Genomic DNA, 104425 nt, shown 5'->3' on the forward strand with positions numbered 1-104425 from the left:
TACATAAAAAAATACACACACATATATATATATATATATATATATATATATATATATATATGTACAAATTTTGAAGAATCAAACATTTAAATGTTGTATATGGTGTATACATGGTCCATGAAACCAGTAGTTAAAACTTGCTATTGCAATGCAATGTTGCTGTTATGGGCTGGATAGGTGAAAAATAAAATATATATTTTAATTTTTTTTTATTTTCCTTATTTTATTGCAGTGTCTATCTAGTGATTGTTCTGCGGACCTCTACCTGAAATCTCATTCAGATTTAATGAGTGTATTTCAAAGGATATTATGAAGACATTAGGTACTGCTCTATTTCTGCCTGTTTACAGTAGCGCTGATATGAATGAGAAGTGGGGAGCGGTTACCGGGGCGACTGAAAGTGGACAGAGCCAGCGTCTCAGTCCCTTATTTGCCAAGGAGGCATGAGGGAGAGGGAGCCAGGGAAGTGGAAAGGAAGGACAGCGGGCTGCATGTGTACAGTTACACACACACACACACACACACACATATATTCGCAAACACATACCCAGTCAGTCCAGGGAGACAGCGGCAGTGCTGGTGTCTCTGTAGAGTTCTGTCTCTCTGTTTTTCACAGCTGTATGCATTAGCCAAGATGCCGCAGAGAAAGAGGAGTTTCACTTTTGGAGCATACGGCGGGTAAGAGCAAACGCTGTTTACCAAAACATTTTACATTCACTTTTCTTACTCTGTGCTGTTAGGAGTGATTATAAATGATCTGTTGGGATATCAGCAACTGTGGTTACGGTCTTAGTAGAGATATATGATATCAGAATGTCTGAATGCTAATGCATTGTAAAAGCGGAGTCTTATCGCTACAAGCAGACTTGATTTCATCACTGGTATGTATTTGAATGACGGGACTGCTCTCTCAGAGTGCAGTGCATTACGGCGGCTCTGGTGAGCTGTTCTCCTGCTAGTAAACCCTGTTATTAAAGGCCATTATTGCGGAGAGGGTAATTGAGTTTGGATTGAATTAGACACTGCATTGATTTAAGTGAACACACATCCAGGCAGAAACCTTGTGTCTGAGAAGCAGCAAGGGAGGTTAATGTTATCACGGGCTGTTTACCCTATCAATCCGGCCTTGAGGATTCGATTAAGCCCGCTTTAAGTGATCTGTTGATTCAGTAGGGAGGAATTCAAACCCGAGAATTTGTTTGTCTGAATACCCACAGACTCCAGTGAGATTCCTCTGTTAAGGGATCCTGTCTGCTCAACAGGTGCAAGGCTGCCATATTTCAGTTCTGTGTTGTCAAGGACAAGTGTTATCTGTGTCTGCATGGCTGATCTGATCACAGGAGTGCTGAAGAAGACACATTTAACCTGTCCCACCAGAACTGTCCTTAAATAGATGTATTACCAGTAGAGTTGGGTACCAAAACCCGGTGCCAATATGGCAGACTTCGTTGCCTCATTTTGGTGCCTCATACAGAAATATTTGCCCTGGTTCTCCGAAATGTACACAAGAAACATGGTATCTCTTTGAGTTGTTTATGTATTTGCCCTTGATGACATTATGCTCCTAACCTACACTACAACGACAGTCCTGAACAATGATCAAGGGTGTAATTCATAGTGGCTTTAGTTTCTGACCAAGATATTAAAGCCACATCTATCTCCATCCCAAAAAAACAAATATTTAGCCTCTGTAAGAATGAAATCTCATTATCCAGGTTCAGAATACGGATCTGCATGTAGACGGTCCCCTCAGGTGACCTCAGAATGAAATGTCATTTTATAAAATGAAGCCTGGTGAAGTTAGCACATCTCTCTGGCCTCATGAGTCAAAAGAAAAGAAACAGCAGGCCTAGGCTTTGCCCAGATCATGAAATGCTTTTCCTTTTTGTCTTTCTTTCTTTCCTTTAGTTTGGCACCTGGGTTGAGTCATAGGACTTGACTCCAGACCTGTCAAAATGACTCTGAGTGGTCCCTGTTCAGAAACAACCATGTGGAAAAGCTACTTGTTTTGCAAGCAGTGGTGCCGATCATTGTTTTTTGGAGGTCAGCAGATTTTTTATGCCCAGTTTCAATGTTCCAGTGGGGCAAAGAATGGGACAAGGAGCAAACCGAGAGGCGAAAAAAAATGGTGTAAAAAAACATTTTCACTCAGAAATTGCTAGTCAATTTCACAAATTGTTACAAAGAAATGGCAAGTAACACATTGAATAAAAAGTGAAACTTTGAAGTAGATAGTATTTTAAACATACTCCAATATTCTTTATTTTACCTCGAAAAATCTTTTTTACAGTCTTGGTATGAAAGTTTGACTTGAGGACAGGAAATTCTTCTTCATTTTCCTTTGATTCTACCATGTTGGTTTTAGTTAATGACAGATTTAGTTAAATGACAAAGATTAAAGGTGCTTGTCAGCATTAGTTTTTCTAATCCTGTTTGTTTACTGATTGGCAGTCAGCTGAACCGTTTTCATTAGGTTTTTGCTTTGCATTACAAAGACCATGTGTGCACCTCTCAAGGATCTGTGATCACTCATCCGCCTCTCTCAGGAAAGGTTACCAACCCCTCTCTCCTTCATCCGATCTTCATCTGAATTTACAGTCACGTTCACATTCAGTGGCTGTATTGTAGACGTGACTGAAGATCGCTGGATTCATTTTAGTTTTATTTGAGGAGACAAAGACTGTTGATTAGTCCTGAAGGACAGCTATTAGACACTTCCTGTACTCACATAGATGGCTGTAATGCCACATAACTCATTTTCAAGGGGGTGGGGGGTATGGGTGATTTCCTTAGAATTGCACCCAATAATAGTTTTTTTTATTTTTATAAATCTGTTGTTTATTTAGGAAGGATGCATTAAATTGATTGCAAGTGACAGCAAATACATTTATAATATTATCTGAAGGATAAAACAAGACTGCTGAAAATTCAGCTTTTGACGTCACAGAAATAATTATTTTTTTATAATACATTAAAATAAAAACATTATTTTAAATTGTAATAATATTTCACAATATTGCTTTTTTTCTTCAAATAAATGCAAACTTCGTGAGCATTAAAGACTTCTTTTAAAACATAAAAAACTGTACCTACCCCAAACTGAACACTAGTTTGAGAGTATATAACAGTATATAACTTTAATATCTCCTGTTGGTCGGTTATCTGCCCCAAAATGAAAATTTTCATTAAAATTACAAATTTGTCATTAATCACTTACACCCATGTCGTTCCAAACCCATAAAAGCTTAGTTCCTCTTCGGAACACAATTTAAGATATTTTGGATGAAAACCGGGGGGCTCGTGACAGTCCCATAGACTGCTAAGTAAATGACACTGTCAAAGTCCAGAAAAGTATGAAAGACGTCATCAGAAAAGTCCATCTGCCATCAGTAGTTCAACCGTAACGTTATGAAGTGACGGGAATATTTTTTGTAAGCGAAGAAAACAAAAATTACAAAATAACGTAAATAGCGCAGTTTGAGGGATATGGAGAGACACAGAAGAGACTGTTGATAAAGGAATTGTTGAATAAAGTAGTTATTTTTGTAACATACACACACATATATATATATATATATATATATATATATATATATATATATATATATATATATATATATATATTGTACAAAAAGTCTTCTCATCACTTCATAACTTTATGTTTAAAACACTGATGGCATATGGACTATTCTGACAATGCTTTTCATAATTTGCTGGACTTTGACAGTGTTACTTATTTGGCAGTCTATGGAACATTCAAAGGCCTCCCAGTTTTCATCTTAAATATCTTAAATTGTGTTCCGAAGCGGAAACAAAGATTTTACATGTTTGGAACGACATGGGGGTAAGTGATTAATGACAAAATGTTCATTTTGGGGTGGAGTATCCCTTTAATCAGTACTGAGCATAATTTACATTTATTTAGTGAACTTACCCCAGCCCTCTGTGTCACATGACAGGTGCTGCTGCTGTTTTAATGGGTCTCTGCACCTGTGCTGTTGTGTAACAACAAATGTGGACATCACAGCTAGGAGACACACTTCTGCTGAAACCTGAAGAGCTGCGAGACAGTCTGCATGTGTTGAGACACCTGCATGCATTCATCTGGCTGTCACAATGTAGACATCCACTGCACTGTTACTCTTTACTGTATTTCAGTGGCTGCTTTCAGATGTTGAATGTTGCACTGGATATTGTTGCCTGCTTCGCTTCACACTTTGTGGTTTTCATTTGATGTATATCGCTTGAACATTATTCATTATTCCACAAGAAGACGGACACTAAAACATGTGCTGTTGATACACATGCTCTTTTTGCTGGGGTATTGTTCCTCTGTGTTCCAGTGTCATTAAAAATTGATGGGTGTTTATATAAGGGTCTTGTTATGGTACACAGTGTATTGGCATAGAGGGCTGTTCTCTTGGTTAACTTCTGTTCCCATGAAAGCAGGTGTAACTCCTTCCTCCTTAAACACTCACATACTAAAACATTATAGTATCTGTCAACAGTGACATACTGTTTCCGCACAAGTCCCTTGCATCATTTCTTAAAACACAACAGTATTCAGAGTATGAAGAGTATGAAAAGAAGAAACATCTTTCTTTCTGATGTGATATATCAGGAATGTCTTATGTTTCCCATATTGAAAGATTATTGGCTGTAAAATATGCTTGCTGTACTGTATATTACTTCTAAGTACACAATTTTTCCTTTCATATTTTTTATTTAGAAAGTAATTATTACTAGTATTCAGCAAGGACACATTAAATTGACAGTTTAAATTGGCATTAAGTTGACAAAAGTGACAATAAAGACATTTATAATGTTACAAATGATTTCTATTTCAAATAAATGCTTTTTTTTTTACTATTCGTCACTAATTCCAGACCAAAAAATGTATCACAGTTTCTATAAAAAATAGACAGTTTTCATCATTGATAAAAGAAATAAAGAAATGTTTCTTGTGCCCTAAATCAGTAAATTGCTGTTTTATTTTTTTTTGTAATATTTTACAATATTACTGCAATTTTGATCAAATAAATGCAACCTTGGGAGCATTCTTTGAAAAAAAATCTTTGAACATTGTTTATAGCACAGAGACATGGAAAACATCTTTATCAGCAATCACAAACTTTTTTTTATTGTTCTTTTGATAATCTGCTGTAATATTGTGTCATTTACTCAGCATGAAAACAATACTAAACCTGCCCACTTTATAAATGTTGTTTGCTCATTTCTCTGTTAATCCATTATATACTGTAGTCACAAAGTACTTGCAATTAAAATGTAATCCATCCAATTAACCTACATAACATTCATTTCTGCATGAAGCACAGTATTCAAGACGAAGGAAGCCGCCTGGCGTTGTCAAGATAAAGTTCAGTGTGAACCATTGAGTCACATATTTAATGAATTTATAAGTGCAGATATTTCATTTAGAATATTTGCAAAAGAATTGTGATGTCAAAAGATAATTAATGAAATATATATATTTGGCTTAGTGTATGTTTAATGTTTATGTATGTTTATGTTTCTATAATGCATGCCGTTGAGCCGTAATCCTCTGCAGGATATTTTGGCTCAGTCAAAGCTTGGCTTCAGAGTTTTACCACACCCAGACTCAATTTCCCCTTCGTGAGGATTCTGTAACAGAAGAGGAGGTGAACGTTAGTCCAAGGATGAAAAAATATCATGTTTTATGATTCTCCTGTGGGCTGACTCCATGACTGGAGTTCTGATCTTTTGTGGGCAGTGCTGATTTCTGACCATTTGACAATGTCAAAAACATCATAAAAATTAGCGCTCGTGAATAGCAAACAATAAAATGGATTGATCTGTCAAGGGATCATTTACATACAGGTTGATAGTTTGAGTGTCTCATGGTCTTTGGGGTGTCTTTGAGTGATGTGCCGTTTATGTTTTTGAGCAACTGAGGCTTTTACTGTTTATTTGTGGATATGATGTGAGGCTAATTAAACTCAAGAGACTGGACGTCCTCACAGTACAGACATCAGAACTGACAGTAATTATGTTTTTTAATCCACACACAGGAATTCTGTCTCTTTCTGTCAAACAGATTGTGTGGATTGGTTGAGGTTTGTGGATTGTTCTTATAAATGGATCAAACTATAAAATTAAAACCTACCAGCACACACATACACACACACACACAAATCAATAAAAACAGCTTTTGAGTAAGTTGCTCAAGGTCTAGTTTAGAATACTTGTGTATGCTTGAAAGAACTTACAGTAGTATACACCAAAACTAAACATGTAAAAAATGTTTTTTTTTCTTTGCTGATAATCTCATTTGAGATTAGAAGTGTTTCTGTTTCAAATAGATGCTGTTGTTTTGAACTCTTTGTTTATCAAAGAATGAAAAATTGAATGTCAGTTTCAATAAAATATTAACCGACACTGTTTTCAGCATAGCTAAGAATAAGAAATGTTTCTTGAGCATCAAATCTGCATATTAGAATGATTTCTGAAGGACCATGTGCAAATGAAGACTGGAGTAATGGCTGCTTTGCAAGAGGGATATTTTTTTTTTATTATATAAACAGAAAACAGTTAATTTAAATTGTAATATTTCACAATAGTATTGTTAAACTCTATATAAATAAATGCAGCAAAAACACCAATATTTGAACAGGAGTGTTCAATGAAATATCTATTTATGTCATGCAAACATGTTGTATAAGGTCATGAGGGAGAATAAATTATCGTTTAACTCTAGCGAAGTGTGAACTGAAGGCACATACTTTAGGCTTGGTGCCTAAAGGCAACAGAGATTTAAGCCAAGGTCTTCACTGTACTTTAGGTCACCTACACTCAATGGAAAAATTTAGAAAATCTAATGTATTTCAGTTTGGCTGAGGGTTAATTACTGAACCTACAGTGTTCGCTTTTGTTCCAGTAATGAAACCGCGAAACAAAGCCTCTGTTTAATAGAGAGATGGATCTTTTATCAGACTTTTAAATGACTTAGATTAAGGAAGCCACCTTTTGTCTCTCTTTGTAATACACAAACAATACCAGACTGAAAACAAGCCATGAGTCAGAGGGAAGCTGTTGAATCGAATGAAGCTGTGTTGCAGTATATGTGAGACTCTTTCTCCTAAACAAAATACTTTGCTGGTGTTAGGCCGCCTTGAGAACTCATGAGAACTGTGACTACGATCTTGTGACTGGCCTTTATTCATTCTGAATAGTAAATCACAAGTGTAAACAGATACAGATATGTGACACAATATCATTGCTAGCAAAGCTAGGTGTATTGCCTGCAAAACAACAAAAAGGAAACACTGATCTCCTGTTTTGATACCACACACTGCCTCTGCGCTCTCAGTGCCATCAAACATGTATGGAGTTGCAGTGAGAATATACTATAAATAACAATAGCACTATACTTTTGTAGAAACATCCCTTGATGTTCTTGACTCTGAATGCCACGAAAGGTGTCAGCGTTTAACATCAGCTGTCTTATTGGAAATGAGAGGCTGTCAGGAAAATCAACATCCGTGACCTCGATGGTCCTCTTGTCTATTATGAGGAGGTGAGGCGGGATAGTGAATTCAAAGTCCACTGTACCACGGCTGTCAACAAAACACACACACACACACACACAGTGATACTTTCAGTCCATTTATATTGTGTTAGTGCTCTAGTATTTAAGAGCAACATCTCTGCATCTATTTCTGTCTCTACTGTAGGTCTGGAATACCATAGATGTTAGCCAGCATTGTATGAAACCTAATAGTATGCAGCCTAATCCATGACAGACAGGTTCCTGGAAAGATGGATGGGCTTAAAGCTGTGTACTCTACCGTCCGTCTGACTTAGATGTGCACTTTGAGTAAAACAACACTGGAAATGTAAGAGCATCTAAACAGCAGCAGGGGAAACACATACAGAACAACTGATGTGTCTGGGAATTTTTTTATTTTTTTTTACAGTTGCAGAGCATATTGCTTATTTTAGTTTACTATTTAAATGTATGTCTCTTGTTATGCAATGTAATCTTCTGTGTTGCAGGGATGCAACATTTTATTGACACAATGTGTATTGCCAGATTTTTTATAGTATAAGGAAAAAATTAATTTCAGTCACTGCTAGCTGTTTTTTGTGTTTTTAGTAGAGATAGATTGCTTTTAAATGTCAACTGAGAACAAATGGTTCTACTTTAGAAACAAATTGCTCAAATAATTTTATACATTTTTATATGTTGTTTTATTCTGTGGGGGAAAGGTCACCCCCTTAGGATGACTGCCATGTTGAGTTCACATGACCCCCCCCCCCCACCCCCCCCCCCCCCCACCCCAGTATCCCTTCCCCTGTTGCAATAAAATTTTTAAATACTGCATAAATGATAAATGAATATGCCTGCAAAATTCTCTGCATTTGTTACCAAAAATCTATGTGTTTTCAATGAAGGGATACTGATGTGTTTATTTATATATTTATGATCACAGTTTTGGGCTATATTGTTAAAAAAAAAATTAGGATAGTCCATAAAACGTTTTTATAACTAAATACCACACAAACAACTGTGATGCCAGGGCAGTGGTTTATTTATTTTTTGTGTTTGGTTGTAATATGTAGAGAGAAAACAGGTGCAAGGAGTTGCCTTTTACTAAAAAAAGTTTTTTTCTTCTTTTTTTATTTATCTTTTTGTTATTTCAGAGTTGACAAGACATTTTCCAGAGCCAGGAGTTTGTGGTAAGTGCTGTCTTTTTTATGTAACTTAGCCATAGCCTGAAAGAGCCGTTCCAGAAACCACAAGCTTTTATGCTGTTTTGCTCAAGGGTATCAGCCTGGACACAGTTACAGAGGAAAGACAATTTTCTGTCCGCTGCAAGTGACTTGGAAGGAAACCATTCAAAGGCCCTTGGTGTTGTAGCTGCCTTTTCCTTCATTTTCCTTCATTCCATTTACCAGCTTATTGCCATTTTAACTGCTTTTATAAAACCTTCATTGTTGCTGAGATGTGCACCATTCAGAATTTAATTTAGATTAAATTACATTTTAATTTAGTTTTCTGAGTGTTAATTAGGTTAAAAAAAACCCTAAGAGTATACAGAATTGCTATACAAATTCAGGGAATGAATGAAAAAAAATATAATAATATAATTAATTTAAAATTAATTGAAATTCAAAGAGATTCATATAACTTTTTATATATACATGTGTTTTTTTTTTTCAAGGAAAGATTTAAATATTGGCATAAGCATTAAATAAGCATTGGATTTTAGAGATGGCCTTATGGCTGGGTGGACAGACGGATTAATTGACAGATAGACAGACAGATACAGTAGATAGTGAGAAAAACAGATAGTCGGATAGATTCAAATTCCAACTCACGAAATTATAGATTTTTACTGTTTGTTGTAACTCCTAAAATCTTAAATGTCAAGATGTGGGATTGTTTGATTCTGCTCGGGGAGTGTCACAAAGCCATTCAGAGCGAGGACAGACATATTAAATGTTTTTGATTCAGTCAGAGGTTTTGGGATGAGAATGGTCCGGAGCGCAGAGGACACACTGCAGTCCTGCTGCCTTGTTGCCACAGCGACGGAAGACAGCTCTGCAGTTTTGGCAGGATGAACTGGCTGAGGCGCACATGCGACACTCTCACGCCCGTCTCTGTGACTGAGAGTGTGTGTGTGCTGGCAGGCCTGTGTAAAGGCCTGCTCTGGATGCTAGACGCAGATGGACAGCAGTCTGAAGGTCAGTCCTAACAAACCCATGGGATAAACCAGATTCCAGGCTCAGACGGCATCCGTCCCTCCACGTGTAACCTCAGGACCCTGCCTGCATCAGTCTCCGCCTCTGTAGCAAACAGCCTGCAGGAAGAGAGACCAACCGCGTCCATCCTTCCACACTGTTTTCTTCTGAAGGCACAGAGCAGTTGAGGACACTTTGAGGATTTCTTCAAGCAGCCTTTAACATCACACTTCAGTGGCTTTGTGATGAGACTTTGATAGCTAGTCCATTGCTGGAATATTTTGGAAACAGGATATAAAATATTGTCAAATATACCAAACTAATGTAGAGAACTTACAATTATAGAAAATGTTTTTTTTTATTATTATTATAATGGTGTGTATATAGCGGGAAATCATCAGAAATAAATGCAAATTTATGTATTATACTTATTTTGAGTCTTTGAAAGAGTCTGAGAGGAGTCTGAAGACACTTAACGGAGGAAGATTCATTAGCTTGTCAGAGTGAGACAGGATCTGACTACTGAGATCCAGAATTAGGCCATAATCCCGTCTGTAGGCCTCTTGTAAGGGACTGCCTGAGACCTTCAGTAAGGAACACAGATCTCAATTAGTCTGACAGATCCACAATGCCTTGCTCTCCCTTCCGAATCAGGAGGCCAAAGAAGTTCTGGTGAGTTTTAATTCGAGAAGGTCTTTCAATGGTCAATCTGAATATGAAAAGAATGTTTAGTGGTTATTACATGTGGATTGTGCTCTTGGATGTGGCCTACATTAGCATGAATGGATTTAGATTGGTTTGCTTAATGAGGCACCTTGCTTAGCGTCACAAAGCAATCTTTGCACAGATCCAGCAGGAATGTTTTAATATTCTGCAATGATGCTGCATTAGAGGAATGGTGCTGCTTACTGAGTGTGCATCAAGAAACTTTTATCTGTTGGGAAGGCATCTTTATCTCCCTGTCTCTTTCACTCATGCTTTCTCTATCTCTCACATTCAGACTATTTCTCTTTCTTTGGTATATATGAGCAATCTGGGTCACTGTCATTATGTGCATATAGCAGCATTAGTTTTAGGCCTTGTATTAAAGACTGAATGAAATTGCCTGACTAGCATAGTTTCCATTCCTGTGTTGATGTATTTTATATTGAAACAGAGTTTGGATGGGACATATTGAAGTGACCCTATCTTTAAAAAAAATACCCAGTTATCATTAGTTTGCCAATGATTTGGGGGTGGGCACTGCATCAAAAGAGGGTGGTGAGCATGATGAGAAGAAAAAAAAACATTGTAGAATCTATGGTACACTATTACTAAGTTCTAACCTGCAAATGTTATTTTAGGGAGCTATTTCTACCTGATCTAACTGAATTTCATTTTATCACTGTAACCTGATGTATAGGTTAATTAGGTTAATATTTTTGGGATTCATAAAATCTAATAAATTAAATGTTCCCATGAAAGATTTTACATATTCGATGAATGAAAACACTTGAAAGGGACGTAAAGGCTTTACTCAAATAAAAAACACTTTCTTCATCCTCATTGGCAGTACACATGCTGTTTTTGTCTCATATGCTGTTTCCCACATGTGGCGGCACTTTCCCTGGGGGAGATATATATGATTATAATGTAAATATAAAACACCAGATGGGCTTATTGGAAGAGCAAATTTATTCTCTGCCAGCAGGATGCGCTTTAAGAGCAGGAGAACTAGCAGTTTTCCTGGAAATGGATGTAATCAAAACAGCATGAACACTACTTTTTCAGGAGACAATCGGTTCCCTTCAAAAAAGATACATTAGTATAAAAACACCACATTTCGATTTTGAAACGTACAGTGCTCATGTTTATTCATCAAAGACAAAGCATTTAGTAAAATATATTTGTGGTGGTCAGTGTTGATATTGAGGCAGGCTGCCACAAATAAATCAATGTATGGGAAACCCTGCTAGAGGCTACAACATACACAAGTCTTTGTTCCCGTGCTGAGTTATACAGTCGAATCCTCTCATTATAACCAACAGAGTGTATACATGATGCAAATAATAAATTGATCGCACAGTGTAGAGATTCATTTGTCATAACAGAACCTTGTGAGATTACAATGAACAAAGAAAAAAAAAAAGTTAAAGTTGTGACATTTGCCAAGTATGGCAACCCGTACTCAGAATGCTCTGCATTTAACCCATCCAAGTGCACACACACAGCTGTGAGAAGTGAACACACTGTGAACACACACCTGGAACAGTGGGCAGCTATATATCCAGCGCCCGGGGAGTAACTGGAGGTTCAGTGCCTTGCACAAGGGCACTTCAGCCATGAGTATTGAGGGTGATAGAGAGTATAATAAGTATAATCCATTCAAAATGTAGAACTTTTGTTATATGGCCACACACTTTGCAAAGTTTTGTGTGAGAAAAAAAGGAAATGCTGCTTGTGAGTGACATTTTTCATTAAGATAACTCTATAGAAACTGCCAGAAATTATACAGAAAAAAGTCTATAGAAGGAAGACTGCCACTGATGCAGTTAGAAATATAATAAAAATAAGTGTATCACAAGATATATGGTGGGGATGCACCTGGGGTGGCCAACCAGATTTCAGTAGGGGCAGGTGCCACCCCTAGCCCCCATGTAGACTCGCCCCTGCAGTGCAGGCTCAGCAAAAATGCGCATTGAGGGCACATTATGGCTGCAAAGGGGGCGCTCGCACACTTCTGAAAGCTTAAATGGGTATTGTATGTCCGCAAGAGCACAATTTGGGAAAAGATCATTTTAGCTGGCCCGTTGCATGTGGTGTTCATCATTGTAGATGGCATGTAATTGGACAAAAATCTGTGTAGTGCAGGATGAGTCATCATTATTTATTGTCTGTATTCCCGGAAGAGAAATAATGCAGTTATTCTTTAAAGCAATCAATACCTTTACTCAGTAAGAACACTTCCTTGAACTTATTCATAAAGAAAAAACAGCATCTCCGTTTTCACAAAAATATTAAACGGCACATTGACAATAATAAGAATTGTTTCTTGAGCCCTAAATATTTAACACATTAGAATGATTTCTGAAGGATCATGTGACTGGAGTAGTTTTTGCAGAAAATTCAGCTTTGTATCACAGGAAGAAATAACATTTAAAAAACATTAAAACAGAAAAAGGCAAAAAAGTTATAATTTAAATGAAAAAATAGTTTGAAGTAAATTAATTAAAAGCATTGATCTTTTACTCACCTTTATGTTGTTCCTGAACTATGGAATAGTAAAGAAGTTTCTGTCCATGCAGTGGTTTTCATTGAATGGACCAAAAATAAATAAATAAATAAACATTTCTTTTGAAAGTTTCTTTAAAGATCTTCAGTGTTCTGCAGAATAAAGTCATACATAAGGGTGTGTAAATTAATTGTCATTGTATCCCTTTAAGTAACTGATGTATCAAACTACAAACTCCAAACTTTCTCTTTCTCACTCTTGTAAAGGAAAGCTCCAGCTGCATGTTTTGCAGCTCTGTACCATATAGTCCTCCTCTTCACGACAGCATCCCTAATACCAGGCCAGCGCTAAATCCGGAAGCACTTAGCACACAATATGGCACTCAGATTACGGGCTGCTGGTCCCACACTATATCTAACCCCATCTCAGGTCAGCTAAACCCATTCAAGGTCCAGAGAGACTCACCTCTCTTCCTGTAGTGGAAATAATACACACTCTATATTAGTGATGCATGGATCACAGTTATATCCGCGGGCGCTGTGGATAATCCGCAGGTTGGGTAATAAATAAATACATTCTGATTAATTGCAGGTGGGTTTAGGGTGGATGAGATAGATCATTAATGATGCAAATTTCTTTTTTATCAGGCAGCCAGATGGGCTCAACATATTTAAGTTGTGTGTGTTGTATGTGTGTGTGTGTGTGTGTGTGTGTGTCTGTGTGTGTGTGTGTGTGTGTGTGTGTGAGCGCACGTTCACTTGTTCAGGAAGTTGCAGTGACAGAAACCATCCATTCATCATATCATCAAGCAAAACTAAGAATTGGAATAATTGTAATGTGACAGTTGGGTGCTGGATGGGGCGGAAATCTAAATCAGAGAAAAATAAAGGTGCGGGTGGATGGTGGGTGTATAATTTGTTTGAAGCAGTGGATTCGGGTGACGCTTGAGCTGATCCGCGCATCTCTACTCTATATAATTTTCCCATTAACTCAGTGGACTTTAGCTACTGTACATGCTTTCATTAATCGCAGAATGACCTGTGGCTATGAGAAGGCTGCTGACATTCTGAGATGTTTGAAAGCAATCAAGTGTCTTTCCTGTTGCCCTTTTTTACTTCTCTAACATCAAAGAGACATCCCTGGCTTTGATAAAGTATCACTGAAAAAAGTGCAGAAATATGTCATGTCAATACCGAGTTACAACGGTTCATTTTACTCTTCTTTCATCACAAAGTGCAGGTATCACAGTGAAGTTAGACATGGTTTCCTCAGACTTTCTGCTTTTAAGACAAAGTCGATCATTTCATCTGGACGTTCTGCCAAGTTCTGTCTACAAGACAGAGATATACAGAGGCTGGTTTAAAATAATACAGTGAACCCTTAAGGGCACTCTTGTCCCAATGCTTTCTTGTCCCAGACAGCCTGTTGCAAAACAGGTTGTGTTTGTCGACACTGATAGAGTCATGTCCACCAGAGCAAATAGCCGTACAAAACCATACATAGACATGGGCAGATAGTTTTTACCATAGGCTGTTGTTTATTTAGCCGTTTTGGCAAATATAGTACGTTCAAGTAATCCCATACAAGTTTGTTTCATCAGCATCACTGCATTTAATTAGGCTCATTTAAATCTGATATCTGATATACGTTTTCTAAAATATATATATATATATTAGGGGTGTAACGGTTCACAAAATTCACGGTTCGGTTCGATACGATACACTGATGTCACGGTTCGGTTCGGTTCAGTACGTTTTAGATACAGCAAAATGTAAAAACATCTCAACTTTTCAGAATGCCGCAAGCGCACTGTGGGTCATGTGACAAGAACTAACCAATCAACTTCATCCTTTCGTAACAACGTTGAAAGCTAGTTTGTTGCGTGTATGTTTCTCCTTTTTTTCGTCTTTTCCCAGATACTGACACACTAAGGTGATGTCGTCGTAAATGAGTTGACAAGTATTCCCGCTGGTGTTTTTTTTTTTTTATTCCCGCTGGTGTACCCTATTGTCATGTAGCAGATGCGACCGTTGTTTTTTTATCCACCACTCTCTTGCCATCACCATTATAGCTTACAGGGAATCCAAAGTGCACCCAAACACCAGACCTGTTGGTTATTGGAGGATCTTCTATTTCTGGTCTGTTAAACGCATTGGCCACCGCGTACCTTGCATGAACTGCTTGCTCACTCAGTGCATACTGAGTGAGCGAGCGCCTGACTGAGTAGCCTAAAATAAACATATAAGTTGGTGTTTTTTTCTTATTCAGGGGTGTCAGGGGCGTTGCCTGTTACTTCATTTGGGTTATTGGGCTACCTTGTTGAACGCATTTCATTATATTTCACTTTTTTTTTTTTTTTTTTTTTAAATATAATGAATTAGTTCAACGAACCGTTCGGTACATAATGCGAACGGTTCAATACGAATACGTGTATCGTTACACCCCTAATATATATATATATATATATATATATATATATATATATATATATATTTTAAACTGTACTTATGTGTACAATTACAAATGTGTTATTTGTACTTGTTTCCCACTTATGCGACTGAATGAAGTAATTTGCCCTCTAGTGGTGGTGTAGATTTCTCCAAGAGTTTATTTATATCCTAATATTCATGTCACTCATGTAAAAGTTGTAACTTAGTACCTAGTGAAAATAGAAGTAACTTTTTTACAATTGACAACCCAAGTTCCTGTATACATTCATTCATGGAATAGAGCAGCTTGAACATTCCTATAAATCTCATTTTGTGTCCATAGAACCAAAATCATAGAAGTTTGGAGGGAGGGAGTAGATGGTATACTTTCAGAACTATCCCTTCAGTTCCTCTAAATTAGTCTCAGAGAAACATAATGTTCTTCAATCTTCTCTTTTGTCTGTAAGGATACTCCTGGAGAACTCTGATATCTGCCTGAATTATGTGCTTTCTCAACCACACTCTGTACGCCGCCACAGTTGGTTCAAATCAAAGAAGTGGGCTCTGTTCTACTTTAGGACTATATTTGTTTAATTTTTCACAGTTCTCATGCACAAGAACGCATACAGATGAGTTTGCTTGATCTTTCACACTTATGTATCTGTGTGTGTTTTTATGGAAATCTATCAGCTAAAGTTTCAAGGAGAAGGGAGAAGAGAGCTGTCAAACATAATCAGCCCAGACTGTTTCTGTGTGTCTCTTACATTCAACTGTCTGACTAAATATAGCAGCAATGTGACAAGCTAGTCCCTGATTCTCTGAAACAACATTTATCACATGGTGCACAAAATGCATATTAAAAACAACCTGATGCTTCCATGCCAGGTCAAGATTTGCAGAAATATGCACATTAAAAAATTATTTAGGTGTATGAAAAAAATATTTTATGATGAATACACCTTGATTAAGTCTTACTGTATCTTCTGTTAATCACATATTCCGGTTGGGCAATTAATTGATCTTGTAAACGTGAATGTCTGCATTTTTAATTCATGTCTCTGTCACAATGAGAATCTATGTATAATGTCTGTTATCAGATTGGCAGAGAATCCTTTAACAAAGAGAAGACAGGTCATTATTCTTCATTCACACACAGAGAGAGAGAGAGAGAGACACACACACACACACCTTTTGACACATAGCTGTTTTCTATACGGTAGCCAGGGTGCTTACATATCTCTGTCACAATGAGAATCTGTGTATAATGACTGTTATCAGATTGGCAGAGAATCTTTAACAAAGAGTTAACAGGTCATTATACTTCATTCACACACACACCTTTTGACACAAGTAGCTGTTTTTAATACAGTAGCAAGTGTGCTTTATAGTAATGCAGTAAAAGAAACAGTGTGAGCTTCAGAGACCTTTTTAAAGCCTTGGAATGGTAACTGAAGCGTGTGCATTTGTATAGTTGATGGAAAGCAGGAATAATCAAGCGACACGAATACACTCCCATGGGTCATAAAAAATGTTATTATACAATATTCTCATATTTTGAGGCAGAAGATTCACTGACTAACACTTCTGAGCCACAAGTATTTTCTTATGGCATTTTAATGTATGGGAAGCATTAGTAACGAGCCATGGTCAGCATTTCTCCAAACTTCTTCAACGTTTATACAGGCTATAACTCTAATACCTATTTTAGCATTTAGCTCTACTTCCATTGGTTAAGATATCATGTTATCCCAGAAGCTGCTTTTTATTTTTCCTTATGACAAACCACTTAATTTCCATAGAAGACATATAGATACCCAATATCCACATCACTCTTTTTTACTTTTTTTTCGCTCATGCAGAGAAGTCTATAGAGGAATAGTTATGTGAAATGATGATGGTCTGGGCCTCGGGAAAAGCAGCTAGTTTATCAGTATGAATGCCAGCACTCATAAGAATATTAAACCCTAGCATGCTGTGATGTACAAGTTCCCCCTCCTCAAACCGAAGCTGCCCATTTGGGTTTATTCCATCAAAATACCTTCAGGGGTGTTTTGATGGCAGAGACACGGGGAGATGAGAGGCATGTCAGATTGATGTACCATGCATCAAAGCTCAGTCCAAGCTCACTTCTGGAGGTTCTGGCAGGCAGAGACTCATCTGACTCAGTAGGCAAGCAGCTAGTGGAGGGAAATTCGCTGTACCTAAAGATAGGCATAAATACATAAAAAAGTATTTAAAATTCAAATACAAAATACTGTGTGGAAAAAAATATATACTTAATTGCAAATTACTTTTGTAAATGCTTTTAAAAATAATAATAAAAATATGTTGTATTTCAAATACGTATTTTAATTACATATATCTGAAATACTGCTCATCCCTGGCTGTACCCACAGTGGTGGTCGTGTTTGGACCACTAAGATGAATATAAAAATTTAAAAAAATTAGAATTTCTGATTTCTGGCAATGTAAATATGCTAGAATGAGTGCTGGGCTTTCTTAAAATACATATGGTAATATATACAGCATTATGATTATATTTTTCTAAAAAAACGTGTATATTTTTACACACAGTCACACGCTCATATACTGTATAATAAATATACAAAGTATATCTTCTGAACAAAAATTTTAATGAAAGTTTATTCTACAGTATACTGAGGCCTTGGTTCTTAAAATAAATTAGGGTATAAGTTCTTATAAATATATTAATGTTTTTAAATTCAAAAATATAAATAAAAACCTATTCTTTAGTGAGTGCTGCTTTTCTTAAAAACATGTTTGATAACACACTATATAAGCATTATTATTATATTTTATAAAATACATGGATATTTTTCTGGTTTTTATTTTAAAAAAATCTGGAATATATGGATTATATTTTTAGATATTAAAAATATTAATATTTTTACATGAAAAATATAAATAAAAGATTATTCTATAGTGAGTGCTGGGGTTTCTTAAGAAAGATATGGGCATTTACGTACTGACTATATATTTTTCATATAATTTATATTCTTATATCAGTTTATTTATTTTAATATAACAATTTATAATTTATATATTATGTATAAATATATATAGCAATACATATTATTAAAATATATATTACTATATATTATCCATCTATATATATCTATGTATAGACAGATGATAGACATTTTAAGAAACCCCAGCACTCCCTTAATGGGGCATCAGATGGGCAGGATGTTGTTGCTGCTTCTGGCCTTGGCAGGTTGAGGAATGTCAGTGTCAATAGTAGCCAGCTTAATATCAGAGCAGCAAGCAGTGCTTGCCTCAGACGCCCTTCTTACTGTCATCCTCTGGGGCCTTTCTTAAAATTTCTGCTGTTACAGGAACCATCTGCAGTAACCTGATAGGTTTGTACTTATTCTAGTTTTCTTTTGAATAGGCCCTCTTAGAGTAGATTTACTCCAGACAGTTTGCATCAAAAGAGATGTTTGCAGAATTCAGAATTTAAAAGTTGCATAATGCATTTTTAAATAGTTGTTGTCAACATGAAGGAATTAGGAGTTAATCTCAGATGCTGCTGCTTGAGTTTTTAGCAGGCCAGCTGGGGACAGGTGATGTATAGCTGTTCCCCATCTGTGTCCTCCTGGGGCAGGTCATTTGGGTTCTCATCCACAGAGCCAGAGAGAGGAGAGACTTTAGTTGCTGTAAATGGTGGTTTGGGTTTGTGGGTTCATCAGACATCTCATTCGCGCTCTCTCTCCCCGGCTGAGAGAAGCACTGAGTCATGGTACATGCTCTGGAGATCACATTCTCTTTTTTGCAAAAACAAAGATATTAATAACACTCAGTAGTGACAGTCGTCTGTTTAGTAATTATGTGAATGTTTTAACCCAGTGGCTCTCAACAGGTGGTTCATCATAGAAAACAATGCAGAATAGAAACCAAACAGTGCAATTCAATTATGCACAGTTAGGATATGCATAACTGTATGGATATTTTGGAGCGAATTCAACTGTTACGTGGTGGAATAAGAAAATTTCAACACATGCCATGGATAGGTTGTGTGAGATGTCCTCATTTTCAAAAAACATGAACAAACAAAACTACTCAAAGTAAAAGAAATGATGAGTCAGACTACATTTAAATGCAGTTTCTCATGCAGCGAGAATGAACATGGTGTGTGGTGTATTACAATTTTTTTAATCTAATATATTTAGCCTTGGTGAACTTAAGTGTTATATATGTGTATGTGTATATATAACACTTTTGTTTCATAATCAGTTGTTATACTTTGATGTCTTCATGGTCCTAAAGTAAAACCACTTGAAAAAGTCCTATCTTGCCTCATTTGTGTGAATTATCCTGAAGCATTACAAGATCAGATAGAATAGGCAGAGGACATAATGCCTTTTTATGTCTTTATTGTAAATCCTTGTCTTCCTGTGAACGTTCCTCAGTAGAATAGGAAGAGGTAATCAATGTCTCCATGTTGCATAGGCTTATATGTACTAGCCACTTTGTTAAAGGAAAATCAATGTATATAGATGAAGTGCATAGGCTGGCTGCACCTGCTCATTAGGCAGGTGGAGTCCAGCGTAAATAGGTGTCGTCTTCCCAAAGGGTGTTTACATGTCAATGGGACCTTCAAATCCTGTGTGTTTCTAGAGGTTGTTTCCTGGTCACACAGCATCAGGCCGTCATGAGTTACATCATTCTGCCCTTGAGAGATTGAAAACATGTCACTTCATCATGTGATAATCTTGTCATCTGGCCCCTCTACCACCACACATTACTAGAACACATTTTGTAATATGGCCAAAAATGAAATCCAAAATGATATCCAACAGCCGGATCATGCAAATTGTATAGAGGTGAGATGAGTTTCCTCTGTGGGAATGTTTTTTTAAAGCTAACCACCCACACAAGAGACGAGTTCAGCGTCAGCAGTTGTGATCCTGTTGTGTAAATGTTTTGAACATGACTCAGTTTGGCTCCAGTGGAGTTAGTGCTAATCTGAGTAATTTTTTCTTCACAAATTTGTTCTGGGCTTTATTTTCGTTTTGTTTATTGATTTGTTTCCTTTTTGCTTTTGTTTTGTTTTGGTTTGTTGTTTAGGGAATTTAGCTTTGCTTCCGTTTTGTTAATTAAAGCTTTAAGTCTGTGACAGTTCAGCTTAAATAGTTCAGTATTAACAGACTTTGACTTGAAAATGAAGACACTGTGCATAACTCTTTTTTATGTTCATTCCATTACAACTGATACTTAAGATTACAACAAGTAGCTCTTGTAAATTTAAAAAATTTCAGCTGTTCAGATCTTTAATTTTGTTTTAGTTTTGTTGTTCAGATCTTTGGTTTTGTTTTAGTTTTGTTCAGGGCTTTAGTTTTGTTGTTCAGGTCTTTAGTTTTGTTTTAGTTTTGTTGTTCAGGGCTTTAGTTTTGTTTTAGTTTTGTTGTTCAGGTCTTTAGTTTTGTTTTAGTTTTGTTGTTCAGGGCTTTAGTTTTGTTTTAGTTTTGTTGTTCAGGTCTTTAGTTTTGTTTTAGTTTTGTTGTTCAGGTCTTTAGTTTTGTTTTAGTTTTGTTGTTCGGGTCTTTAGTTTTGTTTTAGTTTTGTTGTTCAGGGCTTTAGTTTTGTTTTAGTTTTGTTGTTCAGGGCTTTAGTTTTGTTTTAGTTTTGTTGTTCAGGGCTTTAGTTTTGTTTTAGTTTTGTTGTTCAGGGCTTTAGTTTTGTTTTAGTTTTGTTGTTCAGGGCTTTAGTTTTGTTTTAGTTTTGTTGTTCAGGTCTTTAGTTTTGTTTTAGTTTTGTTGTTCAGGGCTTTAGTTTTGTTTTAGTTTTGTTGTTCAGGGCTTTAGTTTTGTTTTAGTTTTGTTGTTCAGGGCTTTTGTTTTGTTTTAGTTTAGTTTAGTTTTGTTGTTCAGGGCTTTTGTTTTGTTTTAGTTTAGTTTAGTTTTGTTGCTCAGGGCTGGAAATGTGGACACAGTGTGCAAACCTGATTTATTTTTAATTTTTCAATCAGTTATAACTGAGGCTTCAATGATTACTACAAGTAGTTTGTGAAGTTTGGAAAAAATCAAGATCATAAGTACCATTCCCTTGGTGATGCATCTTTAAGTTTGCAAATCACAAAACTCAAGACTATAATCAGCGATTGTATGGCATTGTGACATTGCAGCACAAATTACTTTCCTGAAATTTTCGCACTCTGTCTTTGTATGTCAAATGAGAGAAAGAGAGGACCAGCGTGAACTCCTTTGAGATTTTCCTCCTCTCCTGTGCTTAAGTTTGGGTTGTCACATTATTATTCATATATTCTAAGGCATTTTGGATTATCACTTGAATAGATTAATATTCTTGGAGCATTCAGGCATGCACTTCAGGAGGAAGAGTCTTTAGTAAGCCTTTATTAGTCAGAACGGCACAATGTATTAGTAATGCTGCTGTCAGATTTTGACACATTCAAAGCACCTAAAAGCTCACCTACACTAAATCCAAGTACCGTTTTGAGATCTTGTGGTCTACAGTATGTGATTTAGTCTACAGTTTTAATGTGCCGAATATGTCTTCAGTCTGAGTCATTTTGCGTTTGTGGTTTTGTCTTTGTTTCCCTAAAGATAGATACTGAGACATGAGCAGGATCTATTTTATGGCAGAAAAACAACTTTTTCTCTGAGGCTGTTGTCTAGACTTCCTGACTGATCTGTGTTTCAAGATCATTTTTTGTGCGGTTCTCCATCTCTCTGAGGACAAATGGAGATGTTGAACACCTGCAAGGCTCAACAGCCAGCATTAGAAAAGTTCTAAGTTATAAGGAAGAATTCGAGATCAGATATGAGCATGACAGCTTCTGGGCAGTCTGTATTGATTGCAATAGAGTGTGCAATGTTGAATATTTTATAATACAATTTTAAATAATTACATACATATACTAATTACATCTCTGAAATTAGATGACTTACAATGAAATAACATATAACTTGCATAGATGACTTTTTTTATTGACTGATTTTGACTTGTTCAACATCTTATTCATATTCTAATAACAGCTCTTCCAGTTTAACGTGATCTTCTTTATTCTCTGAATGAGAAGTTGTACGTGAGTCATGTTTTTTCAGCTTTTCAAGGCCAGCAGATTATGCTCACTGTCTCTTAGATGGGTAGGAGATTTTCTTCTAATCCTGCATTATCTCTTTGAGTTATGCTGTGGACAGCAGTATTTTGTTGTCATATGGTACACATGTGTTGTGGTTGCAGACATCTGATGCAGTGAGGTACTGTCTGTTTGTTAAGCATGAGCTTATTTGACTCCATTTATTGATGTGTTTGTAGGAGCTTCTTAAAGAAACAGTTCACAAAAAAAAATTGATATTCACTCAGCCTCATGTTGTCTTAAACCTGTATGAATTTCTGTTTTCTGTGGAACACAAATACATATATATAATATGATATAATTAATATAATAAAGCTAAATAAGAGTTTGGGCTGTAACAAAAAATAAATAAAATAATAATAATCTTGAAAAAGTCTCATTAAAATGTTTCAAGTGTCTATTCCAAGTCTTCTGAGCGCTCTATTGTGGGTTCATGTGTTTGTGAATAAATCATTGTTTTGTTATGCCTTGCTCTGCTTTGTCAAATACAGTATGATTTTTGGAGACAAATCATCTTTTTGAGGTGGAGTCTTTAAGTGGATAAGTTTTTCCAGCTAATAATCGGAATATAGCACTTTAATCATTTGGACAATTTTTATGATTTATACCTAAGGCAAAATGTAATGCAATATATATGTATAATATTCAGAGTACAAAATCAGCATATTTGATTGATATCTAAAGAATATCATGTGGCATTGAAGACTAAAGACTGGACATCACTGAACAGTTTTGACATCTTTGACATCTTTTGTGTAAATAGCATTTTAAAATATATTAAAATAGAAATATGTTCTTTAAATTATTGCTTTTATTGTATTAAAAAAACTCTATTATTCCAACCTTAAATGTGTAGAGCCTATATATAGACAAATTCACAGATTAGATTACACAAATGTACATTATAAAAAATATATTTAAAAAAATGACCCTATATATATATATATATATATATATATATATATATATATATATATATTTAAAAAAAATAGCAAGAAAGAAAATCAAATGGGTTCAAAATTAATAAATGATTCGGAATTTTTATTTTTTGGCTGAACCATTGCTTTAATTGTTTCATCTGCGGAACATGTCACCCCTCTGATTTGACAAACCGGGATGCTCTGTCAAGCTAATACTTCCCAGATTAAATTCCCCATAATGCATTCATAAGAAAATTACCATAGTTTCCATGGTTCCCCATTCATTCATCTAATCCACTTTCTACATTAAGTGCTTTTAATAGATCCTTAACTTAAGAGAAACAAACTCTTGAATGAAACCCCCTGGAGGCTCAGGAGCGTATATCAGGAGCAGACAAAGACAAATTTGTTTTTTTAAAAAAAGCATGTTCAGGTAGGATTACAGTAAGGGATGTGGGACACAATTTGTTAGTGAATTGGTTGCCTGAGCAACAGTCTGTGATGGGGAGGTGTGTGTTTAATTAAGGCAGAGCACGATGAATGCAAATTAAAGCCCCATCAGACAGCTCAGATGGACAGCCCTCAGTGTTTGAGTGAGCGGGGGAGGGGAGGGGACGGGACGGGCGTGTAAGAGCGAGAGCGGGGAGGGTGAGAGACACATAAAGAAAGAAGAGAGAGGAAAAGAGCAGCTGAGTAAGAGCAAGAGAGCGATACAGGCAACAAATGAAGTGATAGTGGGAGGATCAATGCTTCTTGCAGGGGTGTGACTGACTTGAGAAGCTCACTGCTGCCAGATGAGAGAGGAGATCTTACATCCGTCTGCACGCAGTAAGTAATTCCACTGTATATGTGTATAGGAATATGAAGTGTGGCAGTTGTAAGGGGTTTGGTGTGTCTGGCGTGCTTCGTGAGATTGGCGGGACGGCCAGAGCATCTGGCAGGTGTGTGGTGCATGAATGATGACATGTAGAATATGCTTTTAGAGAGGAGCAGATTGCCAGAGTCTTCATTAACACATATAGAGGGATGCTGGGAGATTTAATACAGCTCTGAGTGAGTCTGCAAGCAGTATGTGACATTCGTTCACAGCTCGTCGTTTACAATTAATTTCCTAACGGGTGACCTACCAACCTCTTTAGTGGGGCTCCCAGCATCAGTGCTCAGGAATTGACTTGTGAATTTTTAGTGCTTTGTACTTTTCTCCAGCATCACATTTGAAACCATAGTTCATAATTCATTATAGTTCCTCCTCCTTGTTTTGTGCATTTCATCCTGAATCTGCTGTGGTTACCGTACTCACAAAGGTTGGATGCTAATGAAACATTGCTGTGTGGCAGAACCCCAGGAGTGAATGGTTTATGTAATTTCACACGGAACTGCACACCTCTCTTTCGCAGACTTTAAATATCTGATTTACTCTCAATCGAACTTCACTCAAGAGGAAAGCAGGGGAAAGTTGGGGGTGAGACCGAGAGGGGTTTCATTTGAGTCTTTAGATATTAAAACTCGAGAGGAAAAAGATTTCATGTCTTCATCAAATCGACAATTTAGATGTTTAATAAATTACAAATTAGAGATTGAGAGATGTGTATTATGAATTTGTCTTTCATTAATGTCAACTTAACTTGATGCTCTTGTGTAATAGAGATGCACCTCTATTAATATTTGTGGTCAAACCATGAAACATAATTTTATACAATTAAGATTCTTAATTAAAATAACTATTAAAAACGAATGTAATTTTCATGGTCTGTATTTAAATGTGATACTGTTTTGTCTAAATACAACTACACAAAAAAAATACAAAAACTAAATGAATTTGTGTTTTTAAGTGAATAAATGAACTTATGCATCAATAATTTGATGTACAGTTTGACAAAATGGATGTTCAGTTTGAGATGTCTGAAAGTTATATTTAACATTTTAAAATTCTTGTTTTTTAATATTATTTTGTGCATCATTATTCTTTAAAAATTATGACTAGTGTGTTTTTGGCGGAAATGTTGAAGTGTTTTATTGGAAAATTTAGCGTTGTAAACTTTTTTATATTGAACTGCATCAAAAAGAAAAGTTATAATTGAATCTTTGGCACAATAGTAATCGTTTTTTCCATGATGTAATTTCTATCAAGACTTCTGAATGTCAAAACAGGTTGTGTTTGATCATTAAATAATGATTTATATAATGTTATGCATAATTTCATAGCTGTATTTGGTGCATGGAATTGGTTTTTAGGCTGCTCAGCTGTAGGGAGTCAAATAATGATCCCAGTTGTGATTGCAGAGTGTTCCCTCAGCAGTCCGGTGGGAATTTCTTGCCTGTGTGGGAAGTGAATTAGAACATAGGAATTCTAATCACTCCGTACTGTAATAAACCAACCAGATCTGTGTCAGTTTACCAGTGCAGTAAGATTCCACTAAATTATAGTATTTCACCACCACATGCTGAGCCTATAATAATCCATTTTTATAGGTAAAGTGGGATATGCACTTCCATGATCCCTTCCTTGAAGTTAATTTAAAGGATGTTCAGTTAATGGAGGATGGTCTAATTAAGCATATGAGCGCAAAACTGTATGAAACAGCAGAGCTTTCTGAGAATGTGGGTCATTTATAGAGGTTTTCTTTTATCATTTGTTTTGGAACTGAGCTGGGGTTCATTTAAGGTCTGTGTTCCAGCACTGCTGATCACTCCCACATTACATCACATTCATTATCCACAGCAGAAATCTACTCCACAATACATTTCTGGATCAGTTAAAGGCAAAAGTTTGCTTGAATATCCATATGTGACTTATAGGGCAAACTGGAGGTTCATTTAAAACAAGCTTCAAATGATGGTTTGTGGTAATGCATGGTAATGTGAATGCTAAAAGCCAAATGGCCATGTCTTAAAAATCTCATTTACCTTTAAAGTAGCTGTCTGGTTTTGATGGATGGCATTGTTGGAGGGGATAGAATATGCAAGCAATGGGGCAGCTGCTGTATAGCTCAGACTCTGGGTTTATTTCCCACAACAAGCCGTAATAGGCATCACTGAAACTGACATGTGAGATATCGAGGAGTTACAAACTGTAAAGTTGCCTCTTTGTTTGAGAGATTCATCACAGGTCTCCTTTTGACCTTCTCTTACAAACTACAAAGATATCAGTGGTGCACATTAGAAATCGTTCTCAACTTTAATAACACTATTGCAATCCTTGATGTCAGTAAGAGGGATTTTCCCAGATATGGATCTTCAGACAAGTCTTTTTGCCAATAGCAATATAAGCACCAAACAGATCCTGAGGGGCAAATTCAGTCAAGAGTCACACCACCTTCACTAGATGCTAAATGCTCTGAAACACTGTTTTAAAATAGAAAAAGGAGTCTATTTAAATGGAGAAAAGCTATAAGAAACACTATTTGCTTGGCACATTTAATTGTATTTTTTAATCACATTTTTTATTTCATTTCATTTCATTTTAACACAAATATTGTGATTTGCACTGTGCAAATTCAGTGCTAATTTTTATGTGCACATTTGCTCTGTTAGCTCTGGTTCTGTACCAGGTATTCTTATTCAACCCCCCCCCCCCCCCCCCCACACACACACACACACTTAATCTTTTAAGTAATTTTTTTATGCAAGTGCAGCATGTGTTTTGTTGGTGTATTAGCATACAGTTTCCTGTAATTGTACTCATTATTTTATATTATATTCATATCCATATCCATTTCCTAAATTACCATGGAGGATATGTGTAGCAGCAATCACAGTTATCTGCTAGAAAGTCTGTCAGGATACATTTTCATGAAAACATCTAGGAAAGAATAAATTCACCAGTTGTCTTATTATGGAGCATCCAGGGTCATTCTTTAGCTCACTTACATTGCCTTGAACCGTATTTAGCCTGCAATGTAATACAATCTTTTTCTCCTCAAATAAAGTATAATGGGAAATCTAATCATGGCCTCATGTCAAACAATAGGAGTCTGAAAAAAATTAGATTATACAAGCCCCCGCATATTGCACACGTCTTCAACCCCATGGAGCCTTGCACAGATGGAAACACCTGCTAATCTAAATGCAAAGCCTGCTCAGAGAAGCTGCCGTACGGCCAAGTGGGGAGTGATGTAATTGTCATTACTCAGGCTATAACAATGCTAAAACTTCCTCTGCTCTGACCCTATGGCATCTGGCCATTTAGAGCAGTGTTTGTCAACTGGTATTTGACATCAAGTAACAAAGTGCCCTTAAATTTTATATTATATTATATTATATTATATTATATTATATTATATTATATTATATTATATTATATTATATTATATTATATTATATTATATTATATTATATTATATTATATTATATTATATTATATTATATTGTACATTGACTAATGACGGATGAATTTGTGGATACACAAAGTATTTTCCCTTTAAATTAGCTTTTTAATTTTTATTTATGGCTGTAAAGTAACTTATTAATTTAATGTGATTTAATTTTACTGAAAGTACCAAGGTAAAAATTAAGGCAATTAATCATTGACTGACAGGCCAAAAATAATTAGCACTGTTTTCACTGCTGTGACTCTTTTTAGAAATATGACTGGTGTAATTGTGTGTGTGTGCATGCACTGCTTCATTACAGGAAACAGGATGGAGGAGAGCCCTGCTTTTCTAACACACTAGATCCTTCACTGGTCCAGCCCTCACTGCCTCACACCAGCCCTGCGTTCCTCAAGGTACAGCATCACAAAACTCCTGCCTGCTTTCATGCTGAGCGTCCTCCCATCCTACCAGTGTTTGACTTCTGCTTGCTGAGTCTGTCTCACCTCTTCTGACCCATCTGCTACATTACTGTGAGCCTGTGTAGAACTAATAATGATTTGCTTGAGGCCATAGTTTGGAGGCATGATTATGGACTTTTCTGTTTGTTATTAATACACATGATTGACATGCCATGCAGATAAATTAGAGGGATGTAATTAAATACCAGATGCTATTAATGAACTAATGTCAGGCCGGTTTTTCAGACACACCCCTTATTTCATGAGACAAACTAATGGCTGTCAAAATAGCATCGATCAAGAAAGGTCATTTATCCACTGGCAGACTTAACAGCTCCAGGGATTCAGCAAACGGCTCTCATGACCATTAATGGAACTGTTCAAACAAAATGAAAAATTTGTTATCATTTATTCACCCTTATGTTGTTCCTGAATGTCATTGAATACAAAAGGAGACATTTTAAAGAATGTACTCTTTTCCACGCAGTAAGAATGATTGGGGGCTTTCAAGCTTAATAACTGGACTGTAATAAGTGGAATTGTTAAGCGACCGGATCGTTGAGTCAGTGTGAATTTTAACTGCATGGTTGAACTTTAGCTGATGGGAGACTAATATCTCTTTTTGTTTTTTTCTTTATATACTGAGCTACTGCATGAATCAAATTTATTGCAATTGAATATTTGCTGATCCACAGATTATCAAACACTTGCAACAGGATCCTAAGAGAGATAATACAGAGAGATAAGCCCCTTTTGAGTTAAATGTTATTAGATTCATTAGTTACGTTGAGCCATATTTTGTTAGCTGATCTTAGCGATTGTGTCTGATAAAGTTAAATTTGAGGGTCTGGTTCTCAAAGTGCAGAGCTAAAGAATCAGATCCTTTGTGTATCGTGTGCAGTGTGTAAGTGAGTGATCTCTATGTGTGTAGGAGGTTGTGTGTATGAGATTGTGTGAGATTTTAGTGCTTTTAAAACTCAGTGCACTGAACCTGCGATTAAAAGGATAAATTTTGTGTGATGTCAGAGAGCTTTAATGACATCCACAATTCTGCTATATAGCTTATCTAAAACATAATGGAGGGTAATCCCATATGTATGAAATTGGAGAAAGAAAATTAATGGAAAAATAATAGAGATGATGTCATTGGAGGTTGTCATTAATTTTGAGTCTATCCTAGTTTTTGGAAAGGAGCTATGAAAGCATCCTTCATTGTATAAAATTGTATTTCTTATTTACTAAAATGGTTAGTTCACCCACAAATTTAAATTCTGTCATCATTTACACATCACCATGTCATCATTATTATTATGTGGATAATGGTCAGATAATTGCAGACTTGGTTCTGAAACATTGTTCTGAGAATTGCAGACTTTTGTATCTTCAGCAAATCTGAACAAATCTCTGAAGAGAGAGTCTTTTCTCAGGAGATTTAGGCAAAAATAAATTTTTCCAAATTTGTTGTCCATTTCATTTCATTGCTGTCGATGAGGATATTAGAAATTATAAAGAGAACGCATTTGTAATTATTATGAGGGTTATGGGTTTCATTTGTGATTGTTTGTCACTCATTTATGGGTTTTGTATGTGATTATCTGTCACTTGTTTGTGCGTATTCTGTTAATTTTCCTTAAAGGGATAGTTCACCCAAAATTGAAAATTATTTTATTGACGACTATCATGTCGTTCCAAACCTGTAAGACCGTGTCAATCGTTCGTTCATAATTTGGCTCGGCTCGTGTTCATCTTTAGTTCTCTCTTGACAGCAGTTCAGTCAGTGTACTGTTTGAGTAAATGAATTACTCCGGGATATTGGTTTGTTTGAACTGGTGAACTGGTTCAAGAAGATCCGGTTACATCGAGTGATTTGTTCACGAACCGGAAGTGGTGGACTTGAGTAAAAGTACAGATACGTATAGTAAAATATTACTACAGTAAAAGTAAAAGTACTCCTTTTTCAATTTTAATCAAGTGAAAGTACAAAAGTACTAAATTTTTATGTACTTAAGTAAAAAAGTACTGAAAGATAGATGTTTGCAATTTTATATAGGCTATTTAATTTAATTTTATATTAGCACATTTTTTTTTTTTTATAATCCTACTGCTCAAAATACCTGGAATTTTTTCCAAAATAACCACTATATGGAGTCAAGATATATTTTTGTTGTGTATGTGGACTACGTTGACGAGAGTAATGTTCACTGTGAAGCTTACACTGTGATTTACCTGAGATAAAACAGAGATGACCATCTGATTTTCACCAGTAAGAAAAAAGTATTTTAAAGTTTGTTGTTTTACAGAATATCACATTTATATATGAAATGATAATAAGGCCTGAAGTTAGGTTATATAATTATATTTTCATAATAATTTTTTCCTTCTCAAATCAAATAACGTTACTGTTGATAAACAATATAAAAACAGACGTCACATAGGACATGGTGTCATTTTAATAAAACTGTTAATATTACGGCAGCAGGGAATTTTATTTAGTGGGCTTATATTATTATATATTATATTATATCAGTGGGCTTAAACAGATCACTCTTTACAGCGGATTTAGTTCCCAAACAACTGACAATTTTGACCTAAATATGATGTTCAGTTACAATAATTAATCCTAAATTTCGACATTAATAACTTACTTTTAGCAACATCAGACGCACACGCGCTCAAGATCTCCCGGTTCTTACTGACTCGCACTAAACGGTTCATTTGAATCAGTGAGTGGTCGACTCCAGAACAGCTGCAATTGGATCATTCTAATTCGTAAACGAATCGTTTGGTGCGGTTTGCGATCCTATTTAAAAGTTTATTTTGAAAAGACTCAGTTCGTTCATGATGAATCAGACACCGCTTCTGCGTGTCAGAGCATGTGATATATTATAGGGAGGAACGATATGTTTTATGAAATGTAGTGAAGTTAAAAGTACGATCTTATGCTTTGGAATGTAGTGAAGTAAAAGTAAAAGTTACTCAAAATAAAACTACTCCAGTAAAGTACAAATATTTGAAAAATGTAATTAAATACAGTAACTAAGTAAAGCTACTCCATTACTGTCCATCACTGCGAACCGGATATCAGTAAACAGCAGTGTTTTGAACTCGCTCACAACAGACATGGAAGAAAAGACAATGATGAATAAAGTCGTAGTTTTTGCTATTTTTGGACCAAATTTTTTTTTCGATGCTTCAAAAAATTCTAACTGACCCTGTGATGTCACATGGACTACTTTGATGATGTTTTTCTTACCTTTCTGGACATGGACAGTATACCGTACACACAGCTTCAATGGAGGTACTGAGAGCTCTCGGACTAAATCTAAAATATCTTAAACTGTATTCCGAAGATGAACAGAGGTCTTACAGGGTTGAGTTATTAATGACATAATTTTCATTTTTTGGTGAACTAGCCCTTTAATTCTCAATTCAAGACCTGTTTGTTCAACTTTATAGTTGCATTGCCAGAGCGGCTCTCTGCTGGATTGTGCTTTCAGCAGTTTGATGTCATTTGCATTAGAGACTGCCAAGTCAGAGAGGATTTTAGTTTTACATGCTGTCTGAGATGCAAGTCTTTTTTTTCCTCTGACGTACATGCTGCAGGCTTGAGACGCCCTTCTGTTGTTGTTACAATGGGAATGTCTCACCATTCTTTTTCATTGTTTTAAAAGCACAAAAAAATTATCCAAAGTTACGCACAGTAGCAACAATGGCCTGCAGTGTTACCATGTGTTAGATCAACTGTAAAACAGGGAGCATATGGGGACCTTGCCTCCACATGACACTCCTCCGGAGACTAGCAACTTATAACTGAGATGATGGTAGCATCTGCAAAGATCTAAATTAAGACAAATGCATTGCCACAAACTCATGATGCGTCAGTGCTCCAGTTCTCACGAGGCTCTGGCCTGTGTAACATTCCCTAGCTCTCTCATCAATCATTTCCTCTTACTGTCCACTATCTCAGAAAAATATGAAAAAGCCCCAATATATATATATATACAGGTATACAGACCTCTGACACCGGTTTTGAAGCATTGTTTTAAAGGGCAGTGAGCTGCTCTGGTCCTTATGGCCATGAGAAGAGATATATACAGCCTTCTGCTAGTCTGATTGCAGCATCTTCTAAAGTTAGATTTGATTTAATTTGTGCTGAGCTGAGGATGATGGCGGATAGGACAGAGAGAGAGAGAGAGAGGGTGACTAGAGGATCACATGAAGGGGATCATTAATTAAGGATTGGCCTGATTTCACAGTGGAGATAATGCCTCTGACATCCATTCAGTAAGTCCATCAGTATGTCTTTCTACCGCTGAGCTCCACTGAAAAACAGGTGATTTTTCACCACACGTTTGTCCAACAAAGTTTTGGTGAAGTTCATTTTGATTTTCTCATCTAGAGACAGTGGCCACAAATAGTACACTTTAGCCACTTTTAAAAATGCCTGGATTTATTTTGCTAAAAGTCCCAAGATGATTGTGAGTAGATGTATAAAGTAATTGCCCCTCAAGTTAACAGTGTTGGATAACCAGAACGTTTCCAAAGATGTTCTATCTTCATTTAAACACTCAGCTATTGTTTTATCTTTTGAAATGTATTCTGAAACCTGTTTCACTTGAAGTTTGTTTGCGCTATCATTTAAAAAATTAATAAAATAAAAAAATCTGACATTTTTGTCTGATTGTATTATCTTTACTTTAAATATATTAAATAAATAAGTACTTGGTATTTTTTGTTGTTATTTGGCTGAGGCTGAAACATCGAAAACCATAAAAGCTCTTTAGCATTTCTTTTAAAATTTAGTCACAATGTCTTTTTAGAAAAGTTAAATAGATTTGCTCATTTCTGCTGATCCCTGGAGACTTTTCCATTTCCAAATCCACTTGCTAGCTTAAAGCTCTGTTAGAATAGACTGCCAGTTCTGTCTGGCAGGTTGGCATGAATCATAGATAATAATAAATAAAAAAAGTTCCTCCAAACATCTTGGAAAAAAGTCTTCTGTTCACTTTTCTCTAAGCCCTCTGAGCACAGTCACTATTACATTCCAACCCAAATGTGCTGATTCATCCGTGTGCATAGCTCTAAAATGCCACAGACTGCCTCTGATGTATTTCTAGTATATTTAAGCTATTTATATCAATCATTTAATATTTAGAAAAAGATAATTATTATTACTATTATTCCGCCTATTATGAAATATGATATGATTATTCTGCATCTCCAGTGAACCAAAGCTGTTTATTTATTGACTGATTGATATTTGATTGCAGATTTGGCATTGATTACTGTATGTGTCAATGACTATTATTATGCTATTTGAATAGGTAGATTGGATTGGATAGTTTAGGTATATTAGCTTGTGTGAGCTTAGTCTTTTTTAGATTGCTTTTCCAAAGGAACATGATCATAAAGCAAGATAACTGATCAAGCAAGGTTGTTTCATTTTAAATAGATCAGATATTTTAGTGTACAATAATAACAGGGATTCCTGTAATTGTTGTGAATTGCTTCTCAGAAGGAAGTAATGAAAGATCAGTGGGGCTCTGCTTGAATCTACAAATAGAGTTGAAGTGTTGAAGGCTGATTAGAGTTGACACGGCTGGTTTAACCTTGACGTATCGCTCTAATAATAATGTCAAACTAACAACAGACCTGTTAAGCTGACATAATAAGAAGTCTGTCTTGCACCACAATTCTGTGTATTACTCCTTCACGTCCTCCGAGACGCTGGCCAACATACTATTCCAACGAGCATATATTGATCACACGCATAAGTGACAGCATGTGTCACTGGGTTTTTGGAACAGTGTTGACGAGTAAGGAAGATTCTGCTCAGGCTGTTCTGACTGAAAGAGAGCAGATCCAGGCTCAGATCAGCTCAATTTTATACTGAACTTCTGCCAGTGAAAGAAAGGAAAAGTGCAAGATGGAGAGAAAGTTAATTCTGTAGGAATGCAACATCTCCTCTACAATTCACTCTGTTCCTTGAGAAAGGAGAGACTCCTGAGCACCTGGAGATAAAGGATCTTAATGCTTAAATACACAATTAAACTTCAGGTTACAGACATGCAAGCACCTCCCAGAGCACACACAGCAGTCTAGTGCTGCCCTGCTGGAATGTTTTATTTTTTATTGACATGGAACCTGCTGCAGCACTCGGGGCTGGATGTTTCCTCTCACTTCTGAGGACAGAGGACTTTGTAGATTTGCAGATTTCAGAAAATATTTAGTTTTTTGGTTTTTGAAGATTTAGTTTTACTTTTTGAAAAATGTCTAAAGGTCTACTCAACCCACAGCAAGTGACAGTTGCTCACTGGAAAAGACCTGATGCAGTAAGTATGTGTAAGCTGCAGTCTGAACAAAAATATTGGATACATTTGAAATATATATATATATATATATAAATTCTATGAATTTCAGATTTTGTAGCAGAGGGTGAGTGAAGTAGTTAATTAGTCAAGTTAATTCTGTGCAGCAAAACATTGCTAGAAATAGCAATTAATAAAAATAAATAAATCTTCATATAATAAAAGATTTTCGTGAGTGTGAAGAGAGCAGGGTATATTTCATTTATGCAAGTTCTGGCATCTCTGAATGTATTTCATGCTTACCTAATACATGGTTCTTACAGCAAAATATCAAAGGCTTTCCTTTTCCTTGCACTGCAATTTTTAATGCAAGAAAGAAAAGAGAATATGGATTTGCTATCAGTGCACTTTTTTCCCATTTATTTATGTATTTTTTTGCTGTACAGGTTAATGTAGTATATTTAATCTTTTCATTATATTTACAGTATTTCTGTAATCCAATAGGAGTTCATCTGCTCATGTTTGTTTAGGGAGGATACTGTTACTTTGAACCATAAAGTGCATATGGTTCAGAGTTTAGTAGTCTTATTAAATTAATTACTATCGTGTGTTTTGGTAAGTCATTTGGCTGAAGAGGCTCTTGATAATGTGTTTGTGTTACAAAACTGAGTCATTTGACCTTGTGTCATGTTTTATTATCTTATGTGATTCGGTTTCGCTGAAGTTTGTTTTCGAGGCAGCAGTGTAAGGAGTGTTTGCCGATGGTGGAGTACTCACACAATGTGTTTAAACAATGTGCTACAGTACACAAAGTGTTTGTTGAAGACTGTGAGAAATTCATCCAGTCTTCATCCTTCAAACATCGAAGATAATTGTTTTCACTCTCGTTCACGTTGTCTTTGGGTCCGTCCCAAAGGCTGGACAGAACTCTGCTGTCTGTGTCTTGGAGGTTCTCCAGAGTAAACTGGAGTCACATCAGCTGTCAGTACATAAGAAAAAGGTAATGTGTGTGGGAATAAATCAAAAGAATAGTGAGAAGATTTAATAAACGAAACAAATTTATTTGAAATGTAGTTAAATATTACTCTTGATCCTCAGATTTAAAATATGAATATGTGGGAAATAATTGCAAGGTACTTCAGCAGCCAATTATAACAATTACACCCAATTATAATTTTAGCCCATTGTAACCAACTTGATCGCGACAAAGACAGTCAGCTACAAGCATTTTATCCAAACATGAGTGCCGTTGATTCAGTTATGTATCTCTATACTTTTTCTCCATACTTTAAAATGACATGCTGCCATCGGGCTAGAGAGGAAATGCCAGTTCCACCATATCCTGCATGTAATGCATATTTGGCCAAAAATTGCTACCCGGGCAATTTTGAGTGTACTTTAATTTAATTTTAATTTACTTGGCATTATTAACTCATGGCTGAATCGAAAAACACTTTCACACACCTAAAAAAGGTTGTGCTGATGATAAAATCAGTTTTATGTTGTAAAATATGGTCCTTTAGTTCATGTTAGTTAATGCATTAACCAAACAGTAACCAACAATGAGCAATACAGTATGTGACAATATTCATTCATCTTTGTTAATGTAAGTTAACAAAAATACAACTGTTCAGTGTTAGTTCATGTTAGTTCAGGTCCATAAAATGATATTAAAAGATACAACTTTTGATTTTAATAATGTGTTGGTACTGTAAATGTTGAAATTTACACTGCAAAGGTGGCACAGAAGAACTTCTGACGTTTGACGTGTCTTTACAGACTGTTTGACTGTCAGAACAGGCATAAATACATTTATACAGTGATCACATCTGTATACTTTGATACTGAGGGCTGAGGTGGGTCAGTGCTGGTATAATAAAATCTTTACACTGAATTTTAAGCAGGTACAGAGCAGCCTTAGCTTGGCTATGTAAAGACACCTTAAGATTAATGAATGCTTTAGAAATGAAGAGTTTGGTTTCCCAAATGCAATAAACACCATAAAAAAAAATGAGTTACTGCCAAAATCAGTATTGTATATGGTCTGTATTTAAAAGTCCATTTTTAATTTTATGCAAAATGCGCTATTTGCAGAGTTATTAGGTCATGTTTTCTCCCTTTTTTTCCAAACCACAACAAATGCCAGTCTCCCTTTTTTGCAGAATGCGATATATCCTCTTAACCAGTCACAGTGCACCACGCACTCTTGACAGTAATAGCGGTGCTTTGAAAACACACATCTCATCTCCTCATCTACTTTGTACTTTGTGATCAATAAACAAGGGCTGCACAATAAATCAAATGTGATTGTCATCCGCATCTCATCAGTAAAGCTGGTTCTGTGATTAATAGTACCAGTAAATCTCCATCATGTGCTTTCAGATGGAAATGATCCAGATGCATTTAATACACAGAGCCGTAGATCATTCACAAGCTATACTATATCGCATTCATTAGATTAATCACATTCAATTATGAGCACGATATTGCATAGCTTGTCAGTGTTATTGTTTTTATTAATGCCATTTATGTTTTTGTTAATACAGCGCATAGCACTAGTCAACTAAATGAATGTAACGTCAAAGATTAATGCACTTTTGGAAGTTGAATATGCAAATATCATTTTGGAATTTCTGTGGTCTAATGTGATATTGTTCATGTTCTTGTTCATGACGAAATTTTATTTTACTGCCGTAATTAATTTATTGCATTAAGAAGATGACCCGCTGAATTCATTTTGGAAGCGATGACTGATGAATGTATTTTTAGTCCAGTGCCTGTATATAAGATTAGTATTGACCAAGTTCAGAGGCTGTCATATGTGGATCAACTTACTGTGTTGTATAACTTTCAAATTGATTCAATGGATTTATTGCAAAAAAAAAACATTATACAAATTTTATAATTCATATTTGAAAATCAAAATCTGGATTTGAATTTTTAATGTTATTATAACCTAAAGATGCTATGTGAAAGCTTGAAACAGAAAACGTGTGGTTTTCATTTTGCCACTTTCTAACACATTTTTACTCAAATTAATCAAAATAGATTTATTGTGTTTTGGAACCAAACTCTTAATTGTAAATTTTAACTGTTGTAAATTGTAATACAATTTTAAAGTTTTTCCAGAAGTTAGCTGATCTAAGGCTGCTATGTTCTTTTTCTGAGAAGCATTAAAGAAGCAGTCTGTGTAAAGATATCTAATTGCCAATTCAGTGCCACCTTTGCAGGATGAATTTGCCGCAATTTTAATATGTGATGATGTGAACTGATTAATAAAATGCAGTGTGCTGTAAGTAACAGAATGAATGCAGTCTTAATACTTTGAATGTCTGATTCCTGATGAAGTCTGAGTGATAGATGGGATATATTCAGTTAGATGTATCCTGCACTGCAGCGTGTCGTCTGTGTTGTTGGCCACACCCCTCTCATGTCATGGGAATGTAATCAGGGGTCAACACTAAACTCATCTCATCTCATCTCCTCTCATTTCTTCCAGACACCTGATTTATTTGAAATGATTGAGAAAATGCAGGTAATGTGTTTCTTTTACTTTTTTTCTTCCTTCTGCCTTTCATCTCTGATGTAGATATTTTCCATTAACCCCTGAGTCAGCTGTCCTAACTGGATACATAGTTGCATTTGCATGGTTTTGGTTGTAGCCGTGCTGCACTGACACTACACTGTTTCATTTTTATATGAATATGAATTATATATATTTTTTTAACTGTGGCTATTTGGTTACATTATAATTTATTTTTTTATTCATTTTTTGATGGGGCAAGTGAAAGTCTGAACTACAGTTATGGTGAAAAATATGCACATATTTATTGTTTTGCCCTGAATATCACAGTCATACAGTTGCCAAATCTACAATGAGTACGTTTGAACTAGGAAGAGAACAAATTCTCTGGCGTCTCTGGTGCTGAAATACAAGAAGATCCTGTTGCTGGGTACACGGAGACATATTGATCTTAGTCATTTGATACTGTTGCTGTTATCTCTAACTTAGGATGGACAGATGTCTATGCAGGAACTATAATAAGTGCACTAAATGCACCAAAATGCTTCGGAGAACAGCAAGACACTGAAACTGGATCTGATTTATTGTTGGGTTGCAGCTGGAGGACATTATAGAGTAAAAGAGAAGCTTAGCTAGATGTACAGGATGTTTTAGATAACAAACGTGTTGGTATGTATAACACAGTTGGTCTGCCATAAAGATAATTTGGTGGAATCCGTCATCAGATAGATCAGACATTCGATCCCCACTGCATCTCAGTGCAGTGTTTCAAATCTACAACAGTGGAATCTGATGAGCTCCTACAGTATTTTCATATTCAGTCCTGTGGGGTCCATCTGAACTGTACAGGGCTTCACTCTTTTGAGTCACTGAGATGGTTTCTTTTTTTGATGATCAGCACTTTAAGTTAAATAAGTGGACAAATGGTTTGATACTTGCAGCTTTAAGATGTTATATTTTGTATAATTACTGTAAAAAAAACTTTGTAAATATTTGAACGTCTTCTCCCTGCACTCTTTGATCTTGTGTTCCACTGTCTGCGGAATTCTTAAAACCTGATGAAAGAGAATAAAAAACAATTCATTCTCTAAGACAGATCTGTAGGCTTTTTCTGACTTTCAGTTTGTCTGCCTAAAATAATGTGCTCTTTTCTAATATTGTTTAAACACGTGAACTTTCTTTTTATAAAATGTTGTGGTCTTTCATAATCATTTTATGAATGTCATATTATGCTGTTTAACTTTTTTCCCCAGGCTATTGTATGTTTTCCTTGCACTGACCTTTATTTATGAATTACATAGTATTTTGTTGTCATACTCAAAAAATCATACTTTTATTGTGAAATAATTCCTTAAAATGAATAGTTTTTTTTAGAATACATCCTCTTTAAAAACAAATGAATAATTCCATGAATTAGTATATTTTTATATTTGCTAAGATTGAGTTGTTTTGCTCACTGTGGGCAATATAATCCTTGTTTTTATAGAAATTAAGATTACTTGCATTAAAAAAAGATTAATTATTGTTGAAAATTTACGATAGCCTCTGAATAATGTGTGCTTTGTGAATAAGACTCTATATATAATGTTAAAAATTTAATTGCTCTTAATAATAATATTTCTCAAATGTATCCATCATGTGTCATTCTCAAGATATATAATTGTAAAAAAAAATCCAGAATTGTTTATAAATTGAGATTTTCTTGCATATGCGCTTCATTAAGTTTTATTTTTGAAGGCATGAAAATAAAATCAGATTCCTCTTCCTCAGTAGCTCTAACCTAAGTGTTATTTTTGCTTTCACATGTGGGCTGACAGGGCTGCTAGGGCTGACAGATTCTATCTTTTTTCTTCCAGAGCAACAGAATGGACGAGCAACGATGCACTCTTCCTCCTCCTCTCAAAGTATGTTCACCTCACCGACTCTCTTTTGTCCCTTTATACACACACACTCACAAAAATACAAAACACTTTTTGTCTGAGGGCAACAGACTGCTGTTTTTATCTGCAGGCAGACAGCTTCAAATAGAAGAGCTAGTTATCAGTCAAGCTGGTGCATCTACTTTTCAAAGACATCCCTAGCCCACTTTCCCTTGCTCTAATGGAACTGCAATCAAATAAGATAAGCTAGTGCTGAGTAATATTCTCTGGCCTAAAGCCATACTGCCTGTATAGAATCAAACTGAGTACATATAGTGGGTTAGTTCTCTTAAATGAACCAGCAGATGAGCAAGCAGGGTGTTTTTGCTACTTGGGTCATTGGAGTTAAAAAGGTTCTGTTGCAACCAAATAAGTCTACTGCATTTTTAATGTTTTGAATGTCATCTCCTTTCAGACCGAGGAAGACTACATCCCTTACCCCAGCGTCCATGAGGTACACCAGTTCAGAACATTTATTTGCTCTCGATATCTGTTTCGATGCACAACTGATCGTCACCATAATTGTTTTTATTCACCGTCTCTGTCAGGTTCTTGGCAGAAGGAGTCCATTTCCCTTGATTCTGCTGCCCCAGTTTGGGGGTTATTGGATTGAAGGGACCAATCATGAGCTAAGCAATGGGACTGATCTGGACCAGCTTCTGTCCCCCAATTCACGCTTCAAACTGGAGTGCAACTCTACCGCTAAGATCTACAGGAAGCATTTTCTGGGAAAAGTAAGGATTCAAAGTAAAGTCATAACTCACCCAAACATGATTGTGTCATAATTTTCTCACCATGTCGTTCCAAACCTGTATGACATTCGTTCTTCTGTAAAAAACTAAATTTAAATTTCTTGACAAAAAAGGCAAAAAAATTAATTAAATTAAAGTAAAATTGAATAGAAGTGGTCCATACTACTCATGCACTATATTACTCAATGCACTATGTTTTGTGCACTACATTTATGCATTATTAAAGGCTTTCCATACTTGAAATAGTTAACCGTGGTTAAAAGGAATCCGGCATTATCTTGTTTTACATTTCCCAGGGTTTAGAACAATGATAACCCAGGGCCACGGTGTAAAAAGCCTTAATGTCTTTTAAAGTCAATAGTTTTGTGAGAAGAACAGCCCAAAATCAAATCCATTATTACATGCACATGTGCTTAAGCACTCCTTGAACACATTCTTGTGAGATCGAAAAGTACAGATCGCAAATTATGAACAGGCTATTCTTTTGAGTCAGAACTTTTCAGTAAATCCATTAATCCGGTTCACAAAACTGGTTTGAATGATTCATTCACAAATCCCAATGTTTAGGTTCTCAAACTCGACTTAATGACTCAGCGATTTGCCCACAACAGTCCACTGACGTAAAGATTATCAGTGAACAATATGTCTTTAGAATGCTAATTATAGAATATGAGCCCCCACAAATGAAGATGATAATGCATAGAAAAAGCTGAACATTCAAAATAAAATCACATTCAGCCCATCCATTTGAACAAGTTTCAATAATGTAACTGTTAGCAAATGTAACCTAATTACATAGGCCAATGTGACACTGTAGCAACCAGTCATAATGAAGATTTATTAGGCTTTAGCTTCAATGGGCTTAATGTATTCACATCTAATATCCATTATAAATTAGACTAATGTGCATAAAGAAGTGGTCGGTTAGCCCTTAGATCTGTGGGGGAGTGTTGGTACTGAAAACCTGAAAGTGTGAAGATGAATGTGCACTTACATCTTCGCCTTCTGCTCCTTCATTAGGAACACTTTAATTACTATACAGTGGACAGTGCCCTGGGCCACCTGGTGTTCTCCATGAAATATGATGTTATCGGGGACCAAGAGCATCTCCGCCTCATGCTCAGGTGTGACATCTCTCTTTTAATACTTCTTTTTGTTCCCCATTTGATTGCTTTTGCTTCTGTCATGTCTTATTTACTTTTCTTGAAATCACTTACTTGTCTCCTGGTCTTGTGTCCTTCCAAACGTCTCTATCATGTAGATGAGGGCGGCTTATAAAGGGCTTAGTGTCTGGCACAGTTTCACTACTTTGTTTTGAGCTTTGGCTTTTATTGTGGACTTTAAACGGAGCACACTGATATCTGTTCCTGGACAACAACTGTGAATGTTTCCCGGGGCCCACAATAAAACCTCTTTTCTCACAGATTAAACAGGCCAAATGTACACACCACCCTCATTTCCGCATTAGGCACCAGATGGGCAATATAGGGCAATGTGAGTGGGTGGAGGGAATACAGCAGGATGTTCCGGTTATCAAATCAAATGTGACACGTTTAATGATGCCACAATGACACTGAACTGAAGGCTGTTAACAAGAGCAACTGTTTTAGATCTGGGCAATGATGTGCTTACATTCCACTACAAACATTTTTTGTTGTTGCTGTTTTTGAGCTGCAAAGAATGAGGATTTGTGTAATTTTCAATACATTATTGAAGCAAAGCAAAACTGAGAATGGTAATAAACAGTATTTGCATGTATTTAGTTTTTAATTTAAATGTAAATGTCGCTATTTTTTATAGAAAATAAACTTTGTCATTGATGTTAGAAAAGTAAGCCTCGGGAAGTTTGATTGGCGGTCTCTAAAAAGGCTGATCTCATAAACCAATCTCAAGCTGACAACGTGCCTGCTGTGAGAGGTTTGGCATGACATGCAGTGGCACTCAATCTACATCCTGTGTGGGTAAATTCATTATAATGCAGAAGGTGATATACAATTCATATATCATTATTATAATATTATAATTATTATAACTTACAAAGAAGTTTGAAAACCTTCTGTGAGATGTAATTTCACAAACAGTGTGAGTGGATCACAGCAAATGGCTGCAAATCACCACATTGTGTCTGCTCTATAAGCGAGCTGCACAGTTGAAACAGTGACACAGTCACTTGTACAATCAAGGCAGTGTTGCATCATCACGAAAGTTTATAATTTGAATTTGTTTTTAAGTCTTGCCAGTGTTTAAACCATTCATCATTCGCATGCTCACCTAGAGACTGTGCTCTCATGCACACTCAAAGTGCACATACATATGGTAGTCAACCAAAATGAGCTTTTTACCACGTGGGTAAAATATGTATTTTTACATTTTATTGCAAAAAGAACAGCAGCATTGACGCGTACAAATAAAAGTGCAAAATGAAACGAGTACACATTCGATTCACACCTTTCTGTTTCAGCCACCACGATGAAGCTACGAACTGCCCCAAACCTCAACCCTTAACATTCAAAGTTAATAGTGGCTGATATTGTTCAGTAAAAAGTAAGCACACTTCAAGCACAGCCGTCACTGTAATATTTCACAAAATTAGTGGTCAAATAGCTGGAATATTACACATTTATACAATGAATAATTTGAGATTAAATGTTATAATGGTTTATTAGCCTATTATTATAATATCACCACAGTTTTTTTTTCTTTAATTACAAGTGAAAATGTGACAATTCCAGCTTTACTGAGCAATACTGTCAACCATTCCTTTGTGCCACCTCGTGGTGAGTTTCGTGAGCAAGTTTAACATGTGACTGGGTTTTATTTAACCCCGTGGCCTTGCAGCGGTGGTACACGCCTACTGTAATCATCCTTTAATATATAGGCAGGCGTATTAGGCTATAGGCTATTCCGTGCTCAAGCTCACACATAAAGCAATTAAGTGATTATGAATGTGTCGGTGGGGGGAGAAGACATTTTAATTATTTATTAATAAACTAGTGCTTTTGTGAGTCGTGAGGGTGCAAAGATGAAGTTGCTAAATGCCGACACTGACTCCACATGGACGTGCCTTTAATAAAAAAGCACCTTTTCATAGGAACTTCAAAAATTAAAGAATATTACAAAATCAAGTGGGCATGTATTTATTTTATATATATATATATATATATATATATATATATATATATATATATATATATATATATATATATATATATATATATATATATATATATATATATATATATATATATATATATATATATATATATATATATATATATATATATAAAAGATCATGTGCTTGTGTGACCAACTGAGAATGTTAATCGCAAAAGAGCGACCAGTGGTAAGAATGAGTCTGGAGCCCAGAATTACCCAGCTCCCCGTCAATGATCTAGCACCCCCTCAGCACCTGTTAAAAATTCTCTGGCGCCGCCCCTGCCTTGATTATATACTTTTTGCACCAGTATTTAGCTTTAATCTTATGTCTACTAATGTCTTTCCTTTTTTACAGAACTAAAATGAAAACATATCACGACGTGATTCCGATATCTTGTCTGACCGAATTCCCCAACATTGTCCAGATGGCCAAGGTGAGAGTGAATCATGTGAGGAGGGGGTGAATGGGGTCAGCGCCATTGTTTTCAGGCCCTTCAATTCATCACACCTCTATCCGAGTGACATGACTGATTGTCTCACTCTCCCATGAGCCTGTTCTGTCCTGCCTGGACAGACAACCATAGTGTTGCATCACTTTTGCAAGATCAAATGAGAATGAGGAATGAATCAATAAGTGCTTTCTCTTTTCATTATCATCAGCTCGTCTGTGAAGAGGTGAACGTGGACCGATTTTTCCCTGTACTTTACCCAAAGGTACACAACCCTACACAACACAATTTCAATCAGTCTTTTTATATAACCCACCTGCGCCAAAGTGATACGCTTAACTCAATAACACATAATTCTGAATCATTTGTCCTGGTTAATGAAAGAGTGGCACTGGGAAATATGCTAGTTTCTGTGAAAGTATTGTTCTGTGTCTCAAGGGTTTGCAGTGCTGACAAAGCCAGGGGCGTAGACATCATTTCAGAAGTGAGGGGGACAGAAATGTCAAATATAATACCGTTATTTGTTTATTTGACTTTTTGCTTATTTTTCTCTTATTTCCTACTTTTAATAGGCTAAGAAATCAAATACTCTACTGGACAATATAATATTTTTCTTTAAGATTATTATACATATAAAAAAATGTATTTGTTTATATAATAAAAACACTTTAATTCGTCCATTTTTATCATTGAATAAGGTAGAATCTTTTTATGCTATAATAAATGCTATTTGAATTAGCACTGCATTATTTATTTTCATTTTCTTTATTTATTACCTGGAGATAACTTGAAAACAGGTGTTAAAACCATATTTTCTCACAATCGTGTGTAATGTCTTCACATCTCATCAGTCAAAACATTTCTGCTTTTCATTCAGCTTATACAGCGGTAGCTGGATGTCTTTGCCCATATTAGGGATTTCCTGCCATGTCATGTTATTACTTCTATGACTCTGTCTTGGACTGTGATAGACAACCCTAAGGCTTTGAGTATGAATGAAACATACACTGCATGAGAGTCTTTAGCGTGCCACAATGTTCATATCGCCTCATTCTGGATTTGAATAAAATATCAGAACATGCACAGACTATCCTATCACTTTGAATTTAAATCTAGATTTATTCACACAGCCTTTGAAAACTTGACTTGCCCGAACAAAGTGTGGGGGATAAATTTACGTGTTATTAAAAGTTTGATGGGGGGACATGTTCTAGTACTTAAGAGACATTCATCATTCTATTGAACACATCTACTCTCCCACAGGCCTCCAGGCTCATCGTCACTTTCGACGAACACGTCATAAGCAACAACTTCAAGTTTGGAGTCATTTATCAGAAGTTTGGACAGGTGAGTCGCATGGGACGCCTTATCTCTGTCAGCTTCTTCACAACTGATTTCTTCTAATTTTTCCGATGCACAGAGATGAATCAGTGCTGTAACTCACCATCATAATTCATCTTTATTTAGAACAACACCTTAAATCTTTTGAATCGAGCAGCTAACAAAGTAGTCCTTCCTCCTCTTGACCTCACAATGGCTCCTCTGCTTAGACAACAATCAAGCCGTTGTCTTCATTTGTTTTTTATTCAAATCATGAGGCTATTGTTCCCAGAGGAGAGCTTTGATTGCATTGAGACAGATCCTTGACCTTTAAGGCTGCAGATAGTAGGCAGAGAGTGAGAGGTGACAGCAATGCCCTTAGCGTAATAGCATGACAGTGGAGGCTGCGAGATGTACTTGAACAGCCTCTTCATCTCACAGATTGGTGTGTTTACACACTCAACCTTTCCTGTGTGGGCAGTAAGAACACTGAGGCCCTTAATGGGACATGCTCATGTTTATAACACGCCTTTTGGATCGATTCTCAAAACTTCCGCTTGCCCTCCTTGACTTTAAATGCAAGACTGTGTATTCAGGGGAAAGATTTACATATTCATCAAACTAATTGACTCATAATGAGCCATTTAGGTTTGCTAATTTTAGAGTTTGCTTTTGTCTTCATCAAGATGCTCTTGTTTTTGTGTGTGTGGGTCCATTTCATTTGGGGTTTATTTAATATTGGGCTTTGTGCTGTAACATAATGTTTCGTCATTATGTGTTCTTGTTTTTGGGAGATTTGTGATTTGTGAAAGGCTGAAATACTTTATTTCCTTCAGTAATTGAAGTAATGATAATGCATGAAGCTTCTTTGTTGAGATGACCTTCTATTGTTCCTGATGGGTTACTGTGTCTACTGCCAAGGGCACCATACAAATGTTTGTATGAAACTTATAAGCACTTGATGTGTTTTTATCTGTGTAGACCTCAGAGGAGGAGTTGTTTGGGAATAACGAGGAGAGTCCTGCTTTGGTGGAGTTTTTAGAGTTTCTGGGACAGAAAATCGAGCTCCATGACTTCAAAGGGTAACACTTATAAACAGAACAGCTCTCTCTCTCTCTCAATATGGCACAAGCAAGATGTAGACGTGCGGGATGAAATGTTTAACAACATATTTTGGATGTTGGAGTTTTTATTTGTGCACTTCTGATGAGAGATTTCACTAAGAACTTTCTTATAGTGCAGTTTATTTTCACGCACTGTCTGCGTTGTTTGAACCTTCAAATCACACAAAAAATGTCACATGTACATTGCATGTATTTATGCTTCCTCTGATTAAACTGGACTAAACCAGTGTTGTTACTAATGAACAAAAAATAAATAAATAAAGATGAAATCAAATCAAATCAAATATAAATCTTAGATATAAAACTTTACAAATCTGCACATACATTTTAAATATTGCCCTGGAAAATAACCAAAACAAAATGTTGAAGCACTAAAATTACTCAGACTAAAGCTGGAATAGAAATATTAAAGGTAAAGTGAAATATTGAAAGAAAAACTAAAACAAATAAACATGACAAAAGCGCATGAAATTACCAAAACTTCTTATGCAAATAAAATGAAAAAGTAAAAAATAAAAACTATATAAACATGAATAAATACTGTATATGAATAAGTACTAATAAAATATACTTAAAATATGTAATTGTATATAAATAATAAAAAAATAAAACTAAAGAACAAGGAGAGACACTTAAGAATAAAGGAATTTAATTCATTTATGTTATTTATTTAATTATTTCTTAAATAAAAATGTAAATAAATCACTTTTAAATGTATGTATTTTAAATAAATGTGATGGTTTAGTTAATGGTAATACATTTTTCAAATTGACAAAATTATAGACATTTAAAACCAATAGGTTTCTTTATATTTCTTTTTATCCTTTTGCATTTTTTACAATTAAATTAATAATTAATTTCTTAATTTTAGTGAGAGACTGAATAATTTATTAATGAATAATAAAACAGTGTGGTGAAATATCATTGTGGAAATCTTCCCCTGAATGTTACAGTATGTAACTTTTTGAGAGATATCTGTATTATAAAGATTTGCTACAAAATTTGCAATAATTGTCTCTATGAAGTTTAGTGTTAACAATGCCCTTCATGTTTTCTAATAGGTTTCGTGGAGGATTGGACGTGACACATGGTCAGACAGGCTCTGAATCTGTGTACCACAATTTCCACAACAAGGAGATCATGTTCCATGTGTCAACTAAGCTGCCTTACACAGAGGGTGATACACAGCAGGTACTAACATTTAGGGATGCAGCGATACCATTTTTTCAGAACCGATCCGATTCCCAAAATTCTGAGAATTGGCCGATACCGATCTGATCAGATAGTGCAGGTTTTTTTTATTTTCTTTTTTTTTTATAAGTGTAGAATTTCACATTTTTTTACACCCCTTTGTGCTGACCTGATAATCACTCTTTAGTATGTTAAACACAATTTACTAAATATAGTATAGGAGCCGATACCGATATTGAGTATCGGATTGGTGCATCCCTACTCATAATGCTGTGGGTTCAGTGAGAGGGTTACTGATAGCACATTTCCCTGCTTCTAGGTCCTTTAATCAATAAAACTGTGGTAATTATTAGTGGAACAAAATATCCTAAAAAGACTAAAATCAGTCTTTTTAGATACTGATCTGATGCGGAGAAAAAAAAACAAGCCACATAGGTATAAGCCATCTGGTCTGGCAGGAGGGGTGAAATCCATTCCTTAGCATTGGGGCAGATGCTGTTTCCTGCAACCACACACTGCTGATGTGCTGGCAGACGATTGTTGACTCACAGAGTGACCTTTATTCTGCACCTTCACTGGCAGCGCTGCACCCTCTAAGGAAGATTGTTTTTAGATCTCACTCCTCAGGGAATCTTCTGCATTTAGAGCACATGAAGCGTGCTCCTCTCTCTCTCTCACTGTCATATGTGCACACACTCTGCAGTGATTGGAGGTTGACAGCAGATCGGGTTGGTGAACTGATGTCCATGTTTAAATGAGCGGCAGCAACCTCTGTGTTTGCCCTTGACGGCCATCTGTTGAGACATGTTGTGAAAAACAACTTCAGCACATGGCATCACTGACATATAAATTAAATCCCAAAATGAATGGAATTTATCATCAGATGTCAGCCAGGAGAGCATTTAATGACACTCATCACAATTCTGGGTTCGTGTATTACATCAAATATATTTGGACATGGCACATCACTATATTGATTGTATAAAATGGCTTATTAAATTAATATTAACGATACAACTTTTCATTAAAACAATATTTTTTAAAGCTAAATTATTATGTTATTATTATTAGTGTTCCTGTAGCTCAAGTGGTAGAGCATTGTGCTATGAAGCGCAAGGTTAGGTGTTTGATTCCCAGGGAACACATGATAGGTAAAAATTGATAGCCTGAGTGCACTGTTAGAAATCTCACTTTAACAGCTGTTTGGTATTTGTTGAAAGTGCAAGTGTTGAAGGATTTTAAAATGAAACTGTCTTGTTTTGTTATCACAGCTACAAAAGAAGAGGCATATAGGAAATGACATTGTGGCCATCGTGTTTCAAGAAGAGAACACTCCATTTGTGCCAGACATGATTGCCTCCAACTTCCTTCATGCCTACGTAGTGGTGCAAGTTGAAAATGCCTGTTCTGACAACGTCCTGTACAAGGTACATTATCACAGTATAACTGCAATCTAGCGATTCTGTAACACTCTCTGTGAGTCAGTAAGTGATACACGTATCTGTCATTCTCCAGGTTTCAGTAACAGCGAGAGACGACGTTCCATTCTTCGGACCATCCCTCCCCAACCCAGCCATTTTTAAGAAAGTGAGTATCTGAATCTAAATAAATGGAAGTGGAGTATTTATGCTTTGCACTAGCAACATCATGATCATGGGTTCATTTCCTAAGGAATGCAATGATAAAATAAATAGAGTAAATAATCTTTGTATGGCATTTGGTTGTTGGTGGGGGGATATCTGCTAAATACTGTTATATTCAATCCAAAGGTTTGGGGTCAGTGAGATTTTAAAAAATGTTTTTGAATGTCTTTTTTACTCACCAAGGCTGCATATATTTGATCAAAATACAACAAAAACTGTAATTTTTTAAAATATAATAATTTTTTTAAAGCAACTGTTTTCTAGTTTAATATATTTAGAAATGTATTCCAGTGATGGCAAAGCTGAATTTTCAGTGTCACATGATCCTTTAGAAATCATTCTAATATGCTGACTTTTTTATTCTTTTTTTTTTAATGCCTATCACTGTTACTTTTAATCAGTCAAATACATCCTTCCTGAATAAAAGTATTAATGTATTTGTAAGAAATGTATATTTTAAATGGTATTGCTTGTAACAAAAAGACTTTCCTCTTATTCCAACTGTATTTCTCTCATTTGCTCTCCATTTACACCTTTCTGCGTCTCTCAGGGCCCAGAGTTTCATGAATTCTTGCTTACCAAGCTGATCAATGCCGAATACTCTTGTTACAAAGCTGAAAAATTTGCCAAATTAGAGGTGAGTGTCATTAAGGTGTCAGAAGTCAGTGCTCATTTGCAACACCAAGGTATGGTTTCAAATGTATTGATAAAATATATTTTATGATAAATGTGACTTACAAACGCATGCATGTAAATGTCCTTAAAATAAATTTACAAGCCTTGTCTAACATTCATTAACTATTTATATTCAAATATTTGAATACAATACAAGTATTTGCTATACAAGTACACTATCCCACTTTCATCATCATCAGGAGCGTACCCGCTCTGCTCTGCTGGAGACGCTGTACGAGGAGCTGCACATCAACAGTCAGGCGATGATGGGAATGGGAGGAGAGGAGGACAAACTGGAGAATGGAGGAGGGGGAGGGGGCTTCTTTGAGTCTTTCAAGGTAATCCACAAGGACACAGAGCTCTGGGGGTCTCTCTGAGGGCACTTACATCCAGAATAGAGGAGGATGGGGATGTCCGTGAAGCATTACTGTGGCTTGTGCGTAAAAGGTTGACAGGGTGCATTTGGTTAGAGGCCATGAATATTTTCATGACATGAGATGTGTCATTCAATTCAGTGTAGTGTTATTTTACAATCATTATATAACATATTTTAGTTTTTATCGTTTTAAATACGATTTTTTACATTTATTTTAAAATGTATAATTTATTTAAAGTTCTAGTCATTTAGTTGTGCTTGTCATTTGTATTAGTTTCTGTTTTAATATGTCTATTCAGTGTTAGTTATTCGCTTTTATTTAATATAGGTTCAGTTATTTTAGTACTTCAGCTTAAAAAGAAACAAACAGCAACAACAAAAAAATCAGCTGAAATAAAAGAAGTTTACATTTTAGTTTTAGTTGCAGTTAATGATGATAATAACTCTGGTTCAGACTGGTCTTTTTTTACCTTGCTGCTATTATTCTTTACGAACGGTAGCAGTTTTTCTCTTTTGGGATTTAGATGGTGGTGTCTTTATGACTCCAGCTTCCAAGTGACGTAACCGATGCTACCTAGATTAAATTACTCATTACTGTAATTAACACTAATTAGTCCTGAGCATTGATGCACTCATGAAATTGATCTTGTGCTCTAAAGTGTTTCGCTTCCTAATATACTTTGCAAACTAATTAGTACTACACGATTAATCATACCTGATATACGTACACAACTATTGTTCTGTAAATGCAGCATCATGCCTGATGAGTATATAGATGAATGTGAATTTTCCATAGCAATAATTCATTACAGACAGACTGTTTGTATGTGCTTGGGAGCCGGGTTTTTGATTGAAAGTGTTCATTGGTGTTCACACATTGATTGTAGTCATCCAGTCATGAAAAATCAATCAGACTTCTCAAAAATCATTTTCATTGTCTTTTAACCTATTACATTTGCTTCCGCATCTTCCACAACCACTTATTCAGACCGTTTTCATCAGCAGCTGTCTATAGCCACACTTGTTAGCATAGACACAGCTCATCCGTGGTTGTGGCATTCTGGGATTTTCCCTTGAAATCGTCAGCACTTTAGTGGGTGATATTTAATCAATATCCATTAACACTCTCAGGCAGTTCTGCTCTCTAATGGTTGCTGGCTTCAGCTTAGTGACTTCCTGATAACTTCATATCATCAGTACTCCCTCTGGCCATATGCTTTTTACTTTTACAAACAGAACTGCACACTTGGCTCAGGTATTTTCCTCGGGTTGTTTTAGCAACTTGATTCATTGGCTTCAGACCCACTCCACTGGCCCACCCTGACCTGCCGCTGCTCACCGTGTCTCCTCCTGATCTCTCCCTGTGCTATAGCGGGTGATCCGCAGCAGGAGCCAGTCTCTGGACACCATGGGCCTCAATATCAGGAAGTACACAGTCTCCAATAGTCACAGCGGCAGTTTCACCCACAACAACAACAACAGCAACCACTCACCAGAGTCCCCCAAACCCCCTGGGATAGTAAGTAACCCCCTGCCCTACTGGCCAAACTATGCTATTCCCCTCACTCCCCTTCACTATGAGGTAAAAAACCGGTCCTGGTTAAACGTACTTCACTAATTCCTGACTACAGATGCTCTGAGTTGGCAAACTAAGAACAAGCAACACAATGCAGATGAAATAATTAACGATTAATCAACCAACTTCGAGTTGATTAATAATTGCCCTCATGCACCAGTCCCTTTTTTTATCCTCATTTTTTTTTATTCTCATTCCCATCGTGCCCTCTGTCTGTCAGCTCTGCAGCCACTAATCTTATTCACCGAGTATTTTTTAAAAGGGTTACTTGCACTGGTCTTGCTCATGTTTGCTGCTCTAGCAACAGTCAGTATTTCCTGAGTTAAAAGGGTCAATGACATGAAGTTCCTACCTATTCATTTATTCCAAATTCAGCATCCCTGTATAAGCATGTTTTAATTTCTGTTAAAATTATGTTTGATATAAAATTATATGTACTGTGAGATAGTTGAGTGCCATATATTATATATATATATATATATAGGTACCAACAATTTTGACCATGACTGTGTGTGTGTGTGTGTGTGTGTGTGTGTGTGTATATATATATATATATATATATATCAGGCATAATGATAATGAAAACTCAGAGCTGTTATACTGGCAAAAAGAGGTTGCAAAAACTATTGCATAAAAGGGAACAGTTAAGTGTGTCCAATGTGTATTAGAGAAAAACATTTAATTCATGAGATTTTAAAATTCTCAAAATAAAATATTTTCACAGCCTTCTTTGTTTATATTTGCCAATGGTTCCAGCATTTTTTATCATAACTGTGCATGTGTGTACAAAGATAAAATTAAATATTTAATTACATATAATTAAAATAAAAGAAATTAAATAGCAACTGCTTCACTACTTAATTCTTATAAAATTTTTCATACAGTATGTCTCTTAAAATATCAGATAAGATTAGTTCAGTTGTAAATTTACATGTGGTGCAAATAAAATATATCTGATCAATTTTATTATTCATATATATATATATATATATATATATATATATATATATATATATATATATATATATATATATATATATATAAATATATATATATATATAAATATATATATATATATATGTTGTATATAAGTAAACATACACTTATATATATGTATATAAGTGTATGTTGTGTACACTTTTACTGTATAAACATGTCATTGACCCAAAAGCATGTGATATGCATTAGAGCATTCCCCAGAGAAGGCTGTTACTCCTTTAATGATCACAGGAGGTGCGTGTGTGTTATGGTGGAGTTGAGGTGCACTAAGGAGTGCATGACATAAAGTGGTCTGGAATGTGTTGCATGTTGTTCATGAGGGAATGAAATACTGTCAGATAGTCTATAAGGGGTCATGTGAGACATTACTTTGTTATTTTCCTTGCAGTGCCCCTCAGGAATGAATATTATCTGATTTTGAAATAGGATAAGGCGGCCTGTGGCAGTGTTATAGTATAAAGATGGTTGTGAATGTACTGACCTTACCGCATCCCCCACAGGATCAGATGCACATCAGCACATAAGGACTTGCTGGGAGCATTACATATTTATGTGTGTGCATGTTGAATGGATTCTGCTGTACCAGTGTTTTAATATGCAGGTGTAATGTTGGTAAGTATAATGCTTGCACAGGTTAAGTGCAGCGGCACTGAGAGCCATGCTAAGTCCAGCCAGCGCCCCTTCTGAGCACAACTCGTATGAGTCTAGTGAATTTCCCCACAGGGACTTGCACTGAAACACACTTCAGAGTTACTGAGCCATGTCTCTGTCACAGTTAATGTTTCTGTTATTTATAGCACTATCATATGCCATTTCAGTCATATGGACTTTTTGACCTTCATACAGGTGATGCAATGGAAAATAAAAACCAGAATGTTAGCACAAATGATTTTTCAACTATTGAGATTTTAATCCCAAAGGTTACATGCGAAATAAAAGATTGTGCATAGTGATTCATCCCCCTCTGGTGCTTAAGTCATAAGGGCCATCAACAGTAATGGGGGGCCCATTATGGTCCTCTGTGACAGTGGATCTCAACTGGTTTTGCTCCAGGACCCAGTGCACATCAACTGACAACCCAACCCAACACATACCAAAATGATTATTTATCAACAAGTAAATCACTGTAAAATCACACTGAATAGGTCCAATAATACGGAATTCTTCGCATAAACTGAATACTAAAACTATTTTTTTTTTTTGTTATTATAAACATCCATGAAACACATTGAAATTGCAAAGTGTATAGGTCCAACAATATGCAAAATGAATGACATAAAGTAAATAAAAACTTTAAAATCACCCTGAAACTTGCATAGACAGTAAAAATGAAAAGTTTAGTAAATTCTGTTTTTAATTTTTTTTTTTTTATACATTTTATTTGTATTTTTATACATTTTAATTACAAATAAAAGCAATCCTTAAAGTCTAATTGAAACTGCAAAGTACTTAGGTCCAATAATTTGCTAAATAACATGAGCTGGATAGTAAAATTTTAAGTTTTATACGCTTGTTTTTTTAGTTTAATATTTAAAATTGTATTTGATTTTATTTGATCATATATCATATGATATATGTGAACCTCTTTGTCTGACTAACCTGTTCCAGTAATGTTAACCTGACTAACTGTTATGCTGTGCACAAATGAAAACTGTCCAGTTGTCTCCAGTTGTGTGCTGTGTGTTCCTACTTCAGCTTTCTTGTCCTTCACAGGTCACCTCCTGAGGTTCCTCTGGCCCTTTTTTCTTTGTGTGGCTACTCTGTTGTGTTCATGACAGCTTTTTTCTTGCTGTTCATGCTTTGATGACTGTCTCTCCAGCAGATGTTTGTTGGCTACTTTGTTTATATAACACATAACCTGCTGCATGGACTCATGATTTCTCTCGTTCTCTCTCTCTTTCTCTGTGGGCTCTGTGCAGTCATTGCTTGTCCCAGGCAAAAGCCCAAGTAAATATGGACGTCGTGGCAGTGCCATAGGAATAGGAACCATAGAAGAGGTTCATGTATATCTCTCACTCCTCTCCCATATGCATCTTTTGTTCTCACCGCATGTTAACAGAATGATTGACACTAGTGTATATAATAATACACCCACTGAACAAACTATGCTTACCCCAGGGTTATTATACAGTAGTTAACTACAACTAAATCCATAGAATCTTTCATTACTTTCATTAAAAAATTTTTTTTTATTGAAATAAAATGTATTGAAAATTTCATTTGGTTTCAAATGTCAGTTAATTTAATTTTATATAGTAAAAATAACAGAAACTAAGTATTGTCCATTAAAATTCTATACTATTTTACCTAAACAAAAAAAAGACTAAATATAAAACAATAAAACTAAAATCAATCATTTTAAAAGCTGAAGTGAATTTAAGCACCACAAAATTACAATGTACTATATAAAAATGGATATTCATTTTGAGATTCATTTAGCCAAGTATAACATTTAAAGTGTTAAATTGTTAACTAAAATTATTTTTTTTTTTTAAAGATGAACTTTAAGTGAGCTTAACAAGATGGTGAAGTTCATTTGTAAAAGCAGATATCCAATATCGACCAATAACTATAAAATATCTTTAATAATGGCCGATAACTGATATGAAACAAATATACTGTATTGTGCCTCCATCATTTTAACATCTATCCAAGCAGATATTCATGTCATACTATCAGGTCTTACTAAACAGACCATTTCCTATTGTAAGCCACTTTGAAAGTTCAGCATTAAGTCAGAAAATCATATTCCACATTTTTATATCTGTTGCCACTGTTCTTTAAAATGATCCGTGTACATCTATGTGTAGCAGCATTGTTGCAGTGTTCATGTTCATGGTGAAAAGTCAGAAATTTCATCAATGCTCCCCTTTCAGCATCTCTTCCTGCATGTAATGCATCGCTCTGCTGCATTTTTAATATCCAGTGTTACTTCTTGTTCCGTAGTATGTACTATTCGGTGTGTTTCTGTACCCTTGTCTGATAACTGTACACTCTTTTCGAGCTAATAGCGTAGGAAACACAAAGGAAAAAGGCAACAGAGTCTTTCCGAAACCTTTGAAGCCATTTTAGATAAAAGTCTTTTTGGAGGCCTTTCATTTGAAGTCATAACGCAGTAGCTGTAAAGTCCCAGCGTTTAGGCTTGAAGAGAACAAAGTGTCCCTAGCAAGAGCACAGCGCCCAGTGAAGCTCAGAAGATCCTGCTCCCATCTTTCATCTCTCAGATCAGGCCGAAACCCTCAAGCACACACTTCACATCCACCTTGCCAGTCAAGATACGAAACAGTGTCTTTTGTTCTCAAAAAGACTGGAGCACGCCACAGATATAAGAAATAATAGATCACAATTGCAAGTGGTATAACATAAACCTGACCTATAGATGATGTATTATCCTTAAATTACTATATGTTTCCTTTGAGACCACACGGTGAAGGTGTATCTGTATGAATCCTTGGCTCACTGTTCTTCTTGTTCTCTCTTACAGTCTTTGATCATTCCTGGAAAAAGCCCAACTAGGAAAAAGTCAGGACCCTTCAGCTCTCGACGCAGCAGTGCTATCGGCATTGAGAACATCCAGGAGGTCCAGGAGAAGAGGTAAGAAGATAAATGCAGCCTTAGAGAACATAAGAATCTTTAAAAACTAAAAAAAAAAAATTCCAGCTGATGAACGCTAAAAACATTCAACACTCAAACATAATCTAACTTGCTTGTGCATTTAAAGCAGCGGATGGCATAATTGCAGAATAGTGCTTATAATAAACAGAACAATATTGTGTGTGGACACAAATATAGTTATCATTATAGTTATCTTTGTTATGGTTCTTGGTTTGAACAAGCCTTCATTGGCAGAACATACAGAAAGCATAATATTCCAACTGAACTCCCTCCTTTTGTGTGTATGTTTGGTGAAGAATTGCTGCTCTGTTGTCAGAGGACAGGACAGTGCTCTGTCTTTCTTTCTCTGTCACATTATTAGACTGGTCACACATGCAAAATCAACATGATCAACTGATTGGTGGTCTGCTGATTTTCAGCCAATCAATGTCTGTATTACTGATTTTGCATGAACTGGCCTTTGTCATATGTGCTGTAGTACTTACAGGCCCTTTGAATGATGTTGCTCTGAATTCATGTGTTTCAGTGTAGTGATGTGAATCAGCATGTACTGTTGTATATAATCTAACCTAGAGTCACCTCACCTTTGAGTGTAGGGTTGCAAACACAATGCTTATGCTGCCCTCTGATGGTGAGTGTGTGTGTGTGTGTGTGTGTGTGTGTCTGCAGCAGTAGAGAGTGCTCTCCCAGCACACAGAAGACGCCTGATAGTGGCCACGCCTCCCAGGAACCCAAATCTGAAAACTCCTCCAATCAGAGCTCTCCTGAGGTTCTCATCACTAAGAACAGGTAAAGTGAAAGCATTAACCTGAGTGATGATTGATTTCATTTGTTCACATATACCAGTGTGGATCAGACTATACATTTGCATTAAACCATATTTTTTAAATGGTTGATTTCAACTTCTTGTTATATGAAGATTTTTTTACCATGACTTTATTTATTTTATTTTTTCCTATATTTAATTTGTATTTTAATGTGTAGGTTTTATTTTTCTGTTTTTTTAGTTTACATCTTAATGAATTAATTAAGAATTATGTGAATGTGAAGAGATTTTATACGTAATGATTTATTTTTGAAACTCATTATTTTATTGAGAATATTACATTTAATAACATATGTTATAGGCATATATTGAAAATTGTTGTTCTGACCATTTCCACCACGACAAAAGAAATTGCCCCATATGTAAGGGAGGCCAGTGAGTAGTGCTGTGAGGGCAAACCTCACTCCCCGATCTCAAGAGATGCCCTCTTTAGCCATTTAGCCTCCTTGTTAGTGCGTCCGCCTCCCATGCCGGAGACCCGGGTTCGAGCCCCGCTCGGAGCGAGTGCGAGGAGCGTCACAGAGGACCCGGGTGAGAGGGGTTACATTGGAGCCGTGACCCGGATGGGAGTGAGGTTTAGGGGGGTGAGTGTAACGGAGGCCAGTGAGTAGTGCTGTGCAAATAAACCTCACTCCCCGATCTCAAGAGACGCACTAGCTACAGACGCTAGTGGCTTTAGCCATTTAGCCTCCTTGTTAGTGCGTCCGCCTCCCATGCCGGTGAGAGGGGTTACACATAAGCTTTTTTTCAAATGTTAGTGTACTTGCTTATCAAGGAGACAAACATGTTAATGAAGAGCATTCTTGAGATAATGAATAAGGTAACATTTTATAGTATTTTGTCCTGTTTTTTTTTTTCTCAAATATGCAAAACATGAAAAATATTTTGTAAAATATAATTACCACCAATTCCATAATTTTAGATGTGGTGGAAATGTTTGAGAAAAAAGGCTGAAAATATTTCCACTGTTGGACATTGTTAGTAGAAAAACTGAACTAGTGAAACACCCTATTAGTGTTACAGTTTCCAAAGCATTTACCTTAATGCAAGAGAGTCATTTTGTTTTATTTTCTTGCCAAAATCAGTTTTTACTCACATTTGCTGCTTGATAGGGTTTGCTATTGAACCCTTGCTGTGAGTTTTGGTGGATGCAAGTGATCTGACAACAAGAACTATAGAAGTTTCATGCTCGTTACGGGCGAAGGCATTAAGAAAATGTTTGTATATGTGTAGCTCAAGCATGTACTGCCGGGCTCCCTCCATTCCTGAGGCTCGTGACCTGTCCCGCTCCTCATCTAACGCCAGCAGCTTTGCTAGTGTAGTAGAGGAAAATGAAACCGAGGCCACAGAGGACTACGACACTGGAATGGTGAGAACAGCACACGTATCATTAATGCATTACAGACTAGAATCATCTCAATCAACTTGTTGTATTTGTCCCGTTCAGGAGAGTCTGTCGTCAGCAGATACTCCTCATAAACGAGACTCGTTCACGTACACCACATGGCTGGAGGACAACATGAGCACTACCGGTACAACCAACCGGGGGAGCTCTCCTGGTGAGAGACACAAACTGTACAAATAGATTCACTGAAAAATAAAACAGTGGTATATATGTGTAGCTTATGTGTCTTTCTATTAACTACATGTTCTTATTTTTCCAGCTCCTGGCAGAACGGATGGTGGAAAGAACCAGGAGCAGAACCGTACAGACATCCGCATCAAACTTGAGCGACCGAATGACCACAAGTCCTCATCTGTGAGTCTCACTGATCTAGTCTATACATAGTGAAGGGCTTCAGTGTGAAGGTATAGCTACCATTAGAAGCCAATATCTTACTGACCCCAAACTTTTGACCAACCATGTACCGTCGCACTGGACTATAAGTCGCATTTATTTAGAACCAAGAGAAAACATAATGTCAGTGTAGACTACAGGAGAACTGAGCAGCATAGAGCGCCCTCTCGTGGCTGTAGACAGTAATGTTTTCTATTGGTTCATTTCTCTTGGTTCATTTCTCTGGCTTCATGTCAAATTAATTTTGATAAATAAGTCGCACCTGACTATAAGTCGCAGGACCAGCCAAACTATGAAAAAAAGTGTGACTTTTTCAGTCTGGAAAATACGGTACATGTTATGCATACAGTTTGTACATAAAGGATGGCAGCTTCTTTAGTCAAGTACTGGGCGAGTGTGGATACTGTACTATGAAGTGTGTTAATTTTGTCAGTCATTTTTTATTTAGTCTTAGTCTTTAAATTAATCTTAATCTTAGTCAAATATGCACACCAGTTAGGTTAATAAAAGCTACTTAAATGTCTTAAAAAGCTACTTAAAAATCTGACTTAATCCTGGCTTAATCTAAGCCCTTGCTCTTCTTGCAGTAAGAGCAAACCAGCAGAATGGTTACTCATAGACATGGTTTATTTTACCTCATCTAGTGTACTGATTTATTATAGGCTATTTAATATATAAATTAATATCAAAGACTTAGATATGCACTCTCTCTGTGAAAACTGGTAAAAACAAACAAAAAATATTATAATAATTCCAAATTGCTATAATGTTTCTCTATAAAAACAACAGTGGTTGAATAAGGGCATTTATTCAGCAACCACAATTGCAAATAAAATAGTCAGGATCTCATGATGGAACACAGACTGCCTGCCTGACTCTTTCATTTTAGCTGAACTTCTCACATGGACATCACTAAACTTCAGCTTACTTTGTTTGACAGTATTTTCAGAGCATTGTCGGCACTTCCGCAATGATGAACGAGCACATGCACATGATTGCCAGATTGCAAAAATTAAGCAAAGCAGCGGGTAAAAATATATGCTTTTAACAGAGAATCTCTGATTTGTGGATTTGAACTCTTAATATCTGGAAGCCGTACAGATGGACACTCGCGAAGTAAAGACACGTACAGCAGTCCGCAATCAAATGTTTTGTCTCCTTTTTCTCAGTACATTTTAGTTGTGTTAAATGTTATGGTCAATGACTTGCATGTTGATATAGACAAAGTTGCCATTTATTGACCTATTGTAATCTCATCGTCATCACGTTTCAGTCATGAGAAGAAAGCTCATCGATAAACATTTTTTATCATCGATTTTATTACCAGTATTGAACAATACCGTGTCTGTTGTAACTCTTTTACTGTGTGTGCATCTGTGCAGAACTGCTAGCTCCTCCTCCTTGACTGCCTCGTGGACATCCATCAGCAGGTTAGAAATACTATCATGACTCAATTAGTTGTCTTTCATCAACTAAAGATGTAATGTCATAATCTGTTTCTTATATTATAATATTATGACAATCTTTTAAAGTTCTGCAAGTAAATGATAATTTTTTCGGTAACACTTTTGATTAGAGAACACATTTTTACTATTAACTAAGAGTTTTTCAACTGAAATCATGGGGGAAAAAATTAGTTATTGTTAATGTTTTGAAAATTTGCCAAAATTATGAATAATTGGTGCCATAAATAATTTTGGTAAATGCAACCTCTGTCTCAGTACCTGAACATTTCAAATGTTTTTTTTTTTTTTTTGCTCTGCAGCCCATACTTTTTTTTAAGTGGAAATAATAAAAATAAAAATAATTATATATATATGCCATATATGCTTTAAAATAAAAATCTTATATATATATATATATATATATATATATATATATATATATATATATATATATATATATATATATATATATATATATATATAAATAAGATTTTTATTTTAAAGGAATTAATACTTTTTTTCAGCTATGATGCAGTAAACTGATCAAAAGTGATATTTAAGACATTTATAATGTTACAAAAGATTTCTATTTCAAATTAATACTGTTCTTTTATGTTCTGTCTATCAAAAAATGTAGCACCTTTTCCACAAAAATAATCAGCATTATTATTCAGCAAAGATAATGATATTTTTTTATGTTTTATATTTAAAGATATTCTTTGATGTTTCTTGAGCACCAAATCGAAAATGAATTATTTGATAATGTAATGTAGTTTATGCAGTGCACTGTATTTGACAACTCTAATGTAGTTTGTTGTTCATGCTACTATAGTGTCAGTGACCTGATTATTGTCCCAAACCTTGTTAACCAAACAGTATTCCCATTAGAAACACCTTAGAGAGAAAACGAGATCTTGATGAAGAAGAGGACGACGACAACGGTTGGCTGCAGAAGTGACAACATGTACATGTCCCAGAACCCCAATCATGTGACCATATCTCCATCAGGACACTGAATACCTTCGCAGACTTGACCAGAAACAGGAAGGAGTTGGTTAAAGGCAGCCAGAGACTGTGCATTGGCCCTCCTTCCAACCTGTCCTTCACCCTCCTTGTGAGTACATCAGTAAATGAACGAGAACCTCCTCTGTAGCAGCGTCTACTGACAGGCCACTGTGCTGGTGAGTGGCTAAACTAGCAGGTTAATTGAGGTCCTAACACTGTGCTGAAATTCAATTCTGTGAAGTTTGTCTCCTAAAGAACATTTCATCTGCTTGCACGGCAAAAGCTTTTTCAGCTGTCCCAACTGGTGGACTCTGCAAAAGGGATAGCGCATGTTTCTGAAACCTAAAATGACAAATGGGACGTGGTATGACTTCACTGTACAGTACACATCAAATGTGCTATTTGGCACAGGGCTGTAGAGACCAAACCATTTGTCATATTCTGATACTGATGTTCTGTCATTAAGATTTCAGGAGTGAAAACCTTTAATCTGATATTTATTGCAGCATTGCAATACGTCCCTCAGGCACTATTTAAGAGTAACAGCACTCAAAAACTTTTTTTTTTATTTTGAACAGAAATTACAAAATAAACTTTTTAAATGCTACAAGTGTATTATAATGCACATGTTGATGGTTTATCTGTTTGCCACTCAAGCAGCTCATGATCAGGGCTGCAGGGTCTCGAGTTTTGTTTCTTATAGTGAATCTTTTTTTTTTTTTTCAAACTGTATAAAAATCCCCAGTGGAGATCCTTTTCCTTATGTTGACTCATTTGACTCCTCTTTGCTTTGTGTTTGAATGTACAGATGGTTTGATGTCTGAACTGTGTGCCAAGGTGACAGTCCTCTTTTAAAAACTCAGTCTAGACAGGAGTTTTGAGTTAAAACAAATGTGCTGTTGCTAATCTATAAACCAGTCATCAATGCCAAAAACCAGTCATTGTGATGTTTGCTCTTTGTTAACGCCAAAAAGCATTGAATGGAGCTTAAATACGGAGGAGTGGTTTGAGGATGCCTTACTGTAAGTATCAAAATATATGAAGGGAAAAGCTTAGCAGATTTTTTTGTTATCTATATATGATTAATGATTGGCCTTAGTGGCTTCAATTAAACTAGCCCTCATTGCTGATCCATGTTTGTTTTATACATTTCCCATAACTGATCCGTCCTCATGATAAACTCAGACCTCGGCTGCTGAAAATTCAGCTTTGCCTTATTAGCTTATTCGGCAAAAAGAAAGAAAAAAACGTACAAAAAAAAATTAATAATCTTGTGTGTCTGAAAGCAGTTTCATTATGCCTATGAAGTTTTAGACTGATTAGGCAGCTGCCGGCCACTGTGAGATGTTGAATTAAAAAAATTAATTATATATATATATAAATTTGTTTTTCTGTTTAATACCGCACTAAAATGCTGTACATCATCACAAAAACTACAGGGGATTACTAACATACTAAATACAACCCCTAGAGTCATGGGATAAGTTACCAATAAAAATGTTGGAAATATGGCTTTAGTCAGCTTCTGTTTGCGCTGCGCAGGGTTTCTGTGCCCCCTTGTGGTGAGTCATGAATCAAGCACCATTCATTTGCAGTGTCCATGTACAGGACTGTAATTGCTGTTCCTGTGCAGAAGTCAGATTTGTCTGGGGAATAAAAGATGCAGCACAAAATCCTTGCTGATGACAGGGTATACATTTTTAGATGTTGTTATGCTTTCCTTTAAGCTGCTGCTTCTGTGACCTTTTCCTGTGCAATCATCATTGTAAATATTGCTTTTTTTTTGTACATACTGCCCAAGAAATCTGAAACAAATAAACTTGAGTGTGATATTTCATGGAACATATGTGTCTAGTTTCTGCTTTTGAAATTTAAATGGCTGAATGGGTTGAGATATCAATCAATGCTTGTGTATCACCATACCTAATGGATTTACAGCATAGGTATTGGGAATTAGGCTTGTGATCTTTGTTTGGTCTTCTGGCTCTACTGTATGTGGTTAATACAAAGCTTGAAATACTATGGGCGTGTTTTGTCAAATAACTTGCAAGTGCATTCTCCACACCAGCAGAGGGCAACATTTACATAATTCAAAACATCATTTCGGTAATTGAATTCTTTCAAATGCAGGTGCTGAAAACATAAAGTAATTAATAAAGCATGTTAAATAAAACAAAATTCCTTGATATAAAACATCATGTTTTACAGATTCTCCAGATAACAGGCAAATCAAAACACTGGATGTTAAATTAATTTGTTCATCAAGTCTAGACATAATACAAAAACATATTGACATTTCTCAAAAGCACCTTTGACGCTCAATAAAATATTGTCATACAGAGATTATGACATTTTTTGTTATTTGTTCATTTGTCTTGTTATTGTTCAAACGAAAATGATTAACATTATTTCTATGGTAGCTGAAATAAAATATAAATATTAGATCAAAAATTTAATCGTAAAAAAAAAACATTAAAAATGAACATTAGAGAACATTAGTGTTATTGGCTACCAAGCCTAATAGTAATAATAATAATAAAAAAGCTATGCTGTCAAAATAATACTAAAATGGCGTCATACAGGATTCTCTTACTTTGATATACAGTATTTACTGTTTAATGAATGAATACTTGTTCCAATATGTCCACTGTGTGTGCACAAGGTCAGAGGTGGGATGATGATGTGGTCAGACACAGCTGGTAAGGTGTGAGGGTGGCCATGAATCTCTCTTCCAGCTCTTGTAATGCAATGCTGTTCTCTCAACCCCCCAGCTGTGAAAAGTTCCCAGAGTCAGAACACAGACGTGTCAACACGGCTCTGCTGACTAGAGCTGATGACAGTTTAGAAAGAGAACAGTGGAATAAAAGCAGCATGATTGTGCACTTATTTACCCTTTTGCACTGGCACTGTATTATGCTGATTCCTTTAACTTTGTAAAAGTAGATTCAGCAGAATGGTTTCTGTTTATAATATTCCTACCAGTGAACAGCAGGAACTGGTGCAAATCACATGATCACATATCACATGATATACTATTTGAGTTCGGTACATTCCTGGAATAACATAACTCTCATACTGTCACAGAAAGGCCAGACTGCCCATCTTCCAAACCTGTTGACCCTGTTATAATGTGATCTCCTGGTACATGTAAAACTAACAACCCAGGCTGTTTCTCTCTCTAGGTTTGACCCTGACTTAAAGGAATATCGTGGGTTCAGCAAGAGTTATGCTCAGTCAACAACATTTGTGGCATAATATTGATTACCACAAAAATATATTTATTTCAACTTGTTTTTGAGGTTAAAGTGAGGCACAGTACAATGGTAAAATCTTGAAAATACATTTTCAAGCTTCATATTTCTGCTTTTAACTTATTCTTCCTTGAAAACAAGAACAAGTTAAAACATATTTTTTTTTTGAGGTTATCATCATTAGGCTACAAATGGTGTCGACTGAGCTTAACTTGCATTGAAACTGAAATATTCCTTTAATATTCCTTTATTCCACTTCTTTTAGTTTGCCAATGAAAACAGATTCACTCCTGTTTTGTTCACAGAGTATGGATATCACACAGATGCAAGCAAAAAAAGGGAGAGCTGTTACATACGTTTGTGCTGGCATGTGTGTTTAGGCAGAGAACTGAAGGTTTGAGTCCATGTGTTTGGAGTGTAGATGTTCAGGATGGAGCCAATCATTTCACACTTTGTCCCATAATATAATGAATAATTCACACTGCTTTCATCAGCCCCCATTTAATGGCTCGTTTGTCCCCTCACACCCATGAAATCCTTTCTCACACACTCTTCAACACCTCGCAGAGTCTGGAGGACTATCAAGGCTAATTAAGTGGCTTTTTACATCCTTTAAAATGTTTAGTTTTCATCACAATATCATTTTGCTTCTCACTTTACCATTAGAGCGTTTAAGCAGACACAGAGGTCCTCTATTTAAACCAACTGATCTCTTCAGTTTTACTTCATTTATACATGCTGTCCAAAAGTCTGAGATGACTAATTATGATTTGCATTCAATTATAATATACAGAGAGAGAGAGAATTATGTGTGTGTGTGTGTGTGTGTGTGTGTGTGAAGAAGAATGTTTCCATGTGGTCTGTGCAGTAGTAAAGCTTGAGCTGGACACGTAACTGAGTGCACGGACATGGAAAGACATTCCAGGAACCACATGGATAAAATAGCATGTAACTTTACACAGCTGATGGAAGGGTATATTCTAGCAGTCAAAATATACATAAAAATAACTTGTAGCCAACCAGAGACAGAATGTGATGATGTGGGCAGAGTTTGCAGTTACAAATAGACCAGTCTGATAAAATGATGTACTTGAAATGCCAAGACACAGACATTTCCTGAATGTCTAAATACAGTGGGACGGACAGGATGGTCTTACAAGAATATGACGTAGAGGAGCGTATTGGAAGTTCCAAAGACAGTAAGTGCCAGGCGGTCAAGGCTTAGCTGGTTAGCATTGCCCTGTAAAGTCTCTAATGATCAACATGGTTGCATTTATTTTTACAGTTAAATCAGTAGGATTGTGAATTTTACAGTTCAGGACCATTTGTAATGCAATTTTAAATAGAATGTATTCCTGTCATGGCAAAGCTGAATTTTCAGCATCAATACTCCAGTCTTTAGTGTCACATGATCCTTCAGAAGTCATTCTAATAAGCCGATTGTCTGCTGAAGAAACATTTTTATAATTATCAGTGTTGAAAACAGTTAAAGGTTTTCAGATTAAAAAAAAAAAAAAAAACAGGATTCTGTTATAAATAGAAAGTTAAAAAAAAAATGTAAGTGTCTTTTTATGACTTTTGGTAAATTCAATGCATTTAAATGCATTTAAAACAAAACAAAAAACAAAGTCTTACTGACAGTAAATCTTTCAATTATTGTGTACAAAGAAATACTGTTGTAATTATTATTAATTTATGTACATATAATTATTTATTTTTAACTATTTTAACTTTAATTATTTTTCTTTATTATTTAATTATTATTTTTTTATTAATTTATTATATTTTTGGCAATTATGCAGGGGAAAGCATGTTTCAATATTGATGGTTTTTCATAAGTAAATGTATACTCTGACAATAATATTTATTAATTATTTAATTAGTGATGTCACAAACACAGGAAGAAGCTTGTTGTAGCCCCTACAGCCTTTTAAAAGGCATAAATGGCTGCCCACTGCTCTGGGTGTGTGTTCATGTTGTGTGTGTGTGTTCACTGCTGTGTGTGCGCACTTTGGATGGGTTAAAAGCAGAGCACGAATTCTGAGTATGGGTCCCCATACTTGGCTGTATGTCTCTCACTCTCAGAGGCAATATTGTAGTCTATTAGGCAATTGTGTGTATGTGTGTGTTTGTGAGTATTCCTTAAACAGCGATTTCTATCAAAGAAAATATCGTCCCTTGCAAAGAACTTTGTGCATCGTAACTTTGCAGAAATTGTTTATGCTCTAACAGCAATCTTACACACAGTTTTAAAAAAGTGAAATCATAATCAACCACCCCTTTAACATCAAACAGCTTTGAATAAGTACTGAAGAGCCCACCCACACTGTCTCATCAGAGTTTACAGATTACACGGCCTCCACTGACTTATTCAAACCAGTGTGTTGTTAACCTTCACGTTCACCTCTCTCACAAAGCACTTTTCATAACATCTGGCTTAGATTTTCTCTTTATTTCTTCCATTTTTTGGGCAGCATTCAGCAATGTCCACCTCACTTTAACTCAGGTGTAGGCTTCCTTATTTGACACATGCTCAAATTAGAGAACGTCTAGACGGCATCCATACTGTTTGCATGACAGGCAGGAAAAGCTTGGCATTTATGGAAGGGAGCGCGCATGACGCCATCAGGGAGAGCTGTTGTGGTTTGTGTGCCACTAACGGCACAGGGAGTGTCTGGAGGTTTAGACAAGACTGTCCACTCTAAACCCCCAACAAAAGAAATGCTTAACTGCCCCCTTCTTGCAGGTCAAGAGTTCCTCTGTCCCAGAATCTCACCCATCTTGTACTGTATTTGTCTCTGTGCATGAATATCAGGTTGGCGGCTGTGAAATTTGAAAACCATTCCCTTGAACATTCCAGACTAAATTCAGCATCTAAGTCTCAACCTCCGACTGGAAAATACATCACATTTGTACAGCGGCTGAGGTGACTTTGAAGTAAATGAACCCTCCATTACAGAGGAAGAGGTGAAATGCACATCTCGCTAAACCTCCACACAGTGTGTGTTATAAAACGTCACACAAAGATTTAATACTGTCAATTTCAACCATGAGCTTCACAAAATTAAAATATATTTGGTAACACTTCACAATAAAATTAAATCTGTTAACTTGTTCCAAACCTGTATGAGTTTCTTTCGTCTGCTGAACACAAAAGAAGATATTCGCTGGTAACACATCTTTGGTTATCAAACAGTATTTATTAACATTTATTACTCTAGATTAATGTTCATTTCTACATTTCAAGAAAAATGTATGTTATTATGAATAAACATAAATTGAACAATAGTGTAACAAATTTAACATTATCTTACTTATATATCATATAATATAGAAGTGTTTGTCTAGACTTGGCAACGTAGGAAACAGATTCAAAAAAAGAATGAACAAAAACAACATGTTAAGTATATTATACAATGTGTATTTCTATTTGTCTGAATTAAGAGAGGAATGCATTGCTATTCCAGAGAATTAATAATAGACATGAGATCAGCATACAAAAGTGTTTGTCCATTCAGATCAGAGGTAATTCACTGCATACACTTCAAGTCTCACAGTACTTATTTAACTGTTTTAATTCTAATAATATTTCATATATTTTTGCTTTGTTGCATTTTTGGTCACTACATAATTATTATTATTTATTATTATTTATTGTGTTATTTGTATTATTATTATTATTATTTTAGGACAGTCAGTTTGGAAAATGGATGGAGAGTGATATGAATGTTACATTATATACATAACATATTAAAAACCAGATGTTTAACATTAACATCTAAATGTTAGCTTTGTTTAACATTTTTGGTCATAATTCCACTTTCATTTCTCAGCTTTTTAAAAATTTTATGCTTTTACTGCTAATTTAAGAAGTGGAAACAATTTGCTAATTATAATGAGAATGAGTAGACGTTTAACTGGTGGTTAAAGTAGTGTATATACTTAAAATACTTATTTTATACCTTTAGTTAGTCTATAGTATAAACAGTAAAACTTTATTTGACCTTCTTGCTAAAACTTTTTTGCGCAATTGCTTGTTTAAATACTCACGGCCCTCAACAATCATCAGAGTTCATGAATGGAAAGCAGCGAAGAACATGAAAGCAGACATTCAAAGGAAATATCTGTGGTCTTCCCTTGAAAACAGCAGTGAGTGAGTGAGTGAACTCTTTCTGAACGCTCCAACTATTAGATCATGAGAACCTGCAGCACCGGCAATGCCTCATTATATCCAAAGAAAGCAAGAGGAACAGCTGCAGGCTGCAACAGTCCTGACATACTGAGACAGAGACAATCAGTGAGTGAAAGAGAGAGAGAACCAAAGAAAGAAAAAGGCATTGCATTTGTCCTCTAATTGCCTCTTCAGCCAGGGTCACAACCCTGATAGATTGTACACTAGATAGACTCAGACTCTCTCTGCCTCTCCTACCAGACGGAAGCCCATCTGAAAGCCTGTGTTTTTTGGCACACTGGAAAAGTTATGATTGGACGTACAGTCTGTGAGAACAGTGATGAAAAACAACACTAAGGGCTTAGTTCACCGCAGTAACACGTGGCCCGTATTATGAACTACAACAATTTCAAACCCTTTATCCTTTCTAAGTATTTCTCAAGGTGAGTAGCAATGTTGTAATGACTCTGAATATGTAAAAATATTCCAACTCAAGCTCTGACATTACATTCACTAAACTGTGAGGTCTTAAAGCTGCAACTAAATTATTAAAACCAACCTGCAATCATTCATAATCAAAGGAAAATCCTGAATGATTTGTACATTGATTTGTAGCCATTAGTAATGTCTGATCAATGTTGTGATTACTGTGCCCTTCAAGTGAAGTCAGAAAAATTGAGCTGGGTGCATTTGAATAACCGAGCAAAAACATATTTACAAATGGGAAACACATAAATGAATCTAGATGATACATGAGTTGGATGTTGAAAGGTTGGATTTGAAATAGACAGAAACACTGATCTATAATATAGATAATATAGTCTACAGTATATATAAAGATCAATGAAAGGAAAGCATGTCTGTATTGAATGGTGTTAATCACTCGACTTTCATGGTTTGCTTCACATTTAGTTGTGATAGCATGTATAAACAGGTGACATGATTTTGAATTCAGATGTAGTGATTTGGGTTTATGGTTCACAATGCAATTGTTTTGTTTAGGCTACTCTCATGTTTCATTTCAGACTTCAATGCATGATGTAGTAACAATGAATGCCTTGAGGAATGAGTTTTCCAGGTGCATTTAAAAGCTACATAAGTGCAGGGTACAGGCTAAGCTAAGATGCCATGCTATGCTAGTGGTAGCCTAAGTTAGCATGCTGAGCAGTTGCTAAAGGGAGGCTATAAAAACATACTATTATATACTATTTTATGTAACAAATCATTTTATATAGACATATCATATCATTATCATTTATAAGACATTAATGGTCATAATAATGTTCAGATAGCATCATAAAGGCTACATCAAGGCTCCATCCGAAATTGCATTTTAAGATAAAAAAAAGTATGTGAAAAGAATTAAAACTGTTTTCGTGCACAGCTGATATTCTACTTCCTATGAGATGCTGAAGTGTGCATCTGATAAACTTATAAGTGAGTGAACGAAGTGGCGTGTGGCCAAGTATGGTTATGACCCATACTCTGAATTTGTGCTCTGCATTTTAAGTGCACACACACAGTAGTGAACACACACACAGAGCGGTGGGCAGCCATATTGAGGCGGTGCCCAGGGATCAGTTGGGCTTCTAATGAGCAGCAATATGGCAACTGTGACCTCCATACAGCATTTCAGGTGCACCTGGAAAACTTGTACCTTAGAGCTGTACCTCAAGCATTTGTTATTATGAGATGTCACACATTAAAGTTGGAAAAATAACATGGAAGAAGCCTTAAAAAACATTCATTATAATTAACTACAAAATTGATTTCAGCTCACTGATCTCTAGATTATTGATATACAATATTAAATAGCTAATATTGTCTATATTACAGATCAGTGTTTCCGACAACACACCCCTTCCTACGTCATCTAGAATCCCCACCCACACGTATAATTGTGACTCTTCAGATCAGCCCAGAAGTGGGAGGGGTTCAAAACATTAATAATCACAAATATTTCAGTGGGATCAACATGGCTCTGACATTTTCTGGGCAAAACTTGGCATGGAATTACTGAAATTGTCACTATGAGTCCACTTACGGAGTGTCGCAGACAGGTTTTCCAACTGTCTTAATCCCTTCACATAAATTGAGGCTGCCTTCTTTTTATTTATTTTTTTCAAGTATGCAGGACATGTTTGGTGGCTGTGGTGCTGGGTTGCTGGGAGACGGTAAGTGGGCCTAAGACTCAAACAGAATGAGGTTTAGGAGAGAAGGACCTCACCACCTGCTTGTTAAACAACCAGTTTGACAGCCCTCTAGAGTTTGCTGTTACAGCAGACTAATGTTTTCAGTTAGCAATGGAGCATGCCATGATAATAGCAGCTCTAGCATGAGAGCTAGCTACACAGGCATGGAACTGAGAGCCCTGTTTATTCAGTTGGGTCTGACCCGGTGTTGACACTTACTGTCAGATGACTGTTATGATGTGATGCTGTCATAACAAATAGCATGATAAGTTTCTTGCGATGTAAGCAAAGTACTACTGAACATTTTTGCAGTAGGTCATAGCTCTTTTGTGCAGTGAATGTCACAGAACTATGTCAGCATCAATGTTGAGGGGTAACTAACTAAATTTAAGGACAATAGCGTAGATATTAAGAGTAATTAAATTGACAATAAATCTATTTAATATACTGTATATAGCTTGTAATATGAGTGGTACTTGTCTTCTCTTTTTTTGTAAAATACTGTATAAAACTGCCCTCTTCATTCACAAACATTTCTTCTTTGTTCCCATAACATAATAATTACATAATCTGTTATATACTTTTAAATATAAGTAGTTTCAAAGTAGTTCTACTTTTAGTTAGTAGCTCAGACTGTAGTTAACTACTTTATCATAATGACATAATAAGGCGACAGTTCTTTATATAAAAAATGTCTGTACTCGCGTACCTAGAAAACCCCTGAAATCACATACAGTATGTACTTCTTTTGATTATTCTATATGCAGTAATAATGTCTGTAGTTTGAACTTGATGCAGACGTACTACATTTGTCACATTGTCATTGTCATGTGGCCTACTAGAGAAAGTTGCGTCACTTCATTGCAATTCACAACACCTCTCCCATAGCCTCATGAGATGGTAAACTGTCCATTGGATGTGCTGTAAAGAATTTTGTTAGGAAAACGGGGAGTGCTTATACAAAAGCAAGAGATGGAATAATGACTAAATTAACAGGACACCGGGGAACTGAATGAACTAATCAAGGGAACTAAGGAAAACTAGGCCATGAAACAAAACTAAACAGGATAACAGTAAATGAAACACAGAAGTCCATAATTGTGACAGTAACAGAGTAAACTGTTTTCAGAAAGATCATACTGACATAGTCACAGCAGGGAGCAGTTCAGTGGGAGCTCTGAAAAGGGAAAGCCCGTCTCATTAGTAGCTAGCCACCAAACCACAGCAGGCCTTCTGGGAAACAATGCTCCTAAAAGAAACCTCTTGTTTGTCGTAAAAATGTCCATAACATTCTACTCCTTAACATAATGAATTTTTGTAAGGCTGTCTGCAAGTATTATTAAAGACAGGGCAGAGGCAATGTGGTCATAGTGCTGGGTAGGGGTGGGACGGTTCACTGAAAAAAACCCGAACCGTTCGGTTCTCCAAACACGGTTCAGAACGCGCTGGGACCGTAGTTCAATTTAAATCTGACAAAGCATCTGTAATATGGTTTGCTATAAATAACATATAAAACAAACAGGGTTCAGCATATATTTGTTTTCTGTTGATGGATGCATATTCTGGCTTCCCAGACATTACAACAACAGCGGGGGGGGGGGGGGGGGGGGGGAACCCACACCTCAGAACGCGCAAAAAAACATTTAGCTCTCTCTAAAGTAATGTGTTTAAATCGACAAATTCACACAAAAATTATGTCAAAAAATTTGGTCAAAATTATATCAGTGCATTCTCTTAAAGTGACAGTCTTTATATTAATCAAACAGCATAAACAAAGAAATCATTCACTGCTCTTGATTGAAATGCTTTTGTAACTTTATAAAGATTAATCTTCAATTTATACAGTCCAGTATGCAATGCTGTTTTACATTTGATTACTTTATTCAATTTCTGTACCTAAAAACTAATGCTAGACCTCCCTAAAAAATAAAACTGAAAGTCACTGTTTATTTTAGTTTATCTTTACTCTATTGTTTTTATTTGTGCTCTTGCTTGCAGTAAGATGGAATATTCTTATTTTTCATATTTATTTGAAATATATAGTTTTTCCATAAACATACCGAAACCGTGACTATAAAATCATAAAATAAACTGAACTGTGAAATAGTTGTACCACTCCACCCCCTAATGTAGTGCTGGGACATATTCTGATTCAGCTAGTCCATAAATCCAAAGAGTTCATAGGAACAGTTTAAGTATTATAACGCCTAAACTGAGTAATTCTAACTTACATTTTTATTTGCTGTTGACAAAAGACTTTAAAATGTAGTCTTATGGACTATTTTAACGATAGTTTATGGTACTTTTTTGATATTTTGGAACTAACCCACTCCCCATTCACTTTCATTATAAAAGACTAGTCAGGATGTTCTTCAGAAGATTATTCTTTTGTGTTTCACAAATGAAAGAAAGTCATATAGGTTTGGAATGACTTAATGTTTTCATTTCTTATTATTCCTTTAATGCCTTTTTCTCCCCATCCAAAGTAGACCGTGTTCCCATCTTCAGTGAACCGTGATTCTATTTGCAGTGACATGCCCTCTATTCTCTCTCAGAAACATGATCTCACCTTGGCCACATATACTCTTGAATGAATTACCATCACAATACCCTCTATTCACAAACATTTACTGTCATCCTTTAAATTATGTGCTGATCTCTATTTTCCCCTCCACTTGAATAAAATCGCTTTTGTCCTTGTGCATGAACCCATGGCTCTGTACATGGTTCCATGTGGCCACATTCCCCAAAAAAACACAATGTGTGAGTGTGGGGAAATATTCATCCAGTAACAGAAAACAACTGTATCCTGTGTGCGTTCTAGAGTCATCATTTCTAAATCATTCACAGAAAATGAAGTTTGTAAATAGAAAGTCTAAAACGTCTACCACAGTTTGAGAAGTTCAACTGTGTGTTTGTCTGAGAGTGCACAAATTTGTTTTCCTGCCCTTAGCCAATAATTTCTCATTAAATTAAATTAAATGAGGCTATTTACTCTAATGCATATTAAAAGCAACAGAAAGAACCTCTTCTTCTCAGTTCCTTTATCCGGAGGTCATTATTTGTTTACCATCTCTTGCCACACAACATACCAGCTAAAATTTCCCCTGACCATATGATGTGCTGTCACTTGTTTATGAATACAAAAAGGTCAGAGGTCATTTTTAAACTTATCACTGGAATGATGGCCTAGATTTCATTTCAATACCTTTGCTGTTGCATCATGGATCTCCAAACTCAAAACAAAAAACAAATCCATGTTCTAACTTAAAAATGCAGCATTTTAAGTATGGGCTTCGGTATAGGGCACTCTGATGACCTGCAGAACATGTCAAGAAACTCATAAGCATTTCTAAATGTAAAAAAAAATGAATTAATTTTAAATTAATTCTATTTTTTATTAATTTTTAAATAAAATGTATAAAATATTACGATATATAAAACAACTGTTTGGTTTAAATAAATTTAAAATAAATAAAATAAAATACATTTTAAAGCTAAAATAAAGTGAATTTAGGCTTCAAAACATAGTACAATGTGGATCTTTTTTTTTTATTCCAAAAAGTTCCAGAAGTCTTGACCTGGAGCATTTGGAATGTTTGAACATAAATTATAAATTAATTAATTTAATAATGCCTAATTGACTTGTAAGGCTCACATACAGTATCTGAATGAGAGCCTTAATTCATGAGGTCTTGTTGACTTGTAGCAGGGGTTCGACAAAGAGCACGTAAACATGGTAGACACAGCTGTTATCTGGAAAGCCAACCATTTCCAAGAATCTTGTGTAGCCTGCTTTGTTTTTGTTATACACCAGCTTTGAAAGGCTTCTGTAATGCATATTATATTTATTAAATTAGTCCCATTTTTTTTTTACTTACTATTTGTGATTTGAGCATAGACCTCAAAATTGACTGAACCGAATTTAATTTACAATAACAGTTTCAGGAAAAGACTGAAACAGAATAAAGATGCTATTTTTTGACCTATGCTACTCTACAGCATTGTCCTATGTCGTGTCATATCCTGTGTTTTTCATCAGTTCGCCCAATCAAATAACTGTGCCAGTGCACTGGTCCAATAAAAAGGATTGAGTTCAATGAACCAAGGAAACCTAGGACAGCCAGGGTGATATAACATTTAAGAGTTTCACAGCCAGGTAAACAGACTGACATTGCGAACAAATTTTATAGTCAGTCTGATAAAAATGTAATTACTGTACTAAGCAAAAAGATACACAACATAGACACAAGTAATTGTAAATAACATTAAGTGTAAGTCGTAAAATCATAAAAACAATCTACTGACATTTATGGTGGGAACATTCCATCTTCCACTGCAGTTTGTAGATAATCATTTCATGAACCATACAGCAGATCAGTGCATTCCCTTCAGAAATCCCTTGTGCATTGTATACAAGTACCATACTGGTACCAAACAAACCTTGACAAAACCTTTTAAGCCTGAACTACACTGTAAAAACTGATTTGTCAAAGTTGTCAATAAAACAAATATTCTTGGAGTACATTTTACAAGGAAACACTAGTTTTGCGTTACTATATAACATACCCATAATGTTGTATGAATACACAATGTTGTAATAGTGCAATATGTGTAATAATGCATAATACTATGGCTACATTTGATTCCTCATGTTGACCATCTATTCTACAAGTTCTAGAGAGTTTTGATGAAAATCAAGTGATACATTTAGTCTGGCCATATGACTAAATTATCGTGGACCGAATGATAAATGAGTGTGACAGTAAGGACTCTGTCATCTTTATCTTTACAACTCATAATGAATGACGCAGTCCAGCCCAGCTATGAGACAACTAATCTCTGCCCCATAACAATTACGTCTGCTCTCTACACTCTCAGAAATAAAGGTACAACTGTGCACTGGGGCAGTACATTTTTAAAAGGTTCATTTTGGTACCTAAAGGGTCCATTTTGGTACCTTAAAGGTACATATTAGTACTTAATATGCCATGCCATGCCATGCTAAAAAACTGACCTTTATCCCATAAACCAAAATATGTCTTGAGCAAATCAGTTATAATGTCTGCTATGAATATGTTTCCCATCACACTTCAGATCTTACATTTTATAATTTCCATAATAATTTATGTAATTAATGTCAGGGTTCAACCACTGAACTCCTTAATGTGACTCTGAGTGAGTTTAATCATGTCTACACAACCAGTAAAACACACAACAAGTTGAATGTTTCTTCACAGATCACTTACTTGTGTGTGTGTGTGTGTGTGTGTGTGTGTGTGTGTGTGTGTGTGTGTGTGTGTGTGTGTGTGCGTGTGTGTGTGCGTGTGTGTGTGTGTGTGTGTGTGTGTGTGTGTGTGTGTGTGTGTGTGTGTGTGTGTGAAAATATGACCCTTACAAGTAGAGTTCCGGAGAGTTAATCTTAACCATCTCACAAATAACCAAGCTTTAACTATTGCTGCAAAAAACATTAAAAGGCCATACAGGCACCCACCTGCATGCATATCACGTTACACCCATATCTATCCACACATTTGACTGCAAAACACAGTCCTTCGGTCTAAAGTTACTTAGAATGTCCCTCGGTAAAACATGAGGTACACCAGAGCATGAGTTTCAAAATCAAACGCTCATGAGCAGAGACTGAGGCAAAAGATTACATCATGTAGGAAGGTCCATATTACAGAAGATTAAACTGAAAAATCCCTAGGCTTTGATCAAAACTCTGATAAATTACATCTTTGCTTCCGATCTGGTGTTCAGGCAAAGGAGGGAAATAATATATTTAGAAATCTAGCTGTTAATATTCCCATTTATACACCACCTGTGCATTACAATGTAGACTAGTTAAAACATAAAAGATCCCTAATATGTACATGATTAAATACTGAGTATTGCACCATTATGCTTAGTCGAAAATTAACCCAATATACAAACAGGCCTTTAAAAACATGTACTGTATCTGAAATATTTAAATGCAAATAGAAAAAGTGTTATAAAATGAACACTTAAACGTGTATTTTGGAGGATTTTCTAAAATTAATTTGAAAGAAGACATGTTAAGGAAACAGAACAGCCCAAAATCTTAAAATGGACCAGTGTATGAAAAAACAATGGTCTTGCCTGTACTATCTTGCTTTATATATATATATATATATATATATATATATATATATATATATATATATATATATATATATATATATATATATATATATATATATATATATATATATATTATTATTATTATTTATATATCATATTTACAGGGATACCCAAAAATGTCAATTCTGTCATCAGTTACTGACCTTGGATTGTTCCAAACCAGTTTCTTTCTTCTGTTAAACACAAAAGAAGAGACTGTATTTTTTAACAATATTGGCAACCAAACAGTTGCCTTAAGCCATTGGCTTCAATATTGTTTTCCTAACTATGAAAATCAATGTTTACCGCTAACTTGTTCACTTTAGGAACAACTTGAGGGTGAGTAAATGATGAAATTCATTTTTGGGGGAACTATACCTTTAACAGGAAATCTAATTAAACAGTTTTTAAACTGCCTTCAATTGAGAAAGCTTTTCACATATCTTTTTATCTTTTCAAAGCTATATGGCACCTACTTTATGACAGCAGGAGCTAATGGGACTATGCTAACCAGATCAACCACGACCCCTCAGTTCGGCCTTATTCCATTACTTCACAGTTTAAAAGAACAGATTATTAGCAATATTTTTAGCATGCCAAAACACAGTCTAGCATGATTTTCCATACCTCAGTAAACATAGCATACTAAAAGAGCTAAGTGGCTCTGCATGCAGTCACCCATTTCACATGGTACTGGTCATATCCAGCAGCTCCGAATCCAAGGCTGGGGAGACCAGACATCTTCCAGCCAATTCAGGGTGAGAAAGACACAGCGGGTCCTGCCCACGCCATCCCATCCGCCACACTCTTTTGCATGGATTAATGCAGCTAAATTGCAATTTGTGGTCAGTGCAGTGAAAATAGCAAAACAACATGTTGTGGTGTCTGGCTAGGCGTTGTGATGTCTAGCCGATGGGAAGAGCTGGGAACCACAAAAGGCTGTGAATAATTCAACCACAGGAAGCAGGCCTGCTCACATCAGCTCCCAAATCTTTCCTCTACCTCCTGCTCTTAAGCACATGTTCTCAATCTGCACTCGCAAAACAAAGACAAGAAAATTAATTCAGGTCTGCCTTCGAGCTATGTCAGAGATTGACATACCAAACCATGTATGTCTTGTAACCATGGTTCCTTGAGGGAACGAGGCACTGCGTTGGAGAACGCTTTGGGGAACGCCCCCAGCGTAATGGCTCTGAATCACGTGTGTAATCAGTCCAATAGATGGGCGAGATGTCATAGACGAGTGATGTCAGAGACCAGGAAGCTTAAAAGCACGAGCGGCGAAGCCAGCATTTAGCCTCAAAGGATGAAGCAAGCGCCAACCAGGGATGCCGGAAGTGTGGCCATGGTTACATGCGTAACCTGAGACGTTGCTCTTCAGGAACTCGAGCTGCGCTGGAGAACGCTTTGGGGAACAAGAATGCCCACACCACCATACTTACAAATCTCTGCCTAGTGTGGGAAACTGCACAGCTAGGGAGAGAACAGATAATCCTGGAGTGGCTCGTAAATTTAGACCATAAAATCTCACAAAGGTCAAGTGCTTGGACCACCCTGCAGCATTGCAGATGTCACGCATAGAAACACCTGCTAGGAAGGCCTTAGAGGCCGCCACACCTCTAGTGGAATGAGCATTGACCCCCAGGGGAGAGGGGAGGCCAAAGGACTCATATGCTAAAGAAATGTCATCTACTATCCACCGGCTGAGGGTCTGTTTAGTAGCAGGGAGACCTCTCTTAGGGGGACCATAATGAACAAATAACTGGTCCGCCCTTCTCCACAGGGCACCTCTGCGTGCGTGGTAGGGCGAAATGGCCGCCACGTAGACCTTCAGGGTGCAGTGGGTCAATCCTTCGGAGAATCAGGCCTGCAGGAACTCCAGGACTGTACCAATCGGCAGTTAAATGGGTCGAGCTGGCGGTCTCCACACCAAGAAGTGAAAAGTTTCTACTTCAAGGCATACAGTTACCACGTTGAGGGAGCTCTGAATTGGAGAATGGTCTCAACAACCTCGGTTAAGAGACCGGAAGCTATGAGTTGTTAGAGACCGGAGAGACCAGAAGCTACGAGGAAGCTACTGAGGGGCAGAGGCCACACCCATAACTGCCAGAGCTCCGGGCGGGGATGAACTACAGTGCCCACTGCCTGTGAGAGGAGATCCCTCCTGATGGGAATCTCCCAGGGAGAGCCGTCTAGGAGGGAAATCAGGTTCAAGAATCATACTCGGCCCAGCCAGAACGGGGCTACTAACAGCAGCCGGACTCCATCCCGGTGCACTCTCTCCAGAACTCCCAGGAGCAGAGCATTCGGGGGAAAAGAATACAGACGAAGCCTTGGCCACGTCTGTACAATGGCGTCCAGCCCCAGTGGAGCTGGATGAGTCAGAGAGAAACAAAAGAGGGGACAGTGCAATGTCTCTCGAGTCGCAAACAAGTCCAGCTGAGCCTGGCCAAAAACTCTCCAAATCTGTTTCACCACCTCGGTGTGAAGCCGCCATTCCCCGGGCCTCTGTCCCTGCCTCGACAGGATGTCTACTCCCATATTCATATATGGGATGCATTTGTGCATTACTTATGTCTGTCTACTGAAGCTGCATTAATAAAACTTTGCCTTGGCCTAACAACGCTAATTGATAAGGTAATTTGATATCAGCAGCATGATTGTAAATATTTGTTTATAACAAAGTCAATTTTGGTTTTATGCTATGCTGTGTACCGTGATATTGTTTTCGATATGATTCAGAGGTAGAACTTTGTACAGTAGTACAGTCATCAGACCACACTCCTTCATGCTATAAAAGCTGAAATGTTTTATAGAGGCATGATTCAGAAAAGGGACTTTACACAGTAGCATGGCTACTTTATTCTCTGAAAGGGATGGTTCATAAAAAAAAAATAATAATTCTGTCATTATTTACTCATGTAATACTTAACCTGTATGATGTTTTTTTTTCATGGAACACAAAAGGAAAAATGTAGAGGAATTACACTGATATTTCCATAATTTGTTTTTTGGGCAAGCTCTGAAAAGGACCAAAAAAATTGCACAACATCTGTTGTGTACAGGCATCTTTTAAAAAAAAACATTTTTTTACATACATTCCAAATGAAACATCTAATATAAATTTTCTAAATGTCTTTTTAACTTTTGGCAGGAAACATTTTAGAGACATATTGCAGATGATTAAATATCCTGGATCATAGTTAAATAACTCTGCACTAAAGCTCTACTGAATTTACAGCAAAGCAGTGCAGTCTAACTCCCAAACAAATGACTCTTATAAACTGGTTCTTTTTAGCGAATCAAACCCATAAAAAACAAACAGTGTAGTCCGACTCCCACTTGAATGACTCTTGATTCGGTTCATTTTAGTGAACCAAACACAAAACGCGCAACCAGTATAGTCAGACTCCCAAAAAGAATGACTCTTATGATTTGGTTCTTTTTAGGCAATCAAAGACATACACCACAAGCAGTCCAACTACCACAAGAATGACTCTTGTGAAACACACAAATTCAGTACATTCATTTTATAAATGTCCAAAGTAGACTGTGAAAGTCATTTAAGGCCTGGTTACTTCATCATTTTGCAATAAAATTGAACTGTTTCCTGAATACACAGTTTCTGCTGGTGTATGAAATGAAACTTCACTCTTTATTCTCAGCACAATGGCCTCAGGGCTTATATAGAGCCAGCAATTACCAAATACTGTATGTCCTTACTAAACCTTTTACTCAGAAGCGTGTCATCGAAAATGCTGTATCATCTTCCCTCTTACCACACAAACACTTCGCTCACGCCCAAATGTTTAACAAAAAGATAGTTTCTACCGAGTCAAACATTGCATCACTGTAGTGAGTAAGTTGGTTAGTTTTGATGAATCAGGGGAATATACTAAAGAAGCTGCGGCTGTCTGAACCACAACCTCCCTACACTCTACAGCTATCATTCAACGGTCTGACACTCACTATCACAGCATCACCCATAACCTCTACAGCCTCACACATATTGAAGGAGTGGAGTAATTACTGCTGCTAATTATGATAAATTGACTGCCTAATTAAACGGGACACTTAACAAACAGCCTGTTTATTAATCAGTCTTGTTCTCTTTTTTCCACTTTCAAGTGGGCTCTGGCAGCCATTTGTGGTAATTACACTCTTTTCCATGACTGGGATTTCCCACTTTATGCTCAGGGGTGCACCAGGCGTGGGTGGTAGTGCTCTAGAAGTGCCCTTGAGCTGGGCAGACCATATGGCCAACATTATCCATCCCATTTTAGCTTGCCGTTAAGGTGCTAAATTGTGCAAAGAGCGCCTTTTCGTCATGCACAGACCTCTAGAATGAGGAAAATAAAATGAGTTGTTTGCATTTCAAGCACACTAGTAATTACATCCATAAGGAATTTGATGATTGTGTCATGAATCAATGGAATATTTGATATTGATATCAAAAGCTTTTTTTTTTCTTTTTTTTTTATGAATACAAATATCTGGATCCACAGTCAAACATCACAATAAATGTCCTTTGATGTCTGACTGAGAGAAGAGTTTGTTTGCAGATATTTTGCAACATTTAAAACATAATTTAAAAAAATAATTTAATAACTAAATCTATTAAATAAACATAAAATTAATAATGCTTCAAGAGTCAGTGATTCCCAACCCAATTAATTCCCAATATATAATGTTTATTAATAATAGCATTTTTTAATGACCTGTAGTCAAAAAAAAAATATATATATATATATACAAATATTTTACAAATATTGAATAGTCCTTAACACCAAATATAAAACTACTGGTCACAAACAATAACTAAATGTATAATGAAAGAAAATCTAAAAATTAAAATGAATTCAAAATAATGTTTTTTTTTTTTATATAAATTATACCAAAAGAATGCCAAATATATGAGAATACAATGCTATGCAAAAACAATTTGATTTAAATAAGTACTGTACCAGTGACTAATTTAATAATATTCATGATATAATGCTAAATAATCCACTATATTATGAGGTAAAAGGAACACATTTCTGCTTTGGTGTCAATTAAACTGAAATTTCAACTTTTGTTGCCGGTTTAATAAGTACCACAGTGATAAATCCAGTTTGAAACTTGTTACGCATTTTGCAGTACAAGATGCTTAAACAATTATAGTAAAACATGTAATATAGGACAGACATTGTCCTATAATTATGCTGCTGACCCATTTTTCTCATCAAATCAACCCAGACTAAAAAAGGGTCAGACTGTACTTATCCCAGGTTTATTAATACCTGGCAGCAGTGATGCCCCTGTACATTCAGGGAAAAGAGGGAGAGTTGGAGCAACAGATGGTACTAAGGCCACAGTGACACAGAAGCTTTATAACACTTCCTGTTTGGCCCCAGACACCAAATGCAGACACCATTCCAACCACCAGGACAAAGTTTGGCCCATATCTTAAGTCACAGCATTTTATTCCCATACACGTCATGGTTAACCTACAAAGACCTTGATTAAATGAAAACAGTGGTTACTGATGTTTGAAATTTTCAGCAGTTGAACTGTGACAGCCCTGCTGTCCTAGTACATCAAATATGAAATGATTACCTTTTAAAGTTTTAAAACTTATCTTAATGGGCTCAGCATGAGCACATATGGATTTAGAGCATAACGGAACAGCAAGACGATCATACATTTCATCATTTAAAACAGTCTTGAGATCGGACATGCCACGTTGTGTCCTCCTGCTGACATCAAAAGGCTGATAAGAATCAGATTCAAGGTTGAGATGAATCACAGGGAGTGCTGAATCTCTTAGCTGCTTCATGAGAAATCATTGAGTGATCAAATACGATTTGAAGGAAGCCAAAAATATTGCTCATCTTTTTGCCCCTATAAGCAAGCAGGAAGAAAAAGGATGGTTCTTGTTTAATTTCACAAATTCATGGCCAATGAATTTGTTGCACAATTCCTTTTCCTATGAGGGAATTTCAGTCTTTTTAGGGCCAAGGACTTCCAAATATGATGAATGCCTTTGTGGTTGAAGAACACCTTCATTAGAGAAAATATATCAAGTTTCATCAAGTCATGATTACTACTATTGATTTATTATAGCTTCACTCAATCTAATGCTGGGGAATGGTCTGGTAAGGTTGCATTTATATGAGCAACATATAAAGACATTGGATAAATCCTTTGCCTGGCACAGGGAGAGTAGATGGAGTTGTTTTGGGGGCCCAGGCTCCTAGAGGGGTGTCCCTGTTTAGGAGGCAAAGGCCCTGTGAGGCTCTATTGGCATGGAGCTCAATTCAAGTGTGCCAAGAGAGCAGCTTGAATCTAAAACCCTTCCCAGCCTCCATGACTACTCACTCCACTATGAAGCATCAGGCACTGGCAGCAGCCATGACGGACTTGGCAGGTGTTGGGGACATGGATGGCGTGCCTGGAAGACAAGAGAGAGGAAAAAGAGGGAGAAAAGAGACATTCTTTGGCACTGACAAACCAAATGAAATCTCTGTTCTGTCCGTACCGTCTATCAGAAACTCTCACTAGACTGGCCGTCATATTTTCAGTCTCAGCTAATGATACGACACTCAATCAGTCATTTTTGAAAAGAGCCAATAATGGGTGGCAAAAAGACAAACATATGTGTTGACTGAGTGAGGAAACCTGACTCATTTTGAAGATATTCAATGGAGGACTATCAGGTTAACCATCTGTTATCACTGCGCAGACCTATAAAAAAGTGATTTTTTAATATTCTGTATTCACAACATTCAGAATCTTTGTAACATGAAAAAATATGAACAAAAATGTAACAGTCATTTTAACATTATTACAAGAATTAAAATTCAAATAAATGCTTGTTCTTTCTATTCAGCGCAGAATCCTGAAAAAAGGCACCACAGTTTTCACAAAAATATGAAGCAGTGCAAATGTTTTCAGCATTGATGAGAACTGTTTCTTGAGCACCAAATCAGCATTAGAATGATTTCTGACACTAAAGACTGAAGAAGACTCTGGAAGAGGATGGCCTGTCAGCATTCTCCTTCAAGCAGACCAGAGAGAGCAGATTCTCTGGTAACTTATTATCATTCTTCAATGAGCTAAATTCCCCGCCGATAGTTCCAGGTCAGCTATGGTATTGTTTGTGCAGCTGGGACGGCTTGTTCACACAGACTTTGAGAGAGACACACAAGAGCCTTTCCACATGTATTCTATCACTCTCTGCCACTTTTTCCCCTCTGTCTTTCTTTTAAAATTTCACCAACATATATCATAGTTTGGAATCCATATAAAAAGATCTACTGCCAGCCCCTTTGATGAAGTCTCCCTCCCTGATATGGCTCACTCCCAGCACTGCAAGTGGTAAATGGCTGTTTTCTTTTTCACTGTCTCTCACTTTACCTCTTAAAACCTTCACATGGTAATGATTTTCAGTGTCTGGTTTAATCTGGTACCCCTTCAGCCCATCTGGAACAGTCTAGTTTAAACTGAGAGATTTTCCTTTGATTCAATCTTCATGCATGAGTGTTGCTCATTTATAAGTCTACATTGTTTTATTTGAAACTACAGAACAGGATTGTACAGAGTAGCACAAACTTTATCATGTGAATACAACCTATTTCACTCCTGAGAACACTCAAGGGACCAAAAATATTTACACTCATGCCCACAGGACATATCAGATTAGTGTCTGAAGTAATATTCTTCCAATCACACTTTTCTGTCAGTGCAAGATCTAAAATTAGTCCAGTGTACAATAACTCATTTTCTAAGTTGCTTTTTGTGACAAAGTTGAAGATACTGCATAGGAGGCTTAACTCTCTCTTTGTGCAAACATTTACATGTAAACTATGCTCTTGTCATGCAGTACAAATAGGTACCAGTTCAACAACTATTTAAGACAGGAGACCTTTAGGTAGTTTTTGTTTCATTTTCCTAGACTAATCTAACAAAGAACAGTCCATGTCAAATATGCAAACACTAATGCTACTCCAAGCAGAAATGGCCCCTTTATATGCCAGTTACTTTATGGGAAGGAGTCATTACTCTGTAAAAACAGACTGGCTTCTCATTTCTGTAGCTGACAGACAGAAGAGAGTGACAGTTTTGAGGTCTCATACATCCTCTGATTTGGTGGTTAGGCAACAGAAGATCCTGTATTCAAAGAATTATTAACAGGAAAAGCTTTTTACACTTTTAAACTTTTACACTTTTTTCACTTTTAATGCTTCCTGTGACCTGCACCCAAGGCCAATGAAGCTCAAGGAAAAAGTTTCTAACCATTTGCATGGTTTCCTGCAGCTCACAAAAATAAGCATGGTGCTAATGCAGAAGTCATGGGTTCAATTGCCAGGGAATGCATATACTTATAAAAAACAGCATGTCTTAAATGTGAAAAAAGTTGCTTTGAGTAAAAGCATATCTCCTAAGCATAAATATAAATTTGTAATAAAAGTGCATTTTAGTGGTAAAGAGCTACAGTAGGTGGCCATCCAAAACGCCCCTTCTACCGTCGCGGTTACCGCTGCTAAGGCGTCTGTAAAGAGCATTTGCCCGCTTTATCAAACAAGCACATTAAAGCACATTTTCGCAAATAGACGTCAGTTTTGCCTTGCTGATGTGTTACATCTGACGGCTTCAGTCACGGAAAATGAAAGAAAAACACTATAGTTAAAATATTTAATATATTTAATATTCACAGATGAAAGTTTGGTACTTATGAAGTTATGTGTATTTCTTAGAACAAATTCAAGCAGGATAAATGTCAAACCTGTGCCTGAGCATGTGCTTATATTTTCTCTAAGTTACATCGTATTTTAGATTTGACACATTTAAAAGGTGTGCATTAGTATTTATATTATATGAATTATGTGTTATATTATTCAAAATAAATTATGGTTTACTTTGCATCTTAGCATTAAAAGTAGTAGCCTATTTAAGGGGGGTTGGCTACATGGATTAATATTCAAAATGTCATATGTCAATATTGTCAAATATTATGCCTATATTTTAATTTATATTTTAAAATTCCTTAAATAAAACAACATGCATTTTTGTTATTCATTACCTGTCCTTTATTTTGACAGATCATTTCTTGGGGAAAAGACATTTGTCTGTACACTGATTAAGAAATTGTTGTATGTTTAGTAAAACACGAAACACTGGTTCCCATTATTTAGGCCTAATTAGCCTAAAACAAGAAACAAATAAATTAAACCTGCACAATTGAGCTAAATCTTTGAAACTCTAAAGAATGGATGGATTAATAAAACGTCCTCACGATTAATCTCAAGTTCTCTCATTATAATCAACAAAATGCACACAATGTAAAAAAGAGCTTTATTAATTTACTCAAGTGATTTTAATAAATTTAAGTGATTTTAAAGGGAGCCTTCTTTACTTGCTTTTAGGGCTGGGTGATAGCATATGGCCTAAAAAAAAAAAAAATGAAGCTGCCGCAGTCGTCTTAATTTCATCGGGTGAAACATCTCTCTCACTCGGCAGTAGAGTCTGTAAGCGGCAACAATTTCCCCTCCGTGCTCACTGATACCAGAAATACGCTCCACCTTCACTCCGTGGATAAAGTAGGCCTATTTCAGTATGTTTAAAATGTTATGTTTATAACGTAGCCTATTAAAATAAATGAATAATAAAAATAACGGGAGAGTTTCAAAGTGGCTTAGGCTATTGTGTGTAAACTTTTTTTCCCTGTCACATGCCATACTAATAACATTATAAACATTAAATCTTTAATTTCTGCTTTCTAGTGTGCAAATTTTGATTGTGATGAAAATAACAGTACATTTCTGTCAGTTATTTTATCTAAATAGATCAATGAATTTCTTCAAGATTTCAAAATCAGATAATGGATAATTTAGTAGCACTGTAAGATTACATTCGTTTGAATGCATTATTGCTAAATTGACAGGGAGGCGCCCTCTCATCATTTTAATTTTTTCCTGATAAAGAATTTACTTAAAATTGTGGTGTCTCACATACATAAAAAATATATCTACAGAAAGCTTGAAATGTCTTTTAAACAAAAACAAAAGCATTGTGTAATCTGTGAATGTTACATTTGACTGCATTCCGCTTTGCCTAGTCACAGTTATGGTTTCACACCAACACAGGGACCATTTACCAAAAAAATTATGGTATTTGTCCATGTGAGACATTTATTATGCAGTCTACAATGAAGACATCCCACATAGGACATATCATCATGCTGGAATGGGCCATTCTGTCGCTTAAGCGTCCCATTGTTCGCCTTCTAGATGAAAAGATCACTGAGATTTGACTTTCTGATATGACATGCTACCCCCACTGCTGCAACATTCACTGTACATTTCAATTTGTTAACCTTATTTTTATTTATTTTTTACTAATGTTGTATCTTAAATATTGAAAAAAGGTTACTTATTATATTCACATTTTCATGAAATGGCTTACATGCTGAAGAAACAAACACAGAACAGCAAGTTCCTTGAAACATGACTTCAGTTCATCTCAGTAAATTCCACTGAACCTCCTGAACCTACAATAGTTCTTCAACCGATAACACATTTCTTCAGTTATATGCCAACTTGGACCCATTTCTCTCATAAAAGGTACACGCAGAAACTCCCAACCTTCACCATTTTTTAAAATATTAGATGGAGGAATGTGCCGTTCCAGACACCCAAACAGCATACTGTTCCAGCCAAGCTGCATACTTGAGATGAGTGACCTCATGCTGAAGCTCCAAAGCTCTGTGTATGCAAACACATTGCCATGGCAACCGCCAAGTCAGGATGACAGTGGGAACATTGATATGAAAATCCACTCCATTACACACAGCAACTCATTTACCTGGGGCTTGACGCTAGCCGAAGATTGCTAACCTCAAACAACTGTCAGAGGAGATGCTATTTGCTTGGAACAGATTTTCCTTGTTCTTGTCTCGTTCCAGAGTTGTTATGTCTACAGATAAAATTTCCAGTGTTTATGTTGGAGAAATGAATAAAACACTTACGGACACCAACAAAATAAGTTACTGAAGAGAAGTTCTTTCAAGCAGATGTAGCCTGTTGGTAGGGTCACCATGTATCATCCCATTTAATTTCCATGTCTGGTGTTTTTGTAAATAGTGTAAATATGCAATATTCTACAATGGGAAAAAGGTTTTTACTTGACATTATCAATTTGACCATTTTATGCTGGTTTACACTAGAAGTCATTTTAACCCCCTTTATACGGTTATATTGTTGATAGTATTAGTGAATGAATAATTTTGCTACCTGCACAAAGATACCCCAGTGTATTTGTCCATTTATATTTGACAGCTCCAGGGCTTTTCATAGATATTCTGAAACGATCCCAGTGTATTATGGGTGTTAAAGGTTCCTAACTTTTAACTGTTTTCTGTAGTCATATAGCACAGATTTATCAACTTGAAAAAAAAAAAAAAAAAAAACACAGCCAACTTCTATTAAATCCATTTTGTCAGCAGTGAACAAACATTTTATCGGCAAGGCAGAGAAATCAAATTTGGCTTTCAGTTCATGTCTGTTAGCTTTGACCATATTTTTAGGAGATTAAAAGCCACAAACACAAAAGACTTCAATTATAATAAACTTTATTAGATCGTTCCCAATATTATCTACATCACTGAATACAAAGAGATGGTGGTCTGGAGGCAGAAAGGATTTAAAAACGGAACCAAACTATACCCCTCATGCTCAGCAAAAAGGCTGCAAAACATGAACTACATTTACACATCTAAAAGACTGGAATGGGGGGGGGGCAAACATTTGGATAACAGGACAATCAGCAATTTTACCTTCATAAAGACTTTAAAAGAGCAAAAAAACATCAACATTTGCCTTCGTCACTTTTGACATTGTTATCTCATAGACAAGGCACCACACAGCGGTGTTAATATTCCATCCCTGCTTTTCTCAACAAATCAACAAGTTAAAAACAGTCCTCCAGAATAAAACAGGCAAACATTATTTGTAGGATATGGGTGTTCACAGGATTTTAGGGGCCATTACAGAAAGTATGATATACAACCTCTTTTTAATTAATTTATGCTACATAGTTTCACAGTGATGCAACATTTAATTTCATATAAAAAGGACTTCAAATCATGGCTCTCTCTTAATATACCAGTATCATGACCCAGGCACTTCAGATATTGCAGTGTGATTAGAGGCAAGGGAATTGTTGAGTGATTTAAAAAGCTAGCATAACACTAGCCGTGGCTGTTTCCATGAATGCTAGTCTCTCAACTCCCCCCTCGCAGACGTCAAAGGCTGTTTTTCCAGGCCAGACGGTCAGACTTGCAGCTAAAACCAGGCTATTTTTAACCTGCCAAGAGTGAGCAAGGGAAGACATGGTCTTAAGTGTCGTCTACTTGCTAACCATGGCCACAGATCCAAAGTTGACTCAGCTAAATTATTATACAGACTGCAAGGGTAAAGACAATTGAAAAATCTATAAAAATGTCTGTTAACATAAAAACTTGCTGGTTGTTAAACCTAAAGGTCTTGAGACGGTAATGTATTTTGCATTGCCTGCAGAGTGTCACTATGGACCCTTATGTTAATGACAGTAAAAGAAAGCTTAAGGTATGCCCCCCCCCCAAAAAAGGATGGAATAAAAAACAAAACATTAAAAAGGAAAAGGCCTTGATAAACAGCTGAAGTTTCACTAAACCATGTTTGGAGAGGAGAAGGGTTCTTGTTTTTATATCTGCCATTAGATTCTGGCGAAAGCCTTCAAGGTGGATTTCTAGTATACAATTAAAGCAACTGGAGACCATGCCACACTTGATCCTGAAAGCATCAAGCAAGAGATGTCCTCAGTCTGATTTGTAAAAAATATTATTGGTACCATGCCCAGTGACCAAGAACGGCACCGAAAACAAAGATGTAATGAAACAGGCTTGCCAGAAAGATGATTAATCCCAGAGAGAAATACAGGTGGACACTATGCCTTGAATGGAAGTAAAGGCACTAATATCATCATTGGTAGAGCAAGTAGTTCTTAAGGGAAGCAGGTAAGGGCAGTCCATGGATTTCACTCAGTCGCTCTCTTCCCAATGCGACCCGCACAGAGCGCCTACAGAGGTCCATTAACGGCAGGGGTTCAGCTACAGGGGGAGAAAGAGACAGACAGAAGAAATTCATTAGGAGGGATCACTCACAAATACTGCATGAGCTTGTAATGCCAGGTGTAGGCTGTGCTTCCTAGTAAGATTTTGGGGTAAATGCCATGACAGACTTTACAACGGGGTTGTGTGCTAGACTGGTTGTTTTATATCAATCGTGTTCTGTCATTCTTATTTACATACAAAACTGACATGATAAAACGCAAGCCCAAGACCTTGCACAAATGACGCCCGTCGTCTGCGGCTGGGCGTATAAGGAGCAGACATGTGGACTGTTTGTTCAGAAGGTGGAGGAAAAAAAATAAAATAAAAATTCAGGAAATGGAAAACTAAATGTTCTTGAGATTTACACATAGGTTTACAATCAAAACACTGCACATTTCGACACTCAAGTCAAAACTAACCCATCGGTTTAAAATATGAACTACCCTTACTCTTCTGAAAAAACCTGGATTTGAAATCTGGAGAAATGTTACATCATGATTAACATTAGCCATCATCATTCTACAAACTGCGTCTCACTGCAACCAACGGTGGACATCCAACCCAGCCCACATCATAATGCATGACGTCATGCTATACCTACATATACACACACAAATACATACATGACACTATACTTTGTATTATATTACCTTTGCATCAAATTACAAAAACTAGTTAAACTAGTTACAGCGTCTATAAGGGTGTGACAGTAAATGACATCGTTCTCTCTACTGACTGCTGTTATCAGTCTCTATTTTTATTTTATTTAAATCAACCAAAGCAAGTGTTTTACCTGTCGTTTTGATGACAAAATTAGCTCCATATGTTAGACTTCAATCAAATTTGAGCCATTTTACCCTAGACATCCTTTACAAAACTAAAACGTGTATTAGTAAAATGAAAGAAAATTAAATTTATATCCCCAAAACTGATGTAAATTGCTTCAACATCAACTTCACACTTTTCCGTTAGCAACACGAAAACATGTCATCTATTTGTGATTTAAATATACATAAAGTGATCAAAGATGGTTCTCTTTATTATTGCTGGAGCATCCAATTCAAGACCTGTGAATCATATCAACTTGTGGAAAATGGGCAATATTTAAGAGACTTCCACATGTAATTAATGCTCATTTCACATGCAAAGATGTTAGCCAATCAGAGCAGTGGGTGTTTATATTGGAAAGGGCGTGTCTGTCGGGAGACTTCAGAGCGTTCAGAGGCCTAGTTTAGGCTAGAAAATGACTAAATTTTATTTTTTTCCATTCCAAAAAAAATAAATAAATAAAAGTACACCTCAGGGAATTTTCATAACCCTTTTAACAGCAAGCTTGTGGTACTATAACGTTATGATATTACATTGTGAATATTGTCAGAGTCCACAGGGCCAAAATTTCTTCAAAGTTGAAATATAAATTTATGATATTTGACCCTTAGGTTACAAAACTGACAAAAGCAATTCATCAGCTGATGCAGAGCGAATAAAGACTGCAGATTTTACTTTTACACCAAAAAAAAAAAATAATAATAATAATAATAATAATAATTCCTTGAATGTGCACCTGGCTTAAAGTTAACAAGTTTCCTCACAGTTTCCCTTTAGTCCAGCCATAGAACAACCCCCAAGTACTTCAGACTTTTCAGAATGGTTTCTCGGATGTTGAGATTACTTCATATAAATGTACACTTTGCAAATGAGACACTGGGGAAACCAAAGAGAGTGATGTAAGGGATAAATAACAGCACAATTATACCTCTGTCGACCGCAAGCATGACGAGGAATGCATTAAAGGCACTGACACAAGACAGAAACAAAAGGAAGCCAAGGCCTTGGAGTCATAGGCGGAGTAATACTCTGGCTACTTTCTCACACACATAGAGGAGATGAGAATTCTCCGAAAAAGGGAACACCTGTGTCCTGACCTGAAGAAGCATTAAGGCTGCAACAATACTTCCAAGTCAGACCCTCATTAAATGTTGCTAAAAATACCACATTCAGGAAAGACATTTTAGAGTCATTCCATCACCTGATGGTATGCAAAACATCAAGGTGATAAAACATGTAATCCATTGTACAGGGCATCATGAGTGGCCCGGAGACGGTTTCCACTGAGAGCCAAGTTGGTAACAGCAGGCCCCGAGAAGCCCAGACATGAGCAAGTCTGGCCCTCACCTGCATCCTTTCATTATATGACCACAGAATGATAACATCACCAGAATGTCCTCCAAAACTGACTCATTACAGCACGCTGGGTTGAGGAAATGAATCATATTTGCAGAAACTACATGCAAAACAAAAATATATATATCGTAACCTGGAGAATGCACAATTTTAGGAAAGACATTTTCACACTAGCTAGTTACAATTTGCATGACTAGGTAATATTTATAACCTTTTACCTTTCTCAAGAAATTTAACTGGGGGGAGGGGGGGGTGCACACTATTCGTCTTTGCTTCCACGTCAGCCATATCAGCCATCTAAAGCAAGGGTTATTAAACTTTCCATGCAAAAGGGCAAGATTCCTAAAATGCAGCTATACATTAATGTACATACAGTGAGAGTAAAATATTAGGTGTGATAAAAGACATGTTCACAAAACGTAAATAATTGTCTTTGACTTCAGTATACTAATGTCAATGAATTAATATCGTCTAGAACAATTTACATTCAAATTCATTTGTATCAAATACACATTGTAAGTTATATTTTCAAAAATCACCATAAAATCCAAAGAGTGCTACAAAATACTTTTAAAAATGAACAAAACTTAACAGTTATATTTTAGTGTGAAAACTAGAATGCAATTAAGACGGCCTAACAATGTCAGATTACGAAAATGTGTTAGGATTTTTAGTTACACATTTACACACCCTCAAATCCCATATATCTCAACCAATGAAACCACTTGCATAGAGTTTGGAAAGACTTCTGTTAAACAGCCATTAGTTCTCACAATCTCATATAATTGGCCTGTCCAGTCACTACTTTTCCATTAAACAAAAGCCTGCTGCTCTATAGTAATGGATAACACGACTTACTAATAATAGCAAGAAAGTCTGTTCTTAAATGTTCCACAGGTAGTGGAATCTGTTCAAGACGTAATGAGGACGGAGCAGGGCAGAGCGGCCAGTTTAATGATTAGCTTCCAGGACATGTCCAAGATAATGAATGACATCATGGTCTTGATCAGGTAAATGGAGCGGGTTTCACATAATTAATGAATGAGAAACAGCCTTCCAAAGACACACTAGCTCCAGCCACTTTCAACGTTCAACAAACGACAGCGCTAACCTTGTTATTCAAGAGACGACTGGAGGAGCCATGCAAAAGCAGACACATTACGAAGGCAAATTCAAACAAGCAGAAAGGATGATACTTACGATCAAGTCCATTGATGTACCGGATTCGGATTTCACAGTGTCCCCACACAGCACTCACTACAGGGTATAGCTTCTTTCCTTTGAGTCCTCTGAACGCAACCCCTAAATATTGTCCGTCAACGATAAAACTTAAAGTCCCCTCATCCATGTCCAGGACCACCAAAAATGAGTCTGGGACGATAAAGGTTTCATCAGGCTCAAGAAAAGCTGGATACGTCCTACTGGGCTGGTTCTTGCCATTGTGATGGAGTTTGTTACGTCCCAGGTCCCAGCCCCAGGACTCGCTATTGTTTCCTACAAGTGCAGTGTATCCTACAGAATGCAGCGGTGCTTCACCCGTCGCCACACCAACAACTGCATGGGTGCCCCGCTGGCGCATGGCCCAGCTGATCTCCCACACATGCAGTCCCCGTGTGTATCCCACTTGGCCCCGGATAGCATCTGTACTCTGCGCTACAGGGTGCCGGTGGAATATGAGTTTATTTTCCTCTTTAACAAATATGTTTAGCGAGCGGTCATCGTTGTTCCACGAGTGCTGAACTTGGACTTCCTGTGAGGCTGATGGCATGTCCAACAACATATCCAAGCGGGAGGGCTTGATGTAGTCCAGGGCCTGCAGCTCCAGCTTGAGAGGCCGAAACGCCGGGTCCCGCATGTCCACAGTCTTTATGCCTCCCGGAACCTTCTGCCCCATGCTCTGGGTGGTCTTCTTAGCACCTTATTCCCCCTCGTTATAGAGTAAATAACAGAGAATGATGGCAGTCAGTGTCCACTCCTTCACCTATGCCCCTCCGCCAATAAGGAGACCAAGGTCGTGTTTTTATGCCAGTGGTTGCTGGGAAACCAAGTCAAATCAGCTGCTAGTTAAGCTCACCTGGGAAGATTAAAAGGAGATAAAAAACGAGGCACACAGTTAAATGACTGGGATAAATCCATGTTTTCACAGCCTTTTTCCATAGTTAAAAAAAATAAAAATTCAGGATTATCATTATCTTGCACATTATCATTAATGTAAATGTTTAGAATTATAATATTTCATATTTTGTTTATAATATACAAAATTATGATGAACGTACCATTTAATATAATTTAATTTGCAGGGGTGCACATAAGTGGTCTAGACCACCCCATGCTGAATTTCAAAGCACAATGCAAACCTGTGACATTCATTCACTGAAGCTCAGCAGCAACGCTATACCCAGAAGCGCGTATACATACTTGCCGGCAACCCGCCAAAATAACAGCCTGCTGATTTTAAGTTTGAAAAAGATGAAAACGCGCATTTTCTCTCTCTTTTTTTTTTTTTTTACACTTTTATGCAAAGCGACTTAAATTTGGGGAAGAAAAGTGATCCTTAAAGAGGCAAAAAAAAAAAAAAAAAAGTTAAAATGTAATTGGTCCTCATACTGCATATAGCGTGACCCAACCAAATCTCCAGGTTCTCTTATGAGAACCAGGCTGGAAAAATTATGTGCACCCTGTATATTGTACTACATACATTTAAACGCAGTATAAATTATAAAGTAGCAAATGGTGAAGTTGCAGAAGTTTTTACATGCCCTCTATAAACTATTCAAACGCTATTTGATTCTGTAACAAAACTATTCTGAACTAAGGTTACACATTTTTGTTAGATTTGAATGAGAAAAGACAATCTGATTTTCCTGATACGGACACACGCACACAAGAGTGTCAATCTACTACACTCCTCTAGAAACTCAGACAACGGTGGACTGTTAATAGCACAGCAACTGTATTATTCTGTCAGTTGCATGCTCAATGCCTCACTTGTGAGCGTTACAATACGGTTTATTGGTCCAAGGACCTTTTCAGGCCCATTACATCACATGACAAAAGCAGAGAATAAATACTTTTCTAGCTTTACCACAACCAACCCGATACCGTTGACCGTTTCACACAATGCCCTTTAGAAATAGGAAATAAGGGAGAGAAAAAGACAGGCCATTTCCTCTTTTAAACTAGTCTAGTCTGAAGATAACAGGAAGAGCAATAAAAAGTCCTTCAAGAATATGGAGTCAAAATGTTTTCAGTAAAAACTGCAAATTCAGTTAAGCAATATTCCGCCGGACAGGACAGGGACACATTGCAGTATGTGAAATCCCCACCCCATGTCCTGATTTCTAACACAATTATTGCCCTCCTAAATTACATCACATTTAAATCTGATATTCAACAATTAGGGCAGTCTGCTACAAACAACTACAAATAAACAAAAAAAAGTGTGTGTGTGGGGTTACAAAGTTCTTCTTCCCATACGGTGCATAAAACGGTTAAATTGAAAAACAGCATTTCATAACGAGCTGCTGAAGCACCCCAAGGGTAATTGAATTGTAGACAAGAGTTCATTGAGGAACATCTTAGCCCTTTCTCTGACACAAGTAAACAACCTTTTAAATGGGTCACGCCTCTCCGTCGCTGGCCTACCCGAGGCTGAGGAACATCAAGAAGTGGGTGGCAAGTTTGTGAATGCCAGACAATACGGTCTTCAATGGCTGTCCAACCTTTACAAAGTAGGAAACATGTTAATTTGCACACTCTCTATGCAAGGAGCAATTAAGCTCGGTGGCAAAGCACCAACAAACACAGACAACAGACCTTTACAGTTCTATCAGAAACCAATCACCATTTTTAATAAAACCTTTCGTGATATTTAGGGGTGAGGTGATGTCTTTCAGCAGGATCGTCTCCACTCTTTGCGTGGTTTTGACAGAGTGCCTGGCCTGTGAGATGGAGGTTACACAATTACTATTATTGAGGTTTAAGCTGAGGGTCTTTGCAGGTGGTTTGCCCCCTCTGTGCAGAGCTGATTAAAATGTGAATGTGGGTGCTGGGTGAGTTTTTTTGGGCCTGGGGAATAGAACTTGCTTTTGTCTTGACCACATTTAATACTTAAGCAAAACTGGGCTTCCATTGACTTTTGTGCTCCTATAAAACCTGTGATCTGCCGAAACCCCAACCTTGCACCTACTTGGTTGCAAATATGTACTTAACCTTAAGATTTCCTTATGTTCCACTTATAAGTGCCTGAAAAAATAAATTGAGTGCATCACATTTCCTCTTTACATTATGTACAGTAGTCAGACCAACAAGTAGCTGCACAAAATTTCCACCATATATATAATTTTCTATAATGTTTCTATAACAAAATGTGATGGGCTTACAGTGCCAATGTCTCCGGTTTTCTTTTCTAAAGTGCGGAAATAGTTTCAAGATGAGGGACGCCACTCTGAAACAGGGACATTATCTTCAACAGTGTTATATTCTAATCATGACACTGAGGCATCTGGCACGCAGCTGTGAGTGAAGGGCAAAGCAGGACCGAGAAAGATGACGACAAATCATGGGGTCAACCAAAATGCCACACGGATGCTCTATTCAGACAGTGGGCAGACGGGGTGAAAAATGGCAGGCAAACGGTACTTTAACACTGCTTGATTTTAAAAAAAGCTTACCTGAGAGACTAACATTTAGGAACATATTCATAATAGAATTAAAAAAAAAAAAATTATTATAAGTTTTCCCCTCACATAAATTGTTTTCTGTTTTTCAAACTGTAAGGGAGACCAAAAGCTGCATCTGAAAGGGTATATAATGCACCACCAAGAAAGTGGCATAAACACAGTAGCTACAACAGCACAAATAAATGTTACAAAATGGAATTAAATGATGTTGGAGCAGAGACAAAGGGTTGTGCATAGTTCATGCAATACAAAAAATAAAAATAAGTTTGCAACAGCCTAAAAATCAAACCAACAAGAAAAAGTATGAGCAATAAGTTTGAGGAAATGCATATAAGGCCTGATTCGTATTGAAAGATAATGGGCATCTTTATATTGACACTCCCTTCATGAACTTGCACTCACCCTGGATTAAAGTAATCATATTGTTGAATATGTGAAAACAGGGGAGCTCTAAACCAGCATTTACCCACTAGACAAGTCCAACAGCTCTAGGCAGAGCCACAGCAGGTGCCATCCCGTTTCATGCTCCAACAGAAAATGACAACACCCCTGTTCAAATACACACCATAATGCAATCTGATAGGAATCTTCCGAACGTTGCTAAATAGCACACACTCCTGTAGTCAAAACAGGTCTATGTGGAGTCCAAAACTGGGTGATGCAGTTTCTGCCAAGATGGTAGTGGAGACCTCCTGTTTTTGATGGCCCCGTGTTACCCACCGGAAAACCAAGTCTATATTTCGGAAATGAGTCACATCAACTCTATAGACCGAGTTATATGAAGACATAAAATGGCTCAGAGTTTGGAATTTTATAAGAACACAGCAACAAACACAAAAATAAAAATTCATTTACTCACCCTCATGTCATTTCAAACTTGTATGACTTTCTCCTTCTAAATAAATAAAATAAATAAAAATAAAAAAAATACAATTTCCAGTGTTGTTTTGGACCCCATTGACGTTTATTGTATGGAAAAAGATTTTAAGCAAAAAATTAAAATAAAAAAATAGTGTTCAACTTCCACAGAGAAACCTCAGTCACAAAAGTAAAAGGTGACACAACAGGTTAATGCAAAAAGCAACTCGACTTTACGCAGGTATAGGGAAATATGGTTTATGAAACCAGGAAGTGAGAAACAAGGGTGTAGAATACGTGTTGTGGGGGACTGGGGTGTGTTTACAGAGAGGTTTTCATAGATAAGTGTGAATAAATCTAGATTCAAAATTAAAAGAGAAAAGATAGTCTATGCATGACCTGGCGTTTTCTTTGTATTCAAGATGAGGCAATGACCATTGTGGAGCTCTAAACACTTAAACTATAAAATAAACTGTCTGCCCAAATGGCTATGCCCTTAGTGAGAAGAAACTGAAACACCACATACGAAAAAAAAAAAAACAGTTAAACTATCACTACAATATCTGCCAAATATCACTTCCTTAGACATACTAATCATGAGCAGACATGAACAGCTGCTGAAGTCCCAATACATGACAAATTCTCACCCTCAACTGCACCAGCTACAAGATATGAAACTACACTTCAACTAAGCAGAAATAAAAATAGATTTAGTACAGCTAAGCATTCCTTAGATTACAGTAACGGCTGCATGTCAAGACCTGCAGTATTGTTAGCCTAATGAGTTGTTTTACCAAATTAGTGAAGTTACGCAAGCAAGTTAAATGCTCAGTGTCAAAGCCAATAGAACAACAGATCATACAGTTCAAAGAACCCCAATGACCTTCATTTATCAGACAGTACTGGGAGCTTTAGGTTGCAACAACAATAGCAAAAGTAACGTACATTTGATGACAAATGCAACGTTGAGCATAAGAGACTGGTCAGATAAGAGAGAAAAACCATTAAGTCTTACCAATCCCAAACTCTTTAACAGTAGTGTATATTTCGTAAATGGAGTGAGAGAGTGAGACAGTAAACCATCTAGACAATTGACTCACAAGTTAAATCATCAATAAAAAACAAAGTATTAGTCAAATACCATAACATCAAAAGATTAGTTCACTTCCAGAATTACATTTATCTAATTTACTCACCCCCATGTCATTGTAATTCAGTGGAGAGAAATTAAGTTAAGGAAAACGTTCCAGGATGTTTCTCCATAAAAATGGACTTCAATGGAAACAAATGGGTGGAAGGTCCAAATAACAGTTTGAGTGCAACATCAAAGGGCTCTAAACAATCCCAGACGAGGAATAAGGGTGTTATCTAGTGAAACGATTGGTCCTTCTAAAAATATATATATATATTTTTTTAAAATTACCCACAAATGCACTAGCTCAACTTACATTACGCAATCACGCTGAATTGAAAAGGTTACACGCGGTTAGCATTTCATCTGTGTACTTCAGTTCAGAAAGGTAGGAGTGAAAAACTCATTTTCTCCTTCAACTTAATCATCGGACACTGTTTTTTACCTTTTTTTGTAAAGGGTGTTTGACTTTCTTTGCATGTTCGCTTTGTAAACACTGGGTTGGTACTTCTAAGTCACATGTGACCTTTCCAACGTGACTACTTAATGCGTGAAGTCAAGCTAGTGCAAGATCAGCATGTGTTTGAAAAGTATATAATATTATATATATTTCTTTTAAGAAAATGGATAATCGTTTCACTAGATAAGACCCTTATTCCTCAGATGGGATTGAGTAGAGCCCTTTGAAGCTGCAATGAAACTGCAATTTGGACCTTCAAACCGTTGGTTCCCATTACGGTTTATTATATGGTGAAAAAAACTGGAATGTTTTCCTCTCAAACCTTAAATTATTTGCCATCTATTTTGTTGTAAAGTTATCTAATTCCTTTAATATAATTTGAGAAATATTCTCATTGAGTTCTTCCTGAAAACCATGCGTTTTAAAAACAACAATACATTAACCTGAAGAACCTTTAAATGTATCAGGAGCTTTTATTAGCACAACTGTTCTTAATAAAATAAGTGACAAAGAACCACAGAAGATTTCATCTCTTAACCCTTAAAAAGACAGGCCATTCCACATTAGTTAACCCAACCCAGACATGCAGTCTTTATGCCGGGACACACCAAGCCGACGGTAGGGCTAGTTTGTTTGGTGTGTACCACTCGTCGGCTCACGTTGGCGGCTTTTTGCCCGATTCAACATGTTGAATTGGCATCGGGCAGTTGGGCGAGAGTGAGAGCTCTGATGTTCAGTTTAACGAATGAGTCAGTACACGAGAATTAAAGTGAAAGTGATGAAAACAAGCATGTAAATGAAGGTGGAACAGACAGAAGGCTGTTTAAATGTTACACAATCTTTCCATAGACTGTATAAAAACAGATGTACTGTCCGTGATGTCACCCATTGGTTTCCGAAGAGTGTTGAAGCCAAAAGTGGGCAGAGGCGGCCGTCACCATTTTGGCAGCGCGTCACCAAGTGTCACTCATGGATAATCGAAAAGGGGCAAAAAGGCAGGAGCTGGTTGCTGAAACCACACACACCTAGCACACCTGTGACTCAAGTGGCTGAGCCCTTATTATGCAGAACTTTAAGGTTTAATATAATTTAAACTAATGAGTTATATAAAAAAATAAAAAGTTGACCCCCTCACAGTTGTCACGAAGAGCTAAATTAGCCATATAGACCAAACTTTTTTTTTTTTTGCACAAGGCTATAAAATTCTGCATGTTTGTAAGTTGGGCATTTTAACATGGGAAGTCTAAGGGATCGTCACCCTTTTGGAGCCAGCCTCCAGCGGCCTGTTGATGAATTGCAGTTTTAGTCACTTCCGTGTTGGTTTCGAGAGAGGGAGCAGAAAGTTGCTGCTTGGATCCTTCCCAAACATTCTAATATGCAAATGTTTTCATACATAATGAGCCACTTAAAATTGTTAAAGCTATCAACATTACTGATATTCAAAATGGTAAGCAAGCAATGCTTGGTTTATGTTTCATATTGATGTTTCTCGTATACCTCTGTTTCATTCTCTCCTTTTGAATCACAAATATATAGGCCTACTATTGATAGCTGCTAATATAGACAGTTCATTTCTCTCACACAAGTGCAGAACACACGTTAGTTTGCCGTCAGCTGTAGACTGTGCAGTGTGTTCAAGCACAGCGTTTTGGTCCGACGTGAGGTGACAACACTATCCCGGGCCAACCTTTAGTGTTTGGTAGGGGGAGAAAATCACAATTAAAGTTATTACAACTTACAACCATGGGTGTCGCTATGCCATTTAAAAAAAAAATTGCGATTAGTTCCATAAACTGTTTCCAAATTAGTTCCTTTAAATTTCATATGAAAATGGCGGCGGACTTCGATTGGCTCTTCCCAGTCTTTCAGCGCATTGTTTTCCAATCCGCATGATTCGGCAGACCGCTGCGGCGCAGAGCGAGAGACAGAGGACAAGGTGTGCGTTTGTAGATAGATTGTTATAATATATGTATCTGTGCAATTCTTGGTCATAAATCCAATTTCCAAAATATCATGGGGGAGCAATATTTGGTTGAGCAATATTATCTAATGCAGCCTACGTTTTTACTACATTCACCCCTCATCACACCACAGCAGTTTCCTCCAGTGAAAATGAAGCACATATGAACGCATACTTTATTAAACAATCATGTTGCCATTTTCATTTGAAAATGTATCTTTCAATATAATGACATTCCAGTCCATGTGTGCGTGTGGCAAAGAGGTTTGCATACTTGAGCTACGGAAAGAGGGTTGTACTAGAAATGCAAACCGTAAAATTGTGTTTGTACAGTAAACAGGTTGTATGTGCGAGATCATGAAGACTTGAATTTGACTTATTAATTCAAATGTTATACCCCATCTACACAAGACAGTGGAATACTGCACGTTTAGTATATGACCCCAGTAAATTATTTTTTAAATCTTTTATATACACACTTCATTATTAGGCTATTATTATTATTATTCGCTCAATGGGGGCTGACCCCCCCTAAAGTGAAAATCCTAGAATCATGCCGCTTACAACATTTGCACTTTTGTAATCCAGGTCAGTTCAGTAGGATGTCCTCTACAGCAGAGTGTCAGAGGAGATACCGGTTATACAGGCCTACAAACATCTGTGTGCAGTCGGGAGCATTTACTGTAGTACAGACAGTTAAATCCCTCCAGTGACGAGAAAATCAGTGCTACGGTTCTGGCAAGCACAAAGGCAAGGTTAATCTCCCTTGAACACATCAACCAGAGTTATCTGACACTAAATGGATCAAACAAAGAGCTGATGTCTCTGCAAAAAAAAAAAAAAAAAAAAAAAAAAAAAAAAAAAAAACACCCCACATTGATGAGAAACCCCTTACAAACCTATGTTACCATAAACCAAAGTTTCCACCAAAATACTTACTAAACTAAAGATTGAGTTGCAGCAAACTCTGGTAACTTCATATTTATGGCATATGACTTCAAATAAATGACAGTGACAAAGACGCTGGTTGACAGGAAGACTTCTGTACCCACGCAAGATATTTTATTGTGTTTAGTAATAAAAAAAAAAAAAAACAAGCCAATGCCTTAATTGCTTCTTATAAAGGAACACAGACCAAAGTCCGGTCTGATACATCATTTGACTGGAGCAGGGACAAAGATTTCCCTTTTCCCCCTCAAAGCGTTCTGAAGTCACTCCGCTTCAATTCCACCCCATGTTTTTAGGTGTCCAGCTCACAGAGAACTGGGGTGAGTGAAAAAAAAACAGCAATGCTAATCTCACTCCCAGCTGCAGGTAAATGCACGTGATTCCACTGATTTTACAAAAGAACTATATATATATATATATATATATATATATATATATATATATATATATATATATATATATATATATATATATATATACCATTGCCACTCAGATGCAGTACTAGCTACTATTAATTATTAGCAAGCTTAAAACTCCAAAAATAAGAAAAAACCGTGCTAGTTGTAGTTTGTATACAAATCCTAAATAGACTAGGACTTCATTTTCATTTAGCATATAAGTAGAGATAGCTTAACATGCCTCCAGACCAAATGCATTAGGTCTTTAAGACCTTAAACCGAAAGTAAAGCCCCTCCAGGCCAACACTGTCTGGTACAAACATCTTTACTCTCGTGGAGTAGCCTACGAGTTGAAACGGCTACGAATAACAATTCTTATGTACATACACCAAAGTAATTGGTTTATTGCTACTAACGTTATCTGGCCTTTCGCAGAGAAGGTAAATGTAAGCAATGAACAATATAATCAGAGACACAAATCTCCTGATGCTGCTAAACTAGGGTTGGAAACTATTAAATGTAGGTCCACGAGACGTTGTTGGCTTAAAAATCCATTTCAGGCTCATTACAAACGCAGGAAGTGGTTGCTGCTTAGTGCATGTTAATGTATTATTTACACCGAGATGCAATAGGAAACGTGCCACAACTCATCGCGTTTATATCGCATTTTCCGTTTTATAACTTAGGCTTGTTGAATGAGCACATCGACTGGATGTTTGTATTGGTAAAGCTTGGAAAGCCGCGAGAGTCTGCATGTGAACACACAACAAAGAAAAAAGACCGACAAATGTGTGAAAACCTAATTATTTCAGTCAACTGATACATACCGGAAAATAAAGCATAGGCGAAGGAGTGGGGTGAATATGTTCCTTTCAGTCGTTATTCCCGAGCAAATCCATGACTAGTCTGTTATCCTCTCTCTATGTGTTTTTAGCATAGACTTGTATTGGGTGAAATGATGGCTGCTAACAGCGATAGAAACGTCTCTTCAGTCACGTGGTCAAATAGCTTCCAGCTGCTGCTAAACGTCCCTCCCAAA

The 104425-nt window shown here is 36.5% G+C and overlaps 2 protein-coding genes across 12 annotated transcripts; one reads left to right on the forward strand and one right to left on the reverse strand.

Annotated features, from left to right (window-relative positions):
• Positions 1-562: 562 nt before the first annotated feature.
• rap1gapa (RAP1 GTPase activating protein a) lies at positions 563-63716 on the forward strand. 10 transcript variants are annotated; one of them, XM_052541503.1, is made up of 26 exons: positions 563-678; positions 8683-8718; positions 28036-28129; positions 37982-38017; positions 39862-39909; positions 40340-40378; positions 40473-40658; positions 41697-41800; positions 44188-44266; positions 44493-44546; positions 45545-45628; positions 46583-46683; positions 47787-47916; positions 49188-49343; positions 49432-49503; positions 50110-50196; positions 50435-50572; positions 51983-52129; positions 55105-55182; positions 56670-56779; positions 57470-57589; positions 58860-58995; positions 59074-59185; positions 59291-59385; positions 60807-60854; positions 61746-63716. In XM_052541503.1, exons 1-25 carry the CDS (start codon positions 635-637, stop codon positions 60813-60815), a joined length of 2295 nt encoding a protein of 764 aa, XP_052397463.1. In that variant the 5' UTR covers positions 563-634; the 3' UTR covers positions 60816-60854; positions 61746-63716. The 10 variants fall into 10 exon arrangements, with proteins under 10 accessions (XP_052397463.1, XP_052397465.1, XP_052397462.1 ...); XM_052541502.1 differs by having other exon boundaries at positions 564-678; positions 61758-63716; XM_052541505.1 differs by lacking the exon at positions 37982-38017 and having other exon boundaries at positions 61758-63716.
• Positions 63717-89226: 25510 nt separating this feature from the next.
• LOC127944976 (SPRY domain-containing SOCS box protein 1) lies at positions 89227-104411 on the reverse strand. 2 transcript variants are annotated; one of them, XM_052541425.1, is made up of 3 exons: positions 104214-104411; positions 94149-95022; positions 89227-90761 (listed from the first exon to the last, which is right to left on the reverse strand). In XM_052541425.1, exons 2-3 carry the CDS (start codon positions 94840-94842, stop codon positions 90634-90636), a joined length of 822 nt encoding a protein of 273 aa, XP_052397385.1. In that variant the 5' UTR covers positions 94843-95022; positions 104214-104411; the 3' UTR covers positions 89227-90633. The 2 variants fall into 2 exon arrangements, with proteins under 2 accessions (XP_052397385.1, XP_052397386.1); XM_052541426.1 differs by lacking the exon at positions 104214-104411 and adding an exon at positions 96557-96655.
• Between the last annotated feature and the right edge of the window lie 14 nt (positions 104412-104425).

This window comes from Carassius gibelio, chromosome A23 (assembly GCF_023724105.1).
Source record: "Carassius gibelio isolate Cgi1373 ecotype wild population from Czech Republic chromosome A23, carGib1.2-hapl.c, whole genome shotgun sequence".
In the NCBI taxonomy this organism is placed as follows: Eukaryota; Metazoa; Chordata; class Actinopteri; order Cypriniformes; family Cyprinidae; genus Carassius; species Carassius gibelio.

Excerpts from the sequence above, each read along its gene's own strand:
- rap1gapa (XM_052541503.1), top strand. The coding sequence starts at position 635 with ATGCCGCAGAGAAAGAGGAGTTTCACTTTTGGAGCATACGGCGG. Across the intron at positions 49,504-50,109 it reads ACCCAGCCATTTTTAAGAAA|GGCCCAGAGTTTCATGAATT; the intron begins GTGAGTATCTGA and ends TGCGTCTCTCAG. Across the intron at positions 50,573-51,982 it reads GCTTCTTTGAGTCTTTCAAG|CGGGTGATCCGCAGCAGGAG; the intron begins GTAATCCACAAG and ends CCTGTGCTATAG.
- LOC127944976 (XM_052541425.1), bottom strand. The coding sequence starts at position 94,842 with ATGGGGCAGAAGGTTCCGGGAGGCATAAAGACTGTGGACATGCGGGAC. Across the intron at positions 90,762-94,148 it reads GTACATCAATGGACTTGATC|CTGAACCCCTGCCGTTAATG; the intron begins GTAAGTATCATC and ends CTCCCCCTGTAG.